Genomic DNA, 144,179 nt, shown 5'->3' on the forward strand with positions numbered 1-144,179 from the left:
CGTCAGAAGTAGCTCTGATAGAGGAATGAGACATGTAGGCGGCCCATGTATCCCAGCCTAGAAAGAGTTGTCCTGTATAGAAACTTCCCGATTCCAGCACAATTTTTTCTGATTAAAACGTTCTGTTTTGCCACATGAGACTTAGCTTAAACAAAAGTCAAATTTTTACTTCAGGGAAAATACAATTTAGTCACAAATTCAAAGACTTGATACAAGTCTAAGCATTCAAATAATAATTGGTTATAAGACATTGGAAAATGTGTTATAATTTAGAATGCATAACCTGAAATATAGTCTTGATACGGGTCTTTGGATTGTCACAACATACAAAAACTAAAAACACCACAAACATGACAAAACGCACATTTTCGGCCCTTATTTCCAAATATTTGCCTTTATTGCCAGTATATTGAAGCTTATTGACAGCGTAAAAATTAAGAATACACATAATTACGCATGCCTTTCCTTTAATACAGTACCTTTCTTTATTTGATCTCAATCTGTATGAAGCCGAAAATGGCCCGTACATCATCTTCACCATGCTTTTAAAACATCGCAGCATCGCGCGATGAAATTAAAATGTACAGTTTAATTTCATCGCGCGATGTTGCAATGTTTTAAAAGCTTGCGTGACCTGCTTTAGATTTCAGTTTTTATAGATGTGGAGTACAGACAGTGCGGGGTTTTTTTTGGTCTCGATTTTGTTGCAATTACTTAAATTTATAATTGGTGGTACTACACCCTTGATAAATTTGTGACTATTTTGCATTTTCTCAAAAATAATAAGACACTGGTAACAAAAGTTATGTATATCATAGGGGCATGGAATCCAGTTACTACATTGGAATTTCAGTGACCCAAGACAAGCGGTACGTTATTTATGATAAGAAAAGAGCTACCGCTATAGAATGTACCTCATTTCTTAACATACATAATGAACCACTTGTCTTGAATCACCGAAATTTCAGTGAAGTAATTGGATTCCTTGCCCCTATAATATACATAACTTTTGTTACCAGTGTGTAGTTATTTTTGAGAAAAATGCAATATTAGTCACAGAATTTATCACGGGGTGTGGTCCCACCTTAAGTAAAGCTAGATCTGGTGATACGTTCACTGATAATTGGCCGTAACGTAGGCCTAACTGAAATATGAATATCAATAAAACAAAAAATGTACGGCAAGAAATTTCGCACCACGTGCGTCGAAGTTCACGTACGTCGAAGTTCCTGTTGACACTTCGTAGTCAGTCGCAATTTGATGGATTCGCACTCCGAAGCGGTAAGCAAACGAGTGGGCCAGAATCAATGGAACACATGCTTGCACTTCCCTTAGAAACACAATTAGGCTACGCACCTAACTGCTACCTTTTTAGGCCTCATGTTGTGCGTCATGATGTAAATACAAATAAAACGAAAATATGCACACCGAACTCATTCAAATGCACGTATACACAAACCCACTCCACAGGTAGACAGGTCTACACCTAAAGCGACGAGCGCCATACATACACCCCACCCACCAAAGACAGCCCGTGCCTAAACCACATTGTGAATACTTTTGCTAGTACAATTTCAATTCATAAGGGGACAGATACATGCATAACGAGCTTACATGGTACATGCATGTACATCGGGATGTACACACACCACCACCAACACCCTCTCACCCAACACACCCACCTATCTAACTCCTCTCCCTCTTGTCAAACGAAATAACATGAGAATGTGTATTGGGAATGTTCCATTCACAATTCACGGATTTACAAATTTACAACGGATGAGTTTTTGTGTTTTTCGTTACATACAATGATAATAACTGTCTTGGTTTATACTGTTATAAAACTCATGTGTTCGTCCCCTTTTCGGCTGTATCAACATTTGTTGGCAGTGTTCCATTACTAAGATCATCTGGATTACTTTGGTTCATGGCAACGTTTTCATAGAAGCTTGTATCATGAAGTTTGAAGTCTTTCATGTAATTTGGCACATGTGTTGGTGTTGTAAGGAGCGTCCATCTCTGAAACAATTAATTATTAACATAATTAAAAAGAAGTTAAATACCATGATACAAAATCGTTAGGATTATTCTGAATATTATGTAGCGATATGCGAATTTCCTATCCTATTTTAAATGAATATGCTAATAATTATATAGTTGTGTATAATAATAGACGTACCTCTTTGAATGTTCCTTTTGTAACAAATAATTTGTAGGAGGCATACAAGGGTATCTGTATCATAGATGCTACAGCCATACCCCAACCTAATACATATCCCCAGGTCGGATACACGTACGTGTTGTTATACGTCAACGGCTCATACTCAATTAACGTGAAGAAAAAAATAGCCTGCGGAAAAAAATTAAAGGAAAAAGAGTGTGACAATATTGATATATTTTTGAAATTGCATCCCTGACACGAACAGTCAAACTTTGCTTTAAAACTACTGATATTTATACGATTTGTTTTTTAATCTTGGTTGCCTATCTAAAATTACTACAACTAAGCATATTTACAGACGTTTAGAAAATGATTTAGGCGCCACTGCATAACTCCGCCACTGAGTCTGGTGGTGGACAGTAGGCTTTAGCCACTACATTGTAGCGGTCTTCAAGCTAAAATGAACGGTCACGATAATACATGACTAAACAAAAAGTAAGCCCCGGAGAGTTAGCACTCTTAATTGGGTCAATACGTTCATTTGTAGTCGATGATAGCACTTGATATACCGCAATTTTAACCCCAGAGTAATTAATAATCAGTTGACAATAACTGACATATCCATGGATTCAAATGATCAGGAACTTGGCAGTGTTGAACTTCTAGCCACCAAGCATACAAGACGACGTGTACACAAGCTAGTGGGGCCAAGGCTTTGCGGTGGCCACGAACGTCAGTGGTGCAATTATGCAGTAGTGCCTTTTGCAATTATCCCTGCTTGGCAACGTTGCCAACACGACTGTTAGATATTTTAGTACTTTAAATATTCTATAGGGTTATTTTCTCAAACAATACCAACTTACCGCAGTAAATCCGGGCCCTAAAACCATCCAGCATATCCGAAGCCACGGGCCTAATAATTTTCTTCCAGTCATTGTCTTGATGTCTTCTGCAAATCTATTAGCACCTTTTATCAGGCGAAAGTACAAAAAAGGGTTAATTTTGTGCTTAATTGATTATGATTAAAGGTGAGTGACCATGTGTTTATCCTTGTGTTTGCCACCTCACACCGACGTTCATCACCCAAACATTCTTATTCCCAGTTTTAAGGTAAATTGATCCAGTGATTTGGATTCTAGAAGTGTGTATCCTATAGTGGTGGCCCATAGAACCATCAATGTTTCTAGGAAAAAGGGAAAATTTTAAAAAATTTATGAACTAAAATACCACGAGAGGACGGCAATAATAAAAACGAGAAAAAATAAGAAGATGAAAACATTGTATTCTTTCTTACCATAAACCCAGCCAATTATGACACATTCGAAGAATGCTACCCATAATAATGCTGTACCACTGGCGGCATAGTAATCAAAAACTTGGAACAAGTACATCCCACCCTACATCAAAAAATAATGAATGAATAATCATTAATTAACAATCGAAATATATGAACATTGAAGAAAATCTAGAATACCTTAACACTTTTGGTTTACTGTTACGTATTACGGATTAACATTAGAGTTAGGAAAACGAGTAGAATGATAATATCATTATATTGCTACTAATCAAGGATCCTCATCTTGTGATTTCTGTAATCCGTTCATGATCTGATTTATAATGCTGACGAAAACTATTGATGTTTTGGTGCTTTTTGTCTTTGCATGAGAATTCAATATTAACTCAAAAACAATATTGCTGTGATCACCAATGACCAATTACTGATCGAGATTCTTAAACACTTGAGAACGTTCCTGCAATCTTATTGGTTCTTACCCGTGTGATATGACACGATATCACGCGGGTCAGCGCGTGTGCGTCGACGCGATACGTGTAGGCCTACTCGCTATTTGAACCAATCGGAGGCGCACTGCAACAACGGGACTGATCGATTTTAAGACCTAGGTAATTCCTGGTAAAATGTAGAATTTAATTTGATTAAAATTTGTAATACTTATGATCTTTTAATTTGAATTGAAGTGTTTAAGAATGAGAATAAAGGTATTGTTTATAGCCGCTGTCGTGCATCTATCGTCTCATATAACACGGGCGACATCATTATTTTTGGCGTAAAACAACTCGGCTCTGCCTCGTTGTTTGACTTAAAATAATGATGACGCCCGTGTTATATGAGACGATAGATGCACTCCAGAGGCTAAAAACAATACCTTTATTCTCTAATTCAAAGACACACTTACATATGTAGTCATGCTCAACCCTATCACAAAGCAGAACATACAAACAGCAGCAGCGAACATTTCACGTCGATAGCCCTTCCTGAGAATATGAGGAAACAAATCGACGAATGCAGTCACTAGACCCTCAACACCGACGAACTGGAACAAATAAATAACTCATTAGATCCTCGGAAATACAAGAACATTAGCAATGACTTACCTTAATGGTTCAGGAAATGGCCCGGAATATTGTAATGAATGATTTGTGGTTACTAAAAAAAGTAAATTTAAAGATGTTGCGTTCCCAAATCTCAAAACTGACGGCTTGTATGGGGCTATTTAATAAAACGCTGTCAGCAACATTGTTCGTTATGGAATGAATATGTTTGTACGAAGTTTGTACTTCGGATCCAAAATGACAGAGTCAAAGGCTTTTTCAAATTCTACGAACAACAATATGGATCCTTGCCATGTTTGCAGTATTTTCTACACTAATAGGAATGGCCCGCTTGCAGTGTTATTACAGCTTATGCAAATAAGTGAGGACATCTTAAAGAACACCCTCTTGTTGGAATTACTTGCCTTGTCATGAATAAAGACTTCAATATGACAAAGTTCATGAAACTCCAACATTTAAGCACATCCAACAAAGATAAACGTTTTGTCGGCACGATTAAGTCAAACTCAATTTTTTGTCGTTGTTGTTGACATTACTATTTTTCAACTTGGAAATACTCTAAGGCAGCTGATGCAATTCAAACAAAATGAATTAATCCAACTTACTCTTGTTTTGAATTTGTCAAAATTTGGCCACTTCCCCCTACAAAATTCAGCTTCATATCATTTATTTTTGTAATCAGCGCAAAATTTCATATTGTGGGAACCACTCTTTGATGACATTTGCTACACTATGTGGCAAACTCAAAGTTGTCTGATTTTAACATTGCTAATCAATTGATCACGAGTTAGCATTACTTAAAACTACATAATCAGAAAAGTTGAGACAGCGGGTCACCTCAATCTTAAGTAAACTCAACAAAATAATTTCTTTGAGTGTATTATTTGCGGCAGCTGGACCAGTTGACACACTGTCGACCTCCCAGATGGAATCCAGCTTGGGACTTGGAGATACCTTCATTAGAATTCTTCTTTGGATAATGTTGGTGATAACTTTGACTACATGGCTCAGAATGCTGCTACCCCTATAACAGTTGCCACTGTCTAGTTTGTCCTTCTTTTCGTAAATGGTGGCAATGATGCTTTACCCCAGTCATCAGAGAAAACCTCATTTTCCACATCTTGTTTAAATGGTACATAATTATGTTGGTAAAATCGGGCTGGACCAGTTTCAGAAAAGACAAAAACTCAACGGTAAATATTGAAATCCGGTACACATGGTCGGCGTTTTCAAACTTCTAAAATGACTGAAATTAAAGTGACTTCAGGTTTTGAAGCATAGCGGTACACCTTATCAATTTGGTAAATTTTCTCAAACTTGAGACAAGCTTGTGCGAGACAGACTCAGAAACATAACATGCATAAGACAAATATCCTCTGAGTCTCTGAGTCCGTGTGTCTCTAAACACTCTACACATAAACATAAACATAATGAAAATCAAGACCAACATTGTATGAGATTTACACAGTGTAACAGCAACATTCTATCTAATTTGAGAAAATTGGACCAGGGATAAAACGAGCGAGCTATGCTGAAAAACCTGAATTTGAGATTATATTATGGTGTGCTCCATATTGCAGTCGATGGAAGCTGGTCGCAACAACATGATTGATGATATATGTTTAGATGATTCCACTTCGACGGATTGGAGGGCAAATGACATCCAAACAGCGTCATCTGCATGGCACTGTCAGCAAGATCACTCCCTAACACCAGCAGGCTACCAGCTGTAGTAGATGTACCTATGAGAGCGGAATTGGAGGGCGCGTGACATCCAAATTCCAAATAAGCGTCATCTGGCGCTGTCCGCAAGACCACTCCCTATCAGCTGTAGATGTACCTATGAGAGCGGGGAACAAAGGCCAACAGAAATGGTGAAACAGCATTTGATAACACAAATACGTCCCAGTTTGTTGTTCTGCACTTACAGATTTTCTTATTGGCCAATTTGAACATGTAATAATTATGTACGTTACTCTTACGAATTCAACATTTTCCATTTTTTAAAGATCGTTAAATATATACGCTTACTAGAACTACTGCAATGTGAACATTTTGCATCTATTATCTTATACAATCGTGATAGACAATACAGACAAGAAACAAAGATTTTGACCATGATACATATCATAATTATACTACCAATATTAGTACAAAATAATGTTCCATGTGTATCCATTTTATGGCAGATGTCACAACAAACCCTAACCTGAATCGTTTTCTAGAAAATGTTAGTTTCAATGTTAAAATTGAGTCTGCCCTTTATTCGTGCTAATCCTAATCCTAACACTACCATACCTGAAATCTAATGCTAATCTTAATATTCTGTATCACGCTAAATAAGTCTGGCTATATTTGTATTGGTAAACCGTAGTTAACAGTATAAAGGTGTTTGTATGTCTTGTTGATTTTACTGGTGTGTCCAGCTTCAGAATTATACCTAACTAAACAGGCGCAGATTTCTGTACATCATGTGTTATATGTTATACGGTCCGGTAGTAGTGTAAGTGATGCTAGTTGCTTATAACCTCAGAGTAGAGAGAAACACCCTTCTACGGAATCCGTCATGCCAAAGTAGTATACCGAATATCCGATGTGATTTTTTGTCCTTTGTTATGGGTCCGAAGCTCAGGCATCATAAGTCAGATACTGGTAGCTACAATTACAATGTGCGGATTGGTCAGTCATTCTGCTATGACGTTTGAAGGCAGGTCTCGGTAGTAGAAGATGTCACAGGCCGCACAGAAGATCAGCCATCACAATTACAGTGTAAGTTATATACACATCTTAGATTGATTGCGTTCACGGTATAGCAAATTTCCTGCGCTGATTGTCCCTGAGTGCTGCAGTGGAGAATCCTTAATCGTCATCAGCCAAACCTAGATTTTACTTCATGACAATTGGATGTGTTTCTTATTTTAAATAATGAATGGTGTGTATATAACAGGGTAACTTGAACTATGTGAATATATATACAAAAAATGTTCAGGAATGAGGTGTATGTGCCATGTTAGTGCAGAAACAGAAAGAAAAACGCACTGTTATTTCGGTTTTACGAGCGCTTAAGACAAATATTTACCTGACTGTCTATTCCAAGCAGCAAAAGCATGAAGAAAAATAAAACAGCCCAAAGTGTTGGTATAGGCATTTGTGTTACACCCTCTGGATATACAATGAACACCAATCCTGGACCTACAACGGGAAGAAGAAATGGGAATCGGTTATAAACTAAACGAAATGCAACCTGAGTATAATGGAACAGCAAAATGTATTTTCTTGTAACTCTTAGATTACTTTGGCTTTTATCCAGGTCAGGTCCTAAAGTGCGCAAGTCCGAAAAGTTTGCTACTACCATAACCCTAAACCTTACCCTAACTCTAAACCTTAATCTAACCCAACCCTAACATCCTAACTTTCGGACTAGCGAACTATATTTTTGGACAAGCAAAACCTTATTTTTCCAACTAGCGCACCCTAGAACTAGCGAACAGTCTCCGATGTTGTTGTCGTTTTCTACGAACTAATTGAACTTTATTTTGAACAACATAACATTATTCACAGGTGGTTTGACAGTTTTGTGTGTTCCCTGTCGTGTGCTCCCAACGATTATCGCTGGAGTGGATCTTATGCTTTAAAAGACATAACATCATTTGACAGTTCTGTGTGTTCCCTATCGTGTACTCGCAACGATTATCGCTATAGTGTGTGATGGTGTGTGTGGGGGTGTGTCGAGGGGGGGGGTGGGTGTTCCCTGCAACCATTATCGCTGGAGTGGATGTTATGCCTTGAAAGACATAACATCATCTCATGGGTGAAAGTAAAAAAAAAACCAAGATTACGCTCCCATTGTTATTATTTGGACTAGTCTTGCTGAAGGATGTGTTCATGGTATTGGCTAGACTTGTGCAGGGTTAGAGATTAGGAGAATGAGGTAATGGGCAGCGGATTGGTGGTGAATTCTTTGGGCAGCTATTGGTGGTGAATTACTAGTAGCCGTTGGCCTGCTCAAGGTGTACAACATCATTAATCGTTGTAATAATTATATTTAAACACAAGAATATGCAATAACTATGATATTCATTATTAAGAAAATAATAACACACTGGTAACAAAAGTTATGTATATTATAGGGGCAAGGCATAACATTCACTCCAGCGATAATGGTTGCAGTGAACACACGATATGGAACACACACACTATAGCGATAATCGTTGGGAGTACACGATAGGGAGCACACAGAACTGTCAAATGATGTTATGTCTTTTATAAAGCATAAGATCCACTCCAGCGATAATCGTTGGGAGCACACGACAGGGAACACACAAAACTGTCAGACCACCTGTGAATAATGTTATGTTTTTCAAGACATAACATCAATTACAGTGATAATGAGTGGGTACAAGTTGATATTTGTAACCAATGCTCAATGTATAAGTATGTTATCATACTCGTTGCGCTGCGCCCAATTCGTGTGGTAACATACACATATAATAAGTCTTACCGGATGCTGCCACCTGGTCAATGTTGATTCCCTGTTTACCCGCCATAAAACCTAACACCGAAAACACTGAGATGCCTGCATATAAACTTGTGGCACTATTTACACATGAAAACATGATTCCATCCCTGTAATAAAAACATTAAAATTTAATGTAATAATGTAAGTCATTACATCATTTCCTGTCACTAGGAAGAGCAAAATTCCAGAAAAGTACATTGTTTTGTCTGTAATTGTCTTGTTATATTCATATACTTCGTTACTATATTCTTGTTCACTGATTGGTTAAAAGTAGGTCACAAAACCAAAAGTAGCTCTACCATCAGTAGTCTATCAGTACCGGGCATCAGTACTCCCATCCGTACATGATAGTACCTCTCAGTCGTAAATAGTCTTTTCAATGTCCCGGATGAGCCATATATAGGAATCATACACCAAACATTCATCTAATTATCAAATTCATATTGCTTTTAATTAATTGTGGTTAAAGTTATGTCCACTCAAACGTTTAGTTACTTTCTTTTCTTTGATGTGTTCATGTTAAAAAGTTTGCAGATATTAATAGTAAAAGCATTAATCAATAAATCTTACCTGAAGAAATTTCTATCTGGTTTATTATAGCTTCCTAGAGCCATCATTGTCCCCAAACCAAGGGAGTAGGAGAAAAAGATTTGAGTGGTTGCGTCCAACCATACCTGTGCCAAAATAATGATGGTTACTTCTTATTATATCAACTAATAGTGTTTTCATGTGTAATGATAACATGTAGAATGTGGAGAGCATGACATGAGAATAATGCTCGGTATTCACAATTAGTCTCCTCCGCAGCCAGTTTGGTTACGCTCCCTCCACACAAACATGTTTGTGTGGAGGGAGCGTAACCAAACTGGCTGCGGAGGAGACTATATTCACAATACGATGCGCCTCCAACGGTTGCTGGTGAGAGGTCTAAATACACAGTGCATCAGGGGGAAAATCGACATCCAAAGCCCGCGTAATATGAATGCAACACAGGAAGATATTTTCGGCCATCGTGTAGGTAAATCAATATAATTACCTTACAATAACGTACACGGATTTGCACACATGACAATAAAGGGAAATGCAACCGTATAGATATACCAGCTTTTACCCACAAGATGACAAAAGGCTTCCGTTTGTTTAACTCTTCACTTGTCCGACACGGTAAACATTAATCTCAAACCTACTGCCCAAACCCTTACCCTATTAAGATTCATGAGCAATGAATGAAACGAGCTTGTATAGTTCTTTTACATAACATCTAAAATCACATTAATGTATACTGCGCACAAAAGGTATCCTTGCAGTCGGTTCTGTGCACACACAGCTCACAGTCAGTTTCGAAAAGAGTATGGTATCAACCACTGACTTTACTAATGCGTCCCGGTGTTTAAATGGACCGCTTTATAAAGGCTGTCTTGGGTTATCCAGGGTTGTCAAACCCGAACAAATCAAATCAAAGAAAAGTGATACTGTTTTATACGAGGAATTTCCGTCGTTGTTTACCCACCTGAGAATCACCTAATCTTGACCAATCAGGAGTAAGATAATAAAGAAGTCCATCTACAGCATTATCCAATGTGACGGAGAAACCAATCAGAATTGTTAATAAAATGTATGGGAAGGTGGCAGTAAAATACACAACCTGCAATGACACGAAATGTTTGGTATTTATGCAGTTTTGTCTAAGCCAGATGTATCTGTGAAAACATGATTCTACCATCTTTTACATGTTTACAAGAGATTATTATGTTTATAAAGGCATTATTTTAAAATAGGCGACATAATGCAAATAACGATTTTCTAAAAGCTTGAATTACATTATTCAAGATCAGTGGCGTAGCTATGGGTGGGGCGGTGCACCCAGAAACCATAGACCGTCGGTAAATCACATGTCGTCGGTAACGACGATCCCCCGGGCCGTGTATACTGACAGTCCAAGGGAATATTAAACCATGATATACTATACGAGGGGCAGTCAGTATGTTTTAAGAGTTGACTCGTGACGTCATTTGTGGGTCGTTTTCATGGCATTTCTCAATGATTACATAAACACTGTACCTTTGTCTTTCAAACAACACATGTAAAAATTATATCACACACATGATTACGTAACAGCATTAGCATAAAATCAATGGTCTAGAGTCACCTGGTGAAATTGAGTCGTTTTTGTTAAGGGAAATAAGAGGCTGAAATGAGGTATTGTTGTATTTTCTATATTTTCTTGGGAATTAAAGAATGGAGAATGCTGCCTTTTGGAACAGTAATAGAACACAAACTACCAGTTCATTAAACCATGTTTGTTGGGCTGTAAAGGTTTTAGTTTATTTAAAATGCGTGGTCAAATATGTCTTATTTTTGACAAAAACAAGGCTTTTCTTTCTTTAAAAATCTTGATATTGCCAAAAATAGCAAACGTGGAAATAATCGTGGACTAATCTCCAAACATTTAAACGGGAGTCTCCCTAGAAAATATTTGATTCCGTGATTAAAATATAACTGTTATTCTACCATTGTTACATTTATACAAAAAGTAGTGGTATAAAGAGAGAGGCTATCGTTTGAATGAGAAATTTATTTTTAAAACTTTTCTGTTCATTTCAGGTTGAGATCATCCATAAAAATTTATATGAATATTTAAATTACAAGTTTCATAACATTTTGTAATATTTTAGGCCCTATTTACATGGAATTTTGCAATTTTCGTGCATTTCCGCCATGTTGTATCGGTCATCCCACCTACGCATGCGCAGATTGTTGTTTGATTTGCACCAGTTATCATCGCACTGAGTACCAGCTCTCACACGTGACCAGCCATTATATTTTAGTTTGTTTCATTTTGGAGATAATTGATGTCATTTGTAATAATTGCTTTTTCATTTTCGCCATTTTTGCAGAATAATTTCGCTATCACTTTCAAGCCCTAAAGTTGTTGAAGTTTCCATGCGTCCCATTTCCACCAAAGTTTAATGACAAGTCTCATATTTTACCAAATGCAAACTGAGGACCTAGTGTTTATTCCTGCTCAAAACTAGCCATATGCACCTTGTACTTTTGCTGTTCTCGGACATTGTAAACACGTGTGTTTTCTGTAATTTAAAAGGCCCGCCTTTTTGCGTGATTTGGCAGTGTCCCTAGACTATTGATTTTATGCTAATGCTGTTACGTAATCATGTGTATGATATAATTTTTACATGTGTTGTTTGAAAGACAAAGGTACAGTGTTTATGTAATCATTGAGAAATGCCATGAAAACAATCCACAAATGACGTCACGAGTCAACTCTTAAAACATACTGACTGCCCCTCGTATACATGTCACATTAACAAAATTGACCAAAATCTGGAATATGCATCTTCCCTTTCGACTGTTTCAGTCTGAACAAAATCTTAGCACATTTAAGCATTTATTAGCACTGATATTGCCAATTTTCGCACTTGTCTTAGTAAAGTCATTCTCAATTTTTGGCCGGTTGGGCACCGAGCGATGGGATTAGAGAAAACCTGTCTACGCCACTGCTCAAAATAATGGTATTTTTACCTTTCCTGAGCTTTTTACTCCTTTAAAGATGCATAAATATACAAGAACCCAGGCAAGTCCCAGACATAAAACCATCTGCCAGTTTATGCCACCAGGATCGTCGATTCCTTCCGATAGATGAATTTGTAAAATTTTTCGCCTGTGAACAACCATTGGAAAAGAAAAGAATTATATATCACAAAAAATGTTACCGCACTGACGATAGGATACTGGCATTCCGCCTGATTTTGATGTTGACTAAACCATGCCGCTGAAAATCAACTATATTTCAGTGCTTTCCGAATATTATGGTTGTAAACATATATTCTATAGATTATTGACCACTACGTACATAATATATAATGACGTTTATTATTATCAAAATTGTACTTTTTTGTAATGGATAATAGTCCCGTTGTATCACACCGCGTGAGGCAGTATCAAACGATACATCTTTCGGGCATTACAAGTGCACATTTGTATCATATATAGATGCAAATCGCAACATCTTTTTTTATGATACTGCCGATCTCAAACTCGTATTTCATTGGTGGACAATCTGCAAGTATGAGCCACACGTGTGAATGAACTCAGATGTCGCCCACACCTTACTGTTGCTTTATTACAATGATTTCTTACAAACAAATTGGATTATGGATCAATAATAGCTAGAAATATAAACTTTCCATCGAATGTTCAATATCCTTGGCTGTCTTTAATATACTGAAAAACTTACAAATGTTGTGTATTTTCTGCATAGTCCGCGCGTTCATTTCATACGTGCAGAATGTTAAAAACTGGCTAAAATAGAGCAAATAGTTAGACGGGCGTACGATCACGGTGTATGGGAATCGCAACCTCTCTAGTATTACACGTCACTTACTCCCAGAATTCTACACTAGCTGGTGTGTAAGCACTTGCATTCCTGAGCGTGCCATTGATACAAAGCGTCACTTCAGTTGTCATCACCGGTTCTATTGTCGAAGGAATGTCCGTAACACCTGGCGGTAACGCCTCTGCACATGCCGACTTATTGTTATTGTACTGAACATCCGGGTCCAGACAATTTTCTGTATTCCAATCATTATCGCAATGTGACCATGGTAACTTTACAGTAAATGACATGAAGAGGTAGTAGAGGGACCAAGCAAGGATGATATTGTAGTAGGTGTTGAGTAACGTAAGAATCACGATGCTGGCATGACCCGTTCCTGTAAAGAAGATAATCAAACATAGCAAACGTTTGACAGTAGATTGACACCGAGAGTTCATGATTTAATGTGTTATCTACAAGTATTTTTATTCATAGAAGGTGTGTCTAAATATGAACAAAACTACACATTATATCCAATTAATATTGCACCCAACGTCTCCTAAGTGAAGTTTTGTTAATCGAGCCCAACAATTGAGGCAAACAAATTATTAGCAATTCAAATGAAAAACAAATCGCTCGCTTGCGTTTTTGTAAACAAAGGGTGTTACCCACTTCGGGATTTACATGTCGATGGAGACAGTGGTCATTGTGGGCGTTATTATTCAGTTTTAGGCTTGTAGTAAATAAACCAGCGTTTTGTTTTTTAACTTTTGATTTTTCACTTTAATAAGAGTTGTCATGCAATCGTTGACTAACATGACTAATTGGACCTTATCCTTTAAATTGTAAAATAATGTGCTTTTTAAGTTTGAATTATAAAATGTCTGCTTGATACAAAGGGGTGGTGTTTGAATATACGCCTGGTGGTACCATGTACCACGGTGTTACGTAAATCGGCAATATATTCTTTGCATGCGAGCTTGGTAAGAATAGAATGAAGTGGGTTTTTTAATTCACAGAAACAGTGGTATAATAAGACTTCCACAAACAAGACATAAACTAATAATTCAAGTCTAATATTTCAATGCAAGTGGGTACAATGATAGGAAGAACGAACTCGTCATCATCCATTCATTTATAATGTACTGGAATTGCGCGGGGAAATCAAAATGTGCTGATAAGTACTATAATCATGGTGCGTTGAAATCAAAATGATTTTACAATCGGACATCATTGATTATGAATGAATGATAAATGAGTCCTTAATCATGCAAATTAATATCTTATCTGACCACTTTAGGGTCTGACCAAGGTCCGAAGTCTGACCAACTTTGATAAAAAACAATAGGGGCTTTATCTACAAAATTCCTGCGACAAAATAAATAAATACAGAAAAGAAATAAAAGCACAACTTTTTCGTGTGATACACTATCCATTTGGATCCATCATTTGGTTCTCTGCTGGTCAGCACTCAGTTGGAATAGAATTGTTCAGGTTTTATATAACGAATGCTTGTTAACGTAAAATCGATAATAATATTTCCAAAAAATATTCGACGTCAAATCAGTATTAGTATTATTATAAACAAACATTGGTTACGGATCGGAAATGAACTTAAAGGGGCATTTCGTGATCCACAGCCTCATCCCCCACTTTTCTCAAAAAAAGTTGAGATTTTTATATCACTGGAAACCTCTGGCTACATAATGTTTATGTACAAAATATTTCTTGCAGATTAATTCGTTTTGCAAAGATATCGTGAAATTTGAATTTCGTTCTGGTGCACCAGAACGAAATTACAACGCATTGTCTATGGAGCAGTGTAATACACATAATCATGCATAACTCGCAAACGCAAAATCGGAATCAACTGAAATTTTGGGAATAGGCTTTTTCGTGGATATGTACTGAAAAATGTCATAAAAAGAGGATGCTAGGATCACGAAACACTCCTTTAACTGTTTATTGCATAATATTCCACGTCGAAAAAAGAACATGAATCATGATCTAACACTGTTTGCTGTCCGAATGTCCATTATCATGATTATTCCGAATGTTTTACGGGCTTACTACTCCTCCTACTATCAATATCCCGGTAATATATTCGGGGCGGGTGAAACATGAATCTTCGGATTCACCTTTTACAATTAAATCGACGTTTTATTTCTTTTATTGATAAAAATAAAACCTCAGTAGAATTGAGGAACCTTTTTTTTAACTAGCATGGAATGGTTGTGGGAAATGTATTGTATTGCAGATATATACCTCTAAATAGTGGAACTAAATTCCAAGCCGTTATTCCTCCACTCTGCATGTACTGTCCAATCGCTAATTCTAGGATCAGAATGGCAATACCGGCAACGACCAGACACGTGAAGTAAGGAATTAGAAATGCTCCTGTATGGTGGTAAGAAACAATGGTGTTAAGAAAGAATTTGAATTAACGTTCAGCGAATTGTTGCAGTGACGCAATTTAGGAGTAAATGTCCGTCGCCAAAAACAAAAACAAACAAACTCTCAAATGGTCCTGAAGAAAAAATACTTCGCACAACCGTTAAATGAAATTGTTTAAAAACTTTTGAGGTGATATAAACAGTGGCGTAGCCAGCACTTTTTCAGAGGGGGTCAAAGGGGGCAAGACAAATTTTAATTTTGAATTAACGTTCAGCGAATTGTTGCAGTGACGCAATTTAGGAGTAAATGTCCGTCGCCAAAAACAAAAACAAACAAACTCTCAAATGGTCCTGAAGAAAAAATACTTCGCACAACCGTGAAATGAAATTGTTTAAAAACTTTTGAGGTGATATAAACAGTGGCGTAGCCAGCACTTTTTCAGAGGGGGTCAAAGGGGGCAAGACACATTTTAAGGGGCACCTTTCGGCGACAAAATCAGTTAATGTTACAAATGCGCGCGAAGCGCGCGAAATATTTTGCCATATTGAAGCTAAACTGGTGAAATATGGTACAGAAAGGGAATAAATTTGCACTTTTTAGGTTAAAATGGCAAAATATAATGTCAATTTGTTCAGAAGTCTTAAATGTCGGGGCGGCCACCATCCCACAGGGGGGCAAGACTTTTCACAGGGGGGGGGCAGCTGCCCCCATCCCCCCTGGCTACGCCACTGGATATAAAGGCGAGCGGGATAGCAGGACTCATGAGCCACATTTGTCCAGTTTTAGCCATGGAACTGAAAAAATCTGCAATAATCTTTAATAAATTATCTTATATGAAATGAGTCAAGAAAGCTAATAATCGCATTTTTATATTTCCATTATGTTTTGTGGTTTTTAGTTTTTAGACTATTAACAAAAGTTTCGGGCGTTTTTTTTTGCCTTCCAAAACAAATCATGCACAAAGGGTGGAAATTGCATCAAGCCTTTGGGATCTTCTTTTTAGAACACATATGATTCCTCTTGTGTGTCAGCTTTATTTCAGCTATAATCTATCCATAATCCAGCCCTCGATTTCCTTAAAGGTCATATATATTGCTCGGACAATATCATATCATTGGCAAGCTAATATTATGAGGACAATGAAAATGACCCCTTTTTGAGAAAATAAGACGTTTAAAGCGGTGAGTTCCTTCGAACGAGTCAGATTTGACCTAAAAAAAGTTGACGTCATGAAATGAGATGTGCCTGCTTTGAAAGAAGGGACTGTAAACGCTCTCAATGCATTAAAGTATTACAAATTTAATGGTTTTTAAACATATGGATAAAATCAGCCGCTTCTTTATATATATTAGTAAATTGTGATATTACAAATCATATGTATATCTATATCATGAGAAATATTTGGACTAAAAATTTGAGCTTAGTATTTCAGTGTGATCAATCTGAGACTAGTACATTCAGGTATACTAGTCTCAGTAATCAATATTGTATTTATTATGCAAATAAACAATTTCAATGAGCTAGTAGCTAGCCTATGTTGACCATTGAAGGCCGCGCATTTATACATGAATCATAGATCATCTAGATGATCTATGCATGAATGAACATGAAAAGAGCTCTAGGGTCATTGTGTTATTGTGAACATAAGCATGAGAGGGGAACTTTCCCTATAGTGTCCGCTTCATTTAATTACGTCATCAGCTCGCTGCCTTGAAAATTAATTTCGCTTCGAACGGGGGAAGGACACGTACGAGCCCGAACTTTACCAACACAATTTCTCTTTTTTTTCTCCAGAGAAATACGCATAAAAAAATTGCAGCGAGTGTCAACTTGTAATTTAATAATTATTCTCTTCGAATGGAGATAAACTTGTTTTTGCAATAGATATGCCCTTTAATTTCGGAAATCATTTATTGACATGACTGAAGGCAATTGGAATATGACTGTTTTGATGTGAGTAGGCCTACACGCTTACTTTAATCATTTTAAAATGAGAAAGAGCAATCTATTCAATCGTATACCATGTTTATTTATAGGCTTTACCTATCGTGTTTATACAAACAAGTACACGGGCGTATTAACCACCTCTATTATGAACCCTCTAAAGTACACAAGGAGGTTATACTTTAAAGGCGACGCTTAACTGATATGTCTAAAGTTTACCATTTTGGTTATTGTTCGTTTTAAATATTTCTCATATCCCGACACTCATAGTAAATATTTCTCATATCTCGACACTCATAGTACTTGTATTAAACTGTCCTGTTTTGCGGAAGTTTTGAAATTTTATTAGAACTTCTGTGAGACAGTGTAATGCAAAATACAGAATAATATCTGAACATCCATAGTATAATCTGCTACCGGTCTGTATATATACTTCTGCAACTTTCTTAACAGCCACCTTGTGCAACCTATGTTGGTTGACTGCTTCTCAGGTATTGAATCCTTAGTGAGGGGCACTTTAATTTAAACGGCTCTTTTCATAGCCATCATTAGGCATGAGACAGATTGCAGTACGCAAACAAATGAGTGTCTCAACAAAATCATAATTAATAGTTATTCGGATTTTCAAAATCTTTTTAAAAGGAAGACCCAACCTGTATTATACCTACTGTTGTGCTCAGAATTTATTTCTAAAACTATATGCCTAACAATCATTCGATTTGATAAAGAATATCGCATTATGATAACAATGACAGCAGAACTAGACTTTGTTCATGTTATGTTTGATGATCTCAATTAATCTTTAGATATGACATACAAATTGATACTTAGTATTCATAGCTTATCATAATTTATACAAAGAGACCAAATGACAAGGACGGACATCGACATGTGATTGTAAATATACTAAACATTCACGGAATATTGTTCTATAGGCCTATCTGTATAGATCCCAAATGAGAGCTTAATATAAATGAAAGATCTAGCGCAGCCTGTACTTCTGAATTTAATGAGTTCAAAAGGAATTCAAACTTCTCTTAAGGGATCTAGAATGAGCGTTTATGGCGTTTCGACAGTATTTTTTTGGGGACATGAGAGCACCTCAGACGTATCGAATTGCATTCTGAATACGAAGCATGTCTTTTTGATATCAAATAATTTTCATTTTTTGATATTCACGATATAATACCCGGGTATAATACAAATTTTATGACAAATTATTAAAATTTGATATTTTTCAAATTTTGATATATACCAGTCCTCGAAATAATTTTTATAAATCTAATGATATATTCTTAAAGTGTATGTAGCTGGGAGGAAAAGCCGACGATCAATTGAAAATGTTGACCTTTTATATTGAAGATATGGATTTTTTCCCCAAAAGACCTATTTTTTTGGTGTTTTGGGGAAAAAATCCATATCTTCAATACGAAAGGTCAAAATTTTCAATTGATCGTCGGCTTTTCATCCCACCTACATGCACTTTAAGTATAAATCATCAGATTTATAAAGTTTACTATAAGTACTGTTAAATATCAAAAATATCAATTTTTAATGATTTGCCATAAAATGTGTATTACATTGCGAATTTCAAAAAATAAAAATTATTTGATATCAGAAGGACATTCTTCGTATTCAGAATGCAATTCGATATGTCTGATGTGCTCTAATGTCCCACAATAAATATTGTCCAAACGTTCATACCCCTTCCCTTAAGTGTTTGATTCAACTTTAACTTAGAATCAAAATAAGGAAAGTCAAAATTTTAAGGGTTTCTAGCGATATCCGTTTTTTAGTTACAATAGAGCCAATTTATACCTTTGCATGAAATTATATAATATAAATCCCTTTTGCTAAATGGTTCAATTAACCCCATTGAGGAGATTCTGTCCGCATTTTTAATTACAACAACTGACCACAACTTACCTCCTCCATTTTTAAAACACAAATATGGAAACCTCCAAACGTTTCCCAGACCAACGGAGAATCCGATCAGGGCAAGTATGAAATCCAAATTGCCGCCCCACGTCCCGCGTGCTTTCAAATTCTCAGTCTTAATATCCTCTACTGGCGGTAAACCACCCTCTCCATCGGCCAGCTTTGTCTTCAACTCACTCTTGGTATTTTCTGCCATAATTCCGTTGTAATTGTATTTGAATTTGATACTATTGCAAAGTTTAAAAACACTTGGTCCATACCCTTGTTGTTATAACCAGGAATGGAACAAAAATTGGTTAAAAGTTTCGTTGTTATTATATACAACAACCATACTCCGACCACAACTCGTTTGAAATGAATGGGAGTACATGCAGTCATGTGGTTTTTTCCGTCACGATCTTTAACACGTTTATCAATGTATGCATAGCGTATCTCGTGTTTGATTAAATTTAAACGTTCTAAATTCAATTTCATAGTTCTTTTATCTTTTACACGGTTAAAGGTGAAACATTGTTGATAATCAGGGTGTGTAGTCCCATAATCCCACGTACTCTTAATGTTAAAACATTAAAAAGTGTAATGTACATTAGTACGTGGTATGGCGTTAAATATATAGGCTACTGTGTTGCTAAGTTTCTGACCTCTAGTCTTAGCATTTTTCAAGCATTCCGGACTAACAAGTAATACACTTAAAGCCATATTATAACATTTGCTGAGAAGAACGCCCTCAAAAAAAAAATTTAATTCAGGTTTTTACACCATTGTAATGTACTTTAGTAAACAAAGATTCTCTGCAAAAATCAAGACCTCAGGTGCTGTAGTTTTCTCAAAATCTGTGATTTTGAATAAACCGACGGAACCGGCGTTTTATTATTACGATAGGAATATTAGTCGAACGCGTATGTGTTGTTCATAACACAGTAATACGTACACGGCGTGCGGGACACACACACACGCCAGAGGATCGTACTGTATTACATCCGCCGGAGTAACATGCATTGGCGCTATTAGTAAATTCCAATTTTCTTTGCTTTACCTGACTTGTTCGGCTCAAAATTAAAAGGGGACATATCTGACAGTAAAAGCTAACATTTTATGGAAAATAAATACTAATCTATTTTTAAAGAAATGTTATAATATGGCTTTAATAACCTAGCAAAATTGTAATAGTCTGCAATTTTTTGCATTTTTAATTAGGGCTATTAATAGATGGACTTTCATCTTTTGATCATCATTCATGCACGTATTGGGAGGAGGGCTTTGGATGCGTGAGCCCCCCCCGGGTAAAGCAGGGGCGGCAAAAAGAAGGCGCGGCGGAAGAAGCTTTTCTGCAGCCCCCCCCCCCCCTCCTCCGCGGGTAGGAGCGACCACGATACGCCACTGACCATCAATTATTTAGTAATTATCACCCCACCTCACCTCACATCACCTCAACCGTGTTCGACCATTGTTGGACGAAGACCGCTTCATCATGTTCATGATTCTGCCAGTTTTTTCTCTCCCCTGCATATGTTGTCCTTGTAGGTCCCATGTAGGCAGTAATCATGGTAATGTCATCACGCCACCTCCTCTTCTGTCTTCCTCTTGATCTTTTCCCTTTTCTTGGTTGCCATTCTGTATAAAGTCATTTAGACCATCTGTTATCTTCCCTTCATGCAAGGTGACCTACCCATCTCCATTACATTACCGTATTATATTAACCAATAAAGCGCCTTTACCACTGGAAAGCGCAATAAAAATAAACATGATAATAACAAAGAAGCAAAAGCAAGGAAAACTAAACATAGAAAATCCGAAACAGATGAGTTTTGAGATCACTGAGATTTGAATGTTTCAACTGTTGGAGAATTACAGATGTGATTTGGGAGATTATTCCAAGCTCTGGGCCCAGCCACTGAGATGACCCTGTCTCAGCACATTCATGTGTCAAGTTGTGACCAGAACTGGTAGTTACTGACCCAAGACGAGGCTTTTTCACCACCAGACAGTCTTTCATATACCGGGGACAGAGTCCATTCAGTGACTTATACATGCACAGGAGAAGTTTGAACTTGATGCAGTCTTTAATATACGGAGCCAGTGCAAGTCAGTGAGCAGAGGTGATATGGCAAGATTGGTTGATGGTAAATCAGCCGGGCACATTTGTTTTGGAGCTTCTGTAACGATTCAGATCTTTTTGTTTGATACCATTTAACAGAAGATTGCAGTAGTCTAGACGGGAAATGATGAGAGATCTAACAATGTTAGCACAAGTATCAAAATCTATGAATCTGCGAATCCTGTAAAATATTGCGAAGTTGCCAGTTAATGGATTGACTCAAACTGGTGATATGCTGAGACAAGGTCATATTTTGGTCAAAAACGACGCCCAGGTTGCGCACAGTAGATGATACAGATATAACAGTATCATCAAGGTGGAGACTGAGATCTTGTAAGCGTTTACCATGATTGGGAGAACAAAGAACTCTATCTTGTCAGGATTGAGTTTCAATTTGTTATATACCATCCATTTGGTGATGTCTTTGACACAATGAGAGGGCTTACAAATGGCACAAACTGCATCTCCTGGAATGCATGGGTCAACTGTGATATAAACATGTATGTCATCTGCGTATAATTATGTGATACTGCAGATTATGTTGGCGAAGTATACGACCAACAACATGAGTATAGAAAACAAATCCTAAGGGACCTATAACTGAGCCCTGGGGTAGGCCGTACTTGAGAGAGATGTTGTTTGAATACTGTACACCCCTGACACAAATACACGGAAAGATCTGTTATCAAGGTTTGTTCTAAACAAAGTTTGAATTGAATCAGCAATTGCTTAATTCTTGATCTATATAATCTGTGCAGTAATATTTCAAATGCTGCTCTGAGCTCCAACATGATAAGAAAGACAGCTTTCTGGTTATCTAGGGCACACAAGAAGTTGTTATGAAATCATGCAAGCCCGGGATGCAAACGCAGTTTCAGTGATATGTTGGGCCTTATATGCAGACTGCATAGGCTCAGCTAGCTGGTGATGATTCACATGATCCAGAACTCGGGTAGCAACGCACTTTTCAATTATTTGTGAAATAAACGGCGGGTTGGCAACTGGCCTGTAATGTTTCAACTCATTCTTAGTGAGGGAAGGTTTCTTCAACACAGGTGTTATGATGGCATTGCAGAGATCTGATGGAAAGATCCCAGATGACAGGGACATGTTAACAATTCTTCCAAGAACAAGAAGTAGCTCAGTGGAATGTTGTTTAACCAACCAAGTAGTCAACACATCAAAGGCACACGACTTGTTGGGACACTTATTTATAACTTTCAACAAGTCGCTTTCAGAAACCTGTATGAAATGATTCAGCATGGGTATGTTAGGACTCACCATTTTGCTTCTTTGAGTTTAACCATAATGTCTTTAACTAAAAAAATAATAATAAATAATAATAAAGGAGGGATTTATAAGCGCCCATTGCAAGTAAGCAAGCAAGCCACTGAGCGCTGTACAGGCAACATGATAAAAAGCAAAATAAACAATGAAATACATTACAGAGATCACATAATTCCAGTAATTACTAAAAAGCAAAACATATATAATATATAATACAAAAACAACAAAATCAAACAAAATGTTGGAATAGGTTCATTTGGATAGTTCAATGTTCAATTTGTAGCTTGTAGCTAAGTTTTATAAAACATATCCATGTACAAGGTGCTCACATTTTATGGAGACTCGATGTTTTTGAAATCTGTTATCAAGGTATGTTCTGAACCAAGTTTCAATTAAACCAGCAATGCTTAATTCTTGATTTTATCTGTGCTGCTCTGAGATCAACATGATAAGAAAGGCAACTTTCTAGTTATCTAGAGCACACAAGAAGTTGCTATGAACACATGCAAGCGCATTTTCAGTGCTATGTTGCACCTTATAGCAGACTGCATAGGTTCAGCTAGCTGGTGATGATTCACATGATCCAGAACTTGGGTAGCAACGCACTTTTCAATTATTTTTTGAAATAAAAGGCGGGTTGGCAGCTGGCCTATAATGTTTTAACTCATTCTTATTGAGGGAAGGTTTTTTCAACACAGCTGTTATGATGGCATTGCAGAGATCTGATAGAAAGATCCCAGATGACAGGGACATGTTAACAATTCTTCCAAGAACAGGAAGTAGCTCAGTGGAATGTTGTTTAACCAACCAAGTATAGGTAACACATCAAAGGCACACGACTTGTTGGGACACTCATTTATAACTTTCAACAAGTCGCTTTCAGAAACCTGTATGAAATGATTCAGCATGGGTATGTTAGGACTCACCATTTTGCTTCTTTGAGTTTAACCATAATGTCTTTGACTAAAATAATAATAATAAATAATAATAAAGGAGGGATTTATAAGCACCCATTGCAAGTAAGCAAGCAAGCCACTGAGCGCTGTACAGGCAACATGATAAAAAGCAAAATAAACAATGAAATACATTACAGAGATCACATAATTCCAGTAATTACTAAAAAGCAAAACATATATAATATATATACAAAAACAAGAAAATCAAACAAAATTTTGGAATAGGTTCATTTGGATAGTTCAATGTTCAATTTGTAGCTTGTAGCTAAGTTCTATAAAACATATCCATGTACAAGGTGCTCACATTTTATGGAGATTCGACGTTTTCGAAATCTGTTATCAAGGTATGTTCTGAACCAAGTTTCAATTAAACCAGCAATGCTTAATTCTTGATCTTATCTGTGCTGCTCTGAGATCAACATGATAAGAAAGGCAGCTTTCTAGTTATCTAGAGCACACAAGAGGTTGCTATGAACACATGCAAGCGCAGTTTCAGTGCTATGTTGCACCTTATAGCAGACTGCATAGGTTCAGCTAGCTGGTGATGATTCACATGATCCAGAACTTGGGTAGCAACGCACTTTTCAATTATTTTTTGAAATAAAAGGCGGGTTGGCAGCTGGCCTGTAATGTTTGAACTCATTCTTATTGAGGGAAGGTTTCTTCAACACAGGTGTTATGATGGCATTGCAGAGATCTGATAGAAAGATCCCAGATGACAGGGACATGTTAACAATTCTTCCAAGAACAGGAAGTAGCTCAGTGGAATGTTGTTTAACCAACCAAGTAGGTAACACATCAAAGGCACACGACTTGTTGAGACACTTATTTATAACTTTCAACAAGTCGCTTTCAGAAACCTGTATGAAATGATTCAGCATGGGTATGTTAGGACTCACCATTTTGCTTCTTTGAGTTTAACCTAATGTCTTTGACTAAAATTCTGGAAGAGGTTCATTTGGATAGTTCAATGTTCACTTTGTAGCTAAGTTTTATAAAACATATCCACGTACAAGGTGCTCACATTTTATGGAGACTCGACGTTTTCAAAATCTGTTATCAAGGTATGTTCTGAACCAAGTTTCAATTAAACCAGCAATGCTTAATTCTTGGTCTAATCTGTGCAGTAATATTTCAGAGTCCACGGTATCAAATGCTGATTTGAGATCCGTCATGATAAGAAAGACAGCTTTCTGGTTATCTAGAGCACACACGAAGTTAAAATGAACACATTACACATGCAAGCGCAGTTTCAGTGATATGTTGGGCCTTATATGTAGACTGCATAGGCTCAGCTAGCTGGTGATGATTCACATGATCCAGAACTTTGGTAGCAATGCACTTTTCAATTATTTTTGAAATAAACGGCTGGTTGGCAACTGGCCTGTAATATTTCAACTCATTCTTATTGAGGGAAGGTTTTTTCAACACAGCTGTTATGATGGCATTGCAGAGATCTGATGGAAAGATCCCAGATGACAGGGACATGTTAACAATTCTTCCAAGAACAGGAAGTAGCTCATCGGAATGTTGTTTAACCAACCAAGTAGGTAACACATCAAAGGCACACGACTTGTTGGGACGCTTATTTATAACTTTCAACAAGTCGCTTTCAGAAACCTGTATGAAATGATTCAGCATGGGTATGTTAGGACTCACCATTTTGCTTCCTTGAGTTTAACCATAATGTCTTTGACTAAAATTCTGGAAGAGGTTCATTTGGATAGTTCAATGTTCAATTTGTAGCTAAGTTCTATTAAACATATTGTACAAGGCACTCACATTTTATAGAGACTCGACGTTTTTAAAATCTGTTATCAAGGTATGTTCTGAACCAAGTTTGAATTGAACCAGCAATATGCTTAATTCCTGATCTTATCTGTGCAGTAATATTTCAGAGTCCACGGTATCAAATGCTGCCCTGAGATCAACATGATAAGAAAGACAGATTTCTGGTTATCTAGAGCACACAAGAAGTTGTTATGAACACATGCAAGCGCAGTTTCAGTGCTATGTTGGACCTTATAGGCAGACTGCATAAGCTCAGCTAGCTGGTGATGATTCACATGATCCAGAACTTGGGTAGCAACGCACTTTTCAATTATTTTTGAAATAAAAGGCGGGTTGGCAACTGGCCTATAATGTGTGATGTCCCCTGCATAATCCTATATCATGAAATAGGGGAAGTTACCCTTATATCATGCAAGAGTTTGTTTATTATGACATCGGGGAAAACCCAGATGAATGCAATAACAACATCATTAATCAAGACTATTTATGTCAAGGGGAAAATCCCCTGATATCAGTATGTTGTAATAGTGAACAATGATGGCAATGTCTATTATTAGAACATTGGGAAAATCCAAGATTGGTTACAAAACATCTAATCTTGGTAGTAATTCTTGGCAGACCTGTATCAATATGATTGTAATGTGAATGGATGTAGCTATAGCTCTCAAAAAGAGAGTAAATCACGTTAACCAGTTATTCTGGATATTCAGGGAGTATTACAAAGTGTGGCCATGGAGAATTCCTACAGTGCTACAAGTTCAGCCTTTAAACGAAGAAGATTGAAATTATGGTTATTATTTCGGAGCTACGAAAACGGATTGTGTCGGACTTTATGGAAAAGGTTACAATTATTGTCATCTGGATACAGATCTGACAGGCTGCAATAGCCTTTATTATGAGACAGTTTATAGTGTTGATCTGGGCTAGCTAGCTAATGTGCTTACAGTCCAATTCCTTCAAAGAAAGGAAATTGCTAACCAGAAATATTTTACGTAGTCAATGCACTACTGCCTGCCAGTGTTGTCAGAGAAGATCTTCCAAGAAAGGAATATATATTCTTCTGCCGATTTGCTGAAGTCTGGTTAATGGAGCAACACAACTGTCAATATAAGTGGGGACAACTGCATCGCAGTCCTGCTTCCTGAAGATATTGTGTGAAAGGTGGAAATAGCACCATTTTGGAAGAAAGCAGCGCAAGGAGATAACTATTTGGAGAAAGCAGCGCAAGGAGATTTGTGTGAGGATTTTATTCGCAAGGATATCAATGCAAGTGTACAAAGGACTTTGCTGATTTTTGCAGGACAAGTGAATAAGGATATACATCAGCCGTCCAAAACATTGCAAGAACTTTATGATCACCAACAAGAAGACTGCTGGCTATAAAGTACTGATTAATTTGAAACTGTAATTGTGTGATTGTATTGTTTTTGCAATTGTTGTTATATGTACCAATCATACTTTGTTTTCAATTAAAGACTTAGATTTTGTTAGCTGAATCAAACAGTGTATTTGTGTTGTGCATTTGTGTGAATTTGGGTAAGAGGTGATTTTGGCCTTGAGTCAGTACGACTCGTAACAAATGTTTCAACTCATTCTTATTGAGGGAAGGTTTCTTCAACACAGGTGTGATGATGGCATTGCAGAGATCTGATGGAAAGATCCCAGACGACAGGGAAATGTTAACAATTCTTCCAAGAACAGGATGTAGCTCATTGGAAATAAAAATCTGATCATTGGTGAAATGCGAGTGATTTGACTCAGATAATCAAGATACAAATTAATATTATTTTATTTACGTATTATGTCGATGGTTCAATTAAATTATAGAACCAGCTAACCAGCTACCGTGGTAATTTTTAACAGACACATTATTTGACACAAACATTTATAGTAACAACAACCATTTAGGCTATATAGCGCCTTTGCCAATAGTGAAATATTAGTAGTAGTAATAATTACTACTTTTGCAGAAAAGATTCTGTGTCATTTGTGAAGTGAAGCATAAGTTTTCTCATAATCAGTCACTTCTACTTAGCGTTGGAAATGCAAGGACGTTACAATGGCAATGAACCGGATCAATCGTCGAATGATCATTTACAAGCTTTTCTATTTCTTTAGTATAGCTGGAGTATCTATAACACCATTTGTTGGTTTATACTGTAAATACCTTGGTTTATCTGCATCAGATATTGGGATAGTTACAGCAGCACAACCAATAACAGTGGCTGTATCGCAACCTATCATAGGCTTCTTGACAGATAAGTGGCGATGCCCACGATTTACCGTATCATTCTGTGGAACTCTTTGGATTGGTTCTATTTTTGCCATGGGACTCGCTGTTCCTCCACTGTTAAGGGAAAAATCGTGTAAATCGATTCAGGAAGACTTCAATGATCAGGAACAGTCATATTTGTTATTTCTAAACAACGTATCTGCTGAGTATGACGAAACAGAATGCCTAGATTTGCTGAATAGAATAGTACAGTTTCAACCTTTAGAAGAGGAACGATCTTGGATATATAGTTCAAAAAGTTTGCAGAATGTATTTTATATCCTCTTGATTTTGTACAGTTTAAATGGACTGAGTTTCAATCCTTTGCACAGTATTGCCGATGCAGAATCAGTCAATACGTTACAAGAAATGGGTATAGATATGGCTGAATATGGCAAACAGCGAGCATTTGGGTCTCTTGGGTGGGGGATTGCGTAAGTATGCCTATTTTTTTCTCGGGGTTTAAGGGGGTACTACACCCCTGACCAATTTTGTGCCTATTTTTTGCATTTTTTCCCAAAAATTATAGCGCATTGATGACAAGTAAGATATGTATATTATAGGGGCAAGGACTACAACTACTGCACTGAAAATTCAGCAACTCAAGGCAAGTAGTTATTGTTTTATTGATCAAATATTGGTTTTCCCTCATTTGTGACTGTAACTCCACAACTGTTGTCTGTGTTGAAACAAAATTTCCAGTGCAGTAGTTGTAGTCCTTGCCCCTATAATATACATATCTTACTTGTCACCAATGCGCTATAATTTTTGAGAAAATTGCAAAAAATAGGCACAAAATTGGGCAGGGGCGTAGTACCCCCTTAAGGAGAAAGCTTGCGGTAATACATAGAGTACATAAAATTTGAGCTCTTGCAGTTGTATCATGTTGTATAGAGACATTTGGATTATAATGCTGCTGTATTTACGGAATCAGTTTACTGCTCACAGAACACATTACATAATTGCGAATATCCAGAGCTGCGCCACTACGTACTCTTTTCAAAACTGACTGCGAGCTACATGTATACAGCCATATAGATTATTCACTATAGATTATTATTATTATTATTATTTTTATCATTATTATTATTATTATTATTATTGTTATTATTATTAGTAGTAGTAGTAGTATTAGTATTAGTATTAGTATTAGTATTATTATTGTTATTATTATTATTATTATTATTATTATTATTATTATTATTATTATTATTATTATTATTATTATTATTATCATATAATATAGAGATAGATTATTCACTATTGCCATTTCATAGTAGTCAAATTATTGCATGAGTAAGTCGACGGTAGTGCCGCATATTTAACACTATAATACTTGTAATACTGACAACAATACAGTGAGTTCAATGCCTCGTATTTCGTTTGCGCTTTGATCCTTTGTCTATGCAGACTTTGGTAGCATTATTGTATGAAGTCAAGGACAAGGACTAATATAACCTGAACGCTTGCTCGACGCGACGTTCGTGGGTTCAGGTCCCCGTCCTACCACCGTGTTACGCCGTGTTACGGCATAAAACGCTATAAAATGTATAAATATCTTTATTTATTTATTTATTTATTTATTTATTTATTTATTTATTTATTTATTTATTTATTATGAAAAGTTGGCAATGGATCCCTATTTAGAAGAAGATAATTTTCACCTGGTAGGTAGCTCATATTTTCTTTTTTGTTCGAATTTGTTTCCCCAGCCCTTTGATATATGGATCATGGATAACTCTTACTCGTGGATGCCAAATAAAATGTGGAATCCCTTTGACAATGGTTCAATATGTTCCTGTGTTTATGGTGTGCATGTTCTTTGCTGTTTGTTCAGTAATTACGATGATATTCTTTTCATATAAGGTAAGATGTGCAGACAACCGTTTTAAATTCGATTAATTCCAAGGTAACCATGGTAACAGCAGACACAACCATGTCAATACAATTGAGTCACATTTCACGACTAAGTGTCATTTGTGCCGACGCTTTTTAACCAAAAGCCCGGACGAAAAAGTTGGTCATATAGCTTCATGTTTAAACCAGGGCCGGATTTACCATATGGCCAGATGGGGGCCACAAAAATTGCCCTGTGAAGTGTGCATCTTACATTTTTGCCGAAAAACACCATGTTTTGGGCCAAAATAGTGCCCAAAAAAAAAAAATCGCAAAATTTTGCGCGCTTCGCGCGCACTGGCCTAGTATACAGCAAAATTCAGCTTCAATTTGAGCTAATATTCTAAAATTGAATTTTTTTCGCACGCTTCGCGAAAAATCTAAAAGCTTGGCCAATTGAGTGCACATGCTTTCATCACGGTGCGTTTGGGGTCTCCAAATTTTGGCCTGGCCCAGGGCACCCCAAAAGGTGAATCCGGCCCTGTTTAAACCAGTGTACAAGCTGCGTAATCGGACATTGAAAACGGATAGAGAGGTAGCGAGTGTTCACCAGAAGACTATTAGAGAAGACACACATTTGGGGATAGACAGAGCCAGAGACTGAGAAATTAAAGACAGAGACATCAGGTGAGGGATAGGCCCTACTGCCTTATGAATCGTGTAGGCCCACTACCTAAACGATGAAAAAATAATTGGAGACACGACCAAGGCAATTGGCGATCGACTGCTGCCAAATATTGAAGAGGCCAGTTGAAAACTGCATAGTGATGCATATTTTTAACTGCTGCCAGTATTCTCTAGGATCTGGGCGATAAAACTGGTACTTCGAGAGATTGTACATCAACTAGTGCCAGCAGTTTTTCGTCCAAGGGCTCCAGGGAACACGGACGATGACCAACAATCCGCACTCCGGGTCCGCACTGGCAAAGCGTTCAAATCAGAAGAGAGCCTGTAGCCTAATTGGGTGACAAGATTCAAAACAGACTCCAGAACAGTCTGTGAAGAATGGAAAGTGGTGTGGGACGAAGGCAAACACCCGTTCAACTTCCTGCCAGACATAGTGACCACGTCAAGGAGACCAGACATCTTCATCTACTCACCCAATGAGGCGTGATCATTGAGCTGACGGTGCCAGCAGAAGAGAATAGCACAAGTAAACTACAGCAAAAAATGCAAATATGAAGAGAATGACAATGATGCAGAATGGGGGCTGAATGATACTTGTAAGTTGGATCTAGAGGCTTCACCAATGAGGCACCGAGAAACTGCTTCTAATGCTTTGGCTACGAGCTACCTATAGGTTGTGGTTGGCGAGAAACAACAAGACTTTTGGTTTTGAATTAGTCGCAAAGCCATACATTCCTCATGTTGAAGAAGACCAGGACGATGATGCCAACAGTATATCCAATTTGAAGGATAGGCTCCTAGCTGTGTCAGTGGCTTTGAACGGTGCTTGTACTTTCTTCTTCAAATTATGGTTCCAGCTTGCAAGCCTGGCCCTGTAGACTCTATACAGACTATAGACCACTTGGCATGTGACGTCATTGCCCGGCAGTAAGCGCGCGCATTATGGCAATTTCCATTGTTCTTTGCCCTGCAGTGTGCGTACGCATCGTAGTCTGATAAGGGCACGTGCATTTTAAATCGCCCGCCACATTTCATATAGTGCAGGAAAGCCATTGAACAGTGTAGCGGCTCGTTCGAGCATATCGATAGACGAGTCCCTCGCCTTTGTTGATAAACAGCGATGCCAAGTGGTCTATAGAGGACAAGTTTAAAAGCAATAACATGACACGTTGGTGTTTAATACCTCTCACAAACTCTTCCTACATGTAGCCTTTAGCAGTATGCTTCGACTATATTTATAAATACGTATTTATAAATACGCACTTGTTAGCAGTATGCTTCGACTATATTTATAAATACGTATTTATAAATACGCATGTGGCCCATGGGTACGACATACCAAGACCAGCAAGTGTGACCAATTCCTCATATCATTGACCACTAAACTCCCACAGAGGAGGTGTAAATTTCAAATGGTGACACTCCCTGTTTGGGAGATTAAGGTCATGTCTTCCATAGGGGGTCCATGGATTTCAACTAGAATGGCCCAATGATCTACTTCTCTCATGACAATTATTAGCTATTATTACATAGTTATACAGAATATTTTACAGAACAGTTCCAGCAACTTTGCTGCAGGAATTATCCATTAAATTACAGCACATTCGTGCACGTGCATCATCAGAAAAAGAAGAAAAGATATGTATATTATATAACCTATCATGAATCTGATTATTACTACAGTGGCATAAAGAAGGTTCAGACAGTTCAAAAGGACTTGAAAAGCGGATTCTAATCCAGTTGTGCAGCCTTCCAAATTTGGCCATGATATTTGTTACTACGTTTATAGGAATGTGTAATGGAACTGTACAAGGATTTCTATACTGGCATCTGGATAGTTTAGGTAAAATATTTCACTTATTTCTTATTGCTATATCTATTTTTCTACATAGACAATTTATGGCAGCGGTTCCCAAACAGTGGGTCGTACCCTTTTGGGGCCGCAGAAAGTTCCAAAAAGGGGTTGCGGGATATATACTCCGCGCATTAAAGTGCAGTGTACCATATCGTATTGGTTATGTAACCTATTTTAAACCCATTTTAGAATGCAATTGCTTCTCGCGCATTTGTTCTGGTAAAGTCAATCTAGGAGCCGGTCAGTGGGACGACTTGGAAATTGTGCCCCTTTGGAAATTTGTCTGGGCAATTCATGTGATTAGTCAAAATGAATAGGATTTAATATTTCTCTTCTTTTTAAAATGTTACGGGCACTAAAATGACCCAGGTCAAAACCACCTGCTGCCGAGTTCACGATGTTCACTCAAACACACTGTTTATTATATAGAACTTATGATTATCTATAAATTAGTGCAGTATGGTTGTCAATGAAGTCACATAACAAAATCATACAAGAATTAAAATTTAACTTAAAATTACTACAAAGAATTCTTTTTGCTAAGTTTACTATCTAAGCCTGGAGATCTCGATTAGATGACGTTCTGGTGAGATTCCTTTGATGATCTCAGTTCTTGATACAAGATCCGGCAGTGTCCAAGATTCCGTCTACCCAAGTGAACCCCCTGGTCTATACCACAGTTTCCGTCCAAGTCCTGAAGAATATGTTTTCACTATTCTAGCTGCTATGTTATTGTTTTTCAAATGGTATTCTATGTTGACCGTAAGCTCCACTCTTGGAGATCACTTGAGCAAGCTATCTGATCCACTTGACAGTCAGATGACACACCATGTTAGTCCTTCAAAATACCACAGTTCATTGATGGAGATATTTCAGTCCGTCACTTCTTTGAGTCGACGAGATAAACAAGTACTATTGACTTCCACTGCCGCCTTTGTCGTATTTTCTTCTCTTCAACACACAAGAACCGCGAACAAAAGTTTGAAGACTTCACACAATCATGGTAACATTTTGTACCACTACTGGCTCATAAGTGTCACAGAGTTTCCTGTTATAACTCTAAACTGCTGCCAAGATCATCTATCATCCAGGCTTTATATATATTTTTGTACCCTTCTAGAATAACCATCACTAACTATATAGCATATTACAGTATATTACATAATTTCTAAATATAGCTCATTACCTCAACACAGGCCAATCAGAAGCACTCTTTTATAGATGTTTACAAATGCTAAATAGATAGCGTCACCACTTACTTTTCCAGAAACTTCTTTATAACTAAATATGAATTTCTAGTGCACTTTATTCATTAGCATTTTCCATTCAGTTCTAGAATATTCCATGTACAAACAATAGAGATACATATCAAAACAAGTGAAAACTAATCTCTGATGACAAAATACATAACTTTTAACTAATATTATGCACATAACAAGAAGAACAATAAAATGTACTGAAATTTCGTATTTTAACTCCTTAGGTGGTACCGAACTAGTGATGGCTTTAGCTTCAGTCTGTCATGGTTTATCAGAATTCCTGTTGGGATTAGTAACAGGAGTTTTAACCAGACGCTTTGGATATTTCCCGCTGATGACAGTCGGTATTTTGACATATATGTTTCGGTTTATATACTATGCCTTCGTGAAGGAACCATGGTGGATTTTAGGCAGTGAACTGCTTCACAGTTTAGTACCATTTCTCAATCTCTATAAAATTAATTACAAAAATGTTTTTTGACGTAATTTACGTCACACCGTGATTTTGGTTAATACTTGATTGACGTTTTAAAAAACATTTTTATTCATATAATGATTTTATCTTCATTATAGAAAGTAACAGCCCAGCAAACACAAAACGTTTTCGACATCATTCGCAAAAGGTTATAAAAGGTTGTCAGAAAACGTTTAAATGTCGGGTTATATAAAGGGTATATTAAGAGTATAAAACGGTTTCATAACCTTAAAAACATTTTTTATAAGCTACTGCTCAGCAAACAAAAATGTTTTACAGAAAACGTTTAAATGTCGGGTTATATAAAGGGTATAAAAACGTTTTAATAACATTCCAAAAACATTCTTGAAAACTTGATACAAAACATTATAAACAGAAAGTTATTTTGGGGTTGAAAAAATATTTTGTGAAAAATGTTTGCCCAAAATATTTGCAATAACGTTTTAAAAACGTTTTCATGACCTTTAACCAGACATTTAAATGTTAGTAAAATGTATTGAACAAAAAACATTTTAAGAACATTTCTGTGTTTGCTGGGTTCAAATATTTTAACATAATATTATTTAAGTATTGACAAAATATTTGGCAAAAATGTTTGCAAAAATAGTTTACAATAACATTTTTTGAAAACATTTAAAATATTGTTGTAGTTTGTTTTCATACAAAACGTTTTAAAACTTTATCATGACCTTTAAATAACCCGACATTTTAATGTTATTAAAACGTTTTTACCTAAATCAAAAGCCAAAATATAACTTATTTAAAACGTTTTTAAAACATTTTTGTGTTTGCTGGGAGGTGCGCTAAGGTGTAAAAACAATAAATATTGAAATTTCTATTTTAGGTTTGACTTTTCTACTGACATGGAATACAGCTTTGTCCTATCTGAGCTTGGCTGTTCCTGAGGAATACAGAACATCTTTAGCTTCACTCCTCAACGCCTTACATTTTGGATTTGGAAACGCCATAGGTTATTTACTTGGAGGGTATTTAATCAATATTTATGGCTCAATTCTAGTTTTCAAACTCTATTCTGTGTTGTGTGCTGCTGTTTCAATAGTATTCGTTTGTATATTTATGGTAAGTTACGATTACTGCAGCTATTGTTCGGCGTAGAAATAGTGATGTAACAGGATAAATTACCAATGGGTTTACATTATTTTTGAATGTATTGCCCTGCACTATATGTAGGATGTAGGCCTACTCATCATCTGTGTACATGTGTGTATGTGTGCAATCATAGATTGACTACAATACCGCTCTTTTCAAAGACACTTATCTTGATCAGCATGATGTGAAAATTACACTTACAACTTACATTCAGAAATAGTGTAAACCCATTGTTATTGTAATTAAACCTGTTACACCACTGCTACACACCGACATCGCCCGGTTAATAATTAACTGACAGAAATATTCTGATTTTCTGATGTGAGCGCTCACTCACATGGCGTATACACACAGAGGTCACACAAAGCGTAGTGTGAGCACTCCCCGGGGAGCACTCACTCACATGGCGTATACAAGCTCACTTACACACAGAGAAGTCAATTACCGAGCTATTGTCAGTAGCCTTAGTCGCGATGTCCCTCGGCTCATTATGCGTCTCAAAGGTCGGAACAAAATGGTCATGCGTGGCTGTGGATTCAACCTACCATGGCGATTTCTGCCATGAAGATATCGGGGCGATGACACTGTGTGCTACTAATTGATTTTATACTTCAATGATGGCGCCTATAAAATATAGGTATCTATCTCTATGTCGGTATATGCTATCGATGTGACCATAGACTATGCCATAGTCGAATTTTATTAAAAATATGTTATTATTAGTCATGATGAACCCATTTCGTTGAACTCAAAATTATACTGATGTTTATTAAAGTTAAAGTATTCAATAGTAAAATGGTCATAAAGAGTTAAAAATATCAGATGATTAGTGACAATAAAAGTAATTGAATGCAACATTATCTTGCATAATTATAATGGCTCACTTTAATACTGAGCGAACCCCGAAAATTCGACTATGGACTTTGAATTGTAAGCAGAACTTTACCCCTGGACTTTGCTCTTTAAAACACACTGTCAAGCATACTTGTTTATCAGTCCATTAACCACAAGTACGCGCTAGATGTTTGATGAGAGATTAACTTTCGCGTCAACACAAAAGCGCCGCAAATACCACAGACAGTTGTGTACGGTGTAGTTTTAATGGTAATGGCGCGGGCCCAGAAGATTTAAACCATAGCGAGATATGGGCGACCAATCACAAGGCAGATCCATTTAAAGATGCATTACATCATGGTTAATTTTAGTTAGGCCAGAAATTGGCCTAACTCTCCATAGAGTCCCGTGTTAAAAATCTTAACCGCAAGGCAAAGTCAGTAGTCTACTTGGGAAGCTAACAAAGAGAGGGAGTAGGGTGACTGAAAAGATCAGATGTGAAAATCTATCAATTGTGCATACATTAATTAAATCAGAGTTTTAAGCTTAAATACAATATCCAGTATGCACAATGGGCAAGTGGACTACGGGGTAGTCTAATGTGACCACTGCGCGCCTCGTAGCTTTATCGTGTTTATAGGGCCAAACCAAATGTTGAGCCTAAATGTTGAACCTTTTCGAGATCAAATTAGAGAAACATGTTTCACTAAGATGTCATTTATTATCAAGTAGTGATACTACAGTTAAGTCATGATGTCTTCAATTCTAGATTCGACACTTAACGCATTGGAGTAACATATTTGTCCAATGTTGCGCAGTTGGACAAATATTTTTGTCCGGCACTTTTTATACGATGTGGACAAGAAGTTTCCGATTCATGTATATAATAATATTGACATTTATTAGTTTCTTAACATTTTTCAGACACATGATGCAGCTGTCAAGAATGGTGAGCCTAACGAAGAAAAACATAACATTGATATTAAACTACCACGACCAGGAAAGTATCTACCTGACTATGTAACGGTTCATCAACAAGATGCTCAAGACTAGAATAGGACGAGGCTCTTACAAAAGCTAAATTTATTTATTTGTCAGTGATGATATTAATAAGAGTTTGCAATATTTGTCGAAGGAAGCTCTTGTCAATAGACAACCTTGATTTGGTCGAATGGTGAAATGGGAAGAAAAAGAGGACCAAATGCTGCAGAAAGCGAATTCAGAACAGCTTACCAGTTTTTACAAATAATAAAAATATGTTGAGAGCCTAATGAGTGTGGAGCAGAGGAGGAACTTAGACACCACTAATATCAGCCAAATCTATTTTGATTCCTAAAGTTATTTTTATGGGGACTTTGCCTTAAAATCAGTGAGGTGGTGTATTTCCAAATCGTAGTGCATTGTGAACCCGTCTCCTCTCTGCTGGGTGTAGAAGAACTACTAAGTATCCTTTTGCACACTTTAAATATTCTTTTGCACACTTTACAAAATATTGCAATATTTATATTTAGCACATTATGTAGGAATGTTTTTAATCAAAAAGATGGAAATTGTAGGAAACTTAATAATACAGCTGCAAACATAATTATGGAATATTTATAGCACTATCTGCCTCCTGTTATTAATATTCTGACGATTATTTTCAAAGGGTATTATATGTTCGAGTTCCCACACTTTTGCAAGAAATATCGCAATCGAAGACGAGATCGAAACGATTTGTATCAAATTCTGGCCTATAAAATCTAAATCTTGAAATCCGAAATTCTTCCTGATTCGTTTACGGGATTGTATCAACATGGAGGTTGGAATTGTGGTTTCCTTTCGACATAAATACTAGTATATAATAATAAATGTAATCGAATGCTTGTAATTATGCATGCTTTATATGACACCTGTGATTCTTTAGGCTGCACAATTAAAAGCTTTCATAACATGTCACTGATTTGTATGAATCGCTGTGTGTTTTTTAATTAAAATTAAAATTTTAATTAAAATTAAAATTAGAATTAAAATTCTTCCCTGTTATGTATTTTTTTTTACTTTTATGTCATTTTGTTGGTGTTGGTTAATATTGTAAACGATTACTAGAGTTACGAAGGGTTAAAAGTTTAGTTAAATGGACCCTGATCCAACATTACCGAATATGTTCATCGGGAGTATCATTGACAATAATTTTTTTTACGAGATTTCATCAGTATTCATTATGGACGTTTCGAAGTCTATGGTCCATTTCACTCAAAATCAATCATACCTTATGACGCGTCGTAAAATCCATTTCACGAAAATGACTTACGAACGGTACGCTTCTTAAGTGCATCTTTGTGATATTTACAGTATCATTAGCAAGGGGCCACTAGTATGTCGGAAAATGTATGAAAATTGTGTTTCCATGTGCAAAATAATTGCAAAATAATTAAAGGCGCAATACTTTAAACAAACTCAACCGAATCTCGGAAGGTTCGGGTTGAACATGTTGAAGGGCCTAATGTATTCAAGTCTGACATTTTGTCATTACCACTTTACGTTCCATAGTGGTTGCTTCAAAATTATTTTAAATCAAATCAATATTATTATAAATGTTAATATTTGAAATAATATGTCTGCAAGATATACTACTTTGCATTAAAACGTACCTTGCTTTGACCAGGGATATTTGACTGAAACAGCATATTAACACAGAAAGAAATGTAAAAAAAAAGTTCTGAAGTGCAAGGTCGAAAATAATTCTTAAAACTGTACATACGAGTGTACGTTGCGTTATTTTTTCTTATTTCGATGTCAAATATTTTCTATTGAAAATTAAACAACACATATTTGCATTCCATTGACATGATTGATAAATAATACGCCAGTTGTTGACAGGAAATGATTTATGTATAGATTATTTCATGGGTTCCATGGGTACTTGATTCATGAGAAGAAACTTGAATAATCTCCTTTGTATTTTTGCAATGATCTATGACCCCTGAATTATGTAAGCTAAGAATCTAAGTTCAGCCGAAAGCTGTGTATTTTAGACAAAAATAAGGAATTTACATGAATCTGTAATTTAGATACTGACAGTATCTAAATTAGCTGCATGTATTTGAATGGGGCTTCAACTTCATCAATACTGCTGTTTTCTTTGTGTTTTGCCAAATGTTATATTTAAAAAATACCAAATGACAATTTGAATGACTTATCCTTAACTTTCAAGCAATTTATAAACAATTTTATTTTTTTTACACTTTCGCTGGGATCACTGAATGGGTCTTTAAGTTCATTACAGGTAGACTTATGACTATCAAATATACAACCTTGGCGAAAAATGTTGCCACACCTAAGCGTTAATTGCCCATCATCCTGCCCCGCTCCCCTATTGCAATGTTAATGATTTGGACAAAATCGTCATCATACAGTCTCCCAACATTGAAAAAAGGGGGTGGGGAAGGGGCAAGTGTAAGCTGAATGTACATTTGCAACTATTATACAAAATAATACGGAACTATCACATATTTGGCTCCGATTGCGTGCTTTTAACACCAGAACGTGCAGGTGTGGCAACGAATTTCCGCCAAGGTCGTCTGAATAAAATGTAAAAGAAATCACCTGAAATTACGTTTTCGTTCATATCTTTAGAACGGAATGTCGGATTCACGTGCAATTTTCACAAAGTCTTAGTCTGTTTATGTACTCTATACCAAATATAACTATTTGCATGTAAGTTTTACATGGCTTGGTCTATGTATCCTATTAATTATAAAGATGCCAAAATAATACAAAGTATGTGAATAAAATATCAATCGCCATTACATGCTGTCTACTGAAGATAGTATACAAAAGAATTTAAAACTATTTTAATGATGACGAAATAGCGTGAAGTTTAAGTATTAGCCCTAATAATAATAGCAAGGATCAGAAGAGGAAAATTATAATCATAACAAAGTCATCAGACGGATTCGAACCCCTGATTTCACTGATCTATAGATTACAAGGCGACGACTTAACCGCTGAGCCACGAAGAAGTCGTTCAATACGTGAGCATTTCTGTATGTATTAATGTTAATTTAAAATTATGCAATGCTTATACGCTGGCGAAGTTACGTAATAATGGGATTAACTACCATAGCAATAGGTGAAAACTATTTTTGAATATACCGCGCTGCACTGACACGTTCACTCGGTACCTCTGCATTGAACCATATCATGCTGATCACTTGCACCTGTAAGATTAGTATCTTTGAAAAGACCAGTATTGTATTCAATCTATGATTGCAGACATACACAGGTGATTAGTTCAACCTGCTTGTAGTGCAGCGCGATATGTTCAAAATTGTTTTCACCTATTGCTATGGTAGTTAATCCGATTTATTACGTAACTTCGCCAGCGTATATGTACACTAAAACAGGTGATTTAATTCTTATTCACCTACAATTTCAATTGTTAAGCCGTTCCGGTTGGTTTAACCGAATATAGAGATATTATAACCTCATAGTAGAATGAACATGTCATACAAATGCATTTAAGATCAGTAACCTATTGCACATATGGAGATGAGGTTGATGGTTTAACGGTGGACGGTGGATGCGGATATTTTCAAATGTCGAAATGAATGCGCGCAAATTGAAATGGAATGAATTATAAAATATCCAGTAAGTTGGACATATTGGGATTAAAAAACTGGAGTTGGAGTCGAGTGAGGTATGAAGTAATGTTAGAAAGTTTGAACAGAATAAAAAAAATCAACCTTATTTAGGTGTAAGTCAGTTTCAGAGCTGGTGCATTTATCATGCATTGTGTACCTCGTGGAAAAATAATGAAATTGGGTATCGCAGCAAAAGGACTCATAAAAATTAAACGGTAGTTGTACTTTTTTCACAGAAGGTGACTATTAAGTGTGGCATTTATAGAAAATTTCAATAATGGGGAAGTTCAACGTGTTTCTTACATAAATATCGATTTTTTTTCCTCTATTGCACTTTTTTTTTACTCCTGTACAAAAGGAGCCGAAAACAGTGAATATTACAGAACAAGAACCAAAACAAACAAAAACCTATAGAAAAGAAGCACATTTGTTTTATTTTTCATAATTGTTACAACATAACAACATCATGTTATTTTCACGATATAAGAAAATAAACCAGTCTATATGTACAATACCGATAACTACAAAAATGTTATTGGAAGCCCAGGTACTATTATCAAGATTATAAAGATCACTTTTCCGCATATTTCACAGTTTCATACATCAAGGATGACGGTGCATGCAGGTTCACGTTTGGCGGGAATTTTTGACTTTAGGCCCTATGTCTTTTAAAGTACATGCCCAACATTAATAAAAGTGTATATTTCTGGAAAAAAAATGATGAAAGCAAAAAAAAAAAAAAAAAAAAAAAAAAAAAAAAAAAAAAAAAAAAAAAAAGCGCAGTGATTTATAGTGCGCTACGCACAGGCACAACGCCTAGACGTTGATCCACAAGCCTCAGCACACTTTACAGGTTGTCGCTGACCACTACGGCCCCACATCATTCCACAAACCATTAAACAACAATTCAGGGACTTTGCTGCTTCAAGAGCGCACACCCTAGACATTCCACAAATAACCATCGCAACCAGGATCAGCTCCCCGAGTTTCGTACGGGTTACAACGAGACAAATTAGCAGTGAGTTCCTTGTCCAAGGGAATTTCAAGGTAACTCAATTTTTCCATGTGAGCGTATAGGCACCGCCAGGGTTCGAACCCGCAACCTCTCGCACCATAGTCGAACGCCTTATCGATTGAGCTAACTAGGCCCTATGTCTTTTAAAGTACATGCCCAACATTAATAAAAGTGTATATTTCTGGAAAAAAAATGATGAAAGCAATACATGTACAAATGTGCTTTAGGTATTTGAAAAAAAGTCCCTGTTTGAAAAAGGCGTAAAAACAACTTGTATAGGCCTATACTATTAAATAATATGGTGACAAGTCCAAACAATTCCCGCCAAATGCAATACTCGCCAGTAGCGTAGCCAGCAGGGGGGGCAGGGGCAGAGGAAAAGAAAAGGGCAAGGAGCCCTTTTTCATCAAAACTCACCCCGATCATGGGCCAAAATAGTGTCAAATACAAAAATTTTGCGCGCTCGCACATTGTCACAATAAAGCAATTTTCGTCTCGATTATGGGCAAAAATAGTGTCAAATTCAACATTTTTTGCTCGCTACTCGCGCATATCGCCCCAATAAAGCCTTTTTTGGAAGCTCGAAAACATATACAGTCTCTCTAAAAACAAAAATTTCATGTTGCAACTGCAATTTTTTTCAGCTGTGCCCCTGAAATTGTTTTGCCCCCCCCCCCGACCAAGAAAGCTGGCTACGCCCCTGATCCTCGCCAACATTTATATACAACATTTTTACACTGTAACAGTTCACTGCTGTCATAAAATGTAATCGAAACCTATACATTGATCACTATCCAGCAAAAAAAATTCCAGCACATTATTATTTTAATGCACAAACAAAAAAAGGTCTACGAGAAAACCATTTAAAATACATTGCAAAAAATACCAAATAAATCAAATCACCCCAGTATGTAACATACTCGTATTATACTTGACCATCAATACAATGTATGTGCAATTTGAGGCATAATCCTGGTCTTAATATAAAATAGTGAAATTATTTTGCATTATTATTTTCAAGCAACCTACAGGAAACGTGGTTTCACTCCGAAATTGAGTTTTAATGCTCCTTTGTCACATGTTGCAACATAAATCATAATGTTATCTTTCCACATTCTGGGTCTCCACGAATCATAAGTTTTGTTATTTTACTTTTTCATTGGAGTGTAGCAAAATGAAAATGAACACAACGTTTTTATTTATTGTCCAAGTTAGTGATCCATGCACATTAATTTTTGCCAAAATATTGCACTTTGCTTTTTAGGGTTTATCATGAAGAATAAAAACAATATACGGACGCAGAATATGTTTGCCCTGACAATCCACATTATACATAATACCATAGACTCTAAAATAATACATACTGCTATTTTAATTTAAATTGATCAAACTTTGTCTATTATGTTACAAATATAATGTACTCTTTTATTTAATACCTTTATTTACAAAATTAAAATACTGATAGGTGACGTTATAACTACGAAATAGTCGAAGCCTCGTTTAAATGTCGTTGAACTTTTATTTCAATTGTTCTACATAAAAATATTTTTCCCTGTGTTTTCGAGACCTACTAGTATAATAACATGTACAGCATTGTTGGAAAGTCGATGTGCGGACAGAAATTCGATGCTACAGGGTATCTAAGCATATTAAGGGGCGCACCATTAGATTTCCAGGGGGGCATGGGAGTTTTTGAAAAAAAAAAAACTTTGCCCACTAGTGAGAAAAAAAAAAAACTTTGCCCACTAGTAAGAAAAAAAAAAAAAATTTTGCCTCACTGATGAGTAAAAAAAAAACTTCCCCACCCAACTTTGTATAAAAATGTACATTAAAATTGAAAAAAAATAGCTTCGCCGCCGAAGGCGGCGAAAAAAAAAAATTTGGTGCTCTTGGAGGCGAAAAAAAAAAAAAAATTCTGCCGCCTTCGGCGGCGAAAAAAAAAAATTCTGCCTGACCCAAACTCCCATGCCCCCCCCTGAGAATCTAATGGTGCGTCCCTAAGTGAGAGATTTGATTTAGACACTAACAAAATGGGGACATTGTCCATTTAACTCCAAAATAGCACGCTAATAATTTGTCATCTGGAATTGTACTTGGCCAAAACTTGTAGACATTGATTGTGATGGGAAGCAGGATCTGTGTCAATTGGAATACTGTCAATTATATGATGCCAGTGGCGTAGATTTGGGGGGGGTTAGAAAAAAATTCTTGAAAATACCGTAGTGAATCCAGCACCTTTTGGCGACAGAATAAGTTTATGGTACAAATGCGCGCGAAGCACGCGAAAAAGTTTGCCATTTTGAAGCTAAACTGATTAAATATTGTGCAAAAGGGGAATAAATTCGGGATTTGTGGGCTAAAACGGCCAAATATGAGCCAAAAATGTGTGGTCAAAATAGTGCCAAAATATACAATTTGGCATTTTTTACAAAATATATAATCTTAAAAAAATAATTGCATTCTGTAAAAAGATATACCAACTACCAACATTTGTTCAGACTATATTTTAAAGGGATCATTGGGCTATTCCAGAAAATAGATGCACACCCCTTATAGAGGAGTTCGGATATCCGGACTTTTTGTCCAGTCGTGACTGTTGGAAATCCAGACTTTTAAAGTGCCCAAAGCCAAATAAATCTGGCAGAAAAATAGTTCAAAAACAGAAATCCGCAATTTGAGAGCTCATTTTCAACATTTCCGTGATTTTTTCTGCATTTGATTGGATTTCCAAGCTCTTTCCAGTAACATTGGCGACTGGAATTCCAGTCGTTTTCAGAAAGCAGACTTGGAAATCCGGACATTTCTTAGATTGAAAAGTTACTCCTCTATAGGGGGTGTGCACCTATTTTCTGGAATAGCCCATTCATTGGTGACAGCAAAACATGGTCGTGGGTAAAGAAGAGAGAGTTGAAAAATGTATCACAATAACTATATGCATCCCGTCACCCATTTTCAGCGACTAGGCCTACGACTATAGCACATCATATCTTTGGCCAAAGTAAGCTGCCAGTAAGTGTTCATTTGTTTCTTTCGTTCATGCATCTTGAATGTTCTCCTTTAACCTGAAATTTTAGCTGATCCTCTCTTCCTTAATCGATCACTTGTCTTCTTCACTCTCATAGAAGCTCTTCGCACAAATCCAGTGGCTCTCTGCATTGGGTTATCATGCCTCTCTGTTAGAATATTGGTAGAAGTGAAACGCTTCTGGATCGGTGAGATAGATGGGTTGTATGGTACTCGGGTTTTCCGTGCTTGTTTGGGTTTCGTGGGGTGGAAATGTGGACTCTCTGTATCACTGTCTTCATCCTAGGAATCCAACGAAGCTTGAGACCACACTCGTTCCGGTGCGTTTCGCCGCAAATGACGAATCAAGGAATCGATTGGTTCCAACATCTGTAGCACTCCTGTGACGTAAAATGAAACAATATTTCATATCAATTTGACGTGAAGAATTGATTTTTCTTATTATTATAAACAAAATATGTTAAATGTGAATATTTATATCTGGTTCCTGTTGTTTTTATATAGCGTAAAATTACGTCTACAAACGTGTATGCCTCTAAATGATTTTTTTGTATTTTTTTTAACGAAATAGACGAAAGGCTGACTGGCATGCCCTCCACAAAAACATTATAATAGATTGGTCTTACCGCCACCTGTATCAGTAATATATCAGTACTCAGTAGTATAGCTTAGTATGGTTGCTCAATATACAATGTATAGTTGCTCAAACTCCAAATAATGTTTTTTATACATTGTAGAGGGTGTCTTCCTTTTGTCTCTTTCGTCAAAAAACACTGATTTAGCAATTAGCATGTAGGCCTATAGAGGCATAGGCTTTAATGCAGATGGAATTCTACGATATTTTGAATGTCACTTTGACAAGCAAATAAACAGCTCAGTTTGTTTACATTTTATTTTTTTAATTTGAAGACTGGATATATCCGCGCCGTAGGCTGCCGTTGGATATCAAGGAAACATTTTGAATTGTCTGTTAATACGATTGATGTTAAGGTTAAGTTGAAAATATAAAAGCTTTATTGTTTGCAACCGCGTTTGTACCTGAAGCCTGCAGGCAAAGGTACAGAAATGAGCGGGGTCGTGACTGCATAAGCAAACACAAAAATGATTTCAAAACTTTGAATTTGATTATAAACGTGTTGTTTTGGGGTTTTTTGGTCAGAATAAAATTTAAATGAAGGACTATATAAAGGTCATGAAAACATTTTATATGGAAAAACCGGGAAAAAACAATAACAATTTTAAAATGTTGTCCACATTAGAAACCTTCTGTTAATAAAATACTATGCTGAGCCACCAGCCTGGGTGGCTCACGCTCCAGTAATTTCAGATGATTGAGCTCAGTAATACATTAAAGAATGTCTTCCAATTCATGAAAACAAATAGATAATCAGCTTATCGGATTAAAAGCTGAGAGGGAAGGCCTTGCTGCTCAGCGAGTGTTTGTAATTATCATCAGGGTTTTTTCCAAATTCATTCTCTAATGAAAACGTCATTGGAAAATATTCTATAGCAAACATTTTTTTTCAAAAATATTTTGTCAACACTATGTTATTTGTTAGAATGTTTTGCATCAAGTTTTAAAATATTTTCTGATCGATCCCCTTTATTATATGAACTCGACATTTAAACGTTTCCTGTAAACCGTTTTGTTTTTGCTGGGTTAACGCATCAAGCCAGGAAACGATTTTTGAAATTACAAAGGAAAGCAAATTATTAAACAAAATTTGACCTGTTCCTGTTTAATACTCGTATTAAAACATTCGTGTAATTTTGTGATCCCATTTCAGCCAACGCCATAAAAAAAAATACACACCATTTAATACACACGTATCCAAGCAAGCATAAAAATGATTTTGATATGTTAAAAACGTGTTTTGGTTTTAGTCAAAACTTTTTAATAACACGTAAATATCGGTTATAAAAAGGTCATGAAAACATTAGTTAAACGTTTTATATAAAAAAAAGCACTACAATAACATTTTTACCAAATATTGTGTTAAAATGTTATGCAGTAAGTTTTCATAAATGTTTTCCAAATGTTATTAAAACGTTTTATACCCTTTATAAACCCATCATTTAAACGCTTCCTGTTAAACGTTTTGTGTTTGCTGGGTTAACGCATCAAGCCAGGAAATGATTTTTGAAATTACAAAGGAAATGCAAATTTGGTAACATTAATTTCCTGTTCCTGTTTCATACTCAGAAACATTTCTGAAATTTTGTGATTTCATTTCAGCAACACAAAGAAAACATCCGTTCCGACTAGACTATACGCCATAAAAAATACATCACATTTTAGCTGGACCAGAGAAACACTGGGGAAGACGAGAAAAGAATCATCTACATGGCTGAACCATCGAGATATAAGTATAATATCTCGATTCATGATGGCTGAAGTCAATGTATATATTTCATGTTCGAAACAAAAGCGCATTCATACTTCGAAAACACCATTGCAAGATTGTTCTTTTTCGTGATATTAAAGTGGGTGTCATTTTCTTTAGAAGGGGTCCCAAATATGTCAGTCAAGTATTATGACCCACTCTCTCAATTAAAAAAAATATGACCCCCTTGCGCACATACAGGCCAAAAACGATTTTATTGTTACTGCATTTTTGGCGAATATCGTGAATGACATTTTATGATTTAGTCCAAAACTGCTCCATATCCTGGGAACTCAAGATAGGATGCCAAAATTTGCTGTGCTTCTTCCCCTTCTTGATTTGGGATCTGAGGCAAAATTGAGTGTTCTGCTATTGGGTTAAACAAAAGTCCCAACATAAAAATGTCGGCTGCTGTGTTGGGTTAACCAAACGCAAGACAACATTCAGCTTCTTGTGACTCTGGTGGAAGATAGTAAGCAAGACTTCTTGCTCTACTTCCATGGGGGAACATCCCCGCTCAGACACCCCCTGCCTATGGATAAACAACTAAAAAATGATACACCAAATGGCTTCAATTTGCAAAATTGTCCAACTTCGGAGGGGGAACATCCCCTCTCAAACATGTCAGACTCCCCCTGCATATGGCTAAACAAGTGAAAAATGATGCCCCAGATGGCTTCAATTTGGAACTTCATTTAGCAAAATTGTCCAACTTCGGAGGGGGGAATTCCCTCAGACACTACCTTGCTTGTGGATAAACAACTTAAAAATGATACACCAAAATTAATGGCTTCAATTTGGACCTTCAATTGGCAAAATTTTATATGAGGTGGGGCATCCTTCAGACACTCCTTGCGTATGGATAAACAAGTGAAAACTGATGCACAAAATGGCTTCAATTTGGACCATCATTTACCAAAAATGTCCAACTTCTGAGCAGATATTTTCCTACTATCTTCCTCTTTTTAACACAAAATCAGTTTTGGTCCCCGAATTGCTTCACTTGGACCTTCATATTCACTTTTTTTTAAAACTATAATTTACATAGTGTCAAAATCGTCCACCAAATGGCTTCAATCAGGCTTTCATTTTGCAATTTTTTCCAAATTCTTAGGGGGTAACATTCTCGTCAAACTTCCCAAGTGATAGGGTTGTATGTGTCGGGGGCCCTTTGCTGTATCTTTTCTCCAGGGGCGGCGCAAACCATCTCAGCCCCCGGGGTAAGGGCCTTCGAATTGGATACGTCACTGCTCTATTCTTCTTGAGCACTTGACATGACAACGTACAGACACACCGAGGACACACACACATTTGGACTTGTAAAAAAAAAAAATTCAGGTCCTCGGAAGTATATGTAATGCACGGGGGGGGTGTATAGTGGGGGTGTGCGCGCGGAGGGATAGCCGAGGCTTCATGAAACTGAATGTGCTTGTATACACGCAACTTTTTGATTGCAGTTTTACTCAAACATAAGCTAACTGGATAATCAACTGAGTCTGAGCTTGTCCTACAAAAGGACTCGAAAACAGTGAATATTACAGAACAAGAACCAAAACAAACAAAAAACTATGGAAAAAAAGCACACTTGTTTTATTTTTCATAATTGTTACAACATACCAACATCATGTTATTTTCACGATATAAGAAAATAAACCAGTCTATATATGTACAATACCGATAACAACAAAAATGTTATTGGAAGCCCAGGTACTATTATAAAGATCACTTTTCCGCATATTTCACAGTTTCATACATCAAGGATGACGGTGCATGCAGGTTCACGCGTTTTGGCGGGAATTTTTGACTCTAGGCCCTATGTCTTTTTTAAAAGATATACACTTTTATTAATGATGGGCATGTACATGCCCATCATTAATAAAAGTGTATATTTCTGAAAAGAAAATGATGAAAGCAATACATGTACAAATGTACTTTCGGGATTTGAAAAAAGTCCCTGTTTGAAAAAGGCGTAAAAACAACTTGTTTATACTATTAAATAATATGGTGACAAGTCCAAACAATTCCCGCCAAATGCAATCCTCGCCAACATTTATATACAACATTTTTTACACTGTAACAGTACACTGCTGTCATAAAAATGTAATCGAAACCTATACATTGATCACTATCCAGCAAAAAAAATCCAGCAAATTATTATTTTAATGCACAAACTTAAAAGGTTTACAGGAAAACCATTTAAAACATTGCAAAAAATACCATATAAATCAAATCACCTCAGTATGTAACATACTCGTATTTTTATATTTGACTTGACAATCAATACAATGTATGTGCACTTTCAGGCATAATCCTGGTCTTGATATAAAATAGTGAAATTATTTTGCATTTTTATTTTCAAGCAACCTACAGGAAACGTGGTTTCAATCCGAAATCGAGTTTTAATGCTCCTTTGTCACATGTTGCAACATAAATCATAATGTTATCTTTCCACATTCTGGGTCTCCACGGATCATAAGTTTTGTTATTTTATTTTTTCATTGGAGTGTAGCAAAATGAAAATGAACACAACGTTTTTATTTATTGTCCAAGTTAGTGATCCATGCACATTAATTTTTGACAAAATATTGCACTTTGCTTTTTATGGTCTATCATGAAGTTTGAATAAAAACAATATACGGACGCAGAATATGTTTGCCCTGACAATCCACACCACATAATTATACATAATACCATAGACTCTAAAATAATACATACTGCTATTTTAATTTTAATTGATCAAACTTTGTTTCTATTATGTTACAAATAAAATGTACTCTTTTATTTAATACCTTTATTTACTAAATTAAAATACTGATAGGTGACGTCATAACTACGAAATAGTCGAAGCCTCGTTTAAATGTCGCTGAACTTTTATTTCAATTGTTCTACATAAAAATATTTTTCCCGGTGTTTTCGAGACCTACTAGTATAATAACATGTACAGCATTGTTGGAAAGTCGATGAGCGGACAGAAATTCGATGCTACGGGGTATTTAAGCATATTAAGTGAGAGATTTGATTTAGACAGTAAAAAAATGGGGACATTGTCCATTTAACTCCAAAATAGCACCCTATAATTTGTCATCTGGAATTTGTACTTGGGCAAAATTTGTAGACATAGATTGTGATGGGAATCATGAGCAGGATCTGTGCCAATATTATGATGCCAGTGGCGTAGATTTGGGGGGGGGGGTGTTTTAGAAAAAATTTCTTGAAATTAACCGTAGTGAATCCAGCACCTTTTGGCGACAGAATAAATTTATGGTACAAATGCGCGCGAAGCACGCGAAAAAGTTTGTCATTTTGAAGCTAAACTGATTAAATATTGTGCAAAAGGGGAATAAATTCGGGATTTGGGGGCTAAAATGGCCAAATATGAGCCAAAAATGTGTGGTCAAAATAGTGCCAAAATATACAATTTAGCATTTTTTACAAAATATATAATCTTTAAAAAATAATTGCATTCTGTAAAAAGATATACCAACTACCAACATTTGTTCAGACTATATTTTAAAGGGATCATTCATTGGTGACAGCAAAACATGGTCGTGGATAAAGTAGAGAGAGTTGAAAAATGTATCAAAGTAACTATGCATCCCGTCACCCATTTTCAGCGACTAGGCCTACGACTATAGCACATCATATCTTTGGCCAAAGTAAGCTGCTAGTAAGTGTTATTTTGTTTCTTTCGTTCATGCATCTTGAATGTTCTCCTTTAACCTGAAATTTTCGCTGATCCTCTCTTCCTTAACCGATCACTTGTCTTCTTCACTCTCATAGAAGCTCTTCGCACAAATCCAGTGGCTCTCTGCATTGGGTTATCATGCCTCTCTGTTAGAATATTGGTAGAAGTGAAACGCTTCTGGATCGGTGAGATAGATGGGTTGTATGGTACTCGGGTTTTCCGTGCTTGTTTGGGTTTCGTGGGGTGGAAATGTGGACTCTCTGTATCACTTTCTTCATCCCAGGAATCCAACGACGCTTGAGACCACACTCGTTCCGGTGCGTTTCGTCGCAAATGACGAACCAAGGATTCGATTGGTTCCAACATCTGTAGCACACCTGTGACGTAAAATGAAACAATATTTATTTCATATTAATTTGACGTGAAGAATTGATTTTTATTATTATTAAAGTAAATATGTTAAATGTGAATATCGTCACGTTATCTGCATGTTCCCCGGTTTTTATATAGCGTAGGCCTAAAATTACGTCTATACAATCATGTATGCCTCTAAATAAATGTTGTTGTTTTTTACGAAATAGACGAAAGGCAAACTGGGCAGACACAGGGGCGTAGCAAGAGCCTCGGGGCCCATGGACAAAGAACAGTGCGGGACCCTTTTAACAATCTTTTTCTTTAATTTCCCCTTAGTTCATTTTCGCTTTTGCTCGGGGCCCCTGAACCCTTGAGCCCCCTGGACTTCGTCCACCCTATCCACCCGCTTGCTACGCCCCTGGGCAGATACCCAAAAGATTACAATAGATTGGTCTTACAATCAGGCGTGCTTGTACAGCCGCCTGTGTCAGATATATATCAATAATATAGTTGCTCAATAACATAGTTGCTTAGACTCCAAATGTTTTTATGGAGGGCGACTTTTGTCTCTTTCGTCAAAAATACTCATTTGGTATGTTATGTTTAGAGGCATATGCTTGCAGATGGAATTCCACGGTATTCTTCGAGTCATTGAATGTAACTTGGACCAGCATAAATAAACACCAGTTTCTTTACATTATAGTTAATTTAAGACTGAATATATATCCGCGCCGTTGGATATCAAGGAAACGTTTCAATTGTCTGTTAATACGATTGATGTTAAGGTTAAGTTGAAAATTCGTATTAAAAGATATTGTTGGCACCCGCGTTTGTACCTGAAGCCTGCAGGCAAAGGTACAGAAATGAGCGGGGTCGTGACTGCATAAGCAAACACAAAAATGATTTCAAAACTTCGGTTATAAACGTGTTTTGGCTTTTTGTCAAAATAAAATTTAAATAAAGGGCTACATAAAGGTCATGAAAACACTTTATATGGAAAACCGGGGAAAAAACAACAACAATTTTTAAATGTTGTCTAAAATGTCATTGCAAAATATTCTATGGCAAACATTAATTTGTTGCAAAATATTTTGTCAACACCTAGTAACATTTATGTTTGTTTAGAATGTTTTGCATCAAGTTTTTAAAACATCTTACGAATGTTATTTACAAGTTTTATACCCTTTATTATATATGTTTGCTGGGTTAACGCATCAAGACAGGAAATGATTTTTGAAATTACAAAGGAAATGCAAATTTTATGAACAAAATTTTACCTTTTCCTGTTTAATACTCGTATTAAAACATTCGTGTAATTTTGTGATCCCATTTCAACCAACTCAGAACGGTTCCGTTCTGCCCATGCCATAAAAATACACACCATTTAATACACATGTATCCAAGCAAGCACAAAAATGATTTTGAAACGTTTTAAACGTGTTTTGGTTTTAGTCAAAACACATGAATATTGGTTTATAAAAAGGTCATGAAAACATTAGTTTAACGTTTTTATATATAAAAAAAGCACTACAATAACATTTTTGCCAAATACGGTATTGTGTTAAAATCTTTTGCAGTAAGTTTTCATAAATGTATTATTAAAACGTTTATGCCCTTTATAAACCCATCATTTAAACGTTTCCTGTAAAACGTTTTGTGTTTGCTGGGTTAACGCATCAAGGCAGGAAATGATTTTAAAATTGCAAAGGAAATGCAAATTTGGTAACATTAATTTCCTGTTTCATACTCAGAAACATTTATGAAATTGTGTGATTTCTTTTCAGTCAACACAAAGAAAACATCCGTTCAGATTATACGACATAAAAATCACATTTTAGCTGGACCAGGGAAACACTGGGGAAGACGAGAAAAGAATCATCTCCATGTCTGAACCATCGAGATTTTATAATATATCGATGCATGATGGCTGAAGTAAATGTATATCATGTTCGAAACAAAAGCGCATTCATACTTCGAAAACACCATTGCAAGATAAAATTGTTCTTCTTCCGTGATAATAAAGTGGGTGTCATTTTCTTTAGAAGGGGTCCCAAATATGTCAGTCAAATTTTATGACCCATTCTCTCAAAAATATGACCCCCTTGCGCACATACAGGCCAAAAACGAATTATTCAGTTTTATTGTCACTGTATTTTTGGCGAATATCTTTAATGACATTTTATGATTGAATAATTTGATGGCCCTCCAGTTAACAAAACTTTATATGACCCCACATATTTGGGAACCCTTCTCTTTTCCGAAGAAAATGACAGGCCTAAACTGAACTAACGGTTACGTTTGGTATCAAAACTGTTGGCATGTCTCAAAGAAACTTATCTATCTACCTGTAATCGGTGGTCGGCCATCTGGTTCCAAGAACACCATTCTTCTGATCAGTCGTCGTAATGGTGAACTGAGGCGACGAAATAACTGATAATCGAGATCAACACTTGGATTCCCATTCATAAACTTCCCAATAGGCACTGCTCCATATCCTGGGAACTCAAGATAGGATGCCAGGATTTGCTGCGATTCTTCCTCTTCTTGATTTGGAATCTGAGGCAAAATTGAGTGTTCTGCTATTGCGTTAAACAAAAGTCCCAACATAAAAATGTCGGCTGCTGTGTTGGGTTGACCAAACGCTTTACAACATTCAGCATCTTGTGACTCTGGTGGAAGATAGTAAGCAAGACTTCTTGCTCTGCTAATGTCCAGATCGTAATTCTCATGGTCAGGCTTGCCGCAGATTTGCGCTAAACCAAAGTCTGTTAATTTCACCAGAGCATTTCCTTTCGATTCAACAATGCGAACAGAAAATGGAGTCAATGCATTATGTGCAATTCCATGAGAATGAAGGTGTGACACAGCATCTACAAGTTGAAGGAAGAGTGCCTTATGTGCTTCATCGCAAAGTGAGGCATGACGTGCGAGAATAAAACTGTTCAATGTCTCTGATGATTCCATAAATTTACTTACAGAACAGAGATAAACTGAGCCTTTCTGCTTGTGTAAAAAAGCATCCTTGATAGTCAAAATATTTTGATGCTTAGCAAGTGATAGTACAGTTTTCTTATATTCGTTAAGAATATACCGTGCTTCTGTTTGACCAGCGCAGAGGACAAGTTTAGCAACGCGAAATTTGCCCCGAGGTTTCTTCTCTTTTACCTTATGTTCAACACCAAAATAACCACAGCGAATCTTATCCAACGGCGTAAAATGGTGCATCATCGACGGCATCTTGTAATTATTCATCTTTTACGTTAAATACGTAGACGCATATCCTTAAATATAATCCTGATAAATCGGTAATGTATGTAATTTCTGTTGTAATACCCCGATGGCCCAATCTGATGTGTAAGTCAATAAGGCAAACCACAACAGTGATATACACACCCCTCTACTTAGACAGTTCACTAACGGAACCAAAACATATTCGAAATGCCCGCTGGTGTCCTTCAGTGACCTGGTATGCGATTTCTCATTGGTTCATTGCACGGTGTCTATGGCAGCCACTTACGCTTCGATCCATTGCCCTTTGTTCGATGTGATGCCCTAAGCACACTTTACCAAGTAAACAGTTATATGCGAAAAGCAATCGACCTTTCAACCGGGCCTTTCAACTTATATCGAACTTTGAGGTTTTATTTTTATTGAAGATAAATTATACGAAACTTGTTTTCAGAACGGAAATAAAATATTTTATGCATATTCTGTACATAAAAGCTTTTAAAGTTGCTTAAACTTTACATTACACAAAGCTTTAGCTGTTTTCAAATTGAAAAAAAGAAAGAAAAGAAAATGCTACATGCACAATGTAAACGTGAATAATATCGTGCCTTAAAAAGATGGAAACATATTGCGGAAGAGAAACAACGGTTCAATATGGAACCAATATGAAACGCTTAAAATAAAGCAGGAACAATTAATTTGATTTTTATTCATTTCCTGGTTCACGCAGACACCCAATATCCCGCCCAATATGAGCCGTAAATTTTCAGAACCGTGTGCCAAAAATGCCCCTCCCCCTCGGCCTGCCATAAAAATTTTTAAAAAACCCTCCAATTCCCCTTGCATACGATATGGCAAATTGTTGGGAACCTAATGTGTAAATTTGATAGCATATTCGAAAGTTTCTGATATAAAATTGGATCGGTTGAGCCCATATTTATTGGTCGAGCTATGAGTTTTAAAATATTGGACGAGACGTAGTCGAGTCCAATATTTTAAAACTCATAGCGAGACCAATAAATATTGGGTGTAAAGCATCCAATTTTATCATTATTATGTGTTGGATCCAATATTATCACAACTTGGATCCATCAAAACATAATAATGTATAATGTTGGCTTTTTAGAGCATTTAATTTAAAACTTTATGCCCGAAATTTTGTGCCAAAAATTGCTTCCGTCCCTTCAACCTGTCAAAAGTTGTCACCTGCCCCCTTTTGGCTTGCCTGAAACACCCCCTCCCCACACACACAATTTAACCATCCCCATGGCTCATGCCTGATAATTAACGAATTTATTGTAATAAAGTTTTCAATCTGTCGAAAGCTTTCGACACATCAATCATGATCATCCGTTGTTAAATTGATTGACGTGTCGAAGGCTTTCGACAGATTGAACACTTTTTTCCAATAGTTTCGATGTTAGAGAAGTTTTACAATATTTATTGTGATTGAGCGCACGGGAAACATCTATTATGATGCAAAATATGGAGCAGCTCATTATACTTAGCCTATTCCTCAGCCAAATAATATATTAAATGAGTGCTTAGAAATCCGAGGACAGATTAGCATTTAGAAAGTTCAATATTTAACATGCATTAAATATTTTAATGTTTAGGTCATCCTAAACATCCAGACACAAAATCAGATAAATCTTTAATGAAATATTGTTAGGATCTAAACATTAAAATGTTTTTAAACATTTAAAAATGCTTAACATTCAACTTTCTAAACAGCAATCTGTCCCCAATTCCAAAACAATGCTTTTGCAGTGTAGATTTGTTCGTACACTGCTTCCCCCTGCTAGAATACTAATTTATTGGGATTAAAAATATATCCTGGATTGCCAAATAAAACACAGCCCGTTTCTAATCTCTTGTTGGAATTATTATAAACTGGCAATAAAAGACAAGTTTTAATATTTGTTGGCCCAAACTATGTATTTTAAAGAGTATTTTTGCATGCTGTGACAATGGAGCCTAAAGACTTATACAAAGTCTAATGCACCAATTTTAGTAAACATATTTTCTGCTTTATTTTACAATCAATTATTAAAATTGATATAAAATATTAAGATTAAGAGTAATGTCTTAGTTTATACTTGAGATTTTGAATGCTTGTGTCAAGCCTTTGAATTTTGTGACTGCAAAATTATTGTAAAAAACGTAAAAATTGGCAAAAATTAAAATTTGACTTTTATTGCCAGTTAACAGTTCCAACTAAAAGATTATGATTAGGCTGTTACATTTGGCATAACAGATTAACATAACATATTTTGAATCCCCAAAAATTAGTGATTTATTTTTTTGGAATAGGTAGTAAGTCTGACTACACCACTAGCAAATAAAGTCATAAGTCAGTAGAATAGATTTTGTGTTGACAAAAACAAATGTTCAATATTCTTTTTATTTCATTGTTTCAGCAGTATGGTAATATTCGCTGAGCATTGACACTCTTATATATTACCCGTACAAACAGACAAAGTCACTTTTTCTGGCAGCCTATTAACTTTAATACTGAGATATGAAAATGATGAAGCTTGCATCAAATCTGCCTCTCATTTTGTGAGTGTGATTGACAGAATGACAATAAAGCTGTATGGAAAGTAAGATAGAGGACCCCAAGGGAAGGGACCCCTGGGGTAACGACAGTTTCAAATATTTCATCAGGTGAAGTGTCAATATAACACCAATATGACACCAAACAATGTCTCCACCAAGTTTTGCTACCATATGCCTCACCAGTTCTGAGAAATCTTGCTCACAAGTAGCTACAAGTTTTGTATACAAATGAGCTACCTTTAGCATATTTTGCAATGAATATCTCATGGACTAAGTCACATCACTATAGGCCTTACCAGTTCTAAGAAATTGGATGCATATAAAAATAAAGCAGTCTGGGGCAAAAACTAAAAATTCTAAATGGTTACAATAGCTATTATTTGATCAGTTTAAATATGCAGGAATTGCGAGACTGTAAAATGAAACTCATTTTTGTGCAGCAAATGTGATTTTTGTTAACATTTTCTAATGCACAAGCCCGTTAGACGCATCAACATCAGGGCGCGTGCATTATTTTTGTCAAGTAATACGCGTTCATTAACCTATAAATAAATCACATATTTTTATGGCTTTAACTTAACTGTTTTTTAACAAATGTAATAGGGACTTTCTGACCCCTCCCTACCCCTAACAAAAAAAGTCTTATGTTGATAGATGTCATCAAACTTTTTGGTTTGCTCCTTAGGGGTATTGATAATTTCAGTAATTTGATATCAATGTTACTTATAGGTTAATTAATGCGTATTACTTGCTGGGAATGGAATTGTACAAAATAATGCACATGTACTGAGATTTTGATGCATCTAATCAGGGTCTTAGCTAGAAATTGAGAGTTGCCCGTCATATGAATAAAATTGCCTGTCCTAATTTGACCTTTAAAACATTTACCAGACCGTCTGTAGCCCATTGGGGGTTCAAAGAGTTCAAATATGTGCTGATATGGCCTTGTTCTACAAATTGGGTCTACTAAAAAGGTCAATTAGCTTCTCAAAACATACAATTTATAATATAGCATAATTTTGCCCGTCCCAGGAACAAACTGGCCGTCTAAAATGACGGCCAGACGAGTGGCTAGCTAAAACCCTTCATCTAATGCACAAGCCCTTAAGGGGGGGGGGGAGTGTATTAGATGCATCAACATCTCAGTACAAGTGCATTAGTTTGTACAATTTCACAAGCAACAAGTGATACACATTTATTAACCTATTTCATACACAAGAAAAAATTGTTGATATTTTGATAACAAAATTGCCACTGCATCAACTCGCAAGAAAAAGAACGCATCCGGAAGCACTGCACATTGTACGTGGAGTACGTGCCCGTGCATTAGATACAATCAAAGCATGTTTTGGATTTTTCTAATGGTTGCTCTGATTGGTTCTTGCTATCAAAGAGTGTATGAAATCTATATAATGTTATGAGATGCACCTGCTTGTGACATATAATATAAATGGCAAAGGGTGTAATCACCTTTATTTGGCAGCGGAGATATTACAGTAATTGTATCAGAGATTGAAATAGAGTAAAATCACAAAGAACAAGACAACATTAAAAATAGAATATGAACTTGGTATTTGGAATCACAGGAAGATTAGAATCACAAACTGAAGAACAAGTGAAACAGATCAAAATTGGCAAAGCACCAGAAATAGTAGCACAAGTTGTAGTAATCTCCTATTTGTGATGCGATCAAGCAAAATGAGTCGGATCGGGAATATTGATTTTGACATATAGGCAACAATAGCATTCAACTTGCTTTGTATTTTATTGTTCTGAGCAACATTAAAATGACCATATCTCTGGAACCATACGGGTGGCTACAAACTCTTGAGTATTTGACATAAAGTATTTGATGTAACATATCTATGTTATTTAATATATTCCCACTCTATTTCCAGTAATGTTTAAGTTGTAACGAATGTTTGATGACATAAAATCGATAATATCCTATGTAGAATATCTGGTAGAAATATATTATCGATATTACGTCATCAAACATTCATTACAACTTAAACATTACTGGAAATAGAATGGGAAATATATTACATAACATAGATATGTTACATCAAATATTCTTTGTTGAATAAAAAGTCTGTATAGGACCTTGGTCTAATTATAATGGGGATTTCAGCAATATAAAGCTCTGAGAATGGCTCATGTAATGAAATTGAAAACTGAATGATTTTGATCGACATCAGACTCATTTAGCTTGATCGCATCACATTTGAATGTCTAGGACAAATACCTACAAAGTATGGAATTAAGACACTATTATAGTACTATGGTCACTTGACTTCTTCTGTGCAATGACACTCGTGCTAACCCTCTCATAAACCAGGGGTTTTCAATAGGCAGTCCACCAACCAATTGTGGTTGGCTGTTGAACGGCTCTGAAATGTACAGTAAACAAGGTGTATTTGAAATGATTATAATCCTCTCTGGCCCGCGAAAGCAAATATAATTGAGAACCCTGTCCTAAACCTGAAACCATGCTTAGATGCAGGCCTGTAGCCAGGATTTTGTGTGTGTGGTGCAGTATAGATCTTATGCAATGAACCAATTGGAAACGGAAAACAGTTGGAAGACGGTTCTCAAATGATGGAGGGATGGGTCTCTGGACCGATTCCACAATCATTCATATCTCCTATATGTTTCATTGTATTATCATGTGCAATTCCCCATGAAGTCCTCCTGTAGGACAGAATTTTATTAAATGATGAGTCTTATTTAAATGATGAGTCTTCCCCCCCCAAAAAAACAACAACCATGACTGCATGTAAAATGCGGACTTCACCCCGCTCCTGGATTTTAGCTGTTTTAAATGCATTTAGAAGCATCTCCTGACCCTTATTTTTACATAGACCTTTTCTTTCTTTTTTTTACCCACAGGACACGCCCCTGTCATCCCCCTGCTGGATACGCACCTAGATACAATCAGCAAAATGTGTGTGCATTTATGTGTGTGGTATGTAACTGCACAGAGGAAGCCAAATAGACTACACTACAGTTGATTCAGCTCTTTGGTTTCCAGATAGTAAAATACAATTAGTACAAAAGTACACAAACTAGATATCTATAAACTATCTTACACTATCTATATCATGTACAAAACATTGGATGTAGCACCAACAAGTTTGGATACAGCTCTCTTGTAAGCCAATCATTCAGCTATTAATTCTCTGGACAATTATCACAACCTGACATGATTGCTATAATCTGCATGAGTGTTGAACATCATTCAACAACACAATTTACAATGTCATTTCACGGTCTTGACTTTTCAGAGTGTGTCAGGTGTAATTGATACCCAGATAATTCAGGACCAGCTTGTTATATTTGTCAAACAATCTTTTGAGACTGAAAATTTAGGGGGAATGGTTCAAGGTATATTACATAAAGGACATCAGACACATATGTTTTAAATTAACTAGTAAGTGTCAAGATCCTCTATTCTGAGTTGCTCTAAAGACATACAATACACCTTTCACAAGAACTTGAATAAAACCACTGATTAAGCGCGACCATCAAAACATATTCAACTGATCAATACAGTGGACAACACATTCAATATGCTGCATCAAGTAAGAGCATCACATGTGTTTTATTTACCGCACATGATATCTTTCTAAATTAATTCCGAAGATTTCCGATTAGATGCTGAAAAGATCTATTGTCACACATTTGCACACAAAGGTACGTATAGGTGTGTCAATCATGGAGCTTTCATAACCCCTTCTCAATTCACTAATCAAGGAACTACACAGCCCAACTTTATTGTTTATAACAGAAAACACTGCTGCCCCCCCCATACCATACATGCCAAAATGCAATGTCAGGTCCATCTAATTTATATTTATCTTGGAATTCTGGGCATTTCAAGATAATCCAATGAACAAATTTTAATCTTTGGCCAGTGCACAATGAAAAAAAATGTGCATCCGGCCGGATTTGAACCGGCGACCTTTGTAATGCTAGCTCGATGCTCTGCCCAATTGAGCTAAAGAGGCATGTTGGAGAAGAGCGGAAGATATAAATCTATAGGAATTAGGTTAGAATGATGTTCGTCGCATCAGAACTGCAAATTTACAACAAATGCACAAAGTCACATAAGTATGAAAATTATTATACTTAGTTCTCTGGGTTAATATGATGAACAAATTTTAACCATACTTATGTGACTTTGTGTATTTGTTATAAATATGCAGTTCTGATGCCTTCCGCTTGGAATGCGACAAACATCATTTGAACCTATAGATTTATATCTTCCACTCTTCTCCAACATGTCTTTTTAGCTCAGTTGGTTAGAACGTTGTGCAAATATTACGAAGGTCGCCGGTTCAAATCTGGCCGGAAGCACTGGTTGTGTTTTTTCAACGTTTATGTGCACTGGCCCACTGGGGAAAATTTGTTCACCCTATTAACCCAGAGAACTAAGTATAATAATTTTCAAGATGATCCAATGTTGCATTATTTTGGAAGAAATAATACTTTTCAAAACTGGAAGGTACCAACAGTTCATATTTTCTATTCTTTTTACAGTGCACCATCATTTTGTTATAAAAAATAGTGCTGTTGTAAACATCAGTCATGTTGACATAGGAGTAAATGTAAAAGACATCCTGACATGTAGATATGAATATTAAAGAAAAAATCATACTGCTAGTATGGAGCTAAGTGGTATAGACAACATAATCAAAGAGAGTGGATTCAAATTGCTATTTTTTTAGTTATTATTGTATTATATAGTCCATAAAATCAGACAATTAAACTATGTTTTTAAGTTGATCGGTGATGACATGTAGGACCAAATCTTTGTCATCAACTTGTGTGTCAAACAGTTTGAACTTTTGAATTCTGTACTCTAAATCACTTGTCTGCAATATATCAGCCAAAATGGCTATCCCCAAGATATACTGACATCGGGATTATTTACCATTCCAACATGTCAACATGAAATATGCTAGCAACAGCATTAGTAACTATAAAATTAAAAATAAGTAACATTTGAAACAAGATTCTCCCTATGTCACCATGGATACACATTATTTGAATACCAACTTGGTTCAGTCAATGGAAATAAAAGATATATGAAGCCAATCAAACCGATGATGTAGAGTATTGATACTACCAGTCTTCTTAATGGAGGATAGCGTAGTACAGTTCCAAACTCTGGAAATCCCATAAAATTGCAGAAGGTATGACAGATGATTGGTCCAATAATATGACCTGAATAGGAGATGAAACAAATGTAAAAAGGAGTAAGTTTTTGATGTGATTTTGGTGTGGTTTGTCAAAACTTTGATATTACTCATTCTTCCATGATAATACCAAGCTTTCTTTTCGGCCCAGTGCTTGCCTTTCTAGTTATATTCCTTTGGTAAATATTCATTAATTTGATGTATAATAATAAAGCCAAGTTTATTTATGCTTATTGCGCACTACTAAAGTCGTGCAAGAATATTTTCATGAGTCCGACACGATACGAGCGATAAGTTACCAGCATAATAGTTGTCATTACCAGCATAATAGCAAGTTGTCGTTACCAGCATATAACAGATACATGCACAGTGTAGACAACTGATGGATTTATGCTGGTTTCATACTTTCGGCACCTTGCCGCTGAGTGATGTGACGCTTCATCATGCCACTTGTACTTGTCTGCAAGCGGAGCGGGACACCGCTGAGTGGCTGCTGCATGACTTTGAAAGCCACTGTTGCCACTCAGCACTGCTCCAAAATCATATTTTGTTCTCAAACGTCAGAGCAGCACCGCCCCGAGTTGACTTGAATTCAACTTCCGGTGATGCTGCTGGTGTGGATTGACCGATATATCGGCTTGCCACTGGTCACCGTAAGCGCTTTCTGGTACAACTGCGCTGTGAAGCAAAATCATCTACAGAGCGGCAAGAAGCAGGAAAGTATGAAACCAGCATTAGTCTAGTTCCAACTTGGAATTTAAGACAAATTACAGCCATCGGATTTCACAATAATCAAAATGGCCACTGTTCATCACGATGTGACCATTACAAAACACATCAAAAATTGCATTTTTACAGACATTTCAAGGAAATTCTGCCATCTCAAGAGGGATATTTTGTTAAGGTCATCCATCCAAAATACATGTGGACTGGTCTCTGGATAAGCCCTTGCATGAAAGCATGTTTTAATTTTCCTCCGATTCGTAATTATTGTTGCTAGTATGATAAGAAAGTCTTACCTGTCCTGAGAAAGATGAATGCTGAATATGCACCAAATACAGATGTATATGAAAACTGGAAAACTGAAACAAACAGAAATGTACCACAGTGAGTTAAAATTTGACATAACTGATTTCTTGTTATCAAAATTCATTCAAATTGATGCTGTGTCTTATAAATTATGTGAAAACATGGTTGGCTCATCGTAACCAACAATAAGGCTTGAATAAAGGAGCTTTTTGAAAGAGAAATTTGAAAGCAAACAATGAGCTGGCTTGATAGACCTTAAAACATTAACTTATAGAAAATAAAAGTATTGATTTGAGACCCAGCAGTGTATCTATCACCTGAGAGAACACAGGAGATACCATTATTCTAAGTGGAACAATGACGTGGAATGCCAAGCTATAATGTTATCTCCGTGTTCTATCAGGCATTGGATACACAGCTGGGTCTCAGAACAATAATTTTATTGTCATTCTTCAACAGATCTATCATAAAATCATGTTTGATTGCATATTCATGTCAATTTTTCATGGGTATTTTTAATCAATTTCATTGGGTTTAAAACAAGTCACCCCCCATTACAAAATTTGCCAATTCTACAAATCTGTGAAATGGGATTGGACTAAACGCATGCAGCTTTGTTGCAAACTACATCATTTTATAATGCGCCTGTGTCGTCCCCATGCCGTTGTGACAGGATGACACTCTGAAAAATAAATATGTAGCAAAAACAAGTCACACGTCATAAAAATATAGTTCCGGTCAAACTGTTCTCTAGTTCCGGTCAAACTGTTCTCTATTGTGTAATAGAATGCAGCTCAGACACAAGGATATGCCAATCAGATTGCCAAGATTATTGCAATTGTATAAGATTTGCCAATACTCACTTGCACTGAACCATATATGTACAGGTTTATGATTTCCTTGACGTAACCTCTCTATCACATGATGTATATGAGCTGAGAAAATAAACACAGCAAAGTATTATATGAAGTACTGATCATAACATCTGAATTAGACATCTACATAATGGGTGTTAGATGCATGATCTTAACATCTGAATTATACATCTACATGCTGTTTGTTTAGCTTTATTTTTTCTTCTTTAACCTGGGACACTCAATCAGTTGAAAACACTATTAATCATCTGTTCTTTCTTGAGGCTCTTTCCAGGGACATAAGAAATCTTCTACAATCCCAATGAGTCAGTGGTATAGTCCCTTTTGTGGATTTCATGACAAGTGACCTTACATTTACAGAGGCTCTATCTTTGGAAGCCAACCCATGGGAAACGCAAACCTGGTCAACCTATTAAAGACATCATGGAGAGACGTCATCCACAGAGACATCTCAAGGTTGGACCTAGGGTGGACTGTAAAGGAGGCTGAGGTTGCAGCTCTGGACTGTAGGACTTGGAAGCATCTCTTGAGCCAGGCAGCATGTGCAGAATTGCATGAAGCTGACTGGTAGGTAGGTATGTAGGATCTTAGGGCTCATATTGAAATTCCCTTACACAGGAAGGTGTGCGCCATCCTGCAGCTTTCCTGTGCTAGCCTTCTTTTGTTAAAATCCTGTGTGATTATAACACTGCAATTAGCCACGTAAATTATGAGCGCGCTTTCCTGGGTTGTGCGATGAGCCGTAGTCAGAGTAAATCTTTCCATTCGTCATGGACCACTTCAAAAGGCAGGGTGTATCACTGATGCATATAATCCATCCGTTTTATGACCGAGCTTTCCTGAGGCGCGCGCTTAGCGAGGGGAATCCTGCCTTCTTTCTGTGTGAAAACGTGGTAGGTATTTCAATATGAGCCCTTACATTTTAAATGGCAAATGATCAACCACTTCTTCATAATCAACTTGAGTTGAGCGATGGCCAGTGAAATGCAAGTGCATTACTTGCCTAAGATGTAGAATGCTATACCGAGGGGTAAGTGACACAAAGACGTAACTCCATTTCTCCGTTCTGAGAAAAATGAGTTTAAATGTAATGGTCCACATTGACTTATGTAGTTAAGTCTATGTTTCACTGGCCATTGATTTCAATGGGGTGCTAAATGGAGTTACTTCTATCGTATGTGTTTATTGGGAAGTGCTCGTGTTTCTGAAAATTTTGATATCAAAATCTAATTTTCACACAAAATGGAGTTACGTCTTTGCATCACTGACCCCTTGATATAAAACTTTTAAAAAATGCCTAAATACGTCAGGACTTACCTACTCCAAAAAACAATCTTAGGGCTCATATTGAAATTCCCTTACACAGGAAGGTGTACGCCATCCTGCAGCTTTCCTGTGCTAGCCTTTTTTTGTTAAAATCCTGTGTGATTATAACACTGCAATTAGCCACTTAAATTATGAGCGCGCTTTCCTGGGTTGTGCGATGAGCCGTAGTCAGAGTAAATCTTCCCATTCGTCATGGACCACTTCAAAAGGCAGGGTGTATCACTGATGCATATAATCCATCCGTTTTATGACTGAGCTTTCCTGAGGCGCGCGATTAGCGAGTGGAATCCTGCCTTCTTTCTGTGTGAAAACGTGGTAGGGTATTTCAATATGAGCCCTTACATTTTAAATGGCAAATGATCAACCACTTCTTCATAATCAACTTGAGTTGAGCGATGGCCAGTGAAATGCAAGTGCATTACTTGCCTAAGATGTAGAATGCTATACCGAGGGGTAAGTGACACAAAGCGTAACTCCATTTCTCCGTTCTGAGAAAAATGAGTTTAAATGTAATGGTCCACATTGACTTATGTAGTTAAGTCTATGTTTCACTGGCCATTGATTTCAATGGGGTGCTAAATGGAGTTACTTCTATCGTACGTGTTTATTGGGAAGTGCTTGTGTTTCTGAAAATTTTGATATCAAAATCTAATTTTCACACAAAATGGAGTTACGTCTTTGCATCACTGACCCCTTGATACAAACCTTTTTAAAAAATGCCTAAATACGTCAGGACTTACCTACTCCAAAAAACAATGGACATATAAAGATAGCTTTGGTATATGACATACATGGCACTAGTAGTGGCAACATACAGGCACGGAATACTACTTCTTCTGTTAGTGGACCCTGCAAATATTGAAAGTTAAGTCTGGTTTTAATAACCTCTACAAAATAGCAATTTCCAATTTAAGTTGTTGGTATTTGGTCTACATTTAATTGTTTTCTACTGTTTATATTATATTATTATTTTCCATAGTTGTAAATGTAATGTGAGAAATGAAAGTAGCCCAAATTTCTTGTTCTGCCAAAAGCCAAATCCAAACCAAAAAGTTCAAAAGAATGAAATACTTTCAGATAAGAAATATGTTCTGTGCCCTGTTGAGTGTTCAATTCAAAGAGCCATCGATCAAATACAAACAACAGAGCACCTATACAAACACTACATTGAAATCTTCAATTTTTGTATCTCATATAGACCTGGGAAAACCATACTCACCACAACATAATTTCGTAGCCAGAAAGTTTGGATAACTTCATCTTTCCAAATTGATTTCTCTCCAAGAACTGAAAATACAATGATATAGAATGTTATTGTATATTCTCATCATGAAACTGCTTCTACAAATTATGATTTAAAGTTACTGGATGGAGCACAAAATTACACACACAAATATTACTACATTTACAGTATTGTTTAATTAAGGAATATACTAAAATTGCTCATAACTCAAGAAACAAATGTTCAATTTTGATGTGGTTTTTTGCAAATTGTGGCATTATCAATTCTTTTGTACATTTAAAAAACTTAAATGTGATATGGCTGACATCAGATTCATTTTGCATGGTCTCATCAAATACGGCTCTCATAACTGTGACGCAACTTTCTTTACTTACTTGGTAATGCATCTACCAAATCTTCATATTTTAACATTGACAGTGGTCCAAGAAAGAGAACCTGCAACAGTCGAAAAAATGATTTTTGAAAGAAAGGGAGGAAAAAAGAGAAAATAATGTCATAATTGACGTCCTTTTATATTGAGTTTAACAAATAAAACATTCACTGCTTCTGAAGGGGTTGGCCTTGCGATACCTTGAATTGAGTTGAGGTAATATATTCTGGGAACATATTCGACATATAATGAGTCAAATAAGTTTGCCCAAACAAAAACAAAACAGCAACTAGAATTGCACAAGGCTCACCCCAATATGGTTTGTAAAAGGATGGAAGAAATTACCTGTATTGCTTTGTGATGCATCAGTAATGCAAATAAGCTCATTAATATCATAAATATGCAGATAATATCAAATATCGCCTGTCATCTGGTCCCGGGATTTCCACAAGAACCTAAGCAACAAAACAACTCTCAAAAGTTGGTACATATTGCCCTGACACCTACTTAATAAAAGCCTTGTTTGTGAAATTAAAACATGAGCATGATTCTGACCTTCAACTTCAATAAATTGATCAAATAAGCATGTTGTGACAGTAATGCTTATATTAACACTAGAGGCAAGGGACTGGCCATCCATTATGCTGCAGGGAAACAACATGACCATTTCACTTTTCAATAGCATTTTTGCCCACCAATAAGCAGAATTTTCCTCTGCCCCATTTTACTAGCTTGTTTGTGCTTTGTTTACAAAATACTGCTGGTTGGCTTCAATTTTTTATTTATTCTTCTTTTCTAATGAAAAATAAGAATGTTATGCTGTTTATTTAGAATAAAGATGGCTACCTGACAGCCAAAAAAAAAAAAAAAAAAAAAGAGCATTTTTGCCCTTTGTCTGATATACGATGGGAGTTTTAAAAGCACGGGTCCTCAACAAAATAGGATGTGTGTCCATACTGTCAGGCAAAAACAATGGCACCTGCCGGTCAGATGTTTAGTCTGTCACATGTCACCTTATCTATACATAACTTACCATAGTTAGTAACAGAGGGATGAATACAGCTGCTAAAATACCTTCTGATCGTACACCAAGATAAGACCAAAGTGAATGACTCTGCAAAATAAATAAAAACGAGACAACACTGAATGCATAGCTAACCCCAGTGAACTGAAAATCTGACATAAGTTACACTACCTAAGTACCTATTGATCTACTCCTCATCATTAGTTACTGATCTGGCAAGCGGAAGGAAAATGAATGCAACTAGCAATACATGAATATGCACAGAAAGATTCATTGAGTATATTATGGACTGGAATAATGTACATGATGATCATGCTGCTTTTCAATCTGAATTTAACATTTTGGCTCTGACTCTCCTTTCTGTCTTCTGGTTACTTTTCAATAAGCAGCCTCTGTGAATATATAGATCCTTCCATGCACATAATCATTTCAATTTGCATGGTAAACACTCTAAACTTACTGTTGACTGTGATGTGTCGGCATTTGTTGACAATGCATAGAGCAGGATGGGTGATAATAAACTGACTAACATCACACTAGCACATCTCTTCTTTATTGTTGTAGGATGATCCCTGCAACAAATGAAATATAACAATACAATTACTTATGATTTTAAAAGCCAGCAGAAAATGAAATAATTTAATTGTCATTCTCCTTATTCTCAGTAGATCAAAACCTACATTAGTAGATTGCATTACTTAGTCCAGAGACTGCCTTTTGAGGAGAGCGAGAGCAATCACTCTCCACTGCTCTCCTTAAATCTGATATATGGGAGTGATGTATAGCTATCCTTAGTTGATCTTTCTCTCCTTACATTCTATTGTAAATGCTCTAAACAGCTCTCCTTGAGAGCTGCAGAAGAACTGTTTAATACTCTCCTGAAAATTCTAAAAGACAGTCTCTGTTAGTCCTCAATGTTAGTCAGTCATGTCTGTTGTCACGAAAAACTAACTTATGAGGATCTTGCAAGCAGTTTGGTCAAAAGAAGGGATCACTGCACTGTCAAGGCAGAAGGTTATCTTTTCATGACCATTCACGCAAATGAAAGGCCTGTGGATATATGTAGTCAACTATTGTCTATAAAAATGGCATTAAATTATTACCTTCTGCTTTGGTGGGGTGGCGTGGGGGAGGGGGTTATCATGTATGGTCTGGACTTGCAAAATGAGACCTAAACAGTGGCGGCACCAGGAATTTTTTTTTGTGGGGTGGGGGGTTTTATGGGGGAAGTGAATTTAAGGGGGGGCAAAATTGACAAATTTTGTGCAAAATTGCCATAAAAAGTGGGGGGCAAACTGGGGAACAAGAAACATATTTTAGGGGGACGCCTCCCTTGTACTTCCTTGCAGTGATTCAAGACAAGTGGTTCATTATACATGTATATATTTAAGAAATAAAGGGTAATGCATTATCCTTTACACCCAAATAATGTGTCCGAGGCAGTAAAAACGTAACTAATGGGGGAGGCGCAGCCGAACCCATTATTTAAATGTTTATACTGCCGAGGATACATTATTTGCGTGTAAAGGATAATGATGCACCCTTTATTTCTATTCTATTACCCGAAAATAGTGTGATTTAAGGGGGTACTACACCCCTGGCCAATTTTGTGCATAAATTCAGCAACTCAAGGCAAGTAGTTATTGATTTATTGATCAAATATTGGTTTTCCCTCATTTTTGACTAACTCCACAACTGTTGTTTGTGCTGAAATAAAAAATTTCCAGTGCAGTAGTTGTAGTCCTTGCCCCTATAATATACATATCTTACTTGTCACCAATGCGCTATAATTGTTGAGAAAATGCGAAAATAGGCACAAAATTGGGCAGGGGTGTAGCACCCCCTTAAAGAGAAAATTTTTTGGCACAAATATTTTAAGTTGTTTATTTCAAGGTGGAGCGCGTACGTGTAAGTGACAGCACTTATTGCGGAAATATTGCATGCGTAACCAAGCGTATAGCTGTGCGTAGAATGTGTTATGGCACTTGACCCATTATCGCAGAATAATGGGCTCTCACATGACGTGTTTTAACAAATCACAGTGCGCAATTTTTAATAATGGGTGATAAGGGTAATAGAATAAGAAATAAGGTACATTCTAGCGGTACCTTTTCCCTTATCATAAATGATGTACCGGTACCGCTTGCTTGTCTTGAATCACTGAAATTTCAGTGTAGTAACTGGATTCCTTGCCCATATAATATACATAACTTTTGTTACCCCGGTACCAATACCAGTGTGTTATTATTTTTTGAGAAAAATGCAAAAATAGTCACAAATTTTTCAAGGGGTGTAGTACCACCTTAATGTACAATCAAGTTTCAAACATTTTTATTTTTTAATCATTTTATGATGTGGAAATGCTAGTTATATTAGGAAAAATGGTTATTTTAGAGGGATTTTGATAGCAGTTCCACATAGAAAAGCTGCTATCATCATGAGACTAAGATCTAGAAACACTGCCGAAATGTTGTTTTGTTAGCTGAATCTTTTGATGAAAGTCAATCTTTGACAAGATGTAACCTTGCTACGGAAAGTGCTATGACAAAAAGGTTTTCAGTTTTGGCTTTCTTTACTCAAGGAGTCAAGGGCTTTAATTTGATATATAAAATGATGCAGTTTGATGGCAAATTTGAATTCACCTTTCATACCTACAATTAAGCAAGTTATTCTGCAGGATCGCAATATAGAATATTTGTTTTATTTTGTGAGTAGTGCAAGTTGAAGTTAGTAAGTTTGTGGTTTCGTAAGTTATGTACAAGAGTGTTCTCAGGAAGCTGAAAGTGATAGCTTTTTGTATACACTTCATCCATGCCGGTTAGCCATAGGCCTTAAACATCATATTCCGAGGAGCGGAAAGACACCAAATTGGTGTTTTATGACCTTTGACATTCTTTTGTGGCGATGGCGAGTGACATGGTCTTTCAATTCACGCCGAGTGTCAGTCCTTGACAGGCATGACTATGCTTCAGTTCAATGGTCATGAAAGAATTCAAAAGATAACCTCTGCCCCAATAATCCCAAGCTATTGTCTGAGACTGCTCCTCGAAAGATGTATCATAAGAACTCAGTCTTCAAATGATAGTCATATAACGACCAATAGATAAATGACTGACTATCATTGAAGACTGTCTGAGTTCCGCAGTCTACACATGTGCTACATGTAGGTATGCCAGGTGAATTTAAATTTGCCATCAAACTGCATCATTTTATATATCAAATTAAAGCCCTTGAGTATGCCTGGCATACCTACTACTAGTCCGAATAATCAGACCCAGAACAAAATATTAATTTCTGACATGATCCTGTTCTGGGTCTGAACTGTTTCCATATGAAATCTTGATGGCAAATAGGACAAAAGAAGCACACGGTTCTACTTGACAGCTTTTTAATCCCTATTCATGTTACGTGAATCACGCTATTGTGGACCATCCTTCTGATACTTGAGTGTTTGGACAAGCGGAACGGTCTTTTGTCTACCTCTCTGTTTGTAAACAAACCAGGAGGTCGAAATCGTCCTCCTCGCCGAATACGAAAGTCAGCATAATCATGTAATAGTACGGCACTAAAGTAAATTTTTTATTACTTCCGTGGTCCGGGTACACGCTGGTGAATTGGGATCGCGTAGAAGTGACAAGGACAGGTCACCTACTACGCGCCGCGCCGAAGACCAATGGGTAAACCGGCTTGTTGCCAAGTGCGTTGATCAGCCAATCAGTGTGATTGTTTATTTCTTCTGTGTGCACGCTCGTCTACGCTAGGCGCACAGCTCGGACTACGGAAGTAATAAAAAATTAACTTTAACCTATATTATGCCGGTATGGCATGTAATGTTAGTCCTGCCAGCAAGACTTCAGTCTTTATCATAAACATAATGACATCTACTGACATCTAGGTACGACGAGTTACAGTTACTGGAACTACATGTAATGTATGATGTATGTAGGTAACCCAGGCAAACCTTAGTTAACACATTTGCTAGTCAGCCAAATTCGCCGACAATGTCAATGCATTTTTACATAGAAATTTAAAACAAGTGCCCGAAGTCTGCGAAGAAAGAAACCTACATAATTATGTTTTCTATACTTCACTTGACCCAAATATGTGATTTTTATGGTGATAAGTCACCGCGACATGGAATTTTAGAGGATTTGGATAGCAGTTCCATTAAAAAAAAGCTGCTATCATAATGAGACTTAAGATCTAGAAACACCCCCGAAATGCCGTTTTGGGGAATTTTGCTAGCTGAAACTTTTTGATGAAAGTCAATCTTTGACAAGATGTAACTTTGCTTTGGAAAGTGCTATGAAAAAAAGGTTTTCAGTTTTGGCTTAGTTTACTCAAGGGCTTTAATTTGATATAAAACGATGCAATTTGATGGCAAATTTGAATTCACCTAGGATACCTAAATGTATGATGTAGGTAACCTAGGCAAACCTTAGTTAACACATTTACTAGTCAGCTTAATTCGCCGAGACCGGGCCCCAACACAATGCATATTTACATAGAAATTTGAATTTTTTTCGAGAATAGGTGGGTGAAGGAAACCTACATAAATATGTTTTCTATACTTCACTTGACCCAAATATATGATTTTTATGGTGATAATCAAGTCGCACATGGAATTTTAGAGGATTTTGATAGCAGTTCCATTAAAAAAGCTGCCATCGCCATGAGACTAAGATCTAGAAACACCCCGAAATGCCGTTTTGGGGAATTTTGCTAGCTGAATCTTTTTGATGAAAGTCAATCTTTGACAAGATGTAACTTTGCTACGGAAAGTGCTATGAAAAAAAAGGTTTTCAGTTTTGGCTTAGTTTACTCAAGGGCTTTAATTTGATATATAAAACGATGCAATTTGATGGCAAATTTGAATTCACCTAGGATACCTATATGATGTATGCATGTATGGGTTCCCTGCACTATATACGGTATTACAGTAAGCTTACAATGACTTGTGACGATGAATTTACTCTAGTTTGACTACTTGCCTGGCTAAATGTTTGCCCCATACATAGAGACTGCCTACGTAAGCAACACTCAACAAAAAACAAGAGAAAATAGATCTAAAATAAGAACTGCATTCAAACAGCGTGACCTCTGTGTCGGACGCCATCTTTAAATGGCTTGGTTATCAACGAACGTTGATGGCAGCAGATTGAAGTAGCTTAAAAACCCTGTTAAATAGCAGGGCTGAAAAATTTATAGCTTAGTCAATGATTTTTTGAGAAAAAAGTAACCGGGAAAAAGTGTTCGGAGGTAATTCATCAACTGCAACTTAACCATAGACTCTAGAAAGAACTAGGTCTATGCTGCAACTGTGATCAGTGGTAGATCAACAATAATTGTGACTCCGAGGTAGGCGCCTATTTATAGTCCTAGTGCAACAAAACTGAGCTCTGAGATAGTTCAACAGTAGTGTGATCAGAGGTAGTTCAACAGTAACTATAATCAGAGGTAGATCAACAGTAGTCACGTGTCAGTCAAGCGTCAGAGAGATAGAGAGAAAGGAAGGGATGAGAGAGTGGCATAGCCGGTAGGAGGGCATAGTTCCCCCTGAAAAAATCTTAAGAGGAGGGAAAAGGAAAAAAACGCCCCAAAAGTGGATCCAAATTTGAAATTTTGAAGGAAAGTGAACCCATTCGGCCGGAGACCCACTTTTTCGTTTTTGTTTTGCCACCACCCCTAACCGGGACTCGCCTTACAAAGATAGTGAGAGGGAGGGGGGCAGGGACGGATTTAAGCAGTGGCCCTGTGTGTAATTTATATTCATTATTTAATGATTTTTTGTCCATTTATTCTTATCCTTGTGTTGCAAGCAAGTTGGAAATATAGGCCTACGGCCGCTTTTTACGGCGATGTAGGCCTACATGACTATTTCCAAGCTCTTTCATGCTCTATCTGATGATGATAGCGATATTGCAAATACCGCATACTTGAACCTTTTCTTTTGTGAACTTTTGGAACTATAAATTTATTAATTAAGGAAGGACTACTGACTGAACTTGTGTTAGTGACTAGTCTCTCTATATTGAATGCGCTCAGTACAAAACAATTAAAAATGTTCAGGTTTGCTTGAATAAAAGTGGCCCCATAGATCCTGGAAAAAGATTTTTAGGGTCCATGGTGGCACAGAATAAAATAATTTTAACACACAAGTAACATGTATCAAGTTTGGTAACTGGTAGTCTCTAACTTTAAAAGTCGCATTGGAACGTGCAGGTCCGTAACCAGGATTTTTGAAAAGTGGACTTTTGTTCAAAATTAGGACCTTTTTTGACCGACACGGACTGAAAATCTCTAATTTTTCGCTTGCTAGTGCTACGCTCGTGAATGGGAATTTTTGGGTCAAAATAGGGGACTTTTTTGGGCATTTGGCGAGGGGGTGTTCACCACCTGCCCCTTGTTAATGTTTACGGGCATGGGAACATATTATATATTTATTTGCACTTTTTGGCGTAGAACATATTGAAAAAGTTCGGCCAGTAAATTTATTGCAGGGCCAGTCGATTTGCCGTTTCACTGGCCCGGAGGGGGGGATTTAACAAAAATCGGTTTCATTAGACATGGGCCTATGTTAGATGTTGGGCTATATCAAGCACTCAATTGGTGCAAAAAATAGCGAAAATAAATGGTCTAAAGTAACTTGCGAAATCGGCACGGTGTCTACCCCCGGGTGTCTACCAGTGGGGCAACTTTGGGTATTGTTGCTGATTTGCGGAGGCCTATCTTTGTTGTTGCAAATACTAAAATTCGTGGCTTAGTTGGAAATCTGGTGCTCCGTCCGAAAATAACCAATAAAATGTTGCACCAAATGGCGCTGGCTCCATTAGGCTTTCAATTTCATACGAATCGCCGGGCGACTCGCCCCATCCCAACTATTCGCTACTTGCACGGTTCCGCCATTATGCACTATGTGCGGGGAGAGCCTCGAAATGGCAGCATACATGAATGGAAATTGAAGTAGTCATAAGGTTCTGTGTAAGGTTACATAATTCTTCCTTTCATGTATGCTGCCAGTTCGAGGCTCTCCCGCACATAGTGCATAATGGCGGAACCGTGCAAGTAGCGAATAATAGACACAACGGCCTCGGAAACAAACTCACCCTTTGCTAGTTCTCCAAGAGGACTACTTTCATTCGATCCTTGGAGCAAACATCCCAGAAATCAGGGGGGGGCAAACCTTCGGTGAAATGGGTTTGACAAGGGTCATTCAATAAGTTCTACCTCCACTTTTATAAACGTTGGTTCTGTAAGTGTTTGGTTCCAAACTGCAAGGGCTGCTTTGTGTAAAATTCATTTGAAGATATTTCTAAGAGTAGTTTGCTAATTCACTAGAAAATAACCATTTTTTGGTTATCTTAAAAAAAATAACTGCAAATCTCTTTAACCTCCCACGTGTGAAGAAGAATATAATAAACATAAAAGAAAATTATATTTTTTGTTCCAAAAGGAGCTAAATCCAATGGCAGCCATTTTATAACTTTGCATTGGATCCAATGGCAGCCATTTTATAACTTTGCATTGGAGAATTTTTAATGGACAAAATGATGTTGAAAATAGTTATAGTGAAAGTTATAACCAAACATTCCAATTGTTATGTCATCTAAACTTAAAAATGTTAAAATGTACCAATAAATGTGACAAAAGGCACATTGGATTTTGCGCCTTTTTGGAAACAAACTCTTGCTATGGCAGTTCCTTCAAATTCAGCATGAATATACTTTCTCACTTATCACTTTGATCTTGATATTTTTCTGTCAATTTATGTAAGTTTTATCAGCCGGGTAACTTTATTGGTCAATATATCTGAAGCATTGGTGACTGGTTCAGTTGTTAAAGACCCATTCAGTGATCCCAGCACAAGTGGAAAAAAATTGTTTAGGCCTATATTGCTTAAAAGTGAAGGATACGGTAAGTCATTCAAATTGCCATGTGGTATTTTTGAAATGAAAAATTTGGCAAAAACAAAGAAAACGGCAGTACTGACGAAGTTGAAGCCCCATTCAAATACATTCTTTTAGGGGCTATAATTTTCTTCGGAGGGGAGGGCGGTCCCAAATTTACGAAAAGTCAACGTCAATAAAATTGCGACCCCCTATTACGGCAACAAACAACTGATTTATGATCCTCCACCACCACCACCACCGAATAATACACCTTACCCGATAAACAGGCTAAAATTATTGCATTGAAATCAATCATTTTGAATAAAATAAACACACTATTTGCAGTCATAGTGAGACTCCGTACATTTTGAAATCAAAATCATCAAAAATTCTATGACACCCCCCCCCCCCCCCCCATTTTTCTTTCCAAAACTTTATGACCCCAGTATATTTGGGAACCCCCTCCGAAGAAAAAATGATAGCCCTTAATTAGATTGTTTGCTTATTTTTTGAATTTCCCTACCCTTGTCGATTTCCCCCCTTTGTGACCTGCTTGGCCATCTATATTTGTAGTGCCTTTTCCCAGTCTTTTTTCTCATTTGGCTCTCCATAGTGCTGTTAGTGTTATGGTTGTTCACACCTTTCCGAACCCACTCAATCCTCCACTGTTATTTAGATTTCTTTTATGTTCTGCTGCTTAATCAATGTTTGAAGCAATGCAGCTTTTTATCCCTTGCTGTTTATGATTAGAGCTGGTCTCCACTGCATTGGGAGCAGACCGTCTCTAATTTTATTCCTTGAAATTGAAAAGATGTGTCTTTTCGAAACGACGGCCTTTAACTTTGTTTATACATATTGTGTGTTATTCCTCCATTAGATCTTGTGTCATCTCAGCCTATTTTTTATCCATTGCTAGTGGACTTTCAGCGTGTTTATAGTGGGAGCAGATGTGCGGTACATTGCGGTATAATTTATATCCAGTCGGCTAGTCAGACATTATCCGGAAACTTGCTCACTATAAACACTAGCCGTATTTGCATGTGCCGCACATCAATATATCCTTCTCAACCGATGGATATTGGCGCGAGATATTTGCACTTTAAACACAGGATAAATTGTTCGCTGTATTACCGGAAGCAGCAGCTTCTTCATGAGGCGTAGGATGCGCGCAACGCTTCTCACCCACAAGAGTTATCCAAACTGAGAAGCTACATATGTTCGCCGCCATGATCATTCTGTTCGAGCTGTTTATATATCATGATATATAGCTCGCCGGGATAGCTTGCGCCACAATATTTACTCATCATGTGACATCGGTGTCATTGCAAAGGTACGATAATGTTCTCGTATACGGTATAGCCTACTCAAAACTCGGTATATTCACTATAAACACTCTGATTGTTGTCCCGGGATTGTTTGTCGATCCATCCTTCGGTTCCTTGCTGTTCAGTTGGAAGTTTGGAACAGATTTCCCTGTTTTTATATGGATTAAAGAGCAATATAGCAACATGGTGGAAAAATATGACTTCATTTGCACAATCATATTTGTAACAAACCTATGAAATCCTGAGACTAGTATACTAATCTCAGATGAAATCGTAGCCTTGGTGACGAAAAGGGGGGCATAATCCGGCTAGGACCGAGACTGTAACGAGACCAGTGTAGCATAGCCTGTGGTCCTTTTTGGGTACAGCATGTGTTACTGCCTACGATTTTGTAAAAGCGCCCCTATAATAATGACTCGGGAGGAAAAAAATAATCACAAATCATTCGGACTTTGATTTCCTTAATAATGAGTTGTGATTGCTAGGGGACGTTTTACAGCCAAGAACCCTAAACCTGGCCACCTTTCTTACTCATCGATGTGAGGAAAGGCTTACACTTTAGCACCACATTTAAAGTTCTAATCACAACTTGCTTATATATTCACCAAAAAGTACGAATATATAATCCGTAGTGTCAACACGAAAAGTATTTTTTTAACTCAAAGTAGGGTAGTATCACCTTAAAGTGACTAAAAATAAGATACCGTCGATGAAAAATGTTTTCGCCCTCTATTTGTGTCGAACGAGTTCGACAACAGAGGGTGTACTTCTAGGAGTGTATGATTTCACTTAAAACTAAATGGAGAACAGCACGTTCTGAATGCTGATTGGTCACACCCACTTTACTCCCCTTTTGTGCTTGTTTTATACTCCAGTATAGGCGACGAGCGATAAACACTTACTAATGAGCTTGAGTGTTTCTTTGTCCACCAGAAAGTACGATCAATCTCACTGGATCAAACTACATATAAAGTTCTTAGGATTGGTGTATTATGCAATAAACTATCACAGTTCATTGAGGTATTCATGAGATTTGATGCATGTATGACGCAAACCTACAATAAGTAAACAAAACTATGGTCTATAAAGATAACAGTGAATAGAATAATAATCATATTCGACTTTTGCTGTGCTCGGGATACTATATCTGAAATTACAGATTCACACGTACTACAATTTTGATATCTTCTTGATGTATCCGGACTATTTCGGAAACCCACCAGTTTGGCAAGTTAAATCATCTTGAAGAGTCATCTTGGGCTGGGGTTTTAATGCCCGGGTGTGATTGATTGATATTATAAAATAATTGTCATTCGACCATTTTTACCCGGGGAAAATCCAAATACCTAGCAACGATTGTTGCAAAGGGGGAAATGATCCAAAGTTTGATTAGGCCTACTCATGCAGCATTGGTTATTTTAGTGATTTTGAAAAGAACCATTATAAAAGGTTTAACTGGGATTCAAGTTAACGAAGTTGCCCTTAATATTTTGTGTCAACTTGGAGGGAATTGTAAATGCATGTACTCGTGAATATTTCACATTATATAGAGGGTATGCAATACAACGACACTTATGACACTCAGCCATCTTCATGTTAAAATAAAATTATGTCCTTCAGGAGGCCCCATGGTGAATGTCCCATAAGGCTGCGTTCACATAGAAGTATACTATTCGGGTATACGGTGCACGTTTTGCAGGTTCACGCGTATAGCTTAAATCGAGCAAGGCAATTTCATAGTACCGGGTCACATAAGGCTACGATCGCATAGAAGTATACTATTCGGGTATACGATGCACGTTTTGTAGGTGCACGCGTATAGCTTAATTCGAGCAAGGTAATTTCATAGTACCGGGTCACATAAGAGCTATTCGAAAAGGCCGTATACCTGCGTTTAGTATAGTATAGTGGGAATCGCGCGTGTGCGATTTTAGTGCAGCGTATACCGTCCAAATTTTAAAAACCTAAACCATATGTGGGTAAATTATTAAATTTTAATAGATGCACTATCTAATTCTGCACATTATGACACCTCATTGAATGCAATGTGACCTCAAGAAGTAAAGTTACAGGCATTTGATAAGACGAAGAAAATGGGTAAACTGACATACTCGCTATTCGCTATACGAAATACGCTCATTCGATCAGGCTGAGTTCACATAGTATACTCCTATGAACTCAGCCTGATCGAATGAGCGTATTTCGTATAGCGAATACCGTATACCGTATACTTCTATGTGAACTCAGCCTTATAATACAATAAAACAGTATAGTATGAATGGTTCTGTAATCAATCATTGCACTTCACCAGCAATTTATGGTCAGGCATGGGCATCAAACTCAATTGAATTACAGACGGTCCCTGATTAAATGCATGGTGCGAATCCGTATACCCCAACACCTTTGTAAGCTTTTGTAGTCGGCTTTGCTTGGTTACATAGCAGACCAGACTCGATAATACCAAACTTGCTTTCAAACAGAAGCAAGCTTAGTCATATTCCCAGTATGAATAGTATTGATCTGATCTGAATGAAGTGTGCCATCGATATTACAAGAGAATCATTGACCAGAATATCAATAAACACATCAAAAAAAAAGTCCCCACTAATTTAAAGCAATAAAACTGATATGACATCATTTTGTTCGCTGCGATATACTAAACATGGAATTTCGATCGATCGAGACGCATTACCCGATATATTTTTTTTAATTTAGTGTGAACTAGCCCTATACTAGAACTCTGGCCATAGTAATCGTTTTTGCTTCTACTAAAACATAATGATTTGTAGTAATACTAGTAACCAAACCGGGGCACTGTTATACACGTTTTTGCTTCTCATATCATATACTATTAAAAAGAATATTTCCAAATGAAAACTTTATTGTTTGATTAAAAAAAAAATGTTTGAAATACTGGAATGCCATATTAGTGCCTCTATACATGTAACAACTGAGCTTGTCGCTACATCGATTATTCTTCGAATGTATAGGAAGGCATTTTATGTGTAGACCTACTCATGCGTTCTATATGTGGCCAGGGCAGGGGCCTACTTGAACCTGAAGTGGACCAGTACAGCGCCCAGTCCAACTGATTGGTAGGCCTACTTGGTACACTGCAAAACAAGTGTTAATAGATTAACACTATTTGAGCAACACTTTTTAAACATGTTAAACCGTTAATATATTAACATTTATGTTAAAATATTAACAATTGTGTGTTAAAATATAAACACAAATGTTAATATTTGAACACATTAACGGTTTAACGTGTTTAAAAAGTAACACTTAATATATTAACACTTGTTTTTGGAAAGTGGTGTTAACGTGTTAAAGCATTTAAAAATGAACATCCTCATTTAATCATAGTGTTAATGTGTTAATAAAAGTGTAAAAGTGTTAATATTTTAACACATAATGGTTAATATTTTAACACATTAACGGTTTAACATGTTTAAAAAGTGTTGCTCAAATAGTGTTAATGTATTAACACTTGTTTTTGCAGTGTAGTAGTAAATCAGACGTCAATCAATATCACTTCAGCTGGTTTCTTTTTGTGCTTTATTCACGCATCAAGCATTCAGGCAGATTTGAACATTTTGTGAACCACATCACCTTTCTAAAACGCACATATAACTCATTAAGGTGGTACTACACCCCTGGCCAATTTTGTGCCTAATTTTGCATTTTTCTCAAAAATTATAGCGCATTGGTGACAAGTAAGATATGGATATTATAGGGGCAAGGACTACAAGTACTGCACTGAAAATTCAGCAACTCAAAGCAAATAGTTATTGATTTATTGATCAAATATTGGTTTTCCCTCATTTTTGACTGTAACTCCACAACTGTTTTCTGTGCTGAAATAAAATTTCCAGTGCAGTAGTTGTAGTCCTTGCCCCTATAATATATATATCTTACTTGTCCCCAATGCGCTATAATTTTTGACAAAAATGCAAAAATAGGCACAAAATTGGGCAGGGGTGTAGTACCCCCTTAACAACAACATGTTTTTAAAGTACAAGGCGTCCCATAAAAAGGTTACATGTAGAAATTGAACCGCATGCAACATAACACTGTCATTTTTTCAGATATTATTTATTCATCCTTCTGTTAATAGATTGCTAAGTTTCAACCCCATATCTTAAAAGAAACGTAACTTATGAGCGAAAGGTAACAGGGGTGTCAAGAGTGGCTATTACCATTAAAATATTGCACAACGAAAGTTAAACACAAACACACCTTAGTTTTCATATTTTTTCTTTATTACTTTTATTTTTCTTTTAGGGTTTGAGGGTTGAACTTATTGCACAAAAGAAACAAAATACTGAACACTAGAATTACATCAGTTTTGGAGCTTTGAGACTCTTGGCGGTAACAAGTAAAGGACGATAGAGAAGAGAAGGCGTTTCTGCACGCTGTACCTCCTGTCATCAACATAGTGAAATTAATAACCAATCTTTTGCATTTAGGCTTTGTTTGGGTTTTATTGAGTTGAAATCGCTGCTGCGTTATATGGGCCTATTATTGTAAGAATATTGTTTATTTCTGACTGAATTAAAACTTGGAAATAAAACTGAATGAGTTTTATTATCCGTTCATCTGACTAAAATACTGCATCAGCCATGCTATGGCTGGGCCCACTCAAATACCCCCGCGCCAACGGTTGCCGGACGGAACCTCGTTTTGTAATATGTCACGTAAACAGCTTGCAGGAATGTGTGAAGTTGTGAACTTGACATTCACAGGGGTACTAGTATACGTAGATGTCATGAAAAGGTCAAGAGGACATTTATATTTTTAACTTAAATTATTTTCAAAAATCTAAATGTAACCTTTTTGGGACACCCGGTACAATGTATACGATTTGTAGACTCAAGGTACATGTTATTTTTCAATAATATATTGATTTAGATAATGAAAAGCGATCTTTTTGGCTGCCTCGATCAATAAATAATATTTAGTCAACCTTTAAAAGCTCCATTGTAAAAGGGCATTTCGTGATCCACAACCTCACCCCGCCCACTTTTCTCAAAATAAGTCATTTTTATACCACTGGGAACCAAACCTCTGGCTACATAATATTTATGTACAAAAAATTGCTGGCTACATAATATTTATGTACAAAAAATTTCTTGCAGATTAATTCGCTTAGTGGACGAAATTACAAAAGTGGCACTGGAGCAGTGTAATACCACGGTAATAAATTAGTAATACACATAATCATGCATAACTCGCAAACGCCGCCAAAATCGGAATAAACTGACATTTTGGGAATAGGCCTAAAGCTTTTTTCGTGGATCCACCAGTCCAAGTCCATGTCATAAAAGGAGGATGCTATATTAAATAAATAAGGGAAAAACCGAAAATACTGTTAGACATTTTCAGTGATTTTTGTTCTGACACTGGGGCCCAATAAAAAAAAGTGAAAAAGCTTCACTTCCCTGCAACCATGGAAACAATTGTGTTGCCTCCATGCACTCTGTTAGTGATTAAAAAAAACTAATTGCCAGACTTTTATGATGGCAATCAGTAAATAACATTGCGGAGTGTGTGTCGCTTCATACCATTAAATGAAATCTCAGATCGTCCCTAAAATCGTTTTTCAGTTTATAGCACCTTAAATATGAAAAGGCAAGTCCAGTATAGCGTTAGCATCTCAAACATCCTTGATAGGGCACAGTTCCTTAACCCCAATAGATTTCTACATTCATATAATGACCTTCCTTGTGTTGGGTACAAAACCTCATCCTCCAAGACTCATGAATTTAACTTGAACTGTGGATTGTTGAATGTAGGTTATTGAACTCAAGTTGCTATAGAATGTCCCTCTGTTACAATGGTAGCTGTTCACCCTGGTAAGTAAGTAAATAAATTAAATAAATAAATAAATAAATAATAAATAAATAAATAAACAAATAAATAAACAAATAAATAAATAAATAAATAAATAAATAAATAAATAAATAAATAAATAAATAAATAAATAAATAAATAAATAAATAAATAAATAAATAAATATAAAATAAATAAATAAATAAATAAATAAATAAATAAATAAATAAATTAATTAATTAATTAATTAATTAATTAATTAATAATAATAGAATCATAAATAATAGATGAATGAATGAATGATGAATAAATAAATTAATAAATAGATAAATGCTTTATTACATAAATAAATATATAGACCTAGAATAAATATACTGAAATAAATAATAGAATAAAAAAGTAAATAAATACGATTAATAAATAAATGAATAAATAATGAATGAGAATGAATAAATAAATAAACGAAAAAATAAATTAATCACTATATTCATAAGAAATGACCCCGGGAAATGACCACTATCATACAAACGCAACCTCGTGTTTTTTTTTAATATGGAAAAGTGAATTATTTTTGAAAAGATGTTAAAAAATATATTGTCACATTGCTGTCAAATTGGTAAAATTACTTTCGGAAATCAAAATGGAGATACAGCACGCATAATAGGAAGAAGAGGAAAAAAAAAGATGCGACGAGGATGGGATTCGAACCCACGCGTGCAGAGCACAATGGATTAGCAGTCCATCGCCTTAACCACTCGGCCACCTCGTCAGGATGACAGGGAGGCAAAATGCATTGACTATATCCTATGCAACAAACGGACTTTTTTCTAGGATGCTTTCAAAGCAGTATTCCTGTAAAATTAAAATTATTCTTGCTTTACCAACCACCGTATTATTAATTTTCCACAAGAATTTAGCATATAAAGTGTCTATAGGTGGATATTGTCATAATTTATGCGTGCCGTAAAAATGTAAACAAATGCACGTGTGAGTTTTTTTAGTGCCTAAATTCAATACATAAAATAGCATTAATTTAGTTATATAAATGGTTACTTATCTTAATTTTAGTAAAATGATATATTTTGTTAACAATAAATCGAAGATTATTGTTTTATTATTACAAAAACTAATATAAAAATTCAATTTGAGATTGCATTCGGTGGTTCTAGATTTACTGCCAAAACGTCAATCAATTATCAATTACACTGGGTAAGGTTACTGTAAACCTGAAACTAGTGAATTGACGCACAGGATGCCTCCCGGGAAGAATTGTTACTAATACGTCGCCGAAGTTTTGGGTGACGGGCGGTTCACAATAAACTTCCTGCAACAAACATCACAAACTGAACCTATCAGGCTAGCACATACACACACTTTGAAGAAGGAAAAAAGACCGAAGTCTCAGTCCAAAAATCATTGAAAACTGTCGATTGGGTCTTACTATCAAAACTGTAAGTATCATTACATTATGCGTTCTTTGAATTAAAATTCAAATTGTTTAGAATGGAATTAGCACACACTGGCTGCACATGAATGATCCACATGAGTCATGAAAATTTCATTGAAATGAAGCTTTACTCGTACTCGAGAACTCACGACTAAGACTCTAGCTTCGAATTTGCACACGATAATTACGCATTCGATGCTAGTTTTTTTACGTTGCTCATCGTTTTTCGGTCGGACAACATTGACATTTTTTGCAAGCCAATGTTAATTTATTATTGTGTTAATGTTGAAATTTGGATGAAAGTTTATAGGTTTAGTAATACAATGAATTTGCTCACAGAGCCGGCCTTGCCGGGGCCTTCGCATTCGTGGCTAATGTTTGTTCATATCTAATTTCGGGGCATTTTTAAGTAAGACCACGTAATTATAATCTTACTATAAAGAGTGAAAAGTTGTATGTAAAAGGCTCGGTCAGTTTCTATATAAATGTCACCAAATTCATACGAGAGGAATATACAGGAACTTGTTTAAACTTTATGCGATTGAAAATGGTCAAGAATTGGTTATTAGCGCGTCAGAGTACACACCACTTGACTCATGCGCACTGGTGCGCATAACCAACTACATTGTAACTTACTCTAGAACTCTAGCTTCGAATTTGCACACGATAGTTACGCATTCGATGCTTTACTAATACTATGGTTTTTCGGTCGAACAGCGGTGCAATTTTTTTACACCAGAGGTTATTTATTCTGTTAATGTTAAAATTTGGATGAAAGTTTGATGAGTCAACTGTATCTTTTGAGCAAAATTTGTGTATTTTGGACAGTCTAAAATAAGTGTAATTTTAGCAATATTTTTGATGCAATTGCCTATCGTGATCGGCTGTGTTTACTTCTGAACTTTCATTGCTTTACACAGTGTCATGCTTCAGCGAATCCGACTAGATTTTGAATGCAATGGTCTCTAGCCTAGAATGTGAAGCTATCAGTGAGCAAATTCTTGATTCTTGGCTAGAGTTCTCGAGCAAATTGTAACCTAAAATCATAAGCTAAAAGCAGCAAAATAAAAAAAATGGAACAAAATTGGCCTGTAGAAGAAACTAAAAAGAAAGAAAGATGCTAAAAAGGAAATGTAGGCCTAAGGAGGGGCAGGTTTAGATAAATAAAATTTACCTTTTCAGTGAGACTACCTGTTCAGTAATTACTATTTTAGTGAATGCTCCCATTTACTCATCTAGCGGGGACCTGCGCTTCCCACTAGTGACAATAAAGCATGATAAACATACCCAGAAATAACCCTCTTTTACCTAACTTTACCTACCATTCTGTTATAGTACCGTATTCATTCCAATAAACGCCCATGCCCCAATAAGCGCCCACCCAGGAAATGTCCAATTTGCTAAAGGGTACCATGAAGTGACAGATAGACGTCGATACAGTGAAATAGCAGGAGGACTGTGTACAATGTAAACTTGCAATACATTTTCTACATCAGAAAAGCTACTAGAACATCTCAGGACCCTTTTATAACATACGTAAATTTGTCTCTAATCAACACCACTTACGAAAAATTTGGTAAACCGTTTAAAAAATAAGCGCCTACCCAAAATGACTTTGTTAAGCGCCCTGGGCGCTTATTGGAATGAATACGGTACTATACTTGTTGGTAGCATAATTCTCATAGGACTAGTATGTCACATTTTAAGTGTGCTCATATTAATATTTCAGCACTATTTTTGAGAAAAATTGCTCCCTTCTTTTCCGGTGATCGGCTATCTTCAACATGGTCAATGAGCTGTAGCGCCGGCCATTGCAATTTCTATGGCTGCTCAACAATGTGTGGACAGTGTAAATTATACATAACTACACAGGGCTAGTCAGCGCATTTTAAGCTGATGTCACAGCTGGTACGTGCTCCTTATTCCAAAGATCATTGCGGAAACTTGAGGGCCAGTTCACTTGATCATCAGAATGGGGTCACTCCTGCTCAAGTTAAACCCCACCTGTTTATTGTGTCCCTCATTCTGCCTCATAACGTTCTGACTTTCAGGGTTGGCAGGTCTGAGCCATCCTCCAAACCTTAACCATAACTTAATCTTAGCCAAAGTAACCTTTACCCCAACCCAGAATCTTGCTCTAACCTGGGGATATTGAAAAAATGTACAATTTCCTGTGAAAAATGGTTTTAAATATTTTTAGTGGTTTTTCTATTTTTTCAGTGAACAACCCATCCATGGACCTATTTTGATGTTCTAGCATCTTCATAGTTAATTTGAAAAAAATGTTACAAAATTATGAAAAATTTACAATTTGTGTACTAAACTATAATTTGTGTAAACTTACATCATCCCCCTATCATATAGGCCTAGTAGAAATACATAGATACCACCCAGTGCATTTTTACTATTCAGGAATGAGGTAAACACAAATTATACTTCTGCACACTAAAGATAACAAATTGTAAATTTTTGATAATTTTTGATAACTTCTTTTAAAAAAGCAGGTCCACAGGATTATATGTGCGCGTAGTGCACATCACGAGTGCGAACCTTGAAGTCCTTACGGCTGGGGTGCAGGGCCCGCTTAAGGGCCCTCAGGGATTAGATGCTCTCTAGTGCAATCTGAGCCTTCAAAATAGGTCCACAGGATTGTATGTGCGCTTCAATACACAAATATTCAGCTTTCAATCTTTGATCCAAGATACTTTTATCGTTTTGAATAACTGGAACAGCTTTGACATGTGTTATGACTACCTCTCAGGTTGATTTGAAAGCTGTACAGGTGTGCATGTGACAAATTTGGTTAAAGTTTTGATTAAATGCTCATGTGAATCCTATTGCAAGCATTATTATGTTTTGATGAGTCCAAATGTGTGAAAATATTGGATCCGAAACATAATAATGATCATGGCTTGAAGAAGTGGGGAATTTGGGAAGCTCATTCCCAGGAAATGTTTTAACATGCTATAAATTGTGGGAAATTTAGCTTTCTTCCTGGGAAATTAACATCTTTTCGAGCCTTGATAATGATAAAATTGGATGCTTCTCGCTATGAGTTTTATAATAATATTGGAATCGACTACGTCTCGTCCAATATTTTTTAAACTCATAGCTCAACCAATAAATATGGGCTCAATCAATCCAATTTTATATCAAACTTGGGCCATAGGTATACAAGTCTTTATGTTATGGTGTTGTGTCACAAAATTTCAAGGTCACCATAGGTCATCTGAGGTCAAATTTGTTCTTGATATTTTACGGATGAAGTTACTCTTAGGCTATGCATTTCGCCATGCTTCAACATATCAAGCTGCAATTTTGAACGGTGATAGGGGCAAGTACGTCAAGCTGCTTGGTGATGGGTGAAGTGCGGGAGGACAACATGGGTAGTACGGGTGGGGGTGACTGCATGACATGTAATCATGGGGGAGTGATCTAATTTTGAAATATATCCCTTTGGGCTTAAACCTAGTACAAAATAACCCCTGATGTGATGGAATCATGAAAAAATTAATATGAGGTCATCCAAGGTCAAAGGTCAAATGGGGTCAAATGTTAAACTTCGCTCAACTGGGCTTAAACTTGGTTCAAAGCATTCTTGAAAAGGGGAACATGGAAAAGTCACCCTGAAGTCATCCAGAGGTCAAAGGTCAAATGAGATCACATGTTAAAATGTACCTGATTGGGCTTAAACTTGGTGCAAATGTTGAAATGACCCCAATTGGGCCTTAACTTGGTAAAAAGGATCCTTGATATGAGGGGAATGTGAAAAAGTCAAAACTCAGGTCACCTAAGGTCAAATGTTAAAATAAGCCTGATTGGGCTTCAACTTGGTGCAAAGTATCCTTGATATGAGGGGAGCAAGGTCACCCGAGGTGAAAAGTCAAATGAGGTGAAATGTTCAAATGTGTTTGATTAAGTGCTTAAACTTGGTGCACATCATCTTGATATGAGGGGACCGTGAAAAAGTCAACCTCATGTCATCCGATGGCAAAGGTCAAATGGGGTCAAATGTTAAAATTTGCCCGATTGGGCTTATTAAACTTTGTGCAAATCATCCTTAATATGAGGAAAAAATGAAAAAAAGTCAACTGGAGGTCAACGGTCATATCAGGGTTATCATTATCAAGAGTCATTTAATACAATGTATGTGTGATGTTCACTACCCATATCTTTGGACGCCCTATTTGTGACACGATCAAGGGAAATGAGTCGGATGTCACTAATATTGATTTTGAGATATTGGCAAAGAAAGTGTTAAAATTCTTTTGTTTTATATTGTTTTCAGTGATTGATAAATTGATGTAACTTCGCAAAGAAAAGTCATATCAACATGGGAATTTCAGTTTCTGAAAGCTCTAAATGTCCTCTTTAAAAACATATGTAAAACTTATTTTCGACCAGGGTCGACATGTGACTCATTCCCCTTGATCATGTCACATTTGGGACCACCATCCCTATTTTTTGTACTTCTGTTACCAAAAGCAATCGTGGAAGCAGGCGGTCATGAAAGCAGGTGAGACTTGTGGTTCGAGAACCACCTTGTTACCTTGTTTAAATGTTTAAGCAATTATTTGTTTGCTTGTATAAAAATAATCACTAATGCTAATCTTATTAAAATTTTATTTGCACTCCTTTCTTATATGATCAAACACAAAATTTTGAAAAAAAAACCTCATCTCTTTTTCCTGAAATGACTGTTTGCTACTCTTTTTGTGTGGAAAATTTCATCCAACATGGTAGAAAATCAAAATCAGTTTTTCATTTTATCAAGGATCAACTATCACTCTCAGAATCAAAAATGAATTTAATCCCCATTGCTGCAACCTTTAAAACTACAACGGATTACATTACTTTCCGTCTTACCTATTTCATTCAGTCCAACATGGTTGAAACTGTCAAAAATAGGTCTTTACAATTTTATGTTGGGCTGTTTTCATCATACTAAGAATGGTCCCTGCTATTAGATTTAATAGTTACAGATCAAAATAAAAACTGCCTTTTCCAATATTTTGCCAATATCTGTTTGCAATTGAAATCTGAAATCTATTCATACTCTTTAACCGGATATAACTTGGGTTCTCTTGCAATTTTCTGGGGCAAATAAGCAAAGATGTGATATATATCAATACAAAAATTCAGTTATGTAATTTTGTTTAAGCTTCAGTTGTATGCTTCTTTAATAGGTAGAAAATCAGACAAGTATTGTCTCAAGTGGTTAGTTATATAAATAAAACTGATACATCTACGCCTTCTCATTCAATTACTTACATAAATCTTGATGTCTAAATTTAGCTTTGAGAGATATATTTTATAACTACTTGATTGCTAATTTACATCTTTCCCAGCACCTAGATCAGCCTTAACTCCCTGATCGCAATTATCTATATGGTCTACTTTCAATATTTATTGTCAAGAAGGCAATTGATGAGTGTCTTGCACTAATAACATCTATTTGACTGGATTTAACAAAAATATTAGCTTACAAGTCAAAAACAGTGAGAAACATTGAAGTTTAAAGTTTCTAGTTTACAAATGAATACCTGAGTGGAAGAAGGGTCCAACTCCATCAAAACTGTTTTTTAGATATTTTAATCTTTAGTGGCCCTTTAATACATGAACATACAATATTACATGTTCGAAATTATATATGATGTTTCCATGGCAACGGTGCAGGTCTTAATACGAGCTGGAGTTGGGCCCTTCTTCCACTAATATACTGCAAGTGCCAGTTCCACAAGCAGATGTGTTATAAATAGCTACAGAAATTAGTGCTTGGCATACGAGGGGTCTCGGGTTTGAAGCCCACCCAGAGCAAACAACTTCTTTCTTTCTTTTCTCTCTTTATTCCTTCCTTCTTTCCCTTCCCGTCGCCAAAAAGCCCCTGGGGCGTTAGGCTTAGAAAAGAAAAATCATGTAATATGTTAGCAAGAAAGTTTATTGTAGTGAAAAGCAGATTTCATGGATGAACAAAATTCCTCTTTAACCCAATATTTGTGGAAGAAGGGCCCAACTCCACGGAGTTGGGCCTTTCTTCGACAATGTTCGATGAAAACCATACTTGGAAGACTATTTGGAGGGTGGATTTTGGCTCATCTTTCACACACAAGGAAGAACAGTCTGCTGGCAATAAAATGCTGGGTCTAACTTATTTTTGTAAAAAAATGGAGTTAGGCCCTTCTTCCACTCAGATATTCAAATGTAATTGGACTTTTTGACCACTTGCCCTTTAACAAAAGAACTCTCATATAATAGGCACGGTTTCGCTGGCCAGCAAACCCCAAGACCCAATGCAAAGTGTCGCCGACCTAGTGCTTGGCATGTGAGGGGTCTCGGGTTTGAAGCCCACCCAGAGCAAACAACTTCTTTCTTTCTTTTCTCTCTTTATTCCTTCCTTCTTTCCCTTCCCGTCGTCAAAAAGCCCCTGGGGCGTTAGGCTTAGAAAAGAAAAATCAATAACATTACACGTAGGCCTACTTGTTTTGGTTTACCTTGAATTTTTGTTTGAAACATCAACTCATTTTTTGGGTCACATTCACTGACTTCACATTAGATATTGCAGGTTAACATGTTGAATGCATAGTGCATTGCACTAAGTGCAGTGACTGAGTGACAAAAGGACCTAGGGCTGACACACAAAGTGTATTATACAAACATGCAGGTACGCTTCCCTGAAGGTAAATCACACTCAATGGGTTTTTACTTTACTACATTTCCCAGTTAGGATAGTATGCAGTCACTGTGCACAATATACACAAATGGTTGTATTGGATCTACGGTGGTAATGCTATGAATTTAGAAATAGATAAGCGGATATGAAGGATTTGTTTGTTCTAGAGGCTTTTAAATTTGGAGTAAAGATTGTGGAATTTGTCTTCCAGTTGAAAGAACTACAGAATGAAGCCAAAAGGGAAGATCAGTTTAGTTTAAAATCACATTTCTGAATAGGTATGTGTCATATTAGGCTGGTAGGTTTTTTTTTCTGCATCTTGACAATAGGTAAGTAATCCAATTTGACAGCACTTACTGTGACATTCAATGGAATGAAATATTAACAGGTATGTGCAGGGATACCATATTCAAATATACTAGTTGAAGTGACACTTTGTTTTACCTGGAAAAGTAAAATAAAAGTAAGAAGTAAATATACACAGTCTTCTTAATTCTACTTTGTCATATAGAGACAAAGTTGCCTATATGATTGGTGCAGTATTTCATGTTTGTGCTCGAAGGTTTGAATGCTGAAGGCACCAAAAAGAGGCCTATACCTACATTTACAAGACAGCAGATGTACTGTCATAGAAATAACACCTGTCTACATTTGATATATTAGAATTGATTTGAATCAATAATGATATGAATTGAATCAAAATTGGCTATCAGTTGATTTCATTGATGCATTGGATTGGAATCTTAATCAAAATTATTTTAGCTTTTTAAAATAGAATTGAACAAAACAACTGAGTAACAGTTCAGTTAATTGAAATTAAATCTTTTTAAAATTCATTAAGGGTTATGAAAATTGAATCTGAAATGAATTAAAATTACTTTCATGTATCGAAATAAGTGTAATACATTTTTTTCCTCACATTTTGACTAGCATCTCAAAAAACACAATACCATCATGGCTTTTCTTTATGTCATTGACTATGTTATGATGAACCATTCAGAGTGACAGATCTGGAAAGACAGGGTCCAATTTTTCAAGATGACAGCTCCTGTAAAGGTTCACCTAATGGCACATATAGGCTCCCTGAGTCCCTTGACATAACTGGAATTTTAGGCACAAACTAAAGATGCCCTCCTGTAAAAATCCCACCAGCAAATTAGGGACATAGACCCCCATAGACCCTTAATTCTTGTTGGTATTTTCAGAGGAGGGAGCTCTCTTTTTGTATGTGAAATTTACCCTGAAGCAAAGGAGCCCATGTGCACCATTAGGCAAATCTTTACAGTATATGCTACCAGTTTGTAGCAAAGGGGAGAATTGGAACAGACAATGTATAAAACAACCTGCTCGACTGATACTTAAGGTTATAATAATACTTTTAGAACAAAGAAAAGTAAAAAGATGTGACTTGCTAACTCATGTTTCACCTCCGCTCTATATCTTATAACTCCCACTAGTGGTTTCTGATTATTGGAATACATGAAGGTAATTGCCATAATTCATGACTCCTCATCAATTAAGACATCATGTACGATTCCCTTATCTAGGTTGAGTAGGGATAAACGCCCACAGGCTGTGAATAGGGAGACTTGTTTTAGGCTTACATATTTGATTTAGTGTTACAGTTGTTTTCATTTGAGCAGTAAGTTGTACGTGTGAATTCATAGGGGTTTGATTTCTAGGGGTAATTAGACATTTGTGGAGTATTCTTGTGAGTATTGTCGTTTGGATGTATGATGAATCCTTAAAAGTTGAGCATTCAGTAGAAATTGTTTAAAATTGTTGCAGAACATTGTAAATGTATAAAAGTATGTGTTTCTGGATTTAAAAAAGATGGCTGTGGCTGTTATGATGCTTATTGTTTTGATATTATGCATCATGAAAATTATTAGCCGCTTGTTTTTGCTCGTTTTGTTTTTGTCTTGTATGTTTTTGCTCGTCCTCCTGCCTTAATCATTGCTGCTGCTGTTTTTTATTTTTTGTCTTACAAGGACCCCAATGGAATTAAGCTTCCTTCGGAAGGCTTTTTGGGCTATCCTTGGTACTCATTGGTATATCTTCCATTATCACATCGTGCAATAGTTTATTCTGGTACCCTGAATTACGTATATGTACAGTAGATTTTAAGGTATTTTATCCATATTGTGCAATCTATTGTATTTTCTATTTGTTTGCAATTTTTGATGTGTGTTCAGTGCTAAATGAAAATGAGTTTGCAATCAAGTTTAACCTATGGAATGGTAATGCCTAAAGTCTATCTGGCTTGATACAGATGTTTGTATCTGGTCAGAATTTAGGTCAAAAGCAACATATACTACCAGGGCTAGACCAATATTGGAGGTGAAACATATGTGTGGCCCACTTTTTAGCATCAATGTCACCCAAATGCCCATATTTTTTGCTAAATCTATGCTCTGTCATCCAATGACCCCTTAATTCTCCTTGGATCTGTCACCCATAGGCTAATTGTTTTGTACTGAAAAGGCAATTTCCATTCAACACGGCTTTTGTTACTTGTTTTGTAATAACAAAGCCATTTGAAGCAATTTAGAACTAGTAAAATAATACTCTAGGCTTCTATGTGGATGTTTTTTACTTAAGTTCTCACCTGATGCTCCCATAAACATGATACATTACTTTAGTCCCCCATTTTATGTACACTAAGTGCTACTAAGCCTCAACAAAAGAATGTTTGGTGTCACAGTTGACACCATGTTGAAGAATATAAACCGAATATCTGCAAAAAGTTGATTGACTTTGCAAAGTTTGCAAATCAACTATAGACATACCCCCTCTACTGTTTACTGCAAATAGTAATTTGCATGCCATGGTAGCTGTTCAAGAATAGAGATGTCCTTTATAGAAGTTCTTGATAAAATACTTGTACAGGTAATGCTGGGTATGGTATTGCTGACTTATTATGCAATTGAGGCTGTGACATTTGACCTTTGGTTCTAATGTACTTCCTGTTGATTAATTTTTCTTTCAATTAAAATATACATAAACAAAAAATAACTGGCCATATTGTGAGCAAATAGTTGATGTTAATAATAACAGGCAAGAGACTGAGGCAAGAGATTTTGAAATTAGATCATGATCCAAAGTTAACCAATGATAGTTTTACATTGCCAGGGCAAGGAATAGACTATGAGAAAAGTGAAATATAGGCCTATATGGTAATGGGAGATGTTAAGAATTGGCTTCTGAAGGTAAGTTGAGTTGAATGTTCACTGTCAAATGCTATTAATCATCAGGGATTCTATCAAATCATTTTTGAGGAGTTTGTTTTTTATACTAGCCTAACTACATGTAGATGCCAGGCTAGTAATGTTGATGTTAGAATTTGATAGATCCATGCTATCACAAAATGTGTTAAGGTGAGCCGGAACCTTTAGGCCATATTTTGCCAGTTTTGGTAATTTTACTTAAATACATGTTATTTCTGTAAGGTGATACATTGATTATATAGGAAATGAGACAAGGAAGCCACTGGTCACATTTATATTTCCATATATGTATTGCAGTTATTGAGATATGATAAATAATAATTTTTGTTAATTCTCCCCTCCCAGGCAAAATCATGCACATGGGAGAAAAATAAAACCCATTACAATGGGCCTTGGGATCTCACAATTGAACCCAGATCGTTTTTGTGTTTGGGCTTTATTTTACTCAATATTTGAGCACCAACACCCCTTGCTCAGGCACTTCTCCGACTCGCCTTGATAGCTTTTATCAGTATGTTAGTCAGTATGGTATCAGTATACTAATATAGCATCAGTGTCCAGGTTCTGCAATCTAAACTTGATAGCAAAGATGAATCTGTGGGTAACATTTTGTCATCCTAGTCATGTTAGTTACTTGTGCAGTTATACTTAAAAATAACATTAAAGCTGTCACATTAAAATGGACGCCAAAATGTTGTGACAGCCTAGTATACATTATGAAGACGTATACTTCATGACTCTCCAAGTGTTATTCTAACAACTAAAATTAGATGTATCAAGCTGTTTATTTCTTTACTTACTTTCAAGATGTGTTGTAGGCAAGAAAGCAAAAGTTAGCACTTTGTTTTAAAAGTCAAGAGTTAATTTCAAATGTCAATTGTATGTAAATCAGCTCTTTGAATCCAACAGCACCCTTCTTGTGATTGGATAAGTGCATGTGACAATGACTTTCATTTTTTAATTCATTTGAATAGATTTATATAGGAAGTTACGTTTTTTTGTGTAAAAACCTGGGGCCCCTGACATGTACTTGAGAAATTATAAACTTAAACAATTATAAACAAATTTATTGGTGCAAGCATAGAAGATAGAGCAAAAAGTGCAACATTTAATGTAATGCAAAGATACTAGCATGAAAGTTCATCTGTGTTGGTAGACTTCATAATTAATTATTCAACCTATGATCTCAACACAAAATTTAGACACACCCTAAATTTTCGATCACAACTTTGACATGCAAAGATGTTTGCTTATTCTGTTCATTATCTTAATATCTTAGCCTATTTTTCATACAGACATAGACTTGATTTACAGGTGTAATTCATCCAGATGATGCTGTCACTATCTCAGTATGCATCTTTCATAGGCATCCCATATGAGATGGGTAATTGCTAACAAGTATTGGTTTCAGACTAAATCACTCACTTTATGGTAAAAAAAAAGTACATTTACTATGTAACTGTATGTTAAAAACTGTTTAATATGTACAACAACATCCAAAATTGAGGGTTAAAAAGACAAAACAACCGACGTTTGGGAGCATAAAAACATCCCTTTTGCAAGGTTAAAACAAGTAGCACTAGTAGCTAGCACTGCAAGAGATTAAATGAGAAAGACAGCAAAAGAAAGTGACAAGCATAGAATGAAAAGAAATTAGAATGATAATAAGAACATACAAGGGAAAAATCAATTAGGTGAGAAAAACAGGCATGTGCAAGTATAGCAGGCCAACCAGGTCAAAAAGGGAAAAAGCAAATCTATGGTCAGCCATTCTAGTCAAAAGATAAACAAACAATAATATATCAAAGGGAAGGGAAAATTTAAGGCCTAACAAAAAATAAAGGACCACTGTTGGTACCATCCGATACCCGAAACTGTACAGCCCGCCTAGGTGGGACATCCAGGACGTACCAACGTCTCCACGCGTCGGCTCCGCCTCCCAGACCATACAGAGAGGTACCAGAGATACCAAGGTGGTCCGATTTTGCAACAAACAAAAGATTGAAGAAAAACAATGAGGAGGACCAGAATAACTGACCAAAGAAAATTTGTTTAACGATGACTTTTAACATTCATACCCAGAGGAGCAGAAGTCTGTAAAATGTTGATCCATTTAGACTCAAGAGCTAGTCTGTGGAAATAGTTAGTGCTACTGGGTCTATCAATGGCCATGATCTGTATGTCATCACAAGTGTGGTTTGGCTTGTTGAAATGCCTGGCCACCGGTTTGTCTCTGTTATGTTTTGTGTCCCCACAATGCTCCAGTAATCTAGTTTTCAAGGCACGTTGTGTCTCGCCAACATATTGTTGTCCGCACTGCTTGCAATTGATGAGATAAATCACGTTAGTCGACAGACATTGTCTGTCGACTAACGTGATTTATCTCATCAATTGCAAGAAGTGCGGACAACAATATGTTGGCGAGACCAAACATGTTCTAATTTCTTTTCATTCTATGCTTGTCACTTTCTTTTGCTGTCTTTCTCATTTAATCTCTTGCAGTGCTAGCTACTAGTGCTACTTGTTTTAACCTTGCAAAAGGGATGTTTTTATGCTCCCGAAACGTCGGTTGTTTTGTCTTTTTAACCCTAAATTTTGGATGTTGTTGTACATATTAAACAGTTTTTAACATTTAGTTTCCTTGGTTATGTACACTACTTGAATCTTTTTAAGATCCATTCAAAGTTTCCCTGCTGGTCAGTTGGTACTGTTTTAGTTTGCTTTTTTGCTCTATGTAACTGTAGACATAATCTTGTCTGGCGTAGCTTATGTAAGTCATAAAAGCATAGATGTGCTGAGACCAAGTTGTTTGAGATCGATGAATCGGACTATGGTTCCTTCAGTGATGTCATATAATATCCTATTCTGCCAGGGTAAAAAGTTGACTTTAATTTGCTGGAAGACATACAATTTGTAATGTATCCCTTTACTACCTGATGACTGGTATTTGTTATCAGTCTTGTGCCAACGGTGAACAATGCAACAAGGGGTTTGAATGGCATTGTGTAAAATGAGATAACCCAGTTCACTGTGAAATAGTGCACTTACACAAAAAATAATGTCATTCTTTTTGAACTAGTTTACTAAGTGCAAATGCTCAGTTACTGATAAACAAAAAATGTGGCAAATTGAAGGTTTTGTGAGAGAGAAGTCCGAGTGTGTAAAATAGTGAAGTAAACAGATGTAAGAGTAACATGTGTTGTAGACTTTTTTTCAGAAATCTATCTAGATGAACAAGCAAGCTCAGGCAAAATGACATAAGTAATGAGAGCGACATATGTAGTGAGAGCGTGAAATATCAGAAGTGGTTGGGATCAAACTTAGTTACTTATGATGGATTAAATTAAGTAAATCTATACTTATTGTACCATGCAAATGCCGATTTCAACTAAATTGATATTAAAGGCGTTGGCTCTAAATATGTTAGGCCTTGTTATGTAAAGAAGACAATTTCACGCTCTACAGTTGCCAACAATACGTTTCTGTCACCTAAGCGTTAAACAAACAGTTCTGTTGAAAATTCTTGGAAGCAGGAAGTATAATGCTATCTACAGTAGATAGCAACATAGCCATAGCAGTAAGTAAAATGCTATCTGCAGTAGATAGCAACATAGCCATAGCAGTAAGTAAAATGCTATCTACAGTAGATAGCAACATAGCCATAGCAGTAAGTAAAATGCTATCTGCAGTAAATAGTAACATAGCCATAGCAGTAAGTAAAATGCTATCTACAGTAGATAGCAACATAGCCATAGCAGTAAGTAAAATGCTATCTACAGTAGATAGCAACATATCCATAGCAGTAAGTAAAATGCTATCTACAGTAGATAGCAACATATCCATAGCTTTAAGTAAAATGCTATATACAGTAGATAGCAACATAGCCATAGCAGTAAGGAAAATGCTATCTACAGTAGATAGCAACATAGCCATAGCAGTAAGGAAAATGCTATCTACAGTAGATAGCAACATAACCATCGCAGTAAGGAAAATGCTATCTGCTCTGCAGTAGATAGCAATATATCCATAACAGTAAGTAAATGCTATCTACAGCAGATAGCAACATATCATAGCAGTAAGTAAAATGCTATCTACAGTAGATAGCAACATAACCATCGCAGTAAGGAAATTGCTATCTGCAGTAGATAGCAATATATTCATAACAGTAAGTAAATGCTATCTACAGTAGATAGCAACATATCCATAGTAGTAAGTAAAATGCTATCTTCAGTAGATAGCAACATAGCCATCGTAGTAAGTAAAATGCTATCTTCAGTAGATAGCTACATATCCATAGTAGTAAGTAAAATGCTATCTTCAGTAGATAGCAACATTTCCATAGTAGTAAGTAAAATGCTATCTTCAGTAGATAGCAACATAGCCATCGTAGTAAGTAAAATGCTATCTTCAGTAGATAGCAACATATCCACAGTAGTAAGTAAAATGCTATCTTCAGTAGATATCAACATATCCATAGTAGTAAGTAAAATGCTATCTTCAGTAGATAGCAACATATCCATAGTAGTAAGTAAAATGCTATCTTCAGTATATAGCAACATATCCATAGTAGTAAGTAAAATGCTATCTTCAGTAGATAGCAACATAGCCATAGTAGTAAGTAAAATGCTATCTTCAGTAGATAGCAACATAGCCATAGTAGTAAGTAAAATGCTATCTTCAGTAGATAGCAACATTGCCATAGCAGTAAGTAAAATGCTATCTGCAGTAGATAGCAACATAGCAGCAAGTAAAATGCTATCTGCAGTAGGTAGCAACATAGCCATAAAATGCTATCTACAGTAGATAGCAACATAGCCATAGCAGTAAGTAAAATGATATCTACAGTAGATAGCAACACAGACATAGTTAGTAAAATGCTTAGGTACACCCATTGTTAATTGCTATATTGATGATGATAACAGCACTTGAGCGGTTAAGGAAGTTCCTGGGTGACTACAAATTAAACAATTCACAAATGTCAGCACATTTTATTAGCAGTTAAAGTACAGGATCGGTATGTTTTATGAACAAAGAAGTCTGTAGGCTAAACATTTGGATGTCCTAAAGGAATCTCACTCCTTGCAAACAAATCAAATTTTCATTTCCATGCCATTAAATTGTCTATAGTACCGTAACAGCTTCAGTGTAGAAAAAAACTGCATGATAAATTTGTTAAATTTTTAATATTAAAAGCATTTATATCTTATTCTTAATGGGATTGTCTCCAGTGTGTTAAAAACAGTAAAATACAAAACAAATGTATTTCTTCATTTAGCATTTTGTTAAATTGGTGTTGCTGATATTTGATTGACCATGTTACAAATATCAAATGTCATGGAAAAGATTACCAAATGGAGAATAAAGTTATAATTTCACTTAATGTTCAGAAATTTAAATTTCAGGTGGTGTGAACAAGATAGGAAGTAAGATACTTTTATTTGGGAAATGAAACCTGCATACATGTCAAGATGAAATAAAAGCAATGCCATATATTCAACCTTAAAGACCCATTCAGTGATCCCAGAATAAGTGTAGAACAATAAAATTGTAATTTAAAGGCTTAGCCTACAAGTTAATGATAAGTCATTCAAATTGTCATCAGGTATTTTTGAATTAAAAATACGGTACAAGACGCCATGAAAAGCAGCAGTGTTGACAAAGTTGAAGTCCCATTCAAAAACATGTTGCAAATTTCTCTATAAGTAGAGAAATTACAGATTCATGTAAAATGTTGTCTTAAATACACAGCTTTCTATGTAACCACCACTGATCAGCAGGCTATGTTAGCACATCCATGACACAAACAATGATTTTTACAATGCTATGGATGAGCCAATCACTGAATAGGTCTTTAATATTACTACTCAGAATCTGCTCCTGGCTGCAAATCCCTTTTTATTGGTATGGAGTATCCAGGCTTCTGGGCCACTGCATGCGGTCAGGAATAATGTGGAAAGTGTGTGGAGACCTTGCAGGTTTGGCATATCATGGGTAGTGTAATAAGTCACCTGTGAAAGGTGACCGATGGGCTTTTCCAGTTGAAATCCATACACCCCCTATAAAAGACATCACCTTAATCTCCCACACAGGGCATGAAGATTTCAAATGGCATCACTCATTCAGATGGAAGATTAAAGTCATGTCTTTCATAGGGGGTGTATGGATTTCAACTGTAATAGCCCAATGGTGCCAGTGGTCTTCAAGGGAAAGAGACCAATAGAATCATGCTGAATAAGTCCAAACAAGTGCCATCAACTGAACTGTGTCTGCAGATATTGGCTATGTTCAGATAGGAACTTACTATAAATGGTAAATTTACAAACAAGGAACTTTAATCCTAAAACAATATAATGGACATCTGCCATGTCCACAAGGTAATTCCCATCTGCCAGTCTAGCCTACATGTCAGCATACACCGAATTAGCCTATTGTCAAGACTTCATTGAGATAGCTTTATACTCTAAGTTGTATAATCCCTGTCTTGATACTAGACTAACTCTGTAAATACTTACATTTAATGAAGGTGATACCCATCTGCCCATTTTGCCTGTAAATTTACCTGAAGTATAGTACCTCTTCCTGGAAAATATGTTTACCTATCATGTCAAAGCTTGTCTACAGACTCTACACTGGTACTATCAACTACAATTGATTGAAGATAGACCAAGATATACCTACTGATTTCTAGCAGTATAGACCAAGATATAATTACCTATGGTACTAGATTTCTAGAAATCTAGTAGGAAGGCGTATATATCTTGGTAGATACCTCGTCTAGGTAAGTCATAATGTAGCTAACTATGAGCGCTTCTACACAGGCACTATCTGCAAGGTTACTTTCAAAGGTACCTATAGTCAAATGCAGCAAACCTTTGACGAGCGCGACTACCGTGATGTTGCAAATTCGGCGCTAACAACGCGTACGGCGCACAGTTCATTCATAAATTTCCACTCAGCAACAACATATCGCCTTAGCAGCCAATCAGAGACAAGTGCGTCCAACGCAGTAAATACGCGATGTATCCTTACAATACGCGCTCGTCAAAGGTTTACTGCATTTTAGTATAAGCAATAAAAGCATGACCTTACCAGCGATCGTCTGAACACACGACTATTAACATTTTATTGATTACTGACTCTTAACATTATTGCATGGTTATTAATAAGGCCAGAGCTCTAATTAACTTGAGTTATCTTTGCTAAACATTAAATCAATATCGTTGACAAGATATTGTGTAACAAGTCTGAGACAGGAGGAAAGTAGTAATTGCTTAAGCCGCAGCATGTGTAAACTGTTGTTATCGTTTGCTCATTGTTTAATCAATATCTTTGACAAGATGTTGTCTATTTAATAATACGTCTTGAGACAGAGGAGCAAAATAAAGGTAAAGTTATACTGGAGCAATGCTCTTTTTCCTTGGCATTGGGCCAGACCCTGGTAACCAGATTCCCCTGAATAAACTTGTTGTAGATGATTTGCCACTCCCTTAGAACAAGTCTGTTTTACATTCCCAGCGCTATACTTGGTTTTTGGTTTTTGCCAGCACCCATTTATACACCTGGCTGAAGAGCCTTCTAAGGGCACAATTCAATGGCATTGCCTGGGCTCAAACCTGCAAACATCAGATAATGGCACAGAGCCCTTACTGCTGCGCGGCCGCACCACCATAAGAAAATAAGATGGCAAACTAATAGTAATATCATTACATCATCATTACAATTTATATAAATGGCCCAACACTCCAGCTTCACACCTGCAGCATAGCAGATACGGGGTTGTTGCACTACATTTGGTTATGACTTGTTTTATGTTATGATAAAACTCAGTGATCTTTTAAATCCCATCTAATCTAGCTGTAAGTCTGTGATGATCCTAGTTAATACCAATAGATGTTGCAAGATATTAATACCAACAGGTGTAGCATTAATATTTGCATGCAACTCAGTGTGTGCTGAGTTAATTTGTTCTTTTTCATAAATATATATTTTAACATTGTTCACACTTGCTTCTTCAAACCACATTGGAATGGTTCAAAACCACATTGGTATGGGCCCAAACAGTGTTTTTGAGATAATTTTGTATGTTTAGAAAGCATTTCCAAACCTTTTCGTATGGCAAAATGGTTACCCTTCATACTGCGCATTTAACAAGTTGAGATTGCCAATTACCATGTCCCCTATAAACATAATTCCATCAGCTTGTTGATACCTGTTTCCTCACTTACGTCAAACACCTCATTACCAATTCTCAAGACTTGGAGCAGCATCCCATCGGGTAATAGAATAACGCCTAGTAAAATATTTAGTGTTCAATGTAAAGCAGCTCAATAAACACTCAAGTTGAGCTAGCTAACAGGGTCAATGGTATGATAAGAATTCACACTAATTGCAACATCTTCTGTTTCTCTCATTGACAGGGTGTCATGGGGATCTACTGACGCACACCAAATGACGACATCTGGCTGGGGACGCACGCTATGCGTGGTAGGTGTTAAGCTCTACTCCGTCTGCCAACAGGTAGTTGGCCTTTGTCTGCTATAAAATGTATTCAATTTTCAACAGCCACACTCAGTACTGTGATAACAAAACAAAGTCCCCCTGTTACAATAGGAACTCACATTGAGTAATTGTAATGGTACTTAGGATAGGAGGATGGGCCAAAACACATTTCCGTCATGGTCAAAATTACCTTGACTCCCACTCCCACTCCCCGCCTATGGAGTGCTTGCAGCCTTGCATTCAAATCTCTTTTGATATAAGAGCTGGATCTAAACTTTATCCTCTTGTAAAGTTGATAAAAACCAATGACCTATGATGAGATGGAGCAAAGTTTGAAGGCACCATAGGATACTGTGTGAATTAATTATAAGTGGGGGTTAGTCCATGTCATTACATACACATTTCCACAAATCCAAACAAATCATCTTTCAGCTCTGATATTGCCCAGGGTCAATGGGGAAAAGTATGGGCTTTCCATTGATACCAAAATCTCCATTTTGATGGAGTAGAGATGTGGCTGTTGATCAGACCATCCTCCGTTAACATATAATTTCATATGTGCGAGTGGCGAGTGAGTGTCAGCAATCGGCATATAGAGCACAAATAGACATATGATGAAATTAGACTATCCTCCTTTAAGTATGTATCAAATATTTGTCAAAACAACCATTGCAAATCTGTTAGCACATACACCATTAAAATCAATTGTCAGACAGGTAACTGAATGAATAAAAATGGAATGGTGTCGAAAAGTATGACATCACAAACCGTTTTTTATTTATCAATATAGGTATAACAGACAAATAACTATTTATAAAGATATAAAAATCAATTTGAATGCGGAAGTGTTGGATTACTGCCTATTATGGATCGAACCACAGTGTTTAAGTTGCCGCCTCAGCCTGGCTGTCGTTGGCAGTGTGTGGTATTTGACGCTCAAAATTTCATTGCCATGACACCTGGATTCCAACTGTTTGACACTCTCTACCAAATAATGTCTATGCTGGCATGAGTGTAAGAGTCTATCTAGTGATGAAATGGTACTAGGTATAATAGTCAAATTTGCATTGAGCTCTGAAATGCATCTTGGTGGATCAGAAACTTACAAAAAATAAAAATGCAAGAGGATCATTGAATTTGTTTTGTTGTTTGGGGAAAAATGGGAACATTGACACATTCCAGAAAGACCTGGTGCTGTGAAGTTCTTTGAAGGTGGAAGATCATTATCATTTTACACCCTCATGGCAACAAGTTCTGGAACACACCCATGAGTTAGTTCCATTCCATGAATGCCATATCTCTTATCATTGAGTGCATGTTTTGTTCCTGTAGGCTATATCATAATGATCAGAATCAGTTATTGGTATTCTTAAATGGCATGCCTCTGATGCAGTGTCAGATCCACTTAAATGATCAGAACATAATTCATATTGGTTTTTTAAACTTTTTTTTTTCACTCTTACTCAGGCTGTTTCACCCACTGCTGTGAGAAACCTTCCTCTGTCTGATTCTCTGCTTTGCCAGTGCTGCTTCACCTCTGTCTTTCCAGTCCTTGGCTGCCATTCTGCAAGTTTCTTCTCCCACCTGCTATCCTCAGGTCTTGATAAGTGTCCTGCCCATCTCCATTTTGTTTCTGGAAGATATCTTTGACTCGGTACTTTCCTGATTTCTGTATGACTTTTAGAACAATAAGCAACAAATTTAATTGTTACAACCAAAGTTGCATTTGTGGTAGTTGGTGCTAATCATTTTTGATACACCTTGTATTGTTTGTCTCTATTTCTACTATTGATATTGTCTGCTGCATGTATCCATATTTGCAACAGGTGCTGTTTACGCCATTTGCCTAATTAGAATCAAAACAACTTGATTCACACTCCTAGATTTGTCATGGATGAAAATGACTGAAAAGAGTGATTGCTTATTTGCCAAATGTATCAATAGAAATGATTGATTACTGTTTTTCCATGTAAAAGAAATTATGTTTGGTTGAAACAGCACAGGTGAGAACAAAACAGCAAATAAGATGTTGAGAGTTTGTCAGTTTGAACTTTTTTCTGCAAATGCCAAATTTATTTGAAAAAACCAAAGCACATCACTAAAAAACATATCAATTTATTCAATCATCTTTATTCAAATGCTTTTTGGACATCTGGGTTAAAATTTTATTATGAATTCCAATTCCAATATATCAACCACACCTGTGGCCAGTGGTCAATTCTAGTACTTAGTGCTTTTTAATAGAAGTAGAAAACTGGTTAGTTAATCAGGGAAGTTGATAGAATATGTTAAGTTAGAATTGTGCTTTAGCCATAATGTACGATCTTTTAAAATGAGTTTTTTTTCTTTCAAAACCTGACTTTTGGCATATTTGTAAAAACACATGTTTGATAAGTCCCCATAGAACTCCATGTTAAACAGCCAAAATAGCCAGTGAAGTTTTTCACCTTATTTTGTTATTTCAGCTTAAAATGGACAGAAACCCTTCCTACAGTTATTACTAATATTATTTCACATTTCAGGTAAAGAAGAAAGAAAGTAAAATTTGATGAAAATCATACATTATGGCTTAGTACTAAGGATTAAGGTAAGAAAGCTGTGCAGTTTTGTCTGAATTAGGGTTAGGATCATGACACAGGCTAAGGGTTTCTTGGTGGAATTAGATACATTTCATGTTCGGATTAAAATGTTTGTGATTTATTAAGGGTTGAGTTAATGTTAAGATTTTGAGAGCTTAGTTTAGATTTATTTTTTAGAGTATGGCTTTTACAAGGAGGCACAATTGTTAAATGATTGTGCTTGAAGAAATTCAAAATGGTTGGAGTGGCATTTGATTGGATCTTAAATGGGAAGTTCATAAAGAGTACCTTAGGGGATTTATTATCACATATTCATAGGCTGTACAACTCATATTTCTATATGAGGTAGTCATAGTGATGGCTACATACAGCCTGCCTGCCCTGTCAATATATACCTTGAGGTAGTGGAACCCTTTTCATGTAAGAGATGCGATAGAGCCCCCTTGTGTCGTACCCCAGGAAGTCTGGTTCAAGCTGGCTTGAATTGTGCAGGGAATTGTGTGCTTTCAATCGTTTCATACATCATCTTTTGCGTTATTAAAGATCACCATATTTTCAGATAAAGCATGTGTGCTGCCCTAATATTATAAGCTTTCAATTTCCTTATGAAATTACATTCTTTTATTCAAGGCAAGATTTTGTCCCAAAATAGATTGTAGAGCAATGGGGATTTTTTTACTTGTGGGATGTGTCTAGTACTGTTACATATATGAATTTGTATCAAACAATTTTACAAAAATTCCTAGGGGCATTGAAGTTTGTTTCCTTGTTCTTATTTTGCACAGAGGGGTACTCACGTATAGAGAATGTAGGTATTCACATAATGACTTTAGAGTCAGTTTCATGATCCGGATCAAACATATTAAACTTACAGTTTATTGTGTCCCAATGTAAAGTATACATGTGTTCTCCATATTCTACAAATGGCAAGTCATAGTCTGATAGTCAGAAACAAATAATTTACTGCAAGCAATTAGCAGTCCTTTGGAAGCTTAGATATCAATTATGATTATTAGAAGAAGTAAGATTGATGAATATTTTGAATATCACAAAATTGTTTTTTTTTTGTTTTACAAGATTCTACCTGAATATGCATGTGTATAAAAGGACAGTATAAAGGTCATTTTTAGGACATTTTTCTTATGACTAATGAGGTAGAAACAAAAGATACTGTCTCCGCCACAATTGAAATTCGTCATCAAAATTTAACAATAAAAAACCTTTTCAAAATTTAAACAAAATACATGTAAAACATGCTCAGTAAGTCAACTGTGGATGCAACAGACGTCAATTTCATTGCTTCAACGCATGAGCATTGTGTGTGATGCACTCGGTGTATCGCGGTGGTGTTTCAGGATTTGTGCTGGCAGGGTAATGGCACCTTCTATAGCTTTATGCTGAACAGACTGACACATCCCAAAATTAACTTATCCTTGTGAATACTCAAATAGTTGTTAGATGACTGCTTCCAACAAATTGGCTTTTGGAATATGCGTTTGACCAAATTGTGTCCAATATCCAGATTTTTGATTCCTTAAATCTACACAGACATGGCAGATCTGCATCAATCTGGAGCAAGAGCTCTGTGTAGATTGCTTCAATAAATTTACTTTAGTGGTGTGTAAGCAATGAAAGGGAAAGCTACAAATTGTGAAGACACATGGGATGTTTACACCACCAGCAGGGATTTGTTGCCCAGATGCCAGAGTTAAGTGTAAGGAAGTGCAAAGTGAGCGGAAAGCAAGAGTTTGGCAGGTCTGGGTGAAATGCGAATAACTCTATTAGTTTTTATATGCTCTTAATATGAATGTGATGTTGTGTAACTTTAATGACAATTTTTATTCAGGATATTTCAAACTTAATGCATAAAAAATGAGAATCTCAAAAATAGTCCTTTTAATTGTATAATCATGCAGCTGCCTATGCTTTGATTTCAAATAAATATCAGTAATGAAATCTAATTGTTTGGAAATTTATATTAAAAAATGATATCGTTTAATTTGTACAATATGGTTGGCATACCACCAGCAAAAGTTAAGATTTAGTTGTTATGGATTTAGTTGTGTTGATGCATTGTTTTATCTCATAGGAATATAGAGAGATGTGATCATTAATGCCCTCATAAAGTGTTAATGGAGAACCTCTGTGTTTAAGGAGCTGAGTGATTTTTTATTTGATAAAATGACTGAAAAGAAATTGTGCATTTAGTGATGGTATTTTTAGAACAAGTTTTGTAAATGGTAAAAACAATTTCATTGATTTCAGAAATCTAATTTTGCTATAAATAATATATTTTAGCAAAACTAACACTCATTCTCTGGCCATGATGGTTTTAAATTCAAGAAAGAATTTAATAACAATGATAAAATAATATGGTTCAAGATGCCATAACCCCAGATCACCAAACTTGAATATAATTTTAGTATTCTGAATATATTCATGTTGTATTCTGAATACTTCTTTAGTGGTATTTTTGTAGTTGAATGTATTCTAATAGTAAATATCAAGTTTGGTTTAATACTAAATTCTAATATCTGAATACTAAAAAGTGGTATATGAATACTAACATTTAAAATAAATCTGAATACCAGTAATGCACATATCAAATGCAACCCCGGCCCCTGGGGACCCGGGGGTGGTCCGGGACTTGACATCATGTGACCCGGGATTTGATTCAAAGTGTGTCCCGGGGAGCCGGGTGTTGGCAGGACTGGTATAAGAATTGACGTCGGCCAAAACCCCGGAAATTGGGCTGGGACTTTACCCGAGGAGGGCCGGGATTATGTCGTAACTTACCCGTGGGTTTCCAACAAGTAAAATGGGCCGTAAACATGGCCGTGGTTTGCTAGTAAAGGATGCTCGCATTTATAGGCGGGGAATCCTATCACTTAGCAGTACTTGACCCTTGGATGTATATTAATAATCAACTGAGTCGCCACATTAATAATGTTACTGTTCATATAAATCCATTCCAAAAACGAAATCTTGGCTGTTGTTTCCAAATTTTGCAGTAGGCCATGTATCTGCTATTTTACCGGTGCTCTAAAGTTAGCATGTTTATCTAGACCACACTGGCTTCTTGACATGCACGTGCAAACGAGAGCCTGCTATACGCTTATTTATGCCAAATCTATTGGTTGTTTTATTTTTTTACGTTATTTTTTAAAAGTATTAACCACCCGCCGAGAGTAAAGTTAAATATTATTAGGCCTACACTCAAAAACAAAACTGACCGTGATAATAAAAGTATCCATGATACTTTTGTGACATCTGCGATCGACTGCTACATGGCCATAATACGTAATAGAAGACTATAAATGCACTATAGGTAGTGTACATGTTCTTTAAAAAATAATTATAGGCGTATGATATAAAAATTGAATTCAATGTCTTGTGTTAATATACAGATTTTCAAAACTATAATATATTTTCATGTTGGAGCGTTTAACAATATTATTAATCACAAATCGTTGAAAGGGTGTTTTAAATAATATGCACGTTAGAGCCCGTGCGTTGATACTCAAACAGTATAAAGCAAATAGGCCTCACACCTAATAGAAAGGAAAGGAAAGAATTACGCTGTTTCACGCTAGTGACGAGAATCTAGGTAGCCTAATTTCGTTTATCGTTTTCAGATGTTCCGTAACAAGGTGAGTAACTGATGTATTTGCAATGGAACACACATGTACTAGGCATATATTTGAAGCGTTTGAATCCACCAGCATGTCCAGAACTCGGCAGTCCATTGGAGACATACCTGCATGCCGAATATTGAACCCGCATGACAAGATTGCCGCGATTTTAAAACCATATTAAGATCCAGGCCTATATCCGATACTCAGGGCCGGGAACTTGGGCCGAGGAATACCCGGGTTTGCATCGATATTCGCCGGGGGCCGGGAGTGGCTGAGAGTTTTGCCCGGGTGGGTCCGGGACTGGCCAGGTGTTTACCCGGGACTTGAACTTTTAAACCCCAAATCCACGGCCCACGACCCGGCCATCCCCGGGTCCCCAGGGGCCGGGGTTGCATTTGATATGTGCATAAGTGGTATGAATCCCCAATTGATTTGATGCATTGTGCAGGGACCAAAATACTATAGCCATGATCATACTTATCTCAATGTTAGTGTAACATGGAGGTAGTGCAAGCTACCAGTGTTAGCCTAACACTAACTTAACACTAAGGGCCTCAGTCTGGGTTCCTGAAATTTGGTGGGAACAAAGCAAGACAAAACATTTCAATGTAATTTTGGGTTCTGCCGGGATATCTCACCATAGATTCTTGCAGGTTCATGAAATTTGGTGGAGAAATTTTGGAGTCATCCAGGTCAAATCACCATAGATTGGTGCAAATTCATGAAATTTGGTGGGAGGGACCACTGGAGCAATGATTTTACAGACAATTTGAACTGACTGCAATCTTCCACCAACCACCCAATCCAAGTATTCTTCTGTTTTTACAAACCATATAAGACTGGAGACCACCTAGTGTTTATGATATTTGTGTAAGGAGAATCAAGTTAATTTGAGGACACTTTTCTGAACATCTATATGAAATTGTGTAAAGCAATCAAATATTGGAGCTTATTTCTAAAAATAAATACACAAACAAGAACAAGCAAAACAAGAACAACAAATTACGTCCCATCTTAATGAATCATTAGCCAACAAAGCAACTGTCTTTCTCGTTCTATAGGCTACTTCATGATAATGTTAAGTTAAAAGAACATTTAAATAATTGTTAAAATTGTATGATATGTTAAATTCTTAGATACTTGTCCCATGTAGTCGGTAAAAGGTTTATAGTACTCAAAAATTGTATATACAACTGATGAATTTCCTGATCATCTCCTGGGTTTTATTTAGTCTTGGTGACAAATATGTATATAGCAAACAACAATTCTCACCAAGGGAAAGATTGTTCCTATGGTAACCTCACTTCCTTCCTTGTGTTTATCATGTTTATACTTTTAATGAAAAAAAAAGATATCTTAGTATGATTTTGTTGTTATCTGTATCAAAGGCAAGATTAAAGTTTGGCACACTTTAGGGACAATGAGGAAACAGGAATAACCTTAGTTAACTACTAACAACATAGCCACGAGCAAAACAAAACAAAATAGACCTATGTGATCTTGACTTCTAAAGACTAAATGAAATTTTATTGCAATTTTGTAGAAAGAAGTGGACATTCTCCTTGAAAGTACATTCAAAGGGTGGATATAGAGAGTTTGGCTCAATGGTTAGAGTTCTTGCTTCTGGTGCATGTCTGTGGTACGATTCCCGGCGGTGGAACACTTGCTTTGATATTGACTAAGGGAAAAAAACATGTGTGGTGCATTTAGAGTTGGGTACATGAACCATGCGAGGATTCTGTCCTTCTGAGGGAACATCAAAGTCTCCAGGAGGGCCATACCTGTATATGTATCTCACAGTCAGTTTTGAGAAGAATAAGGTGCAAACCTTGACTGTCCTAACCTTTTCCAGTGTTCTAATGGACCCCAATGGAAATTATCTTCACAAGAGGTCTTCGTGGGTTATCCAGGGTTGTCAAACCTGAACAAACCAAATAAAATCAAATAATGTTATGATACAACCTGGGTATCTCACAGCTGTCCCATGCCAGTGGTTGGAATTTAACATAGTTATAGGCAGTGGTGTTAGGTGGGGGCAGGGGTGAGAAACAGTGACGCTAGACAAATCTTCCAGATCCACCCAGGCCCTGAATGATGTTTGCAGTCTCAGTGATTGTGCATCCTTGTCCTTTAAATCAATTTGTTTAAAACAACTTTTAAATGGATTTACATAAAGCAAGTAATTACGATTACTTCAGCCTGTTACATCACCAGTTTCAATCAATATTTCCAATTAACAGCATTTACTCTATATTAAAAAGCTGACTTTAACCATTCATTAACAAACTGCACGTGCAAAACTGTAAATCATTTTTTTATAAATAATAATGAAAAGATTTATTAGTACACAGAATATGATATTATCAGTATTATATTGGAAATGGAAGTTCAGATAAATACATTTGGACATCTCTTAGTTCTATTTCTCAATAAATTAAGGTTTAAATTCTGATAATTATTAGCTAGATGTGTGAGTTGTATTGTCCAGTTTGTGAATCAACTATCAGGGAGTTAGCACTGGTTAGTGTACCTAATTCAATACATTCTCAGTCCCTGGGAACCAAGGTAATGAAATTTGCATATAGCGGTCAGAAAATTACCATAAACAGGCAGATGTGATCCCAGGATGTGATTGGATTAAAACATCACTTATTACCTTCTCTCTTAATTCCCACTGCTTGATTACACCAATGAGTAGGAATGGGTTACTTTATCAATATTTTCTTAATACACTACAGTGGTGGATCTACAATCATTACTTTACCAATATTTTCCTAATACACCACAGTGGTGGATCTATAATCATCGAAATAAGTCTTGGAGCACTTTTGTATCAAGAACGGAAAACTGACACCCCCTCTCCCTCGTGCAATGTTGGGAAATTCCAATGTCTTCAGCAGTTTTCCAAATTGGTAAACATGATAAACAGGCTGCATGCTGCATTCAGCTATTTATAATCTCACTGGCCCAGATGGGTAGTACAAAACAGAAACCTAAGTCAACCCCTGCTCTTCTTTCCAACCCCTGGATATGATTTGTCTCAAAGAAGCAAGTTGACACTACAGAGTTTGAGGTCTGAGGTTGATATGTTTACACCATATTGGGATTGTAATCAATAGTTCATTTGTCCGAGTAGTCATCCATCAATATGTAGGTCATCTGTAGTTGACCATCCTCTGCCATTCTGTGACCACCTGTATGTAATTGACGAGGTCCACTATTTTGTATTGAATCAGTAAATCTACTGCCAAGCTAATGTATTTTTCCCATGTGTTTGATTTTCAGTAAATATTGGGGTCCTGGTATGACGCTACAAGTAAATACCAACAGCTGTTGTGTGATTTGCTTGTGACACACTACTGCTAGCAGCTTTATCATATTTGCAGCTTCTGCTATGTAGCTACAATACATATCCAGGATCATCAAGTACAATCACATCCAGGGAGGTAAATGTTGAGGATTTTTGGTAGGTATGTATGGCATATTGTGAACTATAAATGCATTGTTTTTAAGTAGAATTTATTTAAAACAAACAAACAGACAAAGAAACAAATGAAATGAATGTATTGACTGGTGGAATAAACAAAGAATACTATAGGTATTGAAACTCTGTCATATCATGCAACACAAACCCTTGAAGTTTTGCTATCTTCAGTAGAAAGCATCTTCAATATGTGTGCTAGAATATTGAAGTCAAACCACAGCCTTGAGAGGGTCAATGTCACTTAAAAATAAATTCTCAAATCAGAAACTGGAAAAAGAAAATCATTGACAGCAAAATATGACCATATGCTATCTACTGAAGATAGTATATTGAACAGTTACTCTATATGCGATGCATTTAAGCATAACACATTATTTGTTGTTCAAACGTTTTTAATGGTTCATTCAAAAGATTCATAATGTAAAAGGTAACAAAATTATGCCGAAAGAATCATCAAAATTTGACTTACGGCTAGAGACAAGATTAAATCTAGTCAACCAGATAAACATACCTTGGAGCAACCAACGTTGCGGCCAGAACCACTGACCCTTATTACGTCTCAAGAGATATTATTATTTTAAAGAACAAAATCTGAGCACTTTTGGCAGTAGATTTCAGCAACAAGCAACTCCTTTTGTTTGACACCCATGAATTCCTGCTGTAATGTTTGCTTTTGTATATAGAGTTCCATTATTGGAGGATATGTCTTGACTATAAATAGCATTTTGGGGATTAGTTCACGGAAAAAAGCAGTATTATATCACAGGAGCATATTTGACTAGTGAAGTAAAGTCATTTGAATTAGATCTGACTACAGATATGTTGAATTTTGTAAATTATACTATGTCCAAATGGATGTTATACAATGATAGGACCAACTTGGCTGTACGATGCAGCACATAGTATGTGATATCGGTAATTATGAGGTGGATATCCATTTATGTGGGGTAAAAAGTGTGATAAAAGAGGGAATAAAGGCCATAGAGGCTTAGATATTTGTGATGGTAATAGTGTGACGTCAATAAAACTGATGATGATGTGGATAGACACCATTGTATGTTTGTTTCAAGTCAGGCATGAAGTGATGTATATCATACAGATGACATCATACTCCTGAATTGGATGATGGCTTGTGGTTAGTTCATTAGGAAACATCTGCAGGTTACTAGAGTAGTAGCTATTGATGATAAACAATGTAGTGATCATGGTGATGGTGAACGTGATGACTGGAAGGAATTTGAACACATGTTGATATTTCAGCATCAAATTGTCAAGGCCAAAAAAGTTCATAAAAATTCAAACAAATTGTACGAAGGACAATGATAAATTTGTATCACTTTTTTGCTTGTTTCAAAATGGCTTGCTAAAAGCAGAATTTTAACAAATCAGGGACTGTCTTTTGGAATTTTCAGGAGAGCATTAAATAGCTCTCTTCTGTGGCCTTCAAGGAGAGCTGTTTAGAGCATTTACAATATAATGTAAGGAGAGAATGGTCAACTAAGGAGAGCTAAAAATCACTCTCCTATATCAGATTTAAGGAGAGCAATCGAGAGCGATTGCTCTCATTCTCCTCAAAAGGCAGTCCCTGACAAATCACAATAAAGATAGCAAATATGTATAAAACAAGACAAAGAAAACCTTCTTAGTTGTTTTTCTACTTACTGGAATACTTTGAGTCCTGATGTTATCTTTATCCAAGTAATAAAACTAAAATGTTATTTTATTTTGAGCTTGATATAAATAACATTAAAAATGGCTTGTAAAAGGATTGACATTTTCTTTCAAAGAAATACTTAATCAGTGCATTTCATAGTTCAATAGAAGCAGTTCCATTAATTTATAGCAGTGCAATTAATCATTTAACTGAGTGCTAGACTTCCTGGTGCAGAAAATTCATTTTATAGCGGGTATTATAGCTGAAATGTATCGGTCACACACTGGAAATAAATTGTGCCGCTTACATGGTGCCATTGTGTTACATGACCAGTCTTAAGGTTGTAAGTAAGTTTCAAATTTTACATGCAGCATGTGATTTAATTATCTGGGAGTAAAGATTGATTTAGCCCAGAAAAGATAATAAATATGATATATATTAATGAAACTTGAGGATGATGAGTGAAATTTTAAAAAACAAGTTAATTACAAAATAAAGTACATTAAAAACCAGTGGCATACTGAGCAGATTTTCAAAACAAATTGTCACAGGAGAAAAAGTTTATACAAATTGACAGAAGAACAGTGATAAATTTTGATTTCATTAATATGGTTGAAAGCAGAATTTTTAAAAACTCAAAATAAATCTAGCAAAAACTAGATGAGATTAAGAAATAAAAGCTGCTTAGAGTGTCACTTACAATTGAATACATGAATACAAAAGCCACCCAAGTCCATGGGAAGTGATTTTGAGAGAAAAACCTGTGTATCGTTTTAATTCCTTCAGTTAGATTTACCTGGTCAATATGGTAAGTTTTACGTGCAAATGAGTAGATTAACCTGTATTAAGTATGACGATTAGCATTTCAGGGACTTCGTGGGGTTCATTTTAAATTTTGGACTTGGGTGGTTTTTTTAATCATATACAAAGACAACAATGTTAGAATGAGATTAACACTAGTAAGATAATACAAAATAAAGCACACAGGTATGTATAATGTTGATAAGCATTCTGCCATGTAATATAAACCACACACTTTCCTTTATTAAACCCATTTTTTTTTCAAAATTCATTCTCTAGCAATGAATGTGTTACAAGTGGACTTTTATACATACTGGATTTCAATCAATGTGTTACAAGACTCAAATCATGGAATTGGGTGATTCTTTGTATCACCCAATGTATAGCAACAATTTCCCATGCTTAACTCAATTTGGCCAAAGTATGGACTTGGGTGGCTTTTGTATTCATATATTCAATTGTGAACTGGAATGGGGTATTCCAGTTGAAATCCAGGCACCCCCTATGGAAGACATTACCTTGAAATCTCTGTGGTTTGAAATGGGTTACCTGGGTGGTGGCGCCATTTGAGATCTACACCCCCTGTGTGGGAGATTAAGGTCATGTCTTCCATAGGGTGTATGTTGGATTTCAACTAGAATACCCCAATACTGATGTTAGCATACCTACCTAAATAATATACTAAACTGCCATTTCAATATCAGCTTGATGTTACATTAACAAAATGGTTAGGAAAAAGATCAATGTCTTTCTAAACTGCCATTTCAATATCAGCTTGATGTTACATTAACAAAATGGTTAGGAAAAAGATCAATGTCTTATTTCAAAGTTTAAAACATATTTCATATCAGTGCATTTTATAGTTCAATATGAGCAGTTCCATTAATTTAAGCAGTGTGGTTAATCATTTAACTGAGTTCTAGACTTCCTGGTGCAAAAAAATTCATTTTATAGTGGGTATTATAGCTGAAATGAATCGGTCACACACTGGAAATAAATTGAGCCACTTACGTGCTGCCATTGTGTTACGTGACCAGTTGGGGATATCTGAGGAAGTCTAGCGGTTGTTAGTAAGTTTCAAATTTTATTTCCAGTCTGTGATTTAATAATATTCTATTGTGTGTCTGACAGGACTCAAATTGGGGCAAAGATTTATTTAGCCGAGATAAGATTGTATGATGATAAGTGAAATAATGTCTATGAAGTAAATTAAGTGCTTCTTCAACTAACCAAAAGTCTTTCCAAAGGATGCAACCCTTACTATGCTTAACATCCAATTTATTATCAATTAATTGATACCAAACTAAGTTAGCAATTGTGTGATACATTGTCACTGTGAACCAGAATCTGACCATGTCCTTGCAGGTTGATTTGCATAGCGGAGACAAAAGATTTAGTTTACCTTAAAAATTGTATGAATGCGATTTTCACCAGCTTTTGAGCAAACTAGCAACAACAAAAAAACAACAATAAAAAAACAAAAAACAAAAAAAACATCTGTATAACTTAAATTGTTAGATATTAAAATTGTATATTATATACTGTCTGTAAGCCCGCAAGTTGTATTCGCTTGTCAACTTTCCCAAATTAAATATAACGCACCAAATTAGATATGCTTTACAGCATTACACACAGGACTTGCTGAAATATGACAACTTGAATGTAAACAATACAAAGTACAATGACATGCAGTGCATGCTAGTATGTGTAAAATTTAGCTATTGTTAAGGAAAATATGAAAAGGATGGATTTCAAGACAAACAACCAATAAAGTTAACATTTAACATTGCTATATTACTACATAAGTCATTGTTAAAGGTCCTTGACCAGATCGACAGCCTCATCCCCTGACTTTCCTTATCGTTGATGCGATTTTGGTATCACATGATTTTTCTAATTAGCATCCTGAAATCTGACGGTCCAAATCGACGTATTTCTGAAGAAATTGGGAGGAACTCATCTATTTGTGGTAAACACATATGTTTTCACATACCCATTGCATTGTGTGTGATTGGGCCCAGCTTATTGTCTTACACTACGGAATAGAGCTTTTTACATGGATGTATAAAAGGGACGATATTTGAAATTGTACGCAAGTTTGAACAAAATCCATATGCTAAACCAATCTTTAAATGAATAAATGATATAGATAAGGATAAATACAATTCTTTATGAAGCTAATATGATAAAATATGTGCCAATGTTTGATGGTACATGGGTGAACTTACAAGCATGTGATGGAATTATTAGTTCATACACAATGTGGCCAAAGAATAGACATAATTCTACTTCTGCTACCTCTGCAACTTACTTCTACCTCTGCAAGGTTAAGGTAGAAGCTATACTCAGTATCCAGTGAAATCTACAGTATTTATCTTGATGTCTAATGAACTTTTGTTATTCACATAGGCTGTCTTAGTTTTATGCAGAAAGCAGGAAATCCAGAATATTCATATGCCTGGTCAGATAGGAAATAAATATCTGTTGCTATCAGCACCTTAGTGGCATCAAAAATGGAATGCAAATGGTCACTTTCTGTAAAGGATGCACTAATTCTTAGTATTTATTTCAAAATGATTGATAGCAATGCATATTTCTGTGTTATTTACTGTAGTAGTGAAGGTTGTAATATTTCATCATTATCAATAGACATGTTTAGGGACAAGTACATATATTTTTGAAATATGCTCAAAGATTTATCTTTAAAGTAAAGAAAATCTTTTAGAGAAAGAAAACCTTTTTATGGAAGGAAACAATTTCTAAGCTTCCAGTGTTACAATTCCTTACACACCACTTCTATATTATACACAAAATGCAAAGCGGTTCTTGAATCGAAGAAAAAATCATGGTTTATGTTGAAAAAATGTTTGGAGTATATACATATCTTCAGTAGATAGTACCAGGGACAGTATTCTATGGTCATTGTTAGTACACAGTAGTATGGGGATACATCTTCACAAAATCTTCATGATGTTATTGAGTTCCAGAAGCTGATCATCTGAAAATATTACCAAGCTATACTACCACACATCCTGCATGTGCCAGCAATTCATCTATTTCCCAGGCTGGTTATGACTAGTGTATGTTATCTTCAGTAGATAGCACACAAAAGTTACATGTTCAGTTTTATTGCTCAGGGCTGTATATATGTACCTTAACAACTGCTCTTGTTGTTGTTGTCATCTGATGGGTAGCATTTCAATTTAAGTATTAATAAGGCAAGTTGGAGTATTCAACAATATTAAAGAAAAGACCTTGGAGTTAAACTGTCTTGTGGAATGGGATAAGAATTCGATAGGGATATTGTGATGAAGCATGAAAAAAAAAATGAGTATCATAAAATTTGGATCATATTTGGTAATAGTTGTTCCATGTGTTGGTCATGCAATTGCAACTGTAACGAAATTACTTAAAAGCCTGTCAGTTGGACAATTTGATTAGTACTTGGTGGCCAGGAATCTATTTTTTCATCATTAGTGTAAGTACGGGTTGTTATGAAGTTTGTTGTTGATTGCCCTAGATAAAATTTTAGATGTGAATTAGGATATGTGACTCTCCAAGTAGAAAGTGAAATGCTGCTGTGTTTTATGATGTATGACGAGGCATCTTTTGTTAACATGATTTCTTTGCATTGCTTTGTAGTAATCTTGATTAAAGGGACATGTTCTCACTTTGGAAGGGAATACTATACGTAAAGGTAACTACATACCGGTATGAATATACATCTGTGGTTAGAGAGGTAACCCTAGTAGGCTTTTAGAGAGGTTAACAAGAACCTAATTGAATCAGGCATTGGACCACTTTACCCTCCTCTCTTATGGAAGAATTCAGACTGAACTAGACATTCCCAGCTTGCCTGAAAGGTAATGTAAGAGAGTTGCATTGCAGTGAAGTGTCATATGGCCCACATTCCCATTTTATTTGATCATTTTCTTCAAAGAATGTGAAATATTAACTAGAAACAAGTCACATAATTGTGTCTGTTGTCATGTTTTATTACTTTTATCATAGGACATGACAGAAGTTACCAATTTATACTAAGAGTTGTTCATTAACATTAAAAAAGATAAAAAGGAGAAAAAAACCACCCAGAAATGATTAACTAGATCATTACATAGGTATGCGTCTGATCAGTGAAAAAATTACTAGAATAATGCAAATTAAATATTTACTAAATAATTGACAAAATCTTACATATTAACTAAAAATATTGACAAAATATATAAAATATTGGCAATTGTATTGAATGCAGAGAGTAATAAAAATTGTTCAAATTTATAGCTGGTAGCATTCCTGGTGCATAGTTTAATATGAGTTTTAGTGGAACAATTTTAGATACTAGGCGAGAGCTGTTATTATGTGGATATGCTCAACACTTGTTTACTTGGTATTCTGGAAGAGAGAAACTTAATTATCAGAGCTCTTTTGAGAAAATGTGTTATTACATTAAAAGTGTCTGCACAATGAAAGTAGCATATTTCCAACAAATTATTGCAGTTGACTGCAGGCACTGTAGATGCATGCAACAAAGAATATAAAGAACCCTATGTAGGCTAAACTATAAGACATATTTCTGAATTAATATCAGTACGCACCTTATGTATGCAGAATTTGCTTTGCGTACATATAACATGAACCAACCTGCTTTTTACAAATCTTCATTTTGGTCAGACCTGTTCTGTCAGAACTTAATCTTAGGCTCTGCAAAAGTAGTGTGAGTTTATTTGGGCTGCACACTACTTGTCGATCTAACATTGCCACTGATTGGTCAGTTACATTATATCTTCACTTTGATCACCAATCAGAATGGAGCTTTGCAAGTAATTCACCCCAATTTTTTGTGTGGTGAAATTATTCTAACAATGTTGCTGATTGGTCCAATTGATAATGAAAACTTCTTTTTGGCCAATCGGCAGATAGCTCTCATGGGGTTAAGCCATGTTGTTCACTCCTGCTTAGACCACATTTTGCCATTTTGTTGTGTACTGCTGTACCTTCCAACCTAGCAGTCACTTCAAACTTGAGAATGTGTTTTCCAACATTTCATTGGCACGTATCTACTTCAACTTTTGTGATGGTAAACTGAGTGAGCTACCTTTAATCAATATGCTTCATTTATAAAATCCAGGTTAAGTCTTGACTGTTATTTGAGCAGCCTCATTTATAATTTGATTGTGAATGTTTTCTCAGCCAGCACAGACGTGTATGTTGGGGTGAGTGTGACACCATTTCATGACCCATGTGTTAAGGTTGGTCTGAACCCTGGAATTATGGAAACTTTCGGACCTCATAACTGCTAAATTATTAGTCTAAAGAATATAAAAGTATACATTTTTAGAATGGAAATGACTTGATAAATTCATCTGTGAGGTCCAATTTGGGCCAAAATGCTCATTTTGGAGAAAATCCCAAAAACAGGTTTTTGGCCCAAATTTTTCAGCATAGCGTAATAAAAAAAATTGTTTGGCCAAAAGGTTTTTTTTTATTATTTTTTAAAACTAGATAAAAATATCTAGGACCCGTATTTTTATTTTTTTAAATTTTGACCAACTTCACCAAAAATATTTGAAATTTGGGTGAAAATCAGGCTTTTTTATGATTTTTTTTGAAAAATTTGCATTTTTTGACCATTTTTGGTGCAAATTTCTGAAAGTTGGACGAAATTCAAAAAAATAAAAATATGTGTCCTAGATATTTTTATCTAGTTTTTAAAAATAATTAAAAAATTTTTTTGGTCGAATAATTTTGTTGTTACGCTATGTGAAAAATTTGGGCCAAAAACCTGTTTTTTGGATTTTCTCCAAAATGAGCATTTTGGCCCAAATTGGACCTCACAGATGAATTTATCGAGTCATTTCCATTCTAAAATGTATACTTTTATATTCTTTAGACTAATAATTTAGCAGTTATGAGGTCCGAAAGTTTCCATAATTCCAGGGTTCAGACCAACCTTAAAGACCCATTCAGTGATCCCAGCGAAAGTGTAAAAAAATTGAAATTGTTTATAAATTGCTTAAAAGTGAAGGATAAGTCATTCAAATTGTCATTTGATATTTTGAAATGAAAAATATGGCAAAAGACAAAGAAAACAGCAGTATTAGCTAATTTATATACTGTCAGTATATAAATTACAGATTCATGTATATTTGTCTTAAATAACATGGCTTTTGGCTGAACCACTAGCAGGCTATGTATGTTAACACATTTATGACATTGACAGTGACAAAGGTACCAAAATCTGAATTTTGATGATTTTTACGATCGTCTGGATGAGCAAATCACTGAATTGGCCTTTAAGATAGAACAGATTGTTGCCAAGATGTTCAGTATCCCTTTAGTGATTATCAAAAAGTATTTATGCTGTAGCATGTAGCATTTTGGTTGTAACTCTAGTTCTAAAATTGGCAAATTCTGTATTTGTACTTGACAATATAAGCATTTTCAAGGGTTAAGATGTAATGAGTTATGATGTTTTACAGTAAATCTTGTCTTTGAACTGCTGAAACAAAGATACAAAGAATATAAAACAACAAAATATTGACTTAATGTATTCCCTTTGTCAAAATGAGTCATATTTGGGGACACATTTTAATCCACACTCCACACACCCCCACACCCCCACACCCCCACATACCCCAACAAGTAAAGACCTGCAGACATTAACAAGGATGTACAACTTTGTCCTATCTAACCAAGGACCTCGCAAAGTGTACATCTTGGGCTAAGCTCCAAACCATGATGTAGACCACTTTAACTTCTAGTACTCTCCAACCGAAACATGGTCGTTTTTGCATCTTTATGTTGTTTACAATATGCTGGTAGTATATATATACATAGGGAAAGGGAACCGTGGATCTCTTTGGTTTTAGGGTGTCCTCGGTTGCTCTGTTATATTCATGTGTACATGTTTTTACAAATGCACCAACAAACAAACCCACACATAAACCCTTACATAAATTGTACGTAGATGAAACACTATACTCAACACAATTACTAACTATATTTGAATTACTAAGTAATATATTTATGCGGTTACATCGCCAGCGTACAGACAAAGCGCCCTTCTCACTAGCTGTTCTAACTTCATCCATGTCCACTCCTTGATGTTGTGTCTATTCATAACTTATCTACCCCTCTTCTGAATGCCGCAAAGACATTCTTCCTCATTTGACACTGATTACCCTGCATGGCCACTTTCACACACACCTACACACATAATGTGAATTCAATATTTAGATTCAAGTCCAGGTCTTACATTTTCAACCTTATTTACTATATAGTTGATGCGTAATGATAAGTGTTTGTATTATTTATTATTACCAGCAAACCACTATTGATGTGGCAGCAAAGTTATTTGGCCATGAAATTACTTCCCCATATTTTTCATTTATTTATAATACAACACATTCCTTCAATGCATTATCTAGGACAAGTATAATTTTGTCCAGTATTATCACGTACTTATCTATTTACAAGATGGCTGACCTAATTTGAAAGTAATTTTATCTTCATAACTCATTAATTATTGTTTTCAAGCATGACTGATGAGAGTTGTTCTGTAAGTCTACTTTAGATTGATGCCAAACACTATGAGAATAAAAGGTGCTACAGTTTGATTAAATCTGATAGACAAGAGCTCCTTAGAGGCTTAACTGAATGACTGATGGAAAAGCTATCCTCACTTCCCTTGCCACTGCTATAACCCAGGAGGATCAGCGGCTGTTAAAGGGATGCTCTCTTGTTTTCTGTTGTCGGAAAGTTTCAACAGTAGTGTGAAATATTTACTTGTTTTTTCTCATTTTCAAGCAATGAGATGGTAATAGATAAGTTCTAAACCACAATTTGCAAAGATTTCCAAGTAGTGCTGATAATGTTTCGATTGGAGGTTGATAACATGCAACAGTAGTGTGAAATAGTTGAAAGATTTTTCTCATTTTCAAGCAATGAGATGATAATGGATAAGTTCTAAACCGCAATTTGCAAATAATAATAATAATAATAATAAAAGGGGATTTTAAAGCGCCTAATACAAACGCTTTCCAAGATTTCCAACGCTTTCCAAAGATTTCCAAGTAGTGCTGATAATGTTTGGATTAGGGGTTGATAACGGCGCAACAGTTGTTTGGAGGGTATTGTGAAAAATCTAAACAGTCTGAGGTTCTGAGGTCCAAAGCAACAACAGGAGAAATCTTCTAGAAAGAAGAAACTAAAATGCTTTTGAAAGTCATATTTAGTGAAAGGATGTGTCAACAACAGTGTGTTAGGCAAAAAAAAATAATGGTTTGTCTCAAAGCTCACGAGTGGTTTGAAAACAAATGCGAAATGCAGTTTTTTATTTTTTTATTCCCGACTTTTTCATGGTATTTGGAGAAAAAAATCAGATTTTCGCCAAATTTTTCCAGAAAAACTAAACAAATCTCACGAATTTACAAATGCGCGCGAGCTTTGAGACAAACCTTTTTTTTTTGGCCTTACATGATATGTTCAAACAATGGGAATTTTCCTAAAATTGAAAGTTAAAAATATAGGAAAAGAGACAATTAAGATTTAAAATTCAGAGAACTACTTTGATGGTAGAAAAAAGATGTAATGGTGCAAAACACAGTCATTAACTTAACCTTGCATACATGTTTACTAGGAATGTGAATCAGGAAAGGTAAATATAAAGGGATTATATGTAAAAATAGAATAAAAAATGCATCTTTGTTGCTATAACTATGCGATGCTGCGTCATCAAACTTTGCCCTTTAAGATGAATGCCAGAAAACAATTATATGTGAGACATGATTGGACCAGGTGATTCAGTTATCATTTGCCCATATCCCTAACTTCAATTTTTATTGGCTCTTAGCGGAGCTAGTGAGCCTTAGTCATTGTAGTCAGTGAGGACTGTATTTTTGCTACAAATTTTGGCCACTTGCGTTCTTGCTTTTTATGCTAAGGTTTCTTTTGTTAATGATATTTGGCTTTGAAATTACATTCCAAGGTTTGCTTAGTTATTTAGCAATCGATTGCACTCCTTTAGAAGTGAATTTGGGGTGGGGAAAGTACTTATTTTGAAGTGAGAAAAGTCAAAAGTCGTCATGAGAAACAAGTCATTTCTATCGTTTTGCTTGGTTCCCTGTATGCGCTAGAGATTATTTTGGTCTGAGTAATTTAAGTTGTGAGATCATGGCGGAATTGACGGATTGCACTATTTTTCTTTGGGAAAGTGACCTTTTATCATGAATTTTTGCGGTGATCTCACATGGATAGAACGTGATTGGATGATTCCTTTGTCCAGATTGTTTATTGAGTTCTCGGGAGTTTTGTTACCATGGGACAACACTTCAAAATATTTAGAGACCAGCGGCGTAGTAATTTAATTAAATGAACGCTAAATAACCAGGGTTGCCAAAAAATTCAGCCCGAATCGCAGGTCAAATAATCGAAAAGTCGCCCAATTTTTTTCTTTACCCTTTGTATTCTATGGGGCAGGAAATTGTCCCGGGAAAAATCTTCAAAAGTCGCCTAATTGGGTTACCAAATCGCGGGTTTGACAACCCTGAAAACAACGTCTCGACAGCGAAGGTCACATCTGGCTATTCATTATCATTGTTTGTCTGGCACGCTTTCTACAGCGTGGGTTGGGAATTCTGAAAATCTGTAAAAATTACAATTTTATGGAATATAGGGTGGGTTTCTAAAAAGCGTGTGAGCAATATATAATTATAAAGCGTAGGGGTAACGCTACCAATTGAAAAAAAATATAATAAAGTAATTTGATGATCTGTTGAAAAACATTCATATTTTCTTCATAAATCTGTAAAGAAAATGTCAAAAATTAATTTGCTGATGTTTTCAATTCATACGACGTCACCTGTAGTAGAATCGACGCGCCGTGAGTTTTATGAATGAATATAATTTTCAGTCTCTACATCAGCCGCTTTGGCCCGCTTTCGCTCACACTAGAAGTGGAGCGATCCGAACCACAGCGGCCGTGTAGAGAGTATAGACTGACGTATTCATGTATTCAGGATCTCACAGGTATCTCAGCCTTTTGCCCATTTGCCCATGTGTTACTTTATGATAAACAATCTAAAGTCGTATCTTTTCGATGCAGTTGCAGTGATGCAGTTTTGCCAACATTTAATATGTCGCAAATGTTTCAGATGAATAAGAAAATCATGAGTGTTTGATAGATGAGGATAAATTCTGCATCAATTCGGATTCTGAAATGGATTGATGGCGCAGATAATGATAAAATGGACCCGAAGTGACTGTATGAAACGCCGATGTTCAGTCTTCCGAATTTGATAAAGTAATGCTGTAAACAATCTAAAGTCGTATCTTTTCGAAAGATGATTGCAGTTTTGCCAATATTATGTCGCAAATGTTTCAGATGAATAAGAAAATCATGAGTGTTTGATAGATGAGGATAAATTCTGCATCAATTTGGATTCTGAAATGGATTGATGGCGCAGATAGTGATAAATGGACCCGGAAGTGACTGATAAACGGCGCGCGATAGCGCCGATGTTCAGTCTTCCGAATTTGATAAAGTAATGCTGTAAGCTTTGGTCACAAACACTGCATAAGGGTGGGGGTTCAATTTTTGATAAAAAGGGTGTCTGTCTAAAAAGTGTGGGGAAATATAAATGGAGGGGTTTGACCCCTGACAAACGTTCGAAATTTGTAGCTGCTACAACTGATCATCACTATTTAATTCACTAGAATCTGTTTGTTTGTCTGTGTCTGCCTCTTCTCTCAGAGACTAGTGTAGTAGTAGCTCGTTCACGTAGTGATTCCGTTGTCCCACTGGCCTACAAAACTTAGATTGCATGGCGATCGGAGTGTTATCGCCAGAGCACTAGCATAGTAGGGGAAGCATGTTCCTCAAACTTGGTGGGTGGATGCATCTTTAGTACAACAAGTCACACATACCATATTTTCTCAATTCGAATTTTATCCTTTCTGGGTATGACTGATTTTGTTACCGTAAAATTTGTGTCAATTCCCGATATCACATAATAGTACCGTACACTATAAATGCACCACATTTTGTAGGCTCCAATTGCTGATTACATAAATGAGAACAACTGGTAACCAGCGGCACTGTGCAGTACCGGTCTGTTATTCAATTGCGTTGTGTGTGGGTTATGTGTATTTTATGTGTAAAATGCCTTTGCGGCGATGTGATCCCCCCCAAAAACAAAATCATCGTATAGATCCCTGGTACTAGGTGCATCTTGACCCCAGCATAAGTTTGTATTGGTTAGTGGGTCAAGGTCACCTGAGGTCATCCAGGGGTCATCTGAGGTCAAATTTGCAAAAACTGTTGTAGGGGCATGAAACCGTGGGTACAGTCAACATTTGGAGTCAAATTTCGGGAAGGTCATCCGGGGTCACCAGGGGTCATCTGAGGTCAAATTACTAAAAACTCGTATGGGCATGAAACTTGGTGGGTACAGTCAACATTTAAAGTCAAATTTTGGGAAGATACTAAAATTGTCGTATGGGCATGAAACTTGGTGGGTACAGTCAACATTTGGAGTCAAATTTTGGGAAGGTCATTTTGAGGTCATCCGGGGTCACCTGAGGTCAAATTACTAAAACTGTCGTATGGACATGAAACTTGGTGGGTACAGTCAACATTTGGAATCAACATTTTGGGAAGGTCATTTTGGGGTCACCCAGGGGTCATCTGAGGTCATATTACTAAAAAACTGTTGTATGAACATGAAACTGGATACAGTCAACATTTGGAGCCAAATTTTGTGGGGGCGCATGTTCCTCGAACTTGGTGGGTGCATCTTGACCCCAGGCAGAACAAGTTTGTATTGGTTAGTGGGTCAAGGTCACCTGAGGTCATCCAGGGTCATCGGAGGTCAAATTAGCAAAAACTGTCATATGGGCATGAAACTTGGTGGGTACAGTCAACATTTGGAGTCAAATTTTTGAAGGTCATTTCAGGGTCAACCGGTGTCACCCAGGGGTCATCTGAGGTAAAATTGCTAAAAATGTTGTATGGGCATTGGTGGGCACGGCCAACATTTGGAGCCTAATTTTGTAGGGTCGCACAGAACAAGTTTGTATTGGATAGTGGGTCACGGTCACCAGGGGTCATCTGAAGTCAAATTAGCAAAACTGTCGTATGGGCATGAAACTTGGTGGGTACAGTCAACATTTAGAACCAAATTTTGGAAGCTCATTTCGAGTCAGCCAGGGGTCACCTGAGGTCAAATTACTAAAACTGTCGTATGGGCATGAAACTTGGTGGGTACAGTCAACATTTGAAGTCAAATTTTTAGAAGGTCATTTCGGGGTCATCTGAGGTCACCATTTAGAGCAAAATTTTTGGGAGGTCATTTCGGGTCGTCTGAGGTCAATTTAGATGAATTCTAATAGTTGCCAAGGCTTTCTATAGTTGTTGAAAGCTAAAAATAATAAAAAAAGGGATTTTAAAATTTTGCAGAACAAATTATTCTTGCTGGTTCAGTAGTAATTTGCACAATAATGAATTATTTTCAGATTTTGCAACTAATAGTAATGCGGCAAAAAATAATAATGCGGAGGAGGAAGATTGACCACCGCATCGAGTTTCAAGGACCAAAAAACAAAATCATCGTATAGATCCCTGGTACTAGGTGCATCTTGACCCCAGCATAAGTTTGTATTGGTTAGTGGGTCAAGGTCACCTGAGGTCATCCAGGGGTCATCTGAGGTCAAATTTGCAAAAACTGTTGTAGGGGCATGAAACCGTGGGTACAGTCAACATTTGGAGTCAAATTTCGGGAAGGTCATCCGGGTCACCCAGGGGTCATCTGAGGTCAAATTACTAAAAACTCGTATGGGCATGAAACTTGGTGGGTACAGTCAACATTTAAAGTCAAATTTTGGGAAGATACTAAAAATTGTCGTATGGGCATGAAACTAGGTGGGTACAGTCAACATTTGGAGTCAAATTTTGGGAAGGTCATTTTGAGGTCATCCGGGGTCACCTGAGGTCAAATTACTAAAACTGTCGTATGGACATGAAACTTGGTGGGTACAGTCAACATTTGGAATCAACATTTTGGGAAGGTCATTTTGGGGTCACCCAGGGGTCATCTGAGGTCATATTACTAAAAAACTGTTGTATGAACATGAAACTGGATACAGTCAACATTTGGAGCCAAATTTTGTGGGGTCGCATGTTCCTCGAACTTGGTGGGTGCATCTTGACCCCAGGCAGAACAAGTTTGTATTGGTTAGTGGGTCAAGGTCACCTGAGGTCATCCAGGGTCATCGGAGGTCAAATTAGCAAAAACTGTCATATGGGCATGAAACTTGGTGGGTACAGTCAACATTTGGAGTCAAATTTTTGGAAGGTCATTTCAGGGTCAACCGGTGTCACCCAGGGGTCATCTGAGGTAAAATTGCTAAAAATGTTGTATGGGCATTGGTGGGTACGGCCAACATTTGGAGCCTAATTTTGTAGGGTCGCACAGAACAAGTTTGTATTGGTTAGTGGGTCAAGGTCACCAGAGGTCATCCAGGGGTCATCTGAAGTCAAATTAGCAAAACTGTCGTATGGGCATGAAACTTGGTGGGTACAGTCAACATTTAGAACCAAATTTTTGGAAGCTCATTTCGGAGTCAGCCAGGGGTCACCTGAGGTCAAATTACTAAAAACTGTCGTATGGGCATGAAACTTGGTGGGTACAGTCAACATTTGAAGTCAAATTTTTAGGTCATTTCGGGGTCATCTGAGGTCACCATTTAGAGCAAAATTTTGGGAGGTCATTTCGGGTCGTCTGAGGTCAATTTAGATGAATTCTAATAGTTGCCAAGGCTTTCTATAGTTGTTGAAAGCTTCAAATACAAAAAAAAGGGGATTTTAAAATTTTGCAGAACAAATTATTCTTGCTGGTTCAGTAGTAATTTGCACAATAATGAATTATTTTCAGATTTTGCAACTAATAGTAATGCTGACAAAAAAATAATAATGCGGAGGAGGAAGATTGACCACCGCATCGAGTTTCAAGGACCGTATTGAATATTTGTGGGGAATTTTTTCAAACTGAAGGTTTAAAAAAATTGACCGACCTACCAACCTGTTGCGCATTCGACTCCAAGAACAATTGCTTTCCCACAAAAAAAGCGTAGAGCCACAGCGCCATTGGTGCTCTTGTTACCCCTGCCTCTGGTTGGTTTATTGCATAGGGTTTGATGATAATTTGATGTTTGATGTTTAAGTTTTGAGCACAAAAATTGTGTGTAAAGACATGTGTGAAAGAACAATCCAAGACAGATTTTTTAACTTAAAAGTTAATTTGCCACCTATCATATCAAAACCAACAACTTGTCAGCTGGCTTCATTAAACAAGAAGATGATATAATAAAAACAAATTTGAATCTTTTACACCTCTCATACATCTGATTTCAAGAAGTAAGGTGTCGTTTTTTAAAGCTAAAAATAACACTTGTACTTGATTTGTAAATCTCAATTTTTCAATAATGTAGGTTTTGATGTGATGGGCATAATTAGCATGTCAAATGGAATAAAGCAAGAGTTCTAACATGTGAAGCTTATGTTCATAGAATTTGTTAGATGTGAGTGACTGTAAAAAGTAGAAGAGCAAAATATGAAAAATCATCATCTCATCCTTAACATAGCACATCATGCTTCTGAAAATAGATACACATGCCCTCTGTAGTGCAAATATTATTTACAGTAATTCAGCTCAAGGCATTGAAGTTGTGAACTCATCATTATGTTTGTAAACACCTTCCAAATCAGCCTACATCTGCTCATATAAGGAATGCAATAAGATTCAATAATAGTGTTAAACAGTACTGATTTTTTAATGTAATAAGTTGCTAATACAGACACACAGGAGACTCATCATATTTTATTATAAACACAATGCTTTTATATCACAACATATTCAGCCCCATATGGATGATGGGTTAGACACTGAAATTTTCATGTTCATTTATAATGCACCCAATTTATGTCCCACCCTCCCAGATTGTTTTAATATTTTATTTACAAAAATTGTGGGAATACATTCGCCTTAGTACCGTTCTTGTAAGGTAAAGCTGGTTTCATACTTTCCTGCCGCTCTGACGATGATTCTGCTTTACTGCACAGTCCCACCAGAAACATTAGCGGTGACCAGCTCAAAGCCGATATATCGATCACTCCACCGCTTTGCCCAAAGCGGCAGATCGCTAGGAGTTGAATTCAAGTCAACTCGACGTATCAGAACAGAATACAGTGTTTTGTAAATGATCACAGAGCGGTGCTTAGTGGCAATATTGGCTTTCAGAGTCATACCGCTGCTGCTGAATGGTACGCCATTCCACTTGCAGAAAAGTGCAGCGGCAAGCGGCAAAAAGTATGAAACCAGCAAAATACTTACAATGTACTTCATCAGACGGTTACACATAGCTTGGCCGTTTCATTTACAGTTTGAAAAAACTTGCAAAAAAATTGATCTGGATTACTGGCTCAAATCGGGCAAAATATCAGAAGCAGGATGAGAGAACAAGACCAAAGACAGTGAAAGACCAAAAGGGCATGCTTGCTGATAGGAGAGAATCAAAAGAAATATGACACTTTGTGACTTTTTGCTGATGAAACAAATATGTTACACTTTTAGCATCTCTTGAAGGGGATATCAAATAGCTTACTCTCTAAAGGTAAAGACATAATGGTATGGTTTCTTTATTGGAGTGCAAAACATGAAGTAATTTTTTGTTAGCAAATGCCACAAGGTGCAGTAAGATCAGTTTCAAAGTGTTACTATAAGAAGTAAAAACCATATATAAATCATTTTTGATATTGAAGCACACTATCTCATTCAGGCATATTCAAATAAGTTTTTGTATAGTAAATAAAAATTATTAGATCACTAGAATTTCAATTACCTCAATATATTATTTCTCATTTTGTTTTCCCTAAAAATGAACATTTTAATGTGTTAACCCAAAAAACATGAATTCTCCAATTTCTAAATTAAAATATTTGAAGTAGTATTAGATGTATTTGGTTTCTAATTGGAACATCTGAAGTACTTAACCTATAAAAAAAATAGGAAGCGTAAATGAATACAGCCATATTTATTAAACAATGAAGTAGCATTCCCCAATAATTGCTATTTTGAAATATGACTCAAATTGATACATCTCAAATATAATTAGATGGATATAGCAATGTTACAAACTCGTATATGGAAACTAGTCCAATAGAATATTTTTTTCTTTCAGAAATGTAAATTAAGAAAAATTTTATAGGAATTTCTTAAAATAAAATAGAACATGCCCACAAGCTTTCATCAGACCTCCAGTGGACGTGCCTAATTGAGTGTTACAAGCATAGATGAAAAAGATAACAGACCACGTACAAGCAGTCAAAGTCTCAGCATCACCCGATAATGAGGGCCGATTGTTAAAAGAAATACAACAGGCAAAACTGCTACGCACTTACCGCATATTTTTACGGTCTATCACGTAATCACGATGGCACTCAACACTCTAGCGCTTATACGTGAAGGCATGCAAGCTGCCGCGATTGTTACACACGGCATGATCGGACAATCGGGCCTCATGAATAGGCGAGAATTCACAGCATACAATGCATGGGGACTTTGACTGTTGATACATGGCCTGTAGTAATCTGTGGTTATAAGCATCTATTTAATAATGTACCCAATATAAGTACTTTGCGGTACCCATTTATCAGCGCTTGCATCAATACCAGGTTTAGCCACCCACTCATTCTAATCTTGGACCATGATGGATACAATTGATGTCAATGGTACGTAGGACAGCACCAACAAAATTAATGTATGTAATATTATCACACAAAGTAAGTCATATTGTTGAGTAAATATGACACTTCCTTTCTTATAATCAACATTTTTTGTGTAGGCTACATCATGTTGAGGACTGGGGTTAATTGCACACATAGCTTGCCTGTTTCATTTACAGTTTGAAAAAAAAAAAGCTGATCTAGATTACTGGCTCAAATCGGCAAAATGTCAGAAGCAAGATGAGAGAACAAGACCAAAGACAGTGGAAGACCAAAGGGCATGCTTGCTGATAGGGAAGAATAAAAAAATATGACACTTCGTGACTCTTTGCTGATGAAACAAATGTTTTACACTTTTAGTACATGTATTTCTTGAAGGGGATATCAGATAGCTTACTCTGTAAAGGTGTATGTAGGACACAGTGGCATAGTTTCTATGTAGGAGTGCAAAGTAAATCTTTGTGTGCAAATGCTACAAGGTATTAAGATCAGTTTCAACATGTATAAGACGAAATAAGAAGTGTATATATATTTTCTTTATTTTGAAGCACACCATTGCATTCAGGCTTATTCAAGTAAATTTGATTGTGAAAAGTATTAGGTCATTAGAATTATTAACCACTGATCTATTGTTTCTGGTTTTGTTTTCTATAAATTAAATATTTTGATTAAAGGAATATTTCGTGATCCTAGCATCCTCTTTTTATGATTTTCAGTAGATATCTACGAAAAAGCTTATTCCCAAAATTTCAGTTGATTCTGATTTTGCATTTGTAAGTTATGCATGATTATATTTATTGCACTGCTCCATAGACAATGTGTTGCAATTTCGTTCAGTTATACCAGAGCGTAATTCAAGTTTTACGATATTTTTGCAAAAGGAATTAATCTGCAAGAATTTTTTTGTACATAGCCAGAGGTTTCCAATGGTATGAAAAACTTTTTTGAGAAAAGTGGGGATGATGCTGTGGATCACGAAATACCCTTATAAGTTGATTAACCCTCCACAAAATATAAACTATCAAATTTCTAAATTAAAACATTTGAAGTAATATTGGATGTATCTGGTTTGTACAAAATTGGAACATCTGAAGTACTTGATCGATTAAAGATATGAAAAATATAATAATCACAGTCATAGGCCTAGTTAAACAATGAAGTAGCAATTTCCATGAAATAGTGGTGTTATATGACTAACATTGATTCATATTGAATAACAAATAGATCCATGGATACTGCAAGATGTTACAAATACATAGAAACAAGTCCATATATCAGTTATATTTAGTTCAGCAAATGGATTGCATTTTTTTGTCCAAAGTTTTAATTTAGACACATTTTCAATTTTGCCCACAAGCTTTCATCATTCGCGGGACATGCCTAATTGAGTGTTACAGGCATCAATTGTATAATGTACCCAATATAACGGTGTGGTACCCATTTATCAGCACTTACATCAATACCAAGTTTAGCCACCCACTCATTCTAATCTTGGACCGTGATGGATACAATAATGGCAATGATACACACCAATATAACATACAAATCCAAAAAATTGAAAAACAAATGCCTAGGAAAAAAAAGTCCCATATCATGGTCTGAATCTATAATGTACCCAATATAAGTAGGCCTACTTTGCGGTACCCATTTATCAGTGCTTGCATCAATATCAGGTGTAGCCACCCACTCATTCTAATCTTGGACCATGATGGATACAATTGATGTCAATGGTACGTAGGACAGCACCAACAAAATTAATGCATGCAATATCACCACACAAAGTGAAGTCATATGTTGAGTAAATATGATGCTTCCTTTTCTCTTATCAGCATTCTACCCCTTTTGTGTGCATGGGCTACATCATTTTGAGAAATAGGATTGAACTTTAAGATTTCAACTCTCTTTACAGTAGTCAATTGGTGTGTGCCAAATGGTCATAACTACAACAATTGGGCTATTCCAGTTGAAGTACATACACCCCCTATGGAAAATATGACCGTAATCTCCCACACAGGGAGTGTAGATTTCAAATGGAGTCACCCATTCAGGTAACCCCATGTCCCATAAACAATAGAACTAATAAAGCGCCTTTTACAAAGTAGGCAAATCGCTAAAAGAGAAAAGACAATAAAGGAAAAGAGCTACACAGTGGGAAAGAGGAAGGTGTTAAGAAGATTCTTGTTTTTCGGAGCAAGGCGCTTCATATGTGACAGCAGAGTCAGAGCGAAGTGCGTTTTAAGTTTGTGGATGTAACCAGGTGAATGAGTATATTTGAATAGCCCATTTTGACAACTACATTTGTAATTGAAGGTCACTATCAGAATAAAACATACAGTGCCAATATTAATATTAATATTGAAGCAAGATAACCTGCAAGATAGTAGTAACATTTCATCTTCAAATGAAATTAGTTTAAGATCTCTGATTTTTTTTAAGACCAGTGTTGTGTAAATGTCAGTCATAGTACGTGGTGTTGTGTAGTACTATTTGACTTAGCATTTTGTCTAACTACCAAAAAAGCTATTTAGTGGAACCAGTATTTTTTTAATCCTTATACAGCTCAAATTATAAAACTAGGATTGGTTCCTTTTTTTCTGTGCCCCCTATACTTCCCACAAAGGGTTGGAGGCTACCTCACCTCACCTCACAGGCTGTGTCACCCCCGGGGGGGGTACTCAAGTTTGGTTTTGGTAGAGACGTGCCGCTGAGAATTGAATACCAATTTTTAAAGAAATTTGGACCCATTGATATACCAAAAGTCAAGATTTTTGGCCGAATTTAACCCAAATTGTCTTAGTTTTTACAAATTTTCCCAAAATGTTGGGAAAATTTTGAAAATTTTGGCTATATTAAGGCAAAATTGGGCTATTAAAAGTGTAGAACAAGCCAGGAGTTTTGAACTGTTCTTTTTACCCTCTGAAATGGCCTTTACTGTGGTGCTAAATGTGCAGAAACCATCTGGCTTCGGGGTTTCGCCTCTCGACCCGTACTGGGATTAGCTTTCGCCCAGCGGGCCCCGGACCCCTGGCCGTGTTGCACGAGAGCTTCGCTCGCTGCGCTCGCTACGCTTCGCAAGTTCAGGATTTTTTTGGTTCAGCCTGTGACATCTCTGAGTAATTAAAATGTTCAACTTTATCCAGCTTTGAAAAAAAAACCTCAGAATTTTGAACTAATTTTTTTTAGCAGCAGTGTTTCTCCAGTTCCAACCTTGAATAACAAGTAATTAGGGTCTATAACTTTTTTCTTTTAATTTTTGTATAAAAAAAATAACGCTATTACACCCAAAAAAAATGCAACTGTGACCATAAATACTGCCTGCGATCACATTTTCCACCGTTGCCTAACATTATGCAACAAGCTTGATCTTAATGGTCCATGTGCAGTCATAGAATTTCCAGATCAAGCTTTGTTCGCACATTACAGAGAAAGAACTCACATCAAAGTTTGATAATAATCGCATAGATTGGTTCATGCCCGAAAGGTCACAATATTTCCCGTCATCTGGGATCTTGTTTACTATTCACTCCGTCATTTCTGATGTTGTGTGTACTTAAGCTACTCATCAGCAATTTATCAAGTATTATCTCCTATGAAGGCTCAAATCCAATTTACGCTGGTGAGGACACAGTTGCGCTTTTCTAAATTATGCGTAGGCATGTTTAATTTGCTACTCCAGCTGTAAATTTGTGCTACATAGACATTTACAGCAAAGAGGGATTATGGTGCTCCAAAGGCCAATGTGTTGCAATTTTGGACTGTCAATAGCCGGAAATACATATTTGACGATGTCTTTGTCAAACCAACAAATCTGCACAAAAGGTTGAATAATGAAACATTGCATAGTTCTAGGTTTCTGATGGTATATCATTATTAAAGGGGACTCACAAAGTACCCCTTTAACTGCTTTGTTCACAAGGCAGGGTTTACTTCAATCAATTTGTCCTTTTTCCATTCATTTTAATAACTACTCAGTCTGGTAATAGATTAGATTTTTTTGTTTTGATTATTCATGCTAGTTTACATATATGATGTGATTTAGCAAATCAGTCGGAAGTAGGAAATATTGATTTTGAGATATACCCAAACAAAGTAAGCATTTCCTTTTGTTTCCTATTGTCTCTGAAATTTTGAACTTTTTGTTTAAATGCAATAGAGTTTTCTGCAAAATATAGTTTTACAAATGCTGTTTACAATCCTAGATAAGAAACTGAAAATTGAATATGTCCAACTTCAGACTGATTTTGCCTGATCACACCACATCAGTGTTCTAAATTGGTAAATTACCGGTATTTTACATCAGTAATTACCTGGTAATTTACCGAATTACCAAATTTTATGGTATTTTGTATTTATTTTGAATAAAATTGAAAAAGTTTTTATCTAAATGAAAAACACTTGTTTTCTGCAGATATCTTTCGTTGGGTAAGCTTACAGTCGTAGGTGATGCCTCCCATTAGAAGAATGTATTGCATGTATCTAATTTCACTTTGATCGTGTATGTTACGCTAATTATAGTTTTGTCTTTCTGTGCCTATTACCAAATCAGCTATCAAAAAATGAAAAAAGAGAAATGATGACATCTGTACACTTGTTTTAGATATGGAATTGTTTCACATGTTATTGACAAATAATATCACACAGCAAAATATCTTGGTAATTCTTAAAAAATACTGCAACAATAAAAGATAACAACAAATATAAAAAAATGGCAACAACAATTGAACATGCAATACTCTAAAAGTGGAAATGTTTGTGCGATTAATTTTTTGCCCTAAAAGATTACACTTGAACTGAATTAGAATGAGAATAAAAGATAGGATTTTGACACAATATTGGATAGGCAAAAGACAAAATCCTATCTTTTATTCTCTAAATACAATACATGTTGTACACTTGACTTTGCCATATCCCCAAATGTTAGTAACTAGCTAATTTGCCTGATAGTATTACTAAGGCCCAACAAAAACGCTTTTTTGTTACATTTTCTCAGATTTTGAAGAATGCATTTTTCCACCTAAAAATCATGTTTTTTGCTGGACCATAATTATTACATCTGAATTTTGGTGATCTGTTTGGTGCATTACTGCACATTCATTATTTACAATATTTCTTTCTTGCTTCAAGTAATATTATTTATAGATTTTATAAAAACAAATGGTAATACACCCTCATCCTTCTTGGGTTTCACACCTTCACATCCCTTGAGAAAATGATACGTTCACATTCCTTGATTACTCTACAATCCCAATAATTCTCAGATTTTCATCAAAGCACAGACCCTAGAAAAAAGACGTCAGTAATTCACTTTCATCATAAGCGATGATGCTATACAGTTCTCTGTATCTGTATGGCAAAAGAAAAAACAAAAAGCTGATTAAACAATGAATTTAATCAATGGTAATGATTTTGCTTTTGTATTGAGCAAGATCTGACATATGCTGGATGAGCATTTTGACCAATCAAATTTAAAAAATCGGGATTGCAAACTTCGGTGAAAAGCATTGTAGAAAGAGAGAGAGGAGAGAGAGAAAGAGGGGGGGGGGGTGGACAGAGAGAAAGAGAAGGGAAAAGGAAAAAGGGAGGGAGAAGATGGAAGGAAGGAGGGTAATAGGCAAGAACATTATTCTGTCAGTTGGCATGAGGTCACCGTCACTTGCGATAGATTCTTGGTTCTTCCCATTGGTTGTTTTTGCTGGGATTCGGCTGCTCCATCTCGTGCCCTCTGACATGAAGGGGATGCTTACTTTTGTACTCAATGGGGAATGGGAAAAATCACAAAATATGCCATAAAATGAATTCCTCCTGATGAAACAATTCCAAAAGTTCAATTTTTTATCAGGGATATCAACTTCCAATCATTACCAAAGAAAAGGTTGGCAGTTTCTGTGTTGAGAAATCTAAAAAACGTGAAAAAAAACAGACTACTTTGCAATCCTGGTAAAATGAAAATCAAGATATTTTGTTACAAGCAGTTCCAGGAAACTATTACATGTTCTAATCCTTGATTGAGCCAGTATTGTATTTCAGCAGTTTACAAGTAATTACTTTATTGACTAATTGTGACTTAGGGCATGGCATGTTGGGTCCCATCAAATTGATGCTGCTGTTTTACAGTCTCTCACTTTCTTTCAGGAATTATCAGAAAAAAAATCTGTCATATTGCATTTGGCTATTCCAGTTGAAATCCATACACTCCTAATAAGAAATCAAACTTTTGGAATTGTTTTACCAACAGGTATTTATTTTATGGCACTTGATTTCCCTCCCTTGTCAGAGGGCACAAGATGGAACAGCCAAACACAACCAGTGGGATGAAGCGATTTATCGCAAGAGACGTCATGCCGAACAACCAAATGTAAAGCATGTTTTTGTCTTTGCTATTTTTCCATGAGATATGCTACCAGGATAAAGGGGTTAAGAAGGGTTTTCCCCTGGCTTGAAGAAAAACAATGTCCATAAAAAAGCATGCACCATTATCACTGTAATATTATGTGCTACATTCAAACAAGTCCCACAAGTCTCCAAGCCCTTATGCTTAACTCTGTCTGGGATGTGAGTCAATTCTTTCTGTCAGATTGGCTTTGATTTGCTCTTTTCTCTGTATGATATTCTCAGCCAAAATGATCAATTCTGTGATTTCAAAGTTCCTTGTCATTTGTTTGAATAAGAAATATATTTTCCTAAGCCTTTCGAAAGTATCTATAGATTTTTATTCATGGGGAAAATGCCAGAAGACACATAGCCTGTAGTTTTGGTCATATGTAATTGTTTTTACAAACTTTAAAATAAAAAGTATCATTTTGAGGTTTATGGTTAGCTATTCAGTAAAATTTCAATTTGGAAATATGGCACAAAAGCTAAGCCTCTGAAATCCAATGCTCTGATTAGGTGTGACGTAGTCAAACATTTTGTTTTTTTGCATTGCTGGCCAAAATCAATTTCAAGATATCTCTCATCATTGGTAGACAAAAATGATCACAGAGTCCTTGATGTCTTTGGTACAGATTTGGGCTAAGCTTAACTTTGGGCTCAACCTGGGGGCTCAACTTATTTCAAGTGAAGAAGGTGCATGAGCTAAGAAAATGTGGCTGGAGTGGAATTTGAGCTGGCAACTTTTGGATGTTGAGTTCTGATGCTCTACCATCTATCCAGTCATATGATGGACGGCAATCGCAATATGTACTAATATCTTTGCCTGGCAGGGTCAGAGTCATGCATTCAGTGTCAAGTATTTTGTATATCTTTTCTTAAATTTTATATTTGCAAACATATTATACATGTATTGCATTAATGAATTCTGTTTAGTTTTTTTAGGGTGTTGGTATACTGATTAATGCCCACCATATGTCTGCACAAGATATAATATAAATATGATTATGAATAATCATAATATGTAAAACGAGAAAGAAGGTTTCAACCATTTAACTTTTGTCTTTTCTTTTGAATAAGTTAACAGCTTTTTTTCTCCACCGGTATGTGTAGTATTTTCTCTACCAGTATATGGAGTATTTGCTCCACCAGTAAGTGGAGTATTTAAAAAAGAAAGTGGGATCTTAACCAATATATGAAGAGCTTTGTTTCAAAACCCCTTACATCCACTTGCACATTTTTGAGAACACATCACAAAATCATCAAAAAAATCACTGATATATGGTGGTTTGCAACAAAAGCAGTTTTTGGCGGGATGCTTGGGTAGGATGAGCATCCCGCCAAAAACTGCTTTTGTTGAAAAACACCTTATATATCAGTGATTATTTTGATGATTTTTTGATGTGTTCTCAAAATTGGGCAAGTGGATGTAAGGGATTTTGAAACAAAGCTCTTCATATGGAGTTCACCTATACTATGATCAGCTCTTAATAGGCGGGAATTATTCGGTTTTTGTTACTGCACGAGTCAATAAAGTTCCAAATTACGCACGCGTAAATTCGCAAAAGCACACATCATTCACGCAAAATGCAAAGCGCAGTTCGCGTAGGTGCTGCGCCTAGCTGTGTGTACGCCATTCTGTATCAATCCACGATGTTATGAGTCCCCGCCTATTAAGAGCTGATCAGAGTATATGAAGTGTTATGGAGGTAGCTAGTGACTTGGTGACCATGGTGACCACTAAAGGTCACATAAGGATAAAATGAGGGGATTTACCATTTGGTCTAATACCATTTTGTCTAATATCCATTTTGTCTATATCCATTTAATCTAAACCATTAGGTCTATATCCAGTACGTCCAATAATCATTTGGTCCTATAACCATTTGGTCTGATTACCATTTGGTCCGATAACCATTTGGTCTAATAACCAATAAGTCTAAAACCATCTAAGTCTAATACACATTTGGTCTACAAACCATTTGGTCTAACAAGCCATTTAGTCTACTAGCCATGGTCTATTAACCGATTGGTCTAATAGCACGTGTGAGGCTGCATAGGCACAATAATGCTATTACACATACTGTGAGTGTGAGGTCATAGTCCAGGGTCACGTGTGGTCTTAAAGGAGCGCATGTCATAATCAGTGTAACAGGTCTATAGGCCTGCATGTATTATCTACACATAAGTCCATATGCAAATGACAAAAACATGAAAACCTAATTTGTTTTAATGTTGGAATGGCAATACTGGCAAATGTCCTGCACCCATGGTGCGTGATGAGCCTATTATCATGTTAACCTTACAAAGACCGAGGAAAGAAGGACAAATGTGACCCCTCGGCACAACTGAGCCCTGAAGTCGCCAATCATCGTTTTTGAGATATTCAACCAAAATATTCTGCTTGAAATTAGCTTTAAAATGATGTATATCATGTCTATAGTACTTGACATTTAAGTAGTGAAAAGTCAATAAAACAGCCAATAAATCCTTTGTTTCATATTGTTATGCCTCCACCGGAGGTATTATGTTTCCTGGTTGTCCGTCCATCCGTCCATCTGTCCGTCCGAGCTTGCGGGTGCAATATCTCGGAACTGATAGGATGTACAGTGATGCAATTTGGTGGAGGGATGGTCATTGGCGGTCTTCAAATTCCAGTAGGTTTGGTTAGTGGGTCAAGGTCACCCAAGGTCATCTAGGGGTCATCTGAGGTCAAATTAGCAAAAAACGTTGTATGGGCATGAACCTTGGTGGGTACTGTAAACATTTAGAACCAAATTTTTGAGGGTCATTTCGGGGTCATCCGGGGTCACCCAGGGGTCATCTGAGGTCAAATAACTTAAAACTGTCGTATGGGCATGAACCTTGGTGGGTACTGTAAACATTTAGATTCCAAAATTTTTGGAGGGTCATTTTGGGGTCATCCGGGGTCACCCAGGGGTCATCTGAGGTCAAATAACTTAAAACTGTCGTATGGGCATGAAACTTGGTGGGTACAGTCAACATTTAGAGTCAAATTTTTGGACAGTCTTTTGGGGGTCATCCGGGGTCACTCAGGGGTCATCTGAGGTCAAATAACTTAAAACTGTCATATGGGCATGAAACTTGGTGGGTACAGTCAACATTTAGAGACAAATTTTTGGACGGGCTTTTTTGGGTCACCAGGGGTCACCCAGGGGTCATGTGAGGTTAAATAACTTAAAACTGTTGTATGGGCATGGAACTGGGTGGATACAATCAACATTTTGAGTCAAATTTTTGGACGGTCATTTTGGGGTCACCCAGGGGTCATCTGAGGTCAAATAACTTAAAACTGTTGTATGGGCATGAAACTTGGTGGGTACAGTCAACATATAAAGTTACATTTTTGGAAGGTCATTTTTGGCCTTACATTCCACTCGGATAATAGTCAAAATACTTCCTTGCTTCAGGTAAAAATCAAAATCAAACCATTTTGATGAAGACAAAATGGGTCAAGGATCTTTCATTCGTTACACTTTTTCTAAAACCTACACTGTCATCTAGAGATGGCCAGTTCCTAGTGAAATTGCACCAGTTAAAATGATACGCGTCAAGGTGGAGGCATTGTGGCCGACGCTTTGCGTCGAGAACCGCGCAAGTCGAGAACCGCTCTAGTTTATTGTTAAGTTCGATGGAGCATATCTCAATAGTGGCACTGGCGACATCCGGGCTCAGTTGTGGCGAGGAGTCACAAATAGTCCGGCAAAATGTCACTTTCACTTGAGTAGGCATATACAATACCTGCAGGTTACATTAGTCTTCATTTTTTTGGATATATCAATAAACAATAATAATTCCATTAAGAATGCATAAGATTTGATACATGTAGTACGTTTGTTTACATGTGCTCATCTCATTACACATGCTCGTCTCATTGCATGTATTTTCAGCCCGTAACCAGTAGTAGACAAAATGGCAATTTATTTAGACGAATTGGCACATAGACAAAAGGGTATTAGACTAAGGGACGCACCATTAGATATTATCGGGGGGGCTAGGGAGTTTTTTGAAAAAAAAAGTTTTGCCTCACTGATGAGTAAAAAAAAAAAAATTTTGCCTCACTGATGAGTAAAAAAAAAAATTTGCCTCATTGATGAGCAAAAAAAAAAAAAAATTTCCCCCTACCCAGCTCTTTTTAAAGGTATACATTAAAATTGAAAAAATACAGCTTCGCCGCCAAAGGCGGCGAAAAAAAATTTGCCTCCAAAGGCAAAAAAAAAAATTTCGCCGCCATCGGTAACAAAAAAAATTTCTGCCTGACCCAAACTCCCTAGCCCCCCCGATAATATCTAATGGTGCGTCCCTAAATGGTTATTAGACCATAGGAGTATTGGACCTAACAGTTATTAGACCAAACGGTTATTAGACCAAATGGTTATTAAAAAATATTAGACCAAATGGTTATTAAACTATATGGTTAGTAGACATACTGGTTATTAGACAAAACAATATTAGATTAAATGGACATTAGACTATATGATTATTAGACTAATATAACATTAAAAGAAACAAATTTATTCCATGTTCACTACGATCCTTCACAGGATCGAGCACTCTTTTTAATGAAAGAAGAAACACAACTTTATGATTATTAGACTAAATGGCAATTAACCTTTCTGGTAATAGACCAATTCAATATAGACGAAAAACTTTCTAAAATTTTGACAATGCAGGAGAATTTTATTCCTTTGCCGTGAGAGCATGAGAAAGTGCCAAAATGTGCGGGACTTACGCCAAATGCATGACAGTTGACGCTTGGCAGCCCTGGTTGAAACTGTTGTAATTTGTCAGATTCCATTTCTCTATCGATATCCCATTTACAATCATTTAATATGCTGTTTAGAAAGTTGTGTATGCGGCATGGGTACACTTCTTACTGAACTTTGAAATACATCATTGTTCATACATTTTCAATCATTTTTCGTAGGGTATGTACATGATCAAAAATGTTATTAGGAACCCAAGTGTAACAAATGGACGTGTATGGTCTTACTTGAACCTGTCACTGGTATTGAAGCATCTGCAAATAACAGCTGATCAAAAACAAGAAATTCTTCCATGTTCATTATGTTTGTACTACGTCACTAATAGGAAACAGGCTCTTTTGAAGGAGATTCTTGGTTCAGCAAAAAAAATGATAAAAAAGTGTGATGGACCGACCCTACTTATATGTCCATCCGCCCATAGAACATAGCACAAGATGAATTAAGCAAAAACTGACTTAATCCAGATATGTTTTTCCTGCCATATATTTTTAGCCATTACACATGTTTTTGAGATCGTCACATGATTTAATTTTACATATCCATGACAAACACAAATCTGTTCCAATTCAGGTGGATTAAGTAGAATCATGTTGTTTTGATTTATGCTAAGCTTCTAGCTATAAATACTTGTAATAGATTCATCACACTCATGTATCTCATAATATGCAGTAGGGAAGTAAGTATTTCACTTTGTTTACTGGGAAGGAAATGATTACACAATTCCCATGTCAGTGTTGTTGTTTTAGCGAAAAATAAAGTACCTTTGCTACGCTTGAAGTTTAAAAAATCATAATAATGAATGAAATTTGAATGTATGTAGTCAACAATTCATAATCCTTTGCCTTTATGTTTACGTTTCTTCCACAGAAAACATTTTGTACTGGACCTTTTGATGAGATCTGCGCTGGTTTCAAGCATCATGTGCTGCTTAGCTTGAAATGTAAGTCAAATTGAGTGTGAAATCTGGAGGGCATGAGAGTAAAAGGAAAACAAGGTGAAAAGAAGGAAGGATGGAAAAAAATGAGGCAACTTGTATGGGAGGAACAAGGGTTGAATCATTTGCTTGATAGTACTTAGCACTACAGTAATGTTAGTAGCTTGTAGTGCTTTTTGGCCAAGTCAAAGATGTTGATGTGCATTTCATTGGGCTCAGCTTCAAATCCT

The 144,179-nt window shown here is 36.3% G+C and overlaps 4 protein-coding genes, 1 long non-coding RNA gene and 1 other non-coding gene across 8 annotated transcripts; 2 read left to right on the forward strand and 4 right to left on the reverse strand.

Annotated features, from left to right (window-relative positions):
• Positions 1 to 1,729: 1,729 nt before the first annotated feature.
• Positions 1,730 to 19,964, reverse strand: LOC140153020 (creatine transporter-like). Its single transcript, XM_072175606.1, has 13 exons — positions 19,630 to 19,964; positions 15,631 to 15,762; positions 13,435 to 13,762; positions 12,573 to 12,711; positions 10,543 to 10,677; positions 9,603 to 9,706; positions 9,015 to 9,139; positions 7,593 to 7,705; positions 4,357 to 4,494; positions 3,456 to 3,558; positions 3,025 to 3,128; positions 2,180 to 2,350; positions 1,730 to 2,019 (listed from the first exon to the last, which is right to left on the reverse strand). Exons 1-13 carry the CDS (start codon positions 19,835 to 19,837, stop codon positions 1,846 to 1,848), a joined length of 1,974 nt encoding a protein of 657 aa, XP_072031707.1. The 5' UTR covers positions 19,838 to 19,964; the 3' UTR covers positions 1,730 to 1,845.
• A 7,796-nt stretch (positions 19,965 to 27,760) lies between these two features.
• Positions 27,761 to 37,991, forward strand: LOC140151854 (major facilitator superfamily domain-containing protein 6-like). Its single transcript, XM_072174176.1, has 6 exons — positions 27,761 to 28,479; positions 29,758 to 29,911; positions 32,252 to 32,411; positions 33,907 to 34,110; positions 35,002 to 35,237; positions 37,026 to 37,991. Exons 1-6 carry the CDS (start codon positions 27,833 to 27,835, stop codon positions 37,152 to 37,154), a joined length of 1,530 nt encoding a protein of 509 aa, XP_072030277.1. The 5' UTR covers positions 27,761 to 27,832; the 3' UTR covers positions 37,155 to 37,991.
• A 5,754-nt stretch (positions 37,992 to 43,745) lies between these two features.
• Positions 43,746 to 54,781, reverse strand: LOC140153021 (serine/threonine-protein kinase 35-like). Of its 3 annotated transcripts, XR_011859061.1 has the most exons (3): positions 53,534 to 54,764; positions 49,447 to 51,211; positions 48,717 to 49,383 (listed from the first exon to the last, which is right to left on the reverse strand). XR_011859061.1 is itself a non-coding variant. In XM_072175608.1 (2 exons), exons 1-2 carry the CDS (start codon positions 54,438 to 54,440, stop codon positions 45,048 to 45,050), a joined length of 1,005 nt encoding a protein of 334 aa, XP_072031709.1. In that variant the 5' UTR covers positions 54,441 to 54,781; the 3' UTR covers positions 43,746 to 45,047. The 3 variants fall into 3 exon arrangements, 2 of the variants coding, with proteins under 2 accessions (XP_072031709.1, XP_072031708.1); XM_072175608.1 differs by lacking the exons at positions 48,717 to 49,383; positions 49,447 to 51,211 and adding an exon at positions 43,746 to 45,145 and having other exon boundaries at positions 53,534 to 54,781; XM_072175607.1 differs by having other exon boundaries at positions 48,717 to 51,211.
• Positions 54,782 to 58,422: 3,641 nt separating this feature from the next.
• LOC140153022 (CAAX prenyl protease 2-like) lies at positions 58,423 to 73,205 on the reverse strand. Its single transcript, XM_072175610.1, has 9 exons — positions 73,032 to 73,205; positions 68,501 to 68,612; positions 68,050 to 68,130; positions 67,021 to 67,081; positions 66,623 to 66,690; positions 66,144 to 66,252; positions 64,066 to 64,137; positions 63,193 to 63,255; positions 58,423 to 62,201 (listed from the first exon to the last, which is right to left on the reverse strand). Exons 1-9 carry the CDS (start codon positions 73,154 to 73,156, stop codon positions 62,002 to 62,004), a joined length of 891 nt encoding a protein of 296 aa, XP_072031711.1. The 5' UTR covers positions 73,157 to 73,205; the 3' UTR covers positions 58,423 to 62,001.
• Positions 73,206 to 83,773: 10,568 nt separating this feature from the next.
• Positions 83,774 to 83,855, reverse strand: Trnas-gcu (transfer RNA serine (anticodon GCU)). The gene has a single exon. It is a non-coding gene; the product is annotated as a tRNA-Ser (tRNA).
• Positions 83,856 to 84,434: 579 nt separating this feature from the next.
• On the forward strand, positions 84,435 to 112,607 carry LOC140151855 (uncharacterized). The gene is made up of 3 exons (XR_011858980.1): positions 84,435 to 84,537; positions 102,848 to 102,914; positions 112,429 to 112,607. It is a non-coding gene; the product is annotated as an uncharacterized lncRNA (long non-coding RNA).
• The last annotated feature ends 31,572 nt before the right edge of the window (positions 112,608 to 144,179 follow it).

The sequence above is a fragment of the Amphiura filiformis genome, chromosome 5, assembly GCF_039555335.1.
Source record: "Amphiura filiformis chromosome 5, Afil_fr2py, whole genome shotgun sequence".
Classification (NCBI taxonomy): domain Eukaryota; kingdom Metazoa; phylum Echinodermata; class Ophiuroidea; order Amphilepidida; family Amphiuridae; genus Amphiura; species Amphiura filiformis.

Excerpts from the sequence above, each read along its gene's own strand:
- LOC140153020 (XM_072175606.1), bottom strand. The coding sequence starts at position 19,837 with ATGGCAGAAAATACCAAGAGTGAGTTGAAGACAAAGCTGGCCGATGGA. Across the intron at positions 10,678-12,572 it reads GAGTAAAAAGCTCAGGAAAG|GTTGTGTATTTTACTGCCAC; the intron begins GTAAAAATACCA and ends GTGTCATTGCAG. Across the intron at positions 3,559-4,356 it reads GGTTGAGCATGACTACATAT|GGTGGGATGTACTTGTTCCA; the intron begins GTAAGTGTGTCT and ends TTTTTGATGTAG.
- LOC140151854 (XM_072174176.1), top strand. The coding sequence starts at position 27,833 with ATGGCAATGAACCGGATCAATCGTCGAATGATCATTTACAAGCTTTTC. Across the intron at positions 28,480-29,757 it reads TCTCTTGGGTGGGGGATTGC|CCCTTTGATATATGGATCAT; the intron begins GTAAGTATGCCT and ends TTGTTTCCCCAG. Across the intron at positions 32,412-33,906 it reads CTGGCATCTGGATAGTTTAG|GTGGTACCGAACTAGTGATG; the intron begins GTAAAATATTTC and ends TTAACTCCTTAG.
- LOC140153021 (XM_072175607.1), bottom strand. The coding sequence starts at position 54,440 with ATGAATAATTACAAGATGCCGTCGATGATGCACCATTTTACGCCGTTG. Across the intron at positions 51,212-53,533 it reads TGGCCGACCACCGATTACAG|GTGTGCTACAGATGTTGGAA; the intron begins GTAGATAGATAA and ends TTTACGTCACAG.
- LOC140153022 (XM_072175610.1), bottom strand. The coding sequence starts at position 73,156 with ATGGCGTCCGACACAGAGGTCACGCTGTTTGAATGCAGTTCTTATTTT. Across the intron at positions 68,613-73,031 it reads TGGGGCAAACATTTAGCCAG|GGATCATCCTACAACAATAA; the intron begins GCAAGTAGTCAA and ends CATTTGTTGCAG. Across the intron at positions 66,253-66,622 it reads GGCTACGAAATTATGTTGTG|GGTCCACTAACAGAAGAAGT; the intron begins GTGAGTATGGTT and ends CAATATTTGCAG.